This window comes from Sciurus vulgaris (genome assembly GCF_902686455.1).
Source record: "Sciurus vulgaris genome assembly, chromosome: 6".
In the NCBI taxonomy this organism is placed as follows: domain Eukaryota; kingdom Metazoa; phylum Chordata; class Mammalia; order Rodentia; family Sciuridae; genus Sciurus; species Sciurus vulgaris.
In genome coordinates this window covers 52,331,193-52,475,371 of record NC_136466.1, presented here as the reverse complement: position 1 = coordinate 52,475,371, position 144,179 = coordinate 52,331,193, and the positions used below count along the sequence as shown (strand labels likewise).

The 144,179-nt window shown below is 34.7% G+C and overlaps 2 protein-coding genes across 6 annotated transcripts; one reads left to right on the top strand and one right to left on the bottom strand.

Annotated features, from left to right (window-relative positions):
• Positions 1 to 8,019: 8,019 nt before the first annotated feature.
• LOX (lysyl oxidase) lies at positions 8,020 to 23,376 on the top strand (the record flags this gene model as incomplete). Of its 4 annotated transcripts, none has more annotated exons than XM_079144345.1 (8): positions 8,025 to 8,317; positions 8,416 to 9,078; positions 9,429 to 9,537; positions 10,876 to 11,007; positions 12,241 to 12,397; positions 15,786 to 15,881; positions 16,242 to 16,357; positions 19,837 to 23,376. In XM_079144345.1, exons 2-8 carry the CDS (start codon positions 8,448 to 8,450, stop codon positions 19,841 to 19,843), a joined length of 1,248 nt encoding a protein of 415 aa, XP_079000471.1. In that variant the 5' UTR covers positions 8,025 to 8,317; positions 8,416 to 8,447. The 4 variants fall into 4 exon arrangements, with proteins under 4 accessions (XP_079000473.1, XP_079000471.1, XP_079000472.1 ...); XM_079144346.1 differs by having other exon boundaries at positions 8,025 to 8,321; XM_079144344.1 differs by having other exon boundaries at positions 8,026 to 9,078.
• Positions 23,377 to 46,634: 23,258 nt separating this feature from the next.
• SRFBP1 (serum response factor binding protein 1) lies at positions 46,635 to 108,003 on the bottom strand. 2 transcript variants are annotated; one of them, XM_079145676.1, is made up of 8 exons: positions 107,841 to 108,002; positions 94,819 to 94,907; positions 93,988 to 94,060; positions 65,016 to 65,087; positions 57,452 to 57,533; positions 56,039 to 56,750; positions 48,063 to 48,100; positions 46,635 to 47,589 (listed from the first exon to the last, which is right to left on the bottom strand). In XM_079145676.1, exons 1-8 carry the CDS (start codon positions 107,874 to 107,876, stop codon positions 47,405 to 47,407), a joined length of 1,287 nt encoding a protein of 428 aa, XP_079001802.1. In that variant the 5' UTR covers positions 107,877 to 108,002; the 3' UTR covers positions 46,635 to 47,404. The 2 variants fall into 2 exon arrangements, with proteins under 2 accessions (XP_079001802.1, XP_079001803.1); XM_079145677.1 differs by lacking the exons at positions 46,635 to 47,589; positions 48,063 to 48,100 and adding an exon at positions 48,922 to 48,979 and having other exon boundaries at positions 107,841 to 108,003.
• Between the last annotated feature and the right edge of the window lie 36,176 nt (positions 108,004 to 144,179).

Genomic DNA, 144,179 nt, shown 5'->3' with positions numbered 1-144,179 from the left:
TCATAGCAGCTTTTTCCATAATAGTGCCAATCCAGGAAAAACAACAACAATAAAAATGACCAAATAAATTGTGTTATGTTCAAGAAAAACAAATGAACCACTGATTGAACAATATAGGGATGAGTCTGATAGGCATTGTCCTGAGCAAAAGAACAGACAAACAAGGGAATAAGCTGTATAATTTCCATGTATCTTAAGTTCAAGAATAGATAACAATGAATCAAGTAAAAACAGAACTGTGGTTACCTGGGGTAGGGATGGAATGAGTTCAAGGGACTTTGTGAAATTATGTAGACTAATTCCAATTAGTCTACATCTTGACTGTGGTGCTGGTTACAATGGAATATATTTGTTAGAATTCATTAAACTGTACACAGGAAAGTTGTGAATGTTATTTCATATAAATTACATCTCAATTATGTTGATTTGTTTATTTCTTATTTTTTTAGTTGTAGATGGACACAATATATTTATTTGTCTATTTATTTATTTATTTATTCATTTAATGTGGTGCTGAGGATCAAACGCAGTGCCTCCAAGAGGAAGCACTTTTCTCTATAATTGTCTATATACAAATAAATCTTGTCTACTTTTAAATTCTAATGTTTGAGTACCAAGCACCGAGCAGTAACAACATTTACCATCTATTCAGTGCTTAAGATAAGATAGATCTCTGCCATACACTTATAGACATTTCATCCTCATAACAACCCTGCAAGATAGGTCTTAATATCTTTTCTTTGAATGGAGAAAACCAATTCTCAAAATATTTATTTGTTCAAGAACTCACTGTTATAAATAGTAGAGAGGACAATAATAAAAGGACTGTCTCCATCATCCTGTTCTTCTGTTTATCACTGTCCCAGTTAACCTGTATGTCACATTTATCCCAAAACCATTGGCCCATAGGCACTAGGTTAATAGCCATTGTTACTCATTTAACTGGCCCAGCCGCTGTCTTACTGACGTGTAACTTTCAGTGAGTCACTCAGTTCATTTCTACCAACAATTTTAAAAAAGAAAGAAAATAAAAACAATTACCTATGTTCTTTCTACTTCAAATGGCAAGAGTTTAATCTGGCAGTTTGTAACAACACAGACCTTAGTTCAAGATCCAGCTCTGGCAATTTTTTTGTGGTGGGAGTACTAGGGATTAAACAGAAGACTTTGGGCATAATAGATAAGTGCTCTACTACTTAGGTACATACCAGTCCTTTTTATCTTATTTTGAGACAGGCTCTTCCTAGGTTACACAGCCTGCCCTTGAACTTCCGATTCTCCTGCCTCAACCTCTCAAGCAGCTGGGATTATAGAGAGGTATCGCCACACCCAGATTTCTGTCAACTTTTAGCTTAGTATTTTGCTTAACAATTCTAAGCTTCATAAAATGAAAGTATTAATAACCACTTCACAGAGTTGTCATGAGGATAAAATGAGGTAATGCATTCAAGTACTTTGCATAGTGCCAGGAGCACAGTAAATGACAAGAAATAAAAATGATTGCTATTAATGGAAGGACAGCTTTGTTCTACAAGTAAGCATGATTAAATTTCTTATTTTTCTTTTTATTGCTTATTTTCATATTATTTCCTTTCTCTACCAGAGATCCATCTAGCAAGTTTGAAAAAGCCCTGTGCATTCAACTCAATATTCAGGCATCAGCAATCCCTTAGTTACAGATCATTCTAAGGCTGCATGAAGTCATTTAAGTTTTAAATTAATATTCATTTAATATTTTCATTTAATCAATGTGTTTAATACTTTCCAATATGTCATGCTTTGCATTGACTATTTGCAAAACTGTATAGAAACCGTTGAGACTAAAGTATATATCCCTGACAGACGGGCCTTTCTTGTTACCACAAATAGCCTAGAATAGTGATCCAACTGTCCAGTGCCATTATGTGACTTACAGAAGACAGAGTTCACACAGATTTTAAGAAACAGTGCTTTAGTTCATCTGCTTCTCTGTACCTTCTGAAAGAGATGACTATGACCCATGAAATAATTGGAATGCAAGCAAATACATAGATGCCAGAGAAAGCCATGTTTACTACAGTCTAATTACAATACTAGTTATATCCAACAGGGCCTCCTTTAAAAGTCTATCATAGGGTTGGTGTGTGGCTCATCGGTAGAGCCCATGTTTAGCATGCACAAGATCCTGCTTCAATCCCCAGAATGAAAGGAAGAAGGAAAGTAGAAAGGCAGGCAGGCAGGCAGGCAGAGAAAGCAAGAAAAGAAAAAAGACTCATATCTTTAAGAGCCATTACATAAAAATCTTTTATTCTTTGCCTTAGGTGCTATGTAATCAAGAAGGAAGATGGCAAAATGAGTAGCATTGTAATCATAACAGATTACACACACAATTAAGCACCATTAGGAAACAGGTTCAGATGTTCTGAGAGTTATCATTTTACAGGAGAAAGTGAGAGAAATATTGAACTCCACTTAATTCCCCACTTAATTCCACTTAAGCTGTTAGTCTTTTGTCATCTTGTTCCTCCGGGGCCTGCAGAAAAGGTAATATACATCAGATGACATTCAAGAAGAGGGATGACTCTCTAGTGGTGAGACTGCAATCCCTGCATGTGACCAGCAGATGAAGAAGATGCCCAAGGTAAGCATACCTGCTCTCTTAACATATCTCCCACCAGCTCAGAGGATCATGCCTTGCTTATATTAAATTAAATAACTTTTATAGCACTGGGTCAGTGAAATTGAAGGCATGAAAAGCTGAAGAGCAGCAAATAAGCTAAGATGTGGACTTGGTATTTGTTTTAGTCAGCTTAGCATTGCAAAAGTCCTGATATGAAAAACTTAGAAAAGGAAAAATTTATTTTGGCTCATGTTTTCAAAGGTTCAATACTTGGTTGACAGATTCCATAGCTCTGGACCTGAGGTCAGGCAGAACATCATGATGGAAGGGAACAGAAGGAAGCACCTCAGGTCATGGCAACCAGGAAGCAGAGACAGAGCTCTGCTCACCACAGACAAAATATAAATCCCAAAGGTGTACTCCTAGAGATCTACTTCCTCTATCACACCCTACCTGCCTACAGTTACCACCTGATTAACTAATATCAGTGGATTTATCTACTAATTAGGTTATAGCTCTCATGATCTAATCATTTCACCTCTGAGCATTCTCACATTGTCTCACACATGAGTTTTTGGTGGACACCCCATATTTAAACCATAATAGCTGTACACATTCTCTTATTGATTAGTAACTGAAATGATTCTAGTATGCCACACAACATGAAGAAGAGCAGCCCTTTAATCACTGCACTTTCCATCAGGCCCAATCAAATGACTTGGGCTTCATGTATAGGCAGTTTTGCCAATAGGCTGGCTCCTTATTTTTATATTTTGGTTATATTTTTATATAACTAAATTACTCTGATATACTGCATTTTAAAGACCCATTCTCCTGTTTAGTATCATGTCTTCTCATTTTTCCATTTTGTTGAAGTGATTAACATTCTTTAATCACATATGAATATGCATTAAAGACATCAGAATGAAATACTTTTTCATTCTTCAGAGTCAAATTCCATTTTTCTATTCCTTGGGTGGCTCAGGAGAATTGGGTAATCCAAGCAGATATATTTAAAATTCATTATTTCTGAAATTCTTCTATCCACTTTGTTTACAGATATTCTTTTTTAGTTGACGCTTGACACACATAGACAAGTGTGTACCAACTGTCTACTTTTTATATTTGAGTGAATAACTGGAAGTGGTATGTGGCAGAAGGCAAGGATGAGAAGGAGGAAGGAATACAAACATGCCACTGACTTTGAATATAGCTTCTCTTTCATTCCACTCAAGTGAAAAACAATTGCTGGTTCTTTATTCCTGTTCCTCTCCTGAAGTATTTTAAGTGTGCACAATGTCCTTATAAATTCTCAACCAATTCCCATGTGTAAGATGCTTTACCTGCCTCTTTCTCAATTGTTTTCACCTTAAACATCTCTAACTTTCCACTTCCTTTATTTTATTCAGTGTGTGTTTTAAACTACATGGTGCCACCAAAGCACATACGATTTTTCTTCTTTACTGAGAAACCAGACTTGTGTGAGCTTTCTGGGCCCCAAACAAAAGGAGTTATGCTTGAACCCTAGTCTTTTGACTACGGCATTACTATTCTGGCTTTGAAAATTTAAAGGCCCTGCTTTAAGTTTGGGCTTTCTGCCTAATTCTATTTTTTATATATATATGAACTGTTCCACAAATTTAAATTCATGTTTCAAATTCTGGGAACACAACATTCTGATGACTTTTATTTCTTGGTTAGTAGGTCAGATGTTGCAGTTAAGCATTCATATTGATGAACTAGAACCTCAAAAAAGGGAATCAGAATCATTCCATCTGTCTTTTGTTGGTATACACTGCAAAATTGTCCACAAAATAAATATACTACAGTGAATATCTCCTTTATGTATATCTATACTGTACTAATTTAAAAAGCTATAAATAAAGAGAAGAAACACCCATAAAACAGAAAAAAAGTAACAGGGAAAGAGAGCAGGGAGAAGGAAAGAGAAAGCAATGGGGATTGAATTGGAGCAAATCGTACTTCATGTTTGTATAATTATGTCAAAATGAACTCCAATATTATGCATGACTATACTGTACCAATAAAAAATAATTTAAAAAAATTTATAATGTTGAAAAAGAACAAGTGTCATGACCAAAAGTAGAATCAACTGTTTGATTCTGCTAAAATGCTAAAGGTATCTTTTATATATCTACAAATTATCATCATCATCATTATTACTAGTATTATTATTTTTACTTATTTCAGTGTTGAGTGTAAAGGTTTCTCTAATTTTGTAAATAATAGTTTTGCCATTGAACAGAAAGCATGATGTGGCTAGATTGTTTCCCTCAGGGCTTGCAGACACTTTCTATTGTCCCCAATGTGGTGGCCACATGTTTGTTTTTCAGCTGGCTGAGTGGTAAGCCAGAGAGAGTTTAGAGGAAATGAAAGGGAAAGAAAATGAACTAAGCTTTTCATTAGAGTATGTGACAATGGGTTTTTGTGTCATCTCCCCTAAGATGTGTGGGTACGTGTGCATGTTTTTAAAAGAAAACGAGTAGTGTACACCACTACTGTTCTAATCAATTATTTATATTCTGATAAGAATCTTTTAAGTCTGTTGAAGCAAATTTGAAAAAAAAAATCAACCCCATTCAGTTATCAATTTTTAGTGCTCATGTATGAAAATCATCACTAAGGTATACCACACTTCTGCTGGGCATAAATGTGTCCAAATAAATGCTTGTTACTAAAATAAATGTATGTAGAATTTCACTGATGGGAAATGTGTAAAAGATGAAAATTGTAGCATGCAGGTCAAATCACACACACACACACACAAAATACACCTGACATTTTAAAGTCCAACTAAAGGAGTTGTTTGATTAAATATTAATAATCAAAATGAAACATTATAGTGACTGAGTTGAAAATAATGCCAATACCTGAGATATTCACAAAAATCAAGGATTTTTAAACTAGTAAAAATAACATTGGAAAAAATGTTAAGTTAATCTTTGAATTTTACAAAATAACTAAGAAACAGAGCTAGAAAATCAGCCATACAAAATAGAAAAAAAAATTTTTTTTAAATGAGAATACCAGGATTGGGAACAAAGTATTTTATCAGAGATCCAATGTAAGTTTTCTACCCTCCCAACAGGGATCGTATATATATTTTTTGTTGGTGATGATGGTGGTGGGTTTGTTTGTTTGTTTGTTTTCCATACCAGGGATTGAGCCCAGGGACACTTATCCACTGAGCCATATCCCCAGTTTTTTTTTTTTTTTTTGTTTGTTTTTTTTTTTTATTTTGAAACAGGTCTCACTAAGTTGTTTAGGGCCTCATTAAGTTACTAAGACTAGCTTTGAACTTGTGATCCTCCTGCCTCAGCCTCCCAAGCCACTGGGATTATAGGTGTATGCCAGTGCCTGGCCAGGAACTGCCTGTCTGCCACTCTAACGGTATGACTTAAATAGCAGAGGTCTTCCGCTAGGAGTCTGTGGTCAAGTAATACCAGCTTCAGGCTTTTCTTCTGGAGAATAAGTTGTTCATGGGCATATTCAGAGCCTTTTCAGCTGAGAGATAATTACATTCTATCCCTTCCTGCTTCTCCTATAATTTCATCTGTCTGTCTAAATTGTATACACCTGTTTCTTCTTCTTTTTTAGGCCATCTTCCTTAGTGGGTTTGGAGAAAGTGAGTAATTTTAAGCACTCTAGCAAGTCTCTAAAATGACAGCTAGGGACGTCACTTACTATTATTCAGAAAGAATTCACTGTTGACTTGACATCAGAGGATTTGCATTTGAATTTTTATCTTCATCATACAAGCAATAGATTTGCCAACCTATTGGCAAGCTTCCATCTAATATCCCCCTGTAACCAAAGATGATGTGTGGTCATGGGCAAAGCAAATATAATTTGACTCAAAAAGAGCCAAACCATCATCCCAGACTCAGAATTTTATGATTTGATTAGCTGAAAGCACCAACCACAACCCCCTCAGTGTCAGTCAGAGTTCTTAGGTGGCAAACAACAGAAATTGAGTCTGACTATGTTAAGCCACAAAGAAAAGCTGAAGAACTAGGTCTTGGAATGTACTGCCCAGATACAGTTCAGGGCGATTTGCATTCAAGCCCTAACTTATACTTTCTTTTGTAATGGTAAGAGCAATAATTTTGACCATGTGTCTTTCTACTTGAGATTTAAATTCTAGGTAGATGGTTTGATTAGCCAAACGGATCTCTGAACCACTGCTTGAAGTGGGGAAATAATCAGACAGTCCCACCATGCCATGGGGAAAGGGAAGATTCCCAAAGAATATACAGTTGTTCTTAACAGAAAGAAAAGGAAAATGGAGGTTAAGAGATCCAATCAGCAGATGTCCACCACACCATCAAAATATGGTGATTTATTATGGAAAGACAGAGACCAACAGAAGAGACAGGTGAATATCCAAATATATCTAGACAGCCCAACCATGAGATCAATAAAAAGGTCATTAAAATCTGGTTGTGAGTAGTAGCATTTTTTCTTTGAAACGATTCCAGCACTGCCCAGCTCTGGATGGTACATGAATAGCTGGTCTATGAAGCATCTCTTTCCAGTCAGCATAGTTTAATCTGCCCTCCAGTTCTCCTTATGGCCACTCCCCACTCCCTTTTTACCAAACTTTGAACTCCAGGGTTGTTTCTTTTACAACCTCTTTGTTTGGGTTGGAAAAGAAATCAAACACCATAGTATACATTATTGACTTTCAATATTTAACAGTGGTGATTTAAATTCCTTAAATCCAAAGTCTAATTAGATGTAGGAAAGAAAAAGAAAAAAATCAGATAAAATGCTTATTTGAGGATGCCTTCTGTGTGCTCTCCTAGGCAGATTTGCTCCCTGGTCTGTGGTGGAAATGAAAGATGATTCTTTATTTCACTCAGGGTACCAGGCCGGCATTTTCAAAAAGAGAGGTTTATTCAGCGTTTCAGCATTAGCAAGCTTTGTTCTCTGTAAAATTTCACTTTTTGTTATTAAAATATTCACTGTAGGAAACAGATTTGTAACCCATTTCTCATATTACCTACACTCAGAAAAACAAAATTTGATATCCTGGGGTTTATTTGCTGAGGGCGCTGCCCATAAATCGAGTGAGTGTGCATTGGGAAATTTGTCTGGTTAACTCCTTTATGGATGAGCATTAGTCACAACCCCCGCCCCCCAACGCACACTTTCGCCCCCAGCACCTCCCCACCTCCTGACTTCCCGCCTCTCCAGGGCTGGTGACCTAATAGCATTTTTCTTCATGCATATTTTGGCGTCGTCCCATGGCCTGGCTGCCTTCGTCTGTCTGAGTCTTTTGAAATTCCTGCATGTTCGCCCCAGATTAAGCCGAGTGTGTCTCAGGATGTGTGTTCCGTTTTGTTCTTTCCCCTTAACGCTCCCTGTGCAACGTGTCTGGGGGGAGGAGGACAGGACAGGGAAAGGAGGGAGGGGCAGAGACGAAGAGCTGTCCGCCTTGCACGTTTCCAATCGCATTACGTGAACAAATAGCGGAGGGGCAGCAGGGCCAGAACGGCTTGTGTAACTTTGCAAACGTGCCAGAAAGTTTAAAATCTCTCCTCCTTCCTTCACTCCAGACACTGCCCGCTCGCCGGGACCGCCGCGCCGCTCCCCGTCGCTTTCCAGAAGGACTGGGAAAGGGGAAAGCCTGGTGCCACGTCCGAGCAGCTGCCCTGCCTGGGAGAAGGGTCTGCAGCCCACCGTTGGCACTACTTTGTGGGTACTGAGATAACGGCGCTCTGCTTGCCTCCCTGTTTAAAGATTTCTGCCTCCTTTACGTGATTTGAGTCCCGTTTTAATTTTTTCCGAGCCAGGACCTTTCGTAAGGGGAGACAATCCGGTAAAGATGCGCTTCGCCTGGACCATGCTCCTACTGGGGCCGCTGCAGCTCTGCCCCCTCCTGCGCTGCGCCCCGCAGGCCCCCGGCCAGCAGCAGTCACCGCGCGAGCCACCGGCGGCTCCAGGAGCCTGGCGCCAAAGGATCCAATGGGAGAACAACGGGCAGGTGTTCAGCTTGCTGAGTCTGGGCTCACAGTACCAGCCCCAGCGCCGCCGGGGCCCCAGCGCCGCCGCCGCTGGAACAGACAGTGCCGGAGCACCGCAGCAGCGCACGCCGATCCTGCTGCTCCGCGACAATCGCACTGCCGCAGCACGGGCGCGGGTGGCCAGCCCGTCAGGGGTCGCCACGGGTCGCCCCAGGCCCGCCGCCCGCCACTGGTTTCAAGCAGGCTACTCGTCATCTGGGACCCGCGACGGTGGCGCCTCGCGCGCAGGTAACGAGACGGAGCCAGAACAGCTCCCGGAGCTCAGTAACCTGCGGCCGCCCAGCCACGTGGACCGCATGGTGGGCGACGACCCGTACAACCCCTACAAGTACTCTGATGACAACCCCTATTACAACTACTACGATACGTATGAGAGGCCCCGGCCTGGGAGCAGGTATCGACCTGGTTACGGCACCGGCTATTTCCAGTACGGTAAGCACTCCCAATCCCCAGGGCAGCAAGAATGCACCAGGTCCCCAACTATGTGGCTCCTCGACGTGGCTGCCTGGGCGCGGCGGGCCCTGGTCCCTGCTGATCCGACCCCTCCCCCCAAGCCTGCAGAGCCAGCTCTGGAATCTGGTGCAAACCGCACGCCTGGCTCCTTCAACTTCTTTTTCGCTTTGCTTCTCAGCCGGGGGAGGGGATGGGGGGGTGTCCCAAGTTCTCTGGCTTCCCCCAGCCCTGCCCCGCAGTCCTGATGAGTATGGATGACAAGAAAGGGATCTGAAGGGACCAGGCGCCGGTTGGTCTCACTGCTGCGCTTGTTGCCTGCTGCCATTTAGGTCTCCCGGACCTGGTGCCCGACCCTTACTACATCCAGGCTTCCACGTACGTGCAGAAGATGTCTATGTACAACCTGAGATGCGCTGCGGAAGAAAACTGTCTGGCCAGGTACCGGCTGGGACCTCGGTGGCCCAGCCCACCCCCCTCCTCCCTTAGTGGCTGGTTCTCATTACTTCTGTTCAGCGCAGACCAGAGCTAGGAAGTGGGACCAGGGCTGGGAAGAGATAAAGTGATACGTGACCTTCTGGGTATGTTGACCTGCATGGAGAGTTAAAATTTTTAAAGTTTCTATGGATTTACCTCAGATTGTGGTGGACCTAATCCTTATCCTGAAGACTGGTAGTCTTCTATTTTTTTTTTTTCCCCATGATTCTTAAACTTTGGAGCCAATAACATTTTATAAACCAACTGTACAGAAATGAAGAAAAAATACTGGAACAGGAGAGCTTGTTAGTATTCCCTTAAAAGATTGGAGGTGAAATTGTCATTGCGGCGCCCTCATTGGTAAACCCAAAGTTTTCCCTTTTTGTTTCAGGTCATGGTTAACTGAGTTGTTTTGATATTACTTCAGCCAGAATAAGACCGTGAGCAGCTTTGTTTTGCCTTTAGTCCTAAAATAAAATAGCTATTAAGACATAGGTTCTCAGTGTTTGCAGCTGGAAACCAGCAGAGGGCGCAAAAGATGTTTTGTTGGGTCCATAAATATGTAAACATGTAAAATAAGGTCAGGACTAGTATTGGAACACACACTCACATGAAATATGTCAGTCAGAGCACAGTGCTGATGACGTGTGCATTTATTCCACCTTGTACCTTTGCAGTTGTCCGGCTAAGGGAATAGAAGATATTCAACCTCATTTTCATTCCTAAATCTTATGTCACTTACACCATTATGTTCCTCATGATATTGCAGTAGTTCCCGTGGTTTGAAGATGTGAAGTTGCAAAATTATTTAACTAAATTGTGTGTGTTCTTTAGAGTCATTTTTCACTTTATATCTTAGCTATCTTTTTAAAAGGAAATATTTTGTTAAATTCAAAGTTCTTAATAAGCAGCTGTTGATCACTTTTTATTTGGGATAATTTCCACTTCAGTTTTTCCCATTCATATGTTCAAACTTGAATTCATTTAAGATACAAAGTTGCACATAGATTTTTAGTGCAAATTTTATTATGTTTTTACTTTCAAATTCTGAATTTTCACTGTTGTCATTCATTCACTCAGTCATGAAATTTTCATTGAGTTCTGAGTACTCCAGAACTGTTCTAGGAGCTTGGAATTCAGGAATAAACAAAATTAACTGAACCCCCTAACCTCTTGGAACTGATAGGGTCCTTGAGGAAGGGAGGGTGTCACTCACAGAGGATGGAGAGTTTCTATTTGTAGTTTTGTTTTTAGTTAAAAGTCTGTGAATATAATAATGTGTCTTTTTTCTCAAAATCACAGTTCAGCCTACAGAGCAAGAGATTATGATCACAGAGTGCTGCTAAGATTTCCCCAAAGAGTAAAAAACCAAGGAACATCCGATTTCTTACCAAGTCGTCCAAGATATTCCTGGGAATGGCACAGCTGTCACCAGTAAGTGAATAGGCTTCCTGACTTCTGATTTGCTTTTTCATTTCTCAGGTGTTTATTGATGTGAAAATACAAGTCTTATGTCCTATCCAAAGAGAGAAATTTGTTAAGATTTGCATTTAGATTTTCTTCTAATAATTTGACATATCAAATAAATCTTTTTTTATGATAATCCATCAGCCACTGCCATCATTATCTTTTGAACTGAAACTTCAATCACAGCTTTTCAAGGCTTGAGAAGGCATAGCAATTGACTTCAATAACATTTACTCCAGTACATGTGTGATTTCTAAAAATGTCGATTACAGTCCAAATCATCTACAGTTAGCATTAAATAAAATTTACTAAAGGCCACACATTGTTATTAAAATGATTCAGAGACCATCCTCAAAGAAAGATGTAGATGACGTACTAAAATAGTTGAAACTTCTTCCATCTTTCAAAATAACTGGATCAATCCCAGATTGAATGCCCCATCTATACTAAATTTAAGGATTTTCACATAAGGTAATGCAATCATTGGCTTTGGTGACTTACCAGGTGTTTTTAACTGCCAGGAAATCCTAATGTTTGGCTTTAAACTTTCTGAAATTCAATCCATTTCTCAGTGTCTTTTCCTCATTTGAGGATATGAATAGCTCAATGCCTTCTAGCTAATGAAATGAGAAAAGTAGATATGAGCCTTCTAATTTGCAGATAAAATAGAAATATTTCATTCCTAAGTAAAACCTTATGCAGTTTAAATAACAGTGGTAGATAAAATATGCCATTATTTCCCCCATTGCATTTTAATAATGATTTTAAATGTGTGAGAAATCTATTTTTAAAAATCTCACAAAACCTCTCCAGAGTCATGTGCTGCTTCTTTTTTGGAATGAAGTATAAACAGTGGCAGCCAAGAGAAATATATTAGAGAAAAAAATTGAAAAATGGTTATTTTTATTTAAGGGAAGATAATTGTCCCTTTATATTTAATACTCAAAGATAAAACAGGGTGTAAGGAAAAGCGAAATACTGAAACTAAGTCTGTTATCCTAGTAGCAAAGTTAAAAGCTAATAATTTTGATAGATTTCTGTCAGGGGCAAGTGGAGGAATCTAGCATGAATCTCTCTTTAAGAAGATAAACTTGACCCCATTTTTTATGTGAATCCAAATTTGTGAGACAACAAATTACTGTCCTCTTTGCTTTCTCTGTATGCAACTGACCACTGTCTCTTTGTTGTGTGGGACACTAGACATTACCACAGCATGGACGAATTCAGCCACTATGATCTGCTTGATGCCAACACACAGAGGAGAGTGGCTGAAGGTCACAAAGCAAGTTTCTGTCTTGAGGACACATCCTGTGACTATGGCTACCACAGACGCTTTGCATGTACTGCACACACACAGGTAAGCTGGCACCCTGAAATCAGAACCCATAGGTTTTAGAGGCAGAACAAAGTAGCATACCATTTTCTTTCCTCCCACCTTCTTTTATAAATGACTTCATTGTAAAGTCATTTTGTCAAGATAAAAAATAAGAGAAAAAGTAAGTGATGGCTTGATGCAAATTACTTTTAAAGTGTTTCCAGCTTGGCATATGGTCCCTACCCATTGTCACAGGAGGTCAATATGTATCCATGATAATATGTTCCACAATGAGAAGCAGTTTACTTTCTGCAAATGTCTGAATGGTTCATAGCATCTGCACCAATTCTGTGTCCTTTAATTGATTATAAACAACTCTACTCCCTGCAAAGTCATTCTTTTTTCTACCTATTATGCTTAAAATAGAATAGTGATTGAGGTTAACAAAAGGAAAGGAAATAAGTTTCTTAGAAAGTACTTTAAACACTCTCTTTTAATAATGCAAATAAGAACAGGAGGGCACATTTCTTTCTCCACACACATATATTTAAACCTACAGTATAATTGATGTCAGATGTCCTTTGGATGAATTTTTAAAAAAAGTGCTGAACTAAGCAGTTTGTATGTCTTATAATTGGAAAATATGTGTCAGTTAAAAGCCATGCCAGTATTTCCATATGAAACCCTAATTTGTAAAAGGACATTATAATTTTACTCTAGCCTAAGTCTTGGCAAGGAGCATTAAATGCACATAATCCAGGACACAAAGGGATCAGCAGCTGGCAACTTGGGAAGCAAATTTCAGGTCTGTGGCAGGAAACTTTCTGGTGACCTAAATGGTACCATTACTTCTTTCTTTGAATTTAGACCATCATAGCAATTGGAGGGGAAGAATGTTAAATTAGACATATGTGTATATATGGCAGGGGTGGGGTGGGTAGTACTTATTCTTTAAGTAAAAGGAGATGTAACCTACCCACATATTCTACATGTGTTTATATAGAGATTTCATTTTCATTCATTTATCAAGTTCCGTGGCACCTGGTGTGCAGGGGACCTGAAGTTTATTCTCCCTGTTTAGAAAAATAAGCAGTCTGGACAGCTCACTCTGAGCTGAAGTATTTGAATCTGGGATTGTAGGTATTTATAACATTTCTAGAGCTTCCATTCCTTGGAGTGACCCACTTCTTTTTATTTGGTGGCTTTCTTGTTAATCATCCTCTGTATATGTACTATTCAACCATTATGCACCAGCTCTGGCATTATGAGTGATTTAGGTATTTGTTTTTTTCATTACATCAGTGTCTCTTGCCCATGAACTTCATTTAAAGGAAAATATATTCTCATAAACCTCAAGCATTGGCTTAGATCAGTTTTATTGTAATCCTCCTTAAACGTATTCAAGAATAAAACTACGTATAGCTTCTATATATTTATACTCTTGCTAATTCCCGTGTTCTTAGACCACAAGTCTATATAGTAAATATTTACAAAACTAAAAATAGTCACACTAATCTCATTACCCTAATGTAGTAAACAGTTGTGTTTGGCTAAAACCAAATAACTAATTTAGATACCCTGGGCTAAGATTCCATATTAAATCTATTTTACTTATTTTGGCTGAGTACATGAAATGCCTATTTGCTTAATGGTCTTATCTCCAATTTTGTTTACCAATTCAAAAAACCAGAATTCATACTAAAATTCTGCTACCTAAGTAATCCTAGAGTGTCAATTTCAGCATTTGTATATGTTTGTCTATTTATTTATCATTTTTGAGATGTGGTCTCACTATGTTGCTCAGGCCAGTCTGGAACTCCTGGGCTCATGTGATCCTCCTACCTCAGCTTCTGAGTAGCTGGGATTATAGGTATACACAACCACACATGTGGCTAATTCCATTGTTTTCAAAGCAATTTTGTTCATTTAAAAGAGTATTGTTTAAATTTGTCTTCAATAGCTATCTAATCCAATGAATCCTTTAAAATGTCATGAATGTAGTAGCAACAGCAGCAGCAGCAGAATCGGGATTTTGTACTGAATCAGACCAAAAAAAAAAAAAAAGTTCTTCGTTATGCATTTATGCATTTACTACTCAACATACTTTTTAGGATTCCAGGCAATAACTGTGGAACGTGGTTTTCCCTGCTGCAGTTCAGGTACTTTTGTGTTTGACCTGTCTGTAGTATCACATGCTACACAACAGTACATTTCCTCATCACACTCTTCCCAAATCCAGCTACAGCCAAACCAGTTAGTGAAGCACCGTAAGGTGATTTTGCTATCTGTTTGTGGTTACCAAAGTGATTTTAAGCATCAAAGCAATTTTGGGTGCTGAAATTAAATAGCAGTATTGAGTTAATATGATTGTAGCATATATTTTTAATTTACTTTAGACTACTATAAAATAAAAATACAAGAATTAACATCTCTTGTAAAGACCTAATAGAGGGGCTGAGAATATAGCTCAGTTTGTAGAGTGCTTGCCTGTCAGGCACAAGGCCCTGGATTCAATCCCCAGCACCAAAAAAACAAAAGAAATAATAAAAATAATATATCCACGGATTCCAATTTTTGATATTTTTCTCCTCCTGGCCCATCCAATACACTTATTTATTTTTGACATGAATATCTTAGCAAGTGGAATGTGTGGCATTTGCCAATGTAGGTGTATATTCGTTCATTCAACAAATATTTCAGTGATTATGTGAAATACGGTATAGTGTGGTAGTTAAGAACAGGTACTCTGGATCCTGTTTACTTAAATGAGCTCAGTTATTTGCTACTTATAACATAGAGATAATAATAGCAGCTTCTTCATGTAGTTATCAGAATTGAATTTACATATGTACTGTGTTTAAAATAGTTTATGGCACATAATAATAATAAATGTTAGCTAATCAAAGGTGCAACATTGACTCTACCCTTAGGGGGCTTATAACCTCTAGTTAGATATATTCTTACATAGTATGATTGTAATCCAGAGAAGAAATGGATAACAATATAAAAACTACCCATAACAAAAATATGGGCACTCAAAATACAAGAAGGTAATTTCTAAAGAGGGGAGAATGGGAGAGGGTTTCGCTAGTAAGACATTTGAGTTAATTGCCAAGTGACATTTATTCCTGATCTGGTAATATTCCAGAATTTTGGTGGAGGTCTATTTTATCACCTAAGATTGTACTTATCACTAGTGAGTTGTGACAGTCTTAAGAAGCCAGGTATTCTTACTTATTTTAGTACTGTATCTTTTTTGGCCAGAAGTGGTGTAAAGCTGGGTAATATATACTTCTCAAGGAAGATGAAATATAAGCATAGTTTTGTATCACACACTTGTAAATACTAACTTAAAATTTAATTTGCAAATAATAGCATATTCTTTAGCACAATCTGACCATTTACCTCCATTTCGTTTTGTTTGTTTTAGGGGTTGAGTCCTGGCTGCTATGATACCTACGCTGCAGACATTGACTGCCAGTGGATTGACATTACAGATGTACAACCTGGAAACTACATTCTAAAGGTAGAGTCCTTGGCAAATATGTAATTTTTAATTGAAATTAATAGGCAACATTCTGTGGATTCAAACGATAAAAATCATGTTTTTGGAGGTAGTTATACATCCTTTAAGACAAATTTCTAAGTAATCTAGACATATGAAAAATATTCTTATTTGAAAGAATATCATGGGATATTATACCATTTCCTTCTATAATGTCTTCAGAGTTTAACCATTTGCTTATTTTAAACTCCCTTCCCAGCTTGCATTAGCTAAATCCTTTGCTAATGATTCCCTCATAGTAGCCCTACAGAAATAGAGGGGAAATAATGAGTACATAATGATGATGAAATCTGTAGCACAGAGGCTGTTTGTGTTTTCTAGGTCAGTGTCAACCCCAGCTACCTGGTGCCTGAATCTGACTATACCAACAACGTTGTGCGCTGTGACATTCGCTACACAGGACATCATGCTTATGCCTCAGGCTGTACAATTTCACCGTAAGTCCTATTTGTCTAGTTAAGTAATTTTCTTTACAAAAGTTTTAGTTTTTTTTGCCAGGCATTATACAACAACACGTGCCTTTTTCAACTACTGTAGCTTCCTTGTAAAGAAACCAAAGATCAAAATTGTTACATAGAGTCTGTGCTATCACATATATAGGATCAGTTCTACCTAGCATCATATATATCTAAAAAAGGGAGGAGATACTATGGTTTTAATCATCCTAAAGCTTAGTTTTAAAAATAAGACATACACACAGAACACAGTTTTTACTCAGAAAGTTTGTGTGGTCCAGTATGTTAAATTATTCAAAATGCAGTGCATGTGAGATTGAAGGAGCCCCAGCAATTGAGTTTTCTATCCCTTCTCTATACTCCGTGAAGGAGCTCTGAAGAAAGTCCCAGAGTTCTTCAAAGTGCATTTTGAAAATCACTGTCTTTAGGTGCACAAATGAAGAGATCAGATTCCTGGTCTGTAGAAATCTAGATTTCACTTATTTATTTCTAGAACTACAAGTACTAGGTATCCCCTTAGTACTTGCAAAAGGAGAGGGTGGTTAGTTTCCTTCACAGTTTTCCTGGTGCTGAAACACTTCTTTGAATGAAGTCTTAAAAGGAATCCCATCTATAAATGTTAACTAGAAGGTATTTTGATGAAAATAATGAAACAGCTGGACAGGATTGTCTGCTGGCCTGTCTGTCCTGTCCCACTGTATCATACTGCCCATTCCACTCAAGTGAGCCTATTCTACTGTTGCTGGGTAATAGATCACAACTGTATATGCCCCCTTACTAATACTTTCCAAGACCAGTAGGGTGGTACTGAACATGCATCTGCTTTTCTTTGATGTTGGAGTGGCACTGGTATTTTTGAGTCATGCAGAAACATATAGCACAGCCAGATTTCATATGGAAGTTGGGTTCATTGCCACACACGAACCTGTAATTTGGTGGCTTTCCCAGGCCTAACCCAAGTCTGCTTGTGCCAATTTTGCCCTACACCTGGGCTTCAGGCCAGGAAGAAAGTGGAACCTAAATCAGTCCATGCTCCATCCACAGAGCCATGTACTATGGTTTGGGGTTATATACACCCTGTAGGGGCTGCTTTTCTTTATTTACATAAAGGAGCAGAACCTGAACTTTACAAGTATCACCAACCACATCATTAGAGATAGATCAGGACCATGACAGCCAAAGGATGGTATTGAAAAATAATCAAATATATTCTTCTGAATACTCTGGTTCTATGGCCTATCATGTATAGAGTTTGTTATAGAATAATCCAAATCCTCACAGTATCAGTGTAATGTAATCTCAAATGATTTAAGGTGAAATTGGTAGATTAGTTAATTCCTCTTAATTTTTATCATTCTTTAATTTATTCACTCATTTTTCATTTACTTGTTCTTTCACTATTGCACTGTGTGTATTTGTTATACTCCTAAAAGCAGATATTAGAGAATAAAGCAAAGATAAATATAACTCCAAGCCCTGGTACTGGTTCCCTGTAGACATAGTACAGGAATTCCAATACATTGCTTATGAATCTCTTTGTTAATATTTGTCTTCTGCTCCATTCCATGAAGGCTGGGATCTAACTGCCTTTCCAGCACTATACCTGTTGCCTGGGACATGCCTGCCACCTTTTAGTCTTGCACTCAATACATGATGAACAGATGAAACCCTGTCTCTCAAGGACTTTATAATTAAATAGAGCAAGTGCGAGAAATGCACACCAAAATGTATTAGAGATGCAATACAAAAAAGTCCCATGAAGGTAAATTAACATGCATCAAGACAGGAAGGACTTCTGCCACAATAAGTTTGGTGCCTTATATGACTATTGACCTTCTAGTAGGCACAGGTCCCAAGAGGTGACTCTTAGTAAATAGGATATGTCTTTGCTTTAAATCAGTAGAATCCATCAAGTTTAGTATTTCCAGACATCTGAAACAAATGAAAACTGCTATATTGCTCTAGCGATATTATGATTCTCTGAGAGGGATTCCTCCTGTGGCCACCTGTGTAGTTATTTTTAATTCACCAAAGATCTCTGACTACAACTAAACTGCAAGAGAAAGTAGTTGAGGTGGAATTTTAATGAGTAATATTGATCAGAGGAAAATATGAAGAATTGAAATAACCTGTAGTTAGTGATTCATAGTAAAATATAAGCTCGTACTTGGAAGTCAGGAAAATGCAGCATTGACTTGAGAAAAATCCCTCCTCTTCAGAATAATATTGCCTCTTCTCTTTTGACTTTCATCTCAGGCCTTCTTTGCTAGAGATCAGAGTTCAAAGGAAGAAGGGATTTCTTTGGCCTGAGATTCGGTAGTGGCTTTAGGTCTGCATTTAAATTGGGCATTAAAGGCTGAAGACTGCACTCAGGGGAGATAAGGAAGAGCATTTTGGGAGGAGTCAGTGTTATAGGCAGCTACATGGCAGTAGGAAAATGAAGGGCTTATTTACAAAAGCAAGTCTTCCTGTTTGGCTAAGCATAAGTTCATGGAGTTAAGAGTTGGGTAAAAACGATAGAAACATCATTTGGAACCAGATCAAAGGGAACATTGAGAACAAGCTAAGAAGTTTGAACTTTATTCTGGGGAATTTTTGAACTTTTTGAGCAAAAGGTAGAATTTGCTGAAGCCATGCGGTTAAGTCTGGTGGCTATGTGTGTGTGATTCCCAGGCTGGCACTATTGTACTGTTTTTTAAAAATTTAATTACATGTCACCATCAGTTCACTGGTTGTTATTCACGCCAAGCACATACTTGAGGGCATTCTGTTTGATGTAAAAAATAGTCAATAAGTGAGTATGTGCCATTAAGGGAGCCAGCCCCACCTTGTTTTCTCATTAAAAACAAAACGTATGAACCAGGTGACTCTGAGACACCTTTTGGTTCTAAGATACTGTGATTAAATTAAGTTCTCTTCTCACGAGACTTACTGTTTGGAAAGCAATAGTTTATGACTTGGAGTTAAGTGCATTTTTACCTCTTTAAATGGTGATGTACGATAACCATTTCAATAAAAGAATAGTTGATCGACTGTCCTTGGCCAGTCTCTGCCTGTTAATGCATCATTCTGCATCCAAAGTCATGCTGGATAAGGACTAATGCAAAATGATGAGAGGCCATGACTACTTCTTGGTAGAGTGCCACTCTCGTTCCATGGAATGAACTTGCCTGGTCAGGTGTGGGTTTCATGAGTTCTGTTTCACTTTTGATTGTTTTAGGGGTTGTTTAGACATCTGACTGTAGGCATCAGTCATACGTTCTCTGCTCTTGACATAGATGCTTTCATCAAATAATTGTTAAAATAATGTATTAATGATAATTTCACAAAATAATTATTGCTTAGGTGGAGGGAAATTGCTACACAGATTTTTTTAAGGTTGACTTAACATTTATTTATTGTACTCATTCATAATATTATATCCAGTTAATAACTTCTCCTATTTTGTTTTCTTAATCTAGGTATTAGAAAGCAAACTCAACTCCCAATGGATAAATCAGTGCCTGGTGTTCTGAAGTGTGAAAAAATAGATTAGCTTCAGTAGGGTCTACATAGTTTGAAAAGGAGAACAGAAAACAAAAAAAGGAATTTTTGTTTGGACTATTTTACAACAAAGTAAATAACTGGATTTTGAACATTTAAGTCAGCATTATTTAGAAAGTTTTAAAATACTTCTTCACATTACTTCTGAATTAACACAATGTTTCAATTCCATAGTTGCACAATTGGCTTTCAAAGAAATCCACATTTCTTATGTTTCTTTTGAAATTCTGATACAAACGGGAAAGTAATATTTTAAAGAATGAGCCAAAATTGCTTTGAACTGATTATCTTCTAAAGTGCTGGAACTTGAGTGAAACATAATGGTTAATAGTCTTGTATGTGTCTTAGTATAGTTTTATTTAGAAATGATGATCCTACTGTTTAAACAGATATGGACACATTCGGTGCTGAGGAAGGAACAAACATTACCATTGGTGTCAAGAAATATTATTATATAGCAGAAGAATGGCAATATATGTATCCAGATAGTTACATCCCTATATAAAAATTATGTTTACATTTTTTAAATTAGTAGAAAACTTTCTTTCTGTCAAGTGCACAATTTCATTCTGACTTGAGTCGACTTTTGTTTTGGAATGAACTAGGTAAATGAGCTGCCCAATTCCTGTCTGTTATTTGTTGATGCTCCCCTCCACTCTTAGTTTTTCTATGGGCAGAGACAAGTTAAGTGGCATTCTTAAAATTACCATTCTGAGGACTGATCTATATAGGACACCTGCACAATAGGAAAGCCATTCTGATGATAGCTAGGATACACCCAGACATAATATACATTTAAGCATATTGAAGTGTAAGCCAAATTAAAATTTCCTTGCTGATACGAAAATCATACAGTCTCAAAAACCACACTGTCTCTCAAATATAAAAGAAGAATGATGAAAAACATGTTAGGAATTTCAACTTTTCTGCATGTCTTAAATGTTCAGCTATTAAAAAAAGCGATGCTAAATTTTTTAAAAATTATCCAGAACAGATGATACAGTATTGTGCAAGATGGGAAAATCATCCTGGGTTTTTCAGGAATTGGTCATACGTGTTTTTTGTGTGTCTTAAAGATAGTCCAGATCAACAAGGCACATAGCATTACATACTTGAGGTAAGGGAAAAGAAAGTGCTTTCTGTAAAACCAAGGAATGTTCCATAACGAGACAGCTGTGATTTTTATTTTAAACTGTGAAACTGTGTGCAACAACAAATTTTGGAAAATCTGTCTTTTTCTTAAATTCGAAAGGTGCAGGAAGAAATCAAATTAGACTTTTAAGTTAATGGTGCTTTAGCAGAAGTTTTCCTATATTAACCAGTATTAAAATCTCAAGTAAGGTTTTTCCAGTACCAGAACATGTTAGGTAGAATTTTAAAAGTGAGTTGGCATCCTGTCTTCTATGTCACAGAGTTGTAAAGTCAACACCAATTACTAATAATCATTCTGCACTCACTGGGTACACAGCATGGTAAAAGAGGCAAGAGGTGGACAGTCATCAAGGGACTGATATAACGGTATGCATGGTCCTTGTCTGTCAGAGCATACATTTACCAAAAAGCAAATACAGACAGAATTTTCATTCAGCTAGTATCTGAGCTATGAGATAGGTTCTTTGATGTACCTCTTTTCCTTAAATTGCTTTTTAGTCTTAAGATGGTAGAATGATCCTTTCCAATTGTAATCTTTTCCAATAGAGATATTTTAACATACTTGCTTTAAAAAAAAAAAAAAAAAAAAAAAAACTACTGTCAGTATTAATACTGAGCCAGACTGGCATCTATAGATTTAACATCTATTGTTTCATTAAGATTGTTACCCCTGTATTAAAAATTAAACACTATCATACTTTTGGATATATAAGAGAAATCACATTTACAATTATTTCAATGAGAACCTTTATCCGTTTCTCCATCCTTCACCATTTAAGGGCCTAATAAGCCAGACACTCATATGTACATAAAAAATACTGTCCCTAACCTCCGTAAATACCAAAAATGTCATTATCCATTAAGTTCACTTTATTCCATTTTTTTGACAACTTAAAGTGCATGTCTATAACATTTCAATTTTAGGCACTATTATTTTTCATGACCATATTTTTTAAAAAATAAGTTAACAGTTAATGAGTACATGCATTTATATATTTCTAATAATTAAAATGTATTTTGAATTCCTGAAATGGCTACCTTTTAAATGCAGCATGTACTCTTTGGTTGATTCTGAAAAAAAAAAAAAAATTTAATTAGGAAGCTAAAGATTCTTGCTTATTCCTTATGTGAACATTCCTCCCTTTCCATCACCCCTCAACACTTACATATAAATCATAAGTTTTGATTCAACACACAATTTTTTTGAACCTCAAGGGGTCTTTTCTCTGAAACACCAGCAATACTCACAGATAATAATTAACTGGTGAAGACTATCAATTAAAAAAATAAAGAACAATCTATTCTTACTATAAATTTTTTACAAAGAGGAAGTAGAAGTGATACAAAGAATGTTAAGTACTAAGAAGAGAATAGATTTTACACAAATAAAGCCTGAGAAAAATGAAAAGTAATTTAGTGAGTCTACTATCTGACATATATTATTAGTGTCCTCATAATTATTCAGACCACATCTGTCTTAAAGATGTCTTGGCCTTTGAGGCTAAGAGTCAGTCTCCCAACAGTGCCATAACATATGAATATTCAACTTGTCTATTTCTAGAAAATCTTTATATTTTTATATTATAATTTTATTTACATTTTCTATCTATTCACTAGGCATTATTTGCAATAACATTTACCTTGCTTTTTGAAATCTCATAGGACAATCACATTTATAAACATTCCCAATATTTAGATATTAGAGGAAATGCAGTTCACTAAAATTTTCCTGGGACTTGAGGGTTAATCTTTCAGAGACAACATGAAAATATTTATTTCCTGGTCAGGATATATTTCCTTCTAAAAATAACTTCTTTTGATACTAACAGAATATTGATAAAAGTACCCCTTTCCTATCTTTTTTATTTTTTGAATTCATATTCACAATCAATACATGCAACCAGCAACTTAGGTTTCATTCCCAGCCACCCAAAATACGGGGGCCATTTTTGAAAACAGCATTTCATTTATCCTTCAAGCTAAAATGGTGCTGACTTATTTCAACTTGAATGTAAAATGCTTTTAAGTCTTAGCTCACGGGTTATAAACAATTAATATAGAACTGCTTGCTGCAAACTAAGTGACATGTCATTTGGTATTATAATGTTTTTAATGAAATTTAGTTTCTCCAAAATTTTTCAGGAATTCTATCTGTAAAACTTTTGTACCTTTTTGAAGAGCTTTTATTTTAAATGCCCAGACACTGGCTTTATATTCTCCTTTGCATTCTCATATTCTTTTATTATATGCCTATACTATAATTGCAATATTCTATAAAATGCCTTGAATAAATGATTTCAAATGTCTGTGGTGTCATTTGTTGTTACATATAAATAAAAAAATCTGAATTTCATTTTTGGTTAAAAGGTTAAAGCCATGTATGTGGTTGGTGGTATGCTTAGCTGCTTCTTGAATTAATAAATTATCTAATAATGTTACATGCCTTGAAGCTAGTCTAGGATAAACAAAAATCTAGCTGATGTTTTAAAATAGATTCTATTGTACATGAATCATATATGAATAGGTCCTAATGTTTGTCACCATTACCAGCTACTTTTAAGGACACAGAGTGGGCATTGCAAAAACAATCATACTCTGCTTTGATAAGGAATGTATATAAATATGCAAATATTCACATAAGGGACTCACAACTCTAGCTACAAATAATTTATGTAAAGAGAAACATTGCTATCATAGTAATCTTTAAATCTGCACCAGAAGCTGGTAACCTGAGAGGGCATATATGTCCCAAGCTGTGAGAACAGTTTATAAAATGAATCCACAAAAACAATTCACCTTTACTCTTGCAAGTAAAACAGATGTAGACTTGTGGCTGGCAATTTGCAGATCTGACTTGTAGAACATTAGTGATGTTTGAAACCACTAAGTTCCTTTGTCCCTCTATGACCTCAAGGCAGAGCAGATTTTAGTTTTGTTACTAATGCATGATGGTTTCCTGGATCTCATCAGTATTCAGTGTTTTCAGCACTGTTCATTATTAGCTTATGAACCAAAGGAAGAGATGGGCAGATTTTTCCTTTTTAACAAAAAACTTGTCTGCCTTTGTGCTACTTATTTATCTATATTTCCAATCCCTACCACATATATTATTAGAGAGTTAACATATAAATTGAATAAATCACTTTCATTATAGTAATTTGAAGTTTAAATTTAAACAAAGCCCTTTAACATACTCTTTTTTCAATTTGCATAAGAAAAATCGTACTTAATAAGACTGGGAAAATATTGACTTCCTAAAGCACTTACAGTTGTCTCTCACTAACTGGGGCATTGGGTTCAGGAACCTCAATAATACCAAAATCCAAAGATGCCTGAATCCCTTATATAAAATGACAATGTATTTGCTTACAACTTATTCCCTTTATTTCATGTACTTTAAATCGTCTCCAAGTAACTTACATAGACATACCTTGTTTGTACCTCACTTTATTACACTTTTTAGATACTGCATTTTTTTCTACAAATTGAAAGTTTATGGCAACCCTGCATCAAGCAAATCTATCACTGCTATATTTTTCAATAGCCTGTGTTAATTTCATGTCTATGAGTCACATTCTTGTAAATTTCACTGCATTTTGAACTAGAATTTTAAAGTATTATATCTGTTTTGATGATCTGTAATTAGTGAACTTTGATATACCATTGCCTTGGGGTGCCATGAACCATACCCATGACAAAGTTAAGTACAGAAAGTGTTATCTCTATAGTGGGAATTTCCAATACATATTGGCATATTAAAGATTCTGCAAAGTATGGCTGTAAAGAAACCACTTTGTCTTTGTTACTCAGTGTTACTCAAAATTGTTTTAAGTCTTTGGTTTGATTTGATTTTAATAGTACTTATCCTGTTAAACTTTTTATTTTTTTTTCTGGTTTGGAAAACTCTGGGATATGCCATATTGAGTAATTTCTAATTCATAGAAATAACATCATTTGCAAACTACTTGAAACAAATATATGATAGTGGCAGCATTTGAGTTGTAGAACACAAAGTTACCTTAACTTTCCAATTTGATGACTGACTTGCTTCCTAAAAACTACATGGTCAAAAATAAGACGCATTTAACGGAAAGTCTTCCATCTTTAAGCCATTGTCTATCTTAGGAGATAGATCTTTCCTATTGGTCAAATGACTTGAATGCTTTTAAGTCTACCTTATTAAAATCTCTTCTTTTTCAAATCTTAGTTCTTTATAACTCTTGGGTTGAACCAATCATGTTCCTTGTAGCCCAATTTTTTTGTATATTCAAAAATTTTCATGTTATATATAAAAGCATAATTTAAGTTTCAGTAAAGTTTCAGTAAAGTTTGGTGCTACTTACAGGAGGCAGGGAGAAATAGTTTCAGAATGAGTAATTTAGAAGGGCATATGCATGTATATCCACAGTTTTACTTTCTGTGGTTTCAGTTCCCATAGTCCACCATGGTTGCAAAATATGGTTGAGAAAAACAGTTGTTTTAAATTGTGTACCATTCTAAGTAGCGAAATGGAATCTCATGTATTCCTGAGCCTTCCTGTCAGGATATGCGTCATTCATTTGTCCTGCATATCCATACTGTATGTGGTACCTGCTCATTAATCACTGAGAACCATCACAGTTATAAGTTCAACTGTCATGATATCACAGAGTGTTTGTTCAGGTAACCCTTATTTGAAAAACGTCCTTGAAATACAAGAGTAGTGATGTTGATAATTTGAATATGCCAAAGAATAGCCATAAAACGCCTCCTTTAAGTGAAAAGGTGTAACACTTCTATTACAACATATTGTTATAATTGTCCCATTTTATTATTAGTCATTGTGGCTAAATATTTTACTGTGCCTAACTTATTCATAGGTATGTATGTTCAGAAAAAAGACAACATACTATAGCATTTTGTATTATCCAAGATGTTAGGCAGCCACTGGGGTTCTTGGAATGTATCCCCTGCTGATAAGGAGGACTATTGTGTTTATAACTTATTGCCAATAATTCGTTTGCTGTTTAACTATGGAAAGTAGGCAGCAACTTTGGAGAGAGAAAAAAAATAGAGCCACAAACCAAAAAGATAACCATTACTACAATAACCAGGCATATACCTGTGTCTCTGTTAGAAATACAGTATTGCTGATTTTTATTTTTTTATATACAAACACCATGCCATAACTGTATATAATAGAGACCAAAGACAAGTTTTATGATAGAGCCTTAAAATATATAGTTCCTTTTTAAAAATGAAATAATGTCAGGTCTTTACCATGCACATTTTTTCCTGAGCTAATGCATAAATTTTGAGTGACATTGGTGATTCAGCTATGCTAGAGAAGTCATAAAGTGCTTCTTTCAAGTGAAAAAGTAAAAGCAACACTTCTACTACAGCATATTGTTATAATTGTCCTATTTTATCATTAGTTGCCATTGTTAGATCTTTTACTAATTATAAATTAAACTTTATCATAGGTATGTATCATGTAGAGAGAAAAAATAAGCTATGCATAGGATTTATTATTATCCAGGATTTCAGGCATCCACTGCAGGTTTTGGAATGTATCCCCTGCAGATAGAAGTCAATATTACCAGTAAGTCTTTACAAACTAGTGAGTTAAACCGTTGCCATTGTGTTTTTAGAGGGAGGACATTAGGAAAAAAAAAAAAAAAAAAAGTCTTTTAAAACAAATCTATAGTCAGGTTGCTCTTGGGACTGTGATTCATGAATGAAAACCAGTTGAGATTACTTGACTTTCACTTTAGGACTCTGGTTTCTGTTAACAGGGTTATATGTTAAACTTGTTTAGTCACAAGAGAAATTGTGGTGCTGGGCATTGAATTCAGGGGAACTCTACCACAGCCACACCCAGAGTCTTGCTAAGTTACCAAGGTTGACCTCTAACTTGCAATCCTCCTTCCTCAGACTCCTGGGTACCTAGAATTATAGGTGTGCACCACCAAACCCAGCACCAAAAGAGGAATTTGTAAACTCATGCAAGCAAGGGTGAAGGTGGAGTTTTTTGGAGGACCGATGGAATAAGCAAATGGAACATCAAGAGCATTTTCTGTCTTTTCTTTATGAATCCGTGCATCTACTCCATTTTCTTGGTTTCATTTCTCCACGAGGATTGAATCCTTATTGCCTAAACACCTAGGAAAACATCTACATAACTTGTTGAAGAAGGAAAATGGCCTTAGTACTTAGGTCATTTGAAAAGTCTGGGGGAAGGCATTTCCTAGGCTCAGTGTGTATCATGTGCAAATCTTTGACCCAGTCCTTGTGAATTCTATGATTGGTCTGAAGGAGTTAAGAGATTTTGTAGACTCTGAAGTGAAGTGAAGGAGGAAGGGGTCAAGTAAGAGAAGAGCTGCTGCCATCCAAATCACAAGAGGGTAAGGGAAGGGTGGGGAAAAGGGAAATGATTCCCCAGAAAGGGGGTTAGTTATTAGGGATACTGTCAATGAGAAGTTTACTGGGGGCCAGCAATTTACTTAATTTGTGTTCTGCAAAAAAGTTGAAAAAAAAACATCTACATAATCCAATTCTAAATGTTTACTTCCAAACTGCTCATCACCTAATTTCTATTGAAACCCCCCACTGTTCTCAGTATCTAAGTGCCGATTTTTCCTCCAGAAAGAAGTCATAACACCTTCCTCTCCTTTTCCACATTATTTTCTTCCCCTGTTGGCCGGTCTAACAGCCTGCTCCCTCCCACTCCATGTTGTTTCATAAAGTCTTGGTAGGGCATCTCAGGAAGGAAGCTCATCCTTACAAGGGAAAGATCCCAGTTCCTTCTTATCTGACCAGTCACAATGGATTGATCCTATAAAAGAGGATCAATCCAAAGAAAAAAGGAAAGGTCTTCTTTGACTTTCAGTGAGAAACTTCCTCTGAAAAAGGATCCATTAGGGTACATTGCTCTAATTCTATTAGTTATAATATGATCTCTTTTTTTTTTTTTTTTCTTCCTGAAGTACTGGAGATGGAACCCAGGACAGCCAAGCACTATACCACAGAGCTACATCCTGGAACTATATTTTATTTTGAGAGGGGGTCTTACTAAGTTGCCAAGGATCCAAACTTTGGATCCTCCTGCCTCAACCTCACAAGTATCTTGGACTACAGACATGCACCATTTCACCCAGTTAGTTACCGTATGGTCTTAACATATTCACAGATGCTGTAGAATGAATACAGTTATTAGGATAAGGGGAAAGGGAAAATTCCAGGGAAAAGCAAGCAAAATAACAATGGTCTGGAGGAACTGCAGGGGTTGTGGGACCTGCAGTTGAGTCGTCATCAGCTGTACCTATCCCTTTTCAATGTTTTCTTGCAGCCCTCTCACTACTCCTTTTAATTTGGGTGCAGGAAATTTTACATGTGGTGGTGCTAGGGTGAGTGGCACAAGGTGTGATAATGCATCCTGAATCCAGAATGCACCCAAAGATACCAGTATCTGGATTAAATTTGCCTTGCAGATCACAGACCTGAGGGGATGAGGGCAGAAGGATGGGAAGGAAAACACACACATGGTGTGGCCTCTTCCCTAAACTAGGCAAACTGCTCTCTGGAAAATGATCAACCTAGCCAAGATATTCTCCAAGGTCCAGACTGACCAGAGATGTCTTTTAGTCCACAGGGAGTTATTTTGCTCTTTGAGGCAACTTCTCAGGAGCTAGGACTCCATAGCCTTATTACTTCCTGTCCCTCACCATTTTCTCAGCGGAATAGTTTTAAGTAATAGAGACACAGAGGAAAACAAAACAAAACAAAATTCTCCTTTATTTCTCCTCAGGTAGAGTTTCACAATTTAGCTACAGGGAGTCCTCAGGGATCATTCTTTTTCAGTGCCCTGGTAACAAGTGGTCAGAGGGAATGTTTTAGCCTCAGGCACTCCTTCTATCTTAGTTTTCTAGAAAAACCAAAGAGTTGAATTTGCCCCACAAAAATATTTTGGATCTTCACTCAAAATCTATACTTACCGCCTGGCTTCACTGACATCTTTTCAGATGGTTGGCATCAATAATCCTTATTTCCCTGGGTAACCGGCTACCTAAGTGCTTCATGGTCAATTTACTGAATCACATACCACCACTTTGAGGCTAATCTAAAAATATTAAGTCAAATGCTCCTACAATATGAGAGGCCCAATTTCTGCAAATGCAGTCTTAAATAAGACAACAATGGCTGTTTCTGAGAGGAAGTATATTAGCTCTCATGAGAAAGAGTCCTTACTATATTCTAGGCAGGATTATGCATCATCTCATTGTTTTCTCACACTGCGAAAGAGCAGTTCTTTTTCTTCATTTTACAGATGAATGAGAGGCTTTGAGGACCTAAGCCACTGCCAGAGTTACAATGGTTCCAAATCAAAAACAAGAAAAATACCTTAGAATTGATATAAATTCATAAATTAATTGGGCAAAAGATACAAAAAAATTCCTATGCTAGTAATAATCAGGAGCTAAAATTTCCAAAAGTCTCTATTTATAATATACCTAGGAATAATCTTGACATAGGGATCATAGGAAGAAAATGTAAATATTTGTTGAATAAGTACAGAAACATGCTAATTATTCTATAGGAAGATTGAGTATTATATTTAAACACTTAATTAAGTAACATTGCCTTTTAATGCTATCAAGGATATCAGAGATTAGTATTTTAATAAAATATTTAAATATATAAGTTTATGCCTTTTTTCATGAAAGTAACTTGACCATAAATATATATAAGCTTAAGGTAGGTGTGGTGGTACATGCCTGTAATCCCAGGCTGAGGCAGGAGGATTACAAATTCCAGGTCTGTCTTAGTAATTTAGTGACGTCCTAAGTAAATTAGTGAGACCCTGTCTTAAAAGAGAATATAAAAAAAGGTCTGGATATGTAGTTCAGTTGTTAAGAATTTTTGGTTTAAATCCTGGTACCCCAAAACAATAACAACAACAGCAATTTTTTTTAAAAAGCTTAAATAATTCTATTTGGGCAATTATTAAATTTTGAGGAACCTATCTTGAAATTATCAAATGCACAGATAAAGCTTTATGAAGCATTATTAAAGCATTTTAAGCATCAGAAATATCCACATAAAGGTTAATTTTTGATACTACTATAAGAATTATGTGGCATCACTTAAGATTGTGTTTCAAATTTTGTGTTACAAAATGCTCTGTTCTAATATAGACAGTGATTAATTGTGTTTATGCATGTTTATGTTGGACGCATTTGCCGCAAAAAAGAGGCTGAGAGAGTGCAACAAAAGTTTAGTAGTGGTTTACTCTGAAGCCTTGAAAAATAAAAGATTCCATTTCTCCTTCCTATTCTTTTCTGCACATTCTGAATTTTCTCTAGTGATAGCCTACATTATTCTCTAACAGAAGCTTTCAAACATATAGAAAATCAGAACCATCTGATGACTCTCCATGTACACATCAACCAGCATGGGCATTCACCAGCACATAGTCAATATTGTTTCTTTTATTCCTTTATCTACTATTTCTCAAACCCCTTCCTCATTCTATCATTTCAAAGCACATTTAGGACAAGTATAATTTTATCTAAATTCATCAGTGGGTATCACTAAAAGGTTAGATTCATTCCAACAAACCACACCACCATATTATCTCACTTAAAACATTAGCATTTCCTTAATATTACCAAATGTCTAGGTTGTACTTCTTTATTATTTTATTTGTTCTTTTTAGTTATACATGACAGTAGAGTACATTTTCTAGCTTGTATTTAAATTTCACCCATTTTCTCAGTAACTTTTTTCAAGTTTTTTTTTTCTATGTGTGTGTGAATCAGGATTAAATGAGGTTCACACATTGAATTTGGCTATTATGTGCTTTAAGTCTCTAAAATACATACATTTAACTTTTACAAGTTTTTCTTGTTATTAATGTATGAGAAAAAATAGGTATTTTGTCCTGCATAATTCTCCACATTGTGGATTTTGCTGATGGTATACTGTGGAGTCATTTAAAATATTCCTCTGTTCTTGTATTTACTATTAAAAAACCCATCATATCTACAGGCTCAACCAGACGTAAGTTAGTTTGATTTGGGGGATCAAGAAGACTTGATTTGTGTCCTTCATAATTTATATTGTGTCCTTCATAACTGTATAATACATGGATGCCCATCATGTATCCAGCTGTCTATCTTTTTAGGGAAGGGAGGGGAGATGGGAAAAGGAAAGACAGTAGAAAGAATCAGACGTAACTTTCCTATGTTCATGTATGAGTACACCTCCAGTGAAACTCCACATCATGAACAAACACAAGAATGGGATCCTAATTAGAATAATCTATACTCCATGCATGCATAATATATCAAAAAAAACTCTACTGTCATGTATACCTAAAAAGAACAAATAAGAAAACGATGATCAATGGGACCATCGCTGTCTAATCCATCCACGACAAAATTCCAAATCAAATATTCTTCACCTACTCATTTTAAGTCATTAATGATCACTGCTACATTCATTACCAAAGTAAGTGATTTTTTTAAAGTACTGAGCGAATTACATAATAGTAATGTTTGTTATTTCATTTCGATGGAACTATTTCTTTCCTTCATTAATGCACTTCATTCATTAAACAAAATAATATTTAACCTGATAACAAACCTTTTTTTTTTTTTCTTTTAGAATTTGAAACAGTTTTGGAACCTCATCAAAGATATTTAAGGTGCTGTGCTCTTTCACAAGAAGAGCTGAAATGTTGTTTTTGGAGCTGTTTTTGTCATGTGCATGAGTCTTTCCCCCTATTACGGTCAAGTGTAATTTTAACCTTAAACAAATGATCTGTTGATTTGAAATATCATGGGAAAATTTTGACCTAGAACATTTTCAAAGAGTTTAGTTACTGGAAAGACAAGAAAGCTAAGGACACTTGGCAAGGTGGTTATAATACATGCTTTGCATAACTTTCTTCTTCAAATTTTTAAATTTTCAATTTGGTTTCTCAATTTCCTATAAACTATTGTCAATGACATTCAAGGTCTTCATTTATCTGGCCCTGATTGCTTGCTTCGCTTTCATATCCTGTCACTTACCTTGCATTCTTTACTCCAGTCAAACTAGACAGCCACTTTCTTTAGATCTATTGACTCCCTAGGAGAAAAGTAGTTGTCTCTCGTGCACAGAGAGACTTTACATCTCTATTTATAAAGGTGCTTGTTTCTTTTATAGATTCACTTATATACATTTTTTTAATTACATTTACAGTGGAAAGCTGCTATTATTTGGCTAATACCTTGCCTTCCTATTTTTTAAAAGACATTCATAACCCAATTTCCTTTAGGGAAAATATGTCCTCTCCCACAGAATTGTTAATCATAGTGTCCAGTGCTAACCATTAGGTAGCTCTAGGCCCAGGCTAGATAAACTGAATGAGAAGCCTCTAAAATTTTAATCATACCCAAAGTCATAAAAAATTGATAATGGTTAGAAATGATTAATTGGCAGCCAAATGAGTTTCTTAAGAATTAGTAACTAATATCTCCTGAGTGCTTGCCAAAGAACCCTTTGTACCCTATATAGGATCCTGGTTGCAAATGTGGCAGAGCTAGTTAGTAGTACTTATTTTGTTGTTTTCTGGGTATCTTCTGTCCTTTCTTCTTTCTCACTTACTCTTGGTTATTTTTCCACCCCAGGTCAGAGTCATTCAAGAATATAGATTGAAAAAACAAAAACCTTAGCCTTAAATTGCTGAACAAACTCTTGTAGAGATCTTATAGTGCTGTTTTTTTTTTTTTTTTTTTTTTTTTTTTTTTCCCTTCTTGCAAAAGGACAAATAAAACTAGACCTGTACAAAAGGGAGAGTCAGAGAATGAGAGAGAGAGAGAGAGGTATGAAAGGGAAGTTGAACTGACTGGGCAGAAAGAGGAAGGACGAAAACTTTCGGAGGTTCTGGAAGCAAGGTGAAAGTTTCTCTGGTTTTTCACTTGTAAGTAGCCTGTGGTTCAATAGTCCTGGTAAACTATGAGTCCACCTGAAGAAAGGGGCAAGGAGACTTGGGTACTCATATGAAGATGAGGCCATTAAACAGAACACAGCAAATCCTTCACCCTTGATTAATTGAGAACTAAATAAAATCAGTGGGAAATTTCCCTACAGTGAGGCAGTGGAACACTCAATGTTAATTTGATTTCTTCCTTTCCAGTGAGCTATACCTATCATATTTCTTTTGTTTCTAACTGCATGAATTTCAACTTTCAGAACAAATGAAATGGTAAGGGCCATCTTTGTTATAGTTTTAACTTCCAATATTTATTCATTGATTAGAATATTATTAGTCTAAGATAACCATTTTCATGTTGAGAAATCATCTTTCCTTTCCGAGATTTTTAAATGCTTTGCTTAGAAATGGATAGACTTTAATATTCATAAATCTCTCTTGATTTTTATATTAGAATAAAATGATTTTTATTGGTTTTACTGAAGTATGCATTTAATAAATTCACTTCCTAAAACTGGAAATCCATATGTAATAAAATGAAATTAGATGCCCGTCTCTCACCTTGCACAAAACTCAACTCAAAGTGGATCAAGGACTTAGACCAGAGACCTTGCACCTAACAGAAGAAAAAGTAGGCCCGAATCTCCATCATGTCAGCTTAGGAACCAAATTTCTCAATAAGATTCCTAAAGTGCAAGAATCAATAAATGGGACAGTATCAAACTAAATAGCTTCTTTACAGCAAATGAAACAATCAAGAACATGGAGAGCATACAGAATGGGAGAAAACCTTGGCCAGTTGCACCTCATATAGAGCATTAATCTCCAGGATATATAAAGAATTTAAAAATCTTGGGGTTGGAATTGTAGCTCAGTGATCACTTGCCTAGCATGTGTGAAGCACTGGGTTTGATCCTCAGCACCATATAAAAATAATAAATAAAACAGAGGATGGTGTCCATCTACAACTAAAAAAATTTTTTTAAAAAAATCTTAACACCAAAAAAAGTAACCCAATCCATAAATAGGCAAAAGAACTAAACAGACCTTCACAGAAGAAATACAAATGGTCAACTAATATATGAAAAAATGTTCAACATCACTAGCAATGAGAGAAATGCAAATTAAAATTACATCGCGAATTCATCTTGCTCCAGTCAGAACAGCAATTATCAAGAATACGAGTAACAATAAATGTTGGCAAGGACGCAGGGAAAAGGCACACTCATACAATGCTGGTGGGACTGCAAATTGGTGCAACCACTCTGGAAAGTAGTATGGAGATTCCTCAGAAAACTTGGAATGGAACAACCATTTAACCCAGTTATACCATTCCTCAGCATATACCCGAAGGAGTTAAAATCAGCATACTGTAGTGATGCAGCCATATCAATGTTTATAGCACCTTAATTCACAATAGCTAAGCAATGGAACCAATCTAGGTGCCCTTCAATAGATGACTAGATAAAGAAAATGTAGTACATATACATAATGGAATATTATTCAGCCATAAAGAAGAATGAAATTATGGCATTTACCGGTAAATGGATGGAACTGGAGACTATTACCCTAAATGAAATAAACCAATCCCCAGAAACCAAAAGCTGAATGTTCTCTCTGATATGCAGATGCTGACTCACAATGGTGGGGGTGAGGAGGAGTGGAGGTTCACCCATTTGGACAGGGGGGAATGGGAGGAAAAGAGTGGGGAATGGGAAAGACAATAGAATGAATTTGACATAACTTTCCTATGTTCATATATGAACACATGAGCAGTGAAATTCCACATCATATTCAACCACAAGAGTGGGAAGTTATACTCCAAGTATGTATAATATGTCAAAATACATCCTACTATCATATATAACTAAAAAGAACAAAGAAAAAAAAGAAAAAAATTCACTTCCTAAAATTTAACTATGGTAATGATGGTCAACTTTCAATAACATATAGAAACTGGTTTACTTCATTTTTTTTGCTATTTTCACATCAATATTCATAGATGATTTGGCTTCTCCCACTCCAACAATCTTTGTTAGGTGTAAGGATTAGGATTGTCCAAGTTCAGAAAAATATGGTCTGAATGTCTTCTCCAAAATTCATATGCTGAAATCCTAATCTCCTAACCCTAAAATTCATGTGTTGAAATGCTAACGTCTTAAAAGGTGGGGACTTCAGGAGGTGATGAGATCATGAGGGTGGAATCCCTATGAATACAATTAGTACCCTCATAAAAGAGGAACAAAGGAGTGTTTTTGTTCCTGCCATCATGTTAAGACTCCACAAGAAGGCATAATCTAAGAGGAAAAGGCCTCGTCAGACTTTGAACCTGTTGGTACCTTGATGTTGGGCTACCCAACCTGAGAAATAAATATTTGTTATTTAGAAGCCACCCAATCTATGGGATTTTGTTATAGCAGCCTGAAGAGGCTAAAACGATGGCAGTATGATATAATTTTTAACAACGGGCTAAGTTCACATCTGAACTTTACCACTTACCCTTTATGTGACCTTTAATAAGGCACTTAACCCACGAAGATTAGGGTGATAGAACAGAATACAAACGCTGTAAGTCCTCGGAAGATAAAGGAATAATTAACAAATGTTTAGAAGGAAGGAAAAAAAAAGTTAAGTTTACCATTTCTTCATATTTTTATAGCTGAGGTTAAAAGCACATAAATATACTCATTTGTCTATATTTAAATTAACAAAAATAAAGATAAAAATCTAAGAAAGATAATACTACCAACTAATATTCAGTCATGGAGGAATGGGGCTGCGAGGAAGAAAAAATGGTTAATTTATTTATTAATCAGAAAAGGCTGTAAGTAGATACTGTCTAAAGAAAAGGTTGATAAATATGGATCACAGGTTAAATCAGGTCTTCCATCTGTTTTTGTAGATAAAGTTTACTGAAACATGTCACACTAATTTGGTTACCTATTAATGTGTAAAAGCTTTTTTTGTAAAACCACAGTTGAGTAGTTGCCACACATAATTTCTGGTCTGAAAAACACAGAATATTGACTATTTCATTTGTTAGAGGAAAAGTTTTCTCACCTTTGTTAAAACAATGAGTACTATTAAGCATACTATAAAAACAAATATAAAGATAACCTCTTAAGAAATAAAAATATTTTATATTATAAAAGAATCACTCAAAAAGTGCTCAAAAAGAACAAAATGATAAGTAACAGCAGACTTCTCCATAGGAACAAAGGAAGTCAGAAAATAGATATCTTTTAGTATTGGAAGCAAATAATTATTAACCAAGACTATCATTTGAGAGTGAGACATTGTTCTGACAGATAAAGCCTGAAAGGGCTTACCATTAAAAATTACATACTTTAGAAAGTAGAAAAGCAACATTAGAAAGAAAGCAGAAGACAAAAATTGATGAAGAAATTGATAAACATGTGACTGGTGCTATATAAGCATTGACTGCTTAAAGCCACAATGACAATGTCTAGTTTGAAGATGAAATTAAAAGTCAAATTAAAATATTTGACACAAATGCAAGTGTAGGTAAGATAAAAAAAATGATGGAGTTCTGAGGTCAATGTATGTAGAGTTACTGAGATTAATTTAGATTCTAAAATAATATTATTTTAAAATTTAAAAGAAAATTAATTACAAAGGAGCAAAGAAGGAAAACTGGAAAAACATGTGAAGTGCTACTGGAAAAGAAAAGGTAAAAATAAATAAAAATAGTGGCCTAGAATTAACAATATATTGAAGTCTATGGGATACATATAAAAGAACACAAAGAAAAAATGTTTACCTCCCTTAAGCAAACTGTTAAATAATCTAGAAAAAAATACAAATTTGAAAAATAAGAAGAAAGTAAAATAAATTTACAGAAATAACTAAAACAGTTGAAATGAATTAGTTTTAAAGAAAAATATAAATTGAGTTCAGATGAAAATTTAACAGATAAGTTAATAAAGAAAAAATGGTGGATACATCAAAATAAACCAAGCACAATTTTTTGTTGTTGTTCCACGAAATCTTTAAAAACTGAAGAGGAAGAATATATGGTTATCTTCAGAGATGCTTATAAGGCATTTAATAAAACTTGACATTCATTTTTGAATTTAAAAAATATACCTCAGAAAGAGAAATAGAGCTTAACATCTTAAAATACACATATCTAAATCTAAAAGTCAATTTCTAGTTATGTGGAAGCACTTTGAAACATTCTCATTAAAGTTGGAAAAATACAAGGAGGTTCATTTTAATGCTATTGTTTTATTTACTGGAGTTACTAGTTATTCAGATCAGGCAAGAAAAAGTTATAAAATTAGAAAGGAACAGGTAAAACTATTACTATATTTAGACAGTATGATTTTAACTTGTAAATCAACAACCGAGTAAATATTAAAAACAGAGTTTGAAGTAAGGTCAGTACGAAAATCAGCATATAGACGTTTATAGCCTTCACATATACCAACAACAACCAGTTAGAAGAAAAAAAAGATCAGACCCATTTATAACATGAAAAAATTGTTTGGAAAAAAAAGACAAATAGCAAAATGGAATTTTTTGGGAAAATCATGGTAGGCAAAGGGCTACTTTCTTAATGCAAGAAAAACTACAAACCAGTAACAAATCAGATTAAGAGCCCAAAATAAATATAGTAAAAACAGTAGGTCATAGGAAAAATAAATAGCTATACTGATTATTTTCACTTCAAATTAATGATGATAAAACTTCAAATGGTACGTTAATGCTGTTCAGTAATCATGCTGCTTTCTTATTATTTCAATTACTCCATCATACTTTCTCTAGAGGACTAATTCATATCTTTTCCTCTATAATCACATCTATCACCTTCTTTCTTATTCTCATTCTGCACTCCTACTACCCCAGTCCAAGCCACTTCTCTCCTATGAATTATTCTAAAAGCCTCTTAAATGGTAGCTGAAGCTATTCAGCCATTTGGATTCACTGATAAACTGAAAACACTTGCATATAGCCGTGACTATTTATTCAAATATTTATAGGATTTTGTTGTTGTTGTTTTAGAAAACCTTTAACCTACTATGTACTAAGCACGGTTCCGATTTGGGACATGGTAGGGAAGAAAACAAATTCCTTCTACTCACAAAACCTACGTTCTAAATGAAGGAGACTGAAAACCCACATTAATCTATAGATGTTAGGTGAGTAGCAGAGAAGAAAAGTAAAGCAAGCAGGAAGGAATAATCAGTTGATATTTGGGCAGACACCTGCAAGATTGAGGGAGATAGCCTCGTAGTTATCCAAGTGAAGAACATAAATTCAAATGCTCAAGAAAGTAAATCTAAGTATATTAACAATGTAATTATAATGCTTACAAATCTAAATGTCTAATAGTGTCTGATGACCTTTCTTTTATCACAGGTGGTGCCTGTGATTAAAACATTTAAGAACAATTCACACCTATTTCAGACATGAGCTCAATTGGCTGTTGGTAGTGTATGTCAAGGCTGTGAACTCCTGTGTGTGATAGTTAGTCTAACTATTGAGTATTCATACCATGTTTAGTTTAAAAATAAACACAAATAACCCTCTTCCTTTCGCTGACCCTCCAAATTTTGGCCGTCTTTACTGAAAACATCCTTTTAATTTTATCCTGAAAACATCATGGAGAATGACTTTCTTTCAAAACAAGTTTCCCTTGAAGAGAAACACATGTTCAAAGTACAAACAACATTCCAGTATCTAACTTAAGGTTACTTAATTTCTGTAAGATGATATCATACTTAGACTACTGAACGTGTTTGTATGTATTATCTGTTCTACAATTCTATAATTTAGGCCCATTCATAGAAGCAGACCCCCCCCCCACTATTTTTTTTTTTTTTTAATGCAACTAATTAGAGAACAACAGAGTACTAGGCCCAACTTAGTAGGGTGAGATTTTTTAAGAAATGCCATCTAATAGAACATGGTGGACAGAAAAGGCTTGTGTCTGTAGTAGTTATGACATCAGTCTGGCAGGCAGTTTGACTGGAAATGAGAACATTTCTTTGATTTCAGTTTGCTATTAGAAAAGAGCTACTTGTTCATTGTTCTTCATAGTGCTGGATACATCCTCTTGGGGTTCTCCATTATCACCCTAAGTCACATCTGAAATAAATGATGTGGAGAGTAATGTCCTTTGGGAGCCTTTAATGACCCACTTCTTCCTTGAGCAAGTTTAGAAGCCCCCAAATATTTTTAATGATGGAAAATTCAAAGGCTTCTGAAGTTCAGTCTTACAATTTCTTTGGTGTTACAAATAAGCAGATTGTTTTTGAGAGGTATTCTGTCAATCACATACACGTGTAGCAGCTCCCAAGGTTCTTTCCTAAATATAATTCTCAAGCTTGTGTTCTTTCTTTCCTTTTTCCTCCACGCCTTAACGCTATCATGTTTATGAGGAAATTTATACCCTTACTCCTATCTATGCTGGCTCTGGAAGTCTTTTTGGAGAGTGGGGTGGGGGTGGGGAGTTATTTATTGAGGAGGAGGGAGAGGAAGAGCAGAGGAGGAAGAACTGAAGCTGGAAGTATTAATGAAACTTTGCACACAATTTCTTATCACTTGGGAATATAAGCAATAGAGTTTCCATCCCTTCGCTTTTTGTTTTACTTGCAAACAAGCAAATGATTGCCATAGTTCACCTCCAATTAAAAAAAAAATCTCTCTGATAAATGCAAATAATGACAACCAAAAACCCCATTTTTAATCTTGTCCCCTAGAGCTCCTGGGTTAGGAGGTAGGTGGTTCACTTTCCAAGTAATTACAAATGACCCCTTTGTTTTGTCCCTGTAGCACATGAATCTCCAGTTTCTAGCCCTGGATACTAACTTCCATTTGGACTCTAAATTACATATGAGGTTTCCCCCCAAGAAGCATCATTCTTCCAGTGACAATTTCTGCATCAGAATGATTCCACTTCTGCTGCTTTTTAAAATTTCAAAATCTCAGTGGCTTAACACAATAGATGTTCCTTCAGTGGTCACTTAAGTCCAAATTGCATAAGTGGAGGAAAGCATCTCACAGTTCTTCAGGCTGAGAGTTGTTATTCCTCCATTTTAAAGGTGGGGAGTGGCATCTACTGTCTTGCTTGGAGTTGGCACTCCGTTGAGGAATAGAAAAGATGTTATGGGCTAGACCCGGAAGTGGTTTATTTAAATTTCTCCCCACATTCTAGTTAACACCTATGCAATTCTTAAGTCACACGACCCAAACCTAACTTCAAGAGAAAATGGGAAATGTAGATTAGTTGAGTACTAATTATTCATTTGCTGATCTCTGCCAGAATGCACAGGGATAAATTCCACATGGATTAAAGACTTAAATGTAAACCTAGAGGAAAATATAGCACTGGAGGAAAATCTAGTAGGATTATTTGGGCATGACATGAATTTTATAGGGCATGAGAGTTTCCATGGATGCTGGCAGGAGACATGAGGTCCTGGATCAGAGACAAGAGATTTTATTACTTATGGCAAAGGCAATATCCAGAGCGTGATGCTTATGCCAGTTCCCTATTGGATAGGGTCCCTACTGGATGGGGTAGGTGGAGACCACTCTGTGGCTTACTGATTCACTAGAAACACTCGTAGGACTCAGAAAATGCTATTGTACTTACAGAATGGCTTCTATGCTAAAGGATATAGATTAAAATCATTATATGGAAAAGGTGCATGGAATGAATAGCAGGTACAAGTTTCCATGTGTCCTCTCCCAATGGAGTCATATACACACATTCTTAGCAATGATGTGACAACATGCATGAGATGTTGCTGATCTGGGAAGCTTAGCTGAACCTTGATGCCCAGGGGGGTCAATCACTTAGGTATGAATTGCCAACATGATGGACTTCAGTTACTCAGACTTCAGCCTCTCAGAACAATAGAAATCACATTATTAGCATTAACTATTTGATCAATTTGGCATCCTGTGGTCTATCGGCTTAGTGGTTGTCAACCAGGAGTGGGCCAGAAGTCAGTCCTTAAAACAGGCTTTGCTCAGGATGTGCTTAATTCTTTCCGCAATGATATGGCACAACCTATGAGAAGTGTTGCCAAGTAGGATGCTCACCTGGGTCTTGATGTCCATTTTTTTTTTTTTTAATTGGAGCTAATCATACAGGCATAAATCACTTGCATAACTGACCTCAGCTACTCAGTGTCCACTCTCCCACTGCACAGACAGGTACTTATCATAAATTGTCAGATAAACCATCTCATGAAATTAGTATCAGATGGCTCAAGGCCTTATACATACAAAAACATTCTTACCAGGCAGAACAAAAGCTAGTCTGAAAGGTAGGCAAATCTTGGGAATGTGAAGACTAAGTAAGCCTGCTGGGTTAACCCTTTCATATATGCCAGTATTCTCCGGTGTCCTACAGAGGAAACCACAAAGGACCACTGTTGGATACCTGCATCTGTTGTATTGCAGTGTAGAAGAGGAATACCAAGCTTGACTGATTTTTGTCCTAGGGAAGTGTTACTCATCCCTAAGATTGGTCAGTACAAATGCAACCCTGAAAAATAACCCAGAAGAAGAGCAAACGGCTTTGCATTCTTGGCATATTTAGGAAGGACACAGGGATGTTCAAGGCTATGGCAGATTGCCTTTTCCAATAAAGGTAGGCTCTCTTAAGAAGACACAAAGCCCAGATGGCAACACTGAAATGAATTAATTTGATTACATAAAACACTACTAGAACATAAAGGATAATATAAAGATGAACGTCAGACAAGGAATATAGGAAGCTGGAAAGGTCATTACTCTCTAAAAATTTTAACTGGATAAATTTCAAAATCATAACTTGTCTTGAACCCAGAGAAATGAGGTACTAAAAAACCAGTCAGAGATCTAATGAAGTACAGATACTTCCAATAAGTGACAAGGTAATAACTGGCTCACTTGTGAAAGAACACAGAAGGAAGATGAAATTGCCCTACAGTTATAAACTTTTTGATGAATTGCTACAGTTCAGTGTGAGTTAATTTGAGACTATGAAGTCCTGGTAGTTTAAGAATAAGGAAATTTCACATTCACTCCTAAAGTAATGGAGATAAACCTATAGCACTCAGGAGAAAGCATACAAAACAGAGATAAGGGAAAATGTACCCATTGGATAGTTTGCCTCTTAGATATGTTCCATTGAAGAATCTGTCCCTGGCTATTTCTACTAAAACATACTAAAACCAAAAATCAAACATCATGTTAATTAAGAGGAAATTGTTCTGTACATGCAGTAAAAGGGAATTGAAAGCATTAACTCCAAATTGATCATACCACATAAATTCAGCCAAATATGAGCCCAATGTATCACAATGAACTTCTCTCCTAGTCCTGCACTTTATCTGTTCAATATGACTTGATGTTTTGGGTATGTGTGTCAGTCAGCTTTTCATTTCTGTAATCAAAATACTTGAATAAGAACTACTTATGAAGAAAATGTTACTTTGGGCTCATGGTTTCAGAGATTCAGTGCATGGTTGGCTGCCTCCATTGCTATGAACCCAAGGTGAGGCAGAACATCATGGTGGAAGTGGGTGAAGAAGGAAAGCTGCTCAATTCAAGGCAGCTAGGAAGCAGAAGGAGCAAGGTGCTACTGACTAAACCCCATAGGCATACTTCCAATAATCTACTTGCTCCAGCTATACCCTACTTGCCCAGAATTATCACCCAGTACAGTTGTCCTTTCAAATTCTTAGTTCATCAAATAGATTAACCCACTGAATAGGTTACAGCTCTCATAATCTAATCATGATCTTTTTGGTGACACTGCATATCTCACCCATAACAGTATGCATGTCGAGTTGGAATAATTAGAATTAACCTGAACAAACTGAAAACCAAGGAGAGGCTGAATGTTATACAACAGTCCATGGATTGGAAGACACTATAAATCAGAATGAAACATGAATTGTAAAATAGCAAAAATTTGGGTAATGGTGCTAATAATGATTTCCAAATAACCAACAGCTTATTGATGGGTAGTGTGTAATACAAAAACCACTAGAATTTGACCTGCAGGGACAAATAAGTTTAACCAATAAAATAATAGTTTTATCCAAGAAAACTTCCCTTGACAGTGCAGGCCTGAAAGAGGAGCGGGATGCTGTAGGAAATGTACAAATTCCCCTGGGCATTCTACCCTTCTTACTCACTGAAGTTAACCTTATGTCACAGGAAGGAAATCAAACACTGTCACCCAGGAGACAGGTGAAGATGCATGGTGCCTTGAGGAAGGGTAAATGAAAAACTAACACAAACAAACCTGGTCTCCCAGGAAGAGGCAGAAACCAGCCTGTGCCCAGAGTATTAGGTAGGTCTCCTATATCTGGGAGAGGAGTAAAAAACTCCTGAGATTCATAGGAGGTTCAGCTGCCACAAGGAAAAGGGGCAGAATCACTGAGAAAGCTATGATCCCAAGATCTAGTCACAATTCTATATGTTTCAAAACCACTGAAAATGTTTTAAGCATCAAGAGCTCAAAAAATTCTTTCCATGAGTTCTTTTTTGAGAAATCTGCTAGAAAATGAACTTCATCCAAACAAAACACCAGGGAAACTTTTCAGAAATTTAGTATTCAACACTCTTAATGGCAAATCTAAGATTAAAACTAAGGTGGTGCCACAGTAGAAGAATAATACATGATGTTATGTCATGTTCAATAATTCTAATGAAGTAAAAATAATGCAACTAAAATTCGGAGAAGGAAAGGTGTTAAAAGGAAAGCAGAGTAAATACATTAACTAATATTTAGGCAACTGATAAAAAAAGAATGTCATTAAATGTGGATAATTCAGATTCTGAATTTAAAAAACAGGGGACTAAGGTCATTAAAAAAGGTATAAGTACAAAAATAACCAGGAGAACAGAAATAAGAACCTTCCAAATATCAAATTAAAGATGAATTTTCAAAAAGGGAGCACAACACTTAGCCAGGAAGGTGACAACTCCCCTTAGCCTTCACATGTTGCTTGTGAAGCATCTTCAAGTCAGTCAGCTGTGAATTCAGCATCTTCTCAGCTCTTTCCTGAGTCTGTGTACAGTCCTATGAATCTGCCATTATCACTGATTCCAAGGAATATGTCAGAAATTGTTAAAGTCCCAATGGGTATTAAGTTAATTTCCCCAGATATTCTTTTAAGCTTTTTGATTAACTTAGGTTTTAACTCAATTATCCACTGAGATGATGTTACACAATTGCCTCTAACTGTTTCTGAAAAGCTATCTTAAGGAGAAGAGTTATCACTCTGAGCAAGCTCTGACTACATCAAACAGACAGCCTTGTAAGAGATGGTCTTCCAGGACACAACTAAGCAGATCAAAATAAGGATAATTCTTAGAGAATGTCTTTGGAGAAACTCCAGCTCTGTTTCTTCCCCTCTGGTGTTTGCTAGTCTGCTGTTTTTTACTTATTTGGGGCTTTTGGTTCTCAAGGCCATAATGGAAGAAAGTAGGGAATAGGAATGTGACAAGGGAAGATAGCAGAACAATCATTGTTTTTATTGAGACTCAGACATTTTTCTTGAATAAATACTCCTTGGATTGATGTAAGTCTTGGATTAACTTCTGAATTCTGATCTAATAGTTTAGACAATTTTCTTATTGCTTTTAAGGAGAGAATTTTTAGATGGTCTTATTCTGCTATTCTGGATGGTAATACTCCAGGTAACTGTCAGAGTTTAAAGATCAAACTGGATGTGGCAGTACACACCTGTAATACCAGCTACTTGGGAGGTTGAAGGAGGAGGATTGCAAATTTGAAGCAAGTCTGGGTAATTTAGTGAGATCTTGTCTCGAAGTAAATAAAATGGCTGGGGATATAGCTCAGTGGTATAATGACTGCCTAGTATGTGCGATGCCCTGGGTTCAATTTCCCAAGACCACAAAACAAAACAAAATATAACATCAGTATGCCTTCAGATTAAAGAAAAAAAAAAAGAACTCTAAAAAAATACTGAACTTTGGCTAGTTGGCTTCTCTTTTATAGAGGAATCTGTTAGCGATTCTGAGATGGACTTTTGTGTATTCTAGGGTTGAACAAATACGTAAATATATTGTAGAAAATGAGAGCCAGCTTCCTCACTGTTAAGAGAAAGAACTTACATGTCAAAAGGACACAGGTGATAGTTGACAAAACTCCCATTAGCCAAATTAAGCAAAATTTGAGTATCAAAATAAATAAGGAAGGAATTCTATTTCTTATTAACTTTGGAATAAGAAATTGAATTTGCCCTTCTATGTTAAACTAGTAAACTACAAAACATATACAATAATGTTCTTTAGACAATGAACAATAAGCAGCACAAGATAGCAAGTTCTGAGAGAAGGAAAACAAATGAATCCAGTGCCACAGTATACCAGCTTACTGTGTGAAGAGTTTCCAACTACAGAGAAAAAGGAAAGAACCCCCAAAGAGCTTGATGGCCTCACTGAACTGAAAAGGAGAGTTCAGAGTTCAGGTAGTACAATGTAATTAAAATTTATGAAGGCAAAGTATATTGTAGAGGAAGAAGCTGTAAAGAGAGAATGTGCTCCTGATATATCCAGAAGGGTTCCCTCAAGTCTGTGGTAGAAAACTGATTTGTGCAATGTATGTGAAGAATCCACCAAAGTCAAAGGAAAACAAAAACAAACAAACAAAAACATTAGAAATGAGCAAGATCAATCTCAAGAGCTTACAAAAGGCTAGGAATAGTTTTGTGTGTACTAGCCACAACAGAAAGATTTCTTAATAGACAAATTACCAGGGAGAATTATTAGAAAGGTAATGTCCCAAAATAAGTGGGGCCAAATGTATCCCAGATCAGGGCTTCTCAACCTCAGCACTGCTAACATTTTGAGCTGGAAAATTCTATCTTTTATGTACTGTAGAAAGCGTAGCAGCATACCTGGCCTGTATCTATTAGATGTAGCCCCTTCCCTTGCATCCTCATTCCGTGACAACACAATTTCCAGATGTTGTCAAATGTCCCCTAATGGCTGTTCTAGACCTATTCTTAAAGGACAAATATGATTTGAAGTAACTTTACCACATTCCAGAAGAAAGTTCAATAGTATTTTCCACATAACAAAACCTAGCAGCCAACAAATGTAAAACTTTTCCCTCCAACTTTAGTTGGACCCTAATTCTTAGCTCCTGCCAGTGGGGTAAGAAGTTTTGGGCAGACCTGGCAGACCTGATAGTCTGGAGAATAAACTCTCAAACTCACAGTTTGGAAAAGATGAAGTAGGTAGTAGGCACAGAGACATTTTCTTTCACTTTTTTTTTTTGTCATTCTAAAATTAAAATAAAAATTTAAAAGAAGTGAAATAATTTTTGCACTCAATAAAGTAAAACAAATTTTTTCTTACGTGATGTCTTAAATTCCATTGTTCTAGTTACCTAAATTCTTAAGCTCTTAAAATTGGAAGAAATTACTCTTGAGACAACTAATTCCAGCTAACCAGATGACTTTTCCTGTCATTAACAGCATTAACATGCAGGAAACATGGAATTTAGTTAGCACTGTTTAGTCAACAAATAACCTTTCATTTCTTCCAAAATAGCAAAAAGTGAAGCAACTGAAGCAATTTTTAAAACGCTGTTTTCCTTTGAAAAGCCATTCCTTGGTGAGTCTCCTCTGCTCAGCCATAAGAAATGCTCTTCCTTCTAGAATTTGTTCTTATAAATTACAATCCATGGTTCTTCAAATAGTATACATTCTTGATTTAAGAAATATTTATACGAAGTAAAATATAAAAATGAGTTTTGATTTTGTTGCTACATTTAAACAATTTGCCTAAGTAACTAAAATATAACTTAAAAATCCCAAATCATTCTGAAAAACTACTTTAGAACAGTAAAGCAGTACATGACCACAATTAGAACTGTAATAAAAATTAATATTTATTTATATAATTTATCTTCTGTACACCCATAATAAAGTAACTACTTTTGTTTTGTTCCAAAGAATAACTTCTAACAAAGGTAATATATTTTAAATAACTAAGGAGTTCTTCAAATTTTTCTATTATTATTTTAAATATACCTTGGCATTTATTTTTATGACAAAAGTTAAACCAGTGAAATATACTTCACACTACAAGCAAATGAGAAATCCTAAGATTACTATGATTCCCAAATTCTTTTATGGAAGAAATAATCCAAGGAATACTATTCTAAATGAATTTGAGTATATACTTGATTTCTGAAAGACATATGTAAACATACCTTGAACTTTCACGTAGCATTCTATAAACCCTCCAATAAGACTGACTCAGATATAAGGTAAAATAAGTCTAATTAAAGAAAAAAAAATCTCCCCCACTAAGGGGGAGGGGGAGGAAAATAACTTTTAGATGAAAAATCCACAAATAGCAAAAAGAAGAAGTAATCAATCATCAAATGTAATTTTTTTCCCCTGAAACACAGCAATTTTAGATTGCTGTTCTTTACGCCTCCGGCTTGCTTCCCAAGAAGGATGAAGAGGCAGGTGTAACTGCTGCTTTGTATTTCCAGGTCCTTTTTGTACATTCTTTTTAAATTGATTCTCAATCTGAGGTTTATTTTCCAGAAAATCTGGGAAAAGAAAGCAAAAATAATAAAACCAAATTATATTTAAATAGCATACAGAAGAAACAGATTTTACCTTTGTCAAACCAATTATTAAAGGAGCAATTTTGTTCTTAAAGACAATATTTCAAAATTAAAAACTGCAGTCCAATTTGAATTGAAAATTTTCATATGAACAATTAATTTTAGAACATATGCTTTCTAACCCTTGTAGACTGATCTTTATTGAGTGCCTCCTCATATATGCTGTGCTGTCTTATTTAAGTAGAAACACAGTCTTGCTAACATGGAAGGCTAAAACAACAACAAAAACCCAATAAAATAACAAATTATATTGATAATTATAATACGTTCAGTTTCAATTTCTGTGGGTGCCATAAATTCACTGAAGCCAGTAAGCATTTATAATTTTTCATTCTTCAACTTTGGCAAAGCACTGCTCATTTGCATTTGGAGGTAAAGCAGACATTGATACATACCTGGGGTTTTGCTCTTTGGAGCTTGTTCTCTATAATCCCTAAAAAAAGAAATGAATCATCATGACTTTTTAAAAGATTTACTTAAAGGATTTATTTAAATCCTCTCATCTTAAGACAACATAATAACATGGATAATAAAACTCATGCATGGGACTATCATACTCCCTCATCCTACCAACAATCAAACCCAATAAAGCCCAGGTTTTAGCTACATCAAAGGTTTGTAAGAGTCCAAAATTAACACAGATACATAAGGGACTTTTCTGCTCCTTATCCTTATAGGTCCTTCAGTTCATAACTGAAAAATATTCTAGTCTGCTTATCTTGTCTCTGCTTTTGGGGCTATCTAAAGACTTTTGAAAGTCTTATTACAGGGAGAAATAAAACACATAAAATAAAAATTAAGATTTACATTTTGTGGGAAGAGATGGTGATATGTTAGTTTCAAACAAGAAAAAAATGTACATATTTGAGGCAGACTGAGGTGTAAGTAAATATTTTAATTATTTTCAAGGGTCCAAAGATGATAGTGTGTCTTTTCAATGTTCTTACTTCTTCATAAAATTTTTACATCACATTTTCCTAATCTATTGAAGAATAATCTCTAACCCACGAATATACAAAAATAGCTTACTGAAGATAATAGCTGTTACTGAAGCTAACCTATCTTTACTCTAAAATGTGAAGATATACTCTATTAGGTTATAAATGAACTTACTGATTTTTAACAGAAAGCTGTGAAAAGCGTGGAGTACAGCAGGGATGAAGATGACAACATCACCAAACAAAAAGCAGCCCGGAGCAACTGGTAGGGCAAGCAGCTTTATGTACCCCAAGAGCATTACATAGTACAAAGACTGATAAACCACCAAGATGGGTGAGGTGGAACATGCCTCTAATCCTGGTGACTGGGGAGGCTGAAATAGGAGAATTGTAAGTTTGAGTATAGCCTCAGCAACTTAATGAGGCCCTTAGCAACTGAGACCCTGCCTCTAAATAAAAAATAAAAGGGCTAGGGGATATGGCTCAGTGGCAAAGTTTCCAGGTTAAATCCCCAGTACCAAAAATGAAACAAAACAGCAAAAAACAATCCCCCCCTCAAAAAACCTCCCACCATATTCTTTTCAGAAAGTTCTGCTTAAATAGAGAGAAATGTACAACATTTTCAAATGTTTTTCATGAAAGACTAACTCCAAGTTTCAAAATTTTGATAAATGAAGGAAGTTAGGTAGGAATATTATTTGGCTATAACATCTCATTTAAGTTTAATGATGAAGCTGGACAAATGTGGCATTTCCATGAGTGTATCTGTCTGTTACCCCACTACAAAATTTGAGAGGATCAAGTCTAAAAATAGGATGGATTGAACAAACTAAAATTATGCATAGGAGATAGTCTCTTCCCTCATTGTTATTTCATATTAATATTACTTTTTAAAGTAAGAATTAAGAGTCCAGAAGATGGTGAAATAAAGGAAAGATATGTACCAAGCTGTGCTATGATAGCAGGTGTACAGCTTCTTAGAAGGTGGGTGGAAGTGGGATTTCACTAAAATTTAATATTGGACACCCAAAGCCACTTAGGGACTCAGAAATTTGGGTGCAATAAACAAAGAAAGATGACCCAACAGCCTCCAGGGCGATATCACAAGACAAGTGGGAGGCAGATCATTAGTCTTGGTACCGAGAAACTTGAGATAAAAAATGCCACCTAGTTTTAGCTGATCTAGAGGTAGCACTGCACACTGGTCCTTGAAAAAGGCACTCTGTATTTCAACTGGCCGCGGGGAGCTGAGGCAGAAGCCATCTTGGTTGAGAGTGTGGCTGCGGTGACTACTGGACCAGGGAGATCAGGGCAAAAACAAACAAACAAACAAACAAAACAAAGACCCACAATATCCTGGCAGGTGCCTAGGGAGGGGCCTAGACTGGGTCTAATGGAACACGAGAGAAACAGACTCAGCAGATGAAGCAGGCTGGTTGAGCAAGCAGCTCAAGGAATAAGTCCAGGAACACTAGGTTTCTGGGCAGCAGTGAGTGAAGCACTGGTCCCGTGCCCCATGAGTGGATTCTTGGGAGACTACTAAGAACCAGACCCACAGAAGAGATCAGCTACTCTTTAGCCCTAGGAGTGGGATGTGGGATGATCTAGTCTTTCTAAAGCAGGCACCACCCAACAGAAACCCTGAGGCCTGATGAGACCTCAGCGCCACCTGCTGGAACTCACTTCAGAAAATGCAGAAGCAGTACCCTGGGAGTGCACTGAACTAATCCAAATGGACAAAACTCCAAGTTTTAATACTTCCTAATCCATCCTACCTAAAACAGGTAAGAAGGGAAAATGAATCTTGTGTCAAACATCTTCAATCTTAGGCCACTCCAACTAGCAGCCCAGAGAGCAACACAAAAACAGGAAGGATTTAAAACCCCTACCCCTTGCTCTATCAATACGAAACTCAAGAAGAATTAAAGACTATTGGACGTAGGCTGTGACCACCCAAGTTCTGGTCTACTATTTTGACCATCTAGGTTAACAAAGTTCCTTCATTCTTTACTAAGATTTTATATTTAAAAAATAAATAAAAATTTTTAAAATTTATTTTATTATTTTAAAAATTCTTTCTGTGTGTAAGTATGTGTGTGTGGAATTCTGGCTGCATGGATCAGTTAAGGAACATATAAGCATACACTTACTTCTTTCTTTTTCTCTCAGTTTTTTGTTTCCTAGCATTATATTTTGAGGGTTTGGGTTTACTGGATTGTATATTTTGGTTTGATTTTGTATTATTTCTATTTGTTTATTTCTCTTGTTTCTCTTTCTTCTCCTGCTAACAGTCAAATTCTATTGCTCTCTCTCTCTCTTTCCCAATACCTTGCTGCTTCCGTTTTCCCCCTCCTTCAGTATAAACATTACTTCCCATATTTCTTCTAAATTCTGTTCACTTTTTGAAAATGTAGTCTTTTCTAACTTCCTGATGCATTTCCTTTTCCCCTCAATAAACATGATTTTACCATCTTTCAGAACTAATTGGTATATATAATTCCTGCCCCCACCATTAATGCTCATATAATCATTACTGCTGTGGATGATATAGTCTATACCCCTGCTATTTGCTGTAAAGTCAGTTTTAGTTCATGGTTGTTCTTACTGTTGACAAATGCTGAACCCACCATTACTCCTTATTGATGGCAAATTTAACATTGTATTGTTTGTTATTTGCAATGGTAGTTACTATTGTTTATTTTGCCCCACACTGAGGTGGTGGGAACCTATTGAAACATTTAAAGTTCACAAGTTTAGAGACTCTGCAGCTGAACTAAACACTCCCTCACAGTACTTCAACTCAAAGGAGAAAACAAAAAGCTCCAAACCAACAACAAAAACCCAAGGAGTTATGGCAGCTGCAATAAATTGTGGGTGTGTCTGCCCATAGAACAACTCTGGGTGTAATCTCCCCAATCTGAGACTGCTTTGTTGCCTTGGCAACATCCTCCTCAAAGAGAATTCTGTGATACTTTGGAACTTATTGGTTCAGACAGCCCTAGGTTCAAATGCCAAAGAGATACCAGTGCGCTCAACTAGTCTCAAGGCGCCAGATGCCAAGGAGGAAGAATTACTACAGAAGTTATAAGTTTTGAATCAGACCGACTTCCCCACAGCCTCTCACTTCTTTACCTTGAAGAACCCTTTCTTACAATAAATTCCTTTGACATGTTTTACTATAAATAAAGCATTTGCGGGCTTTCTCCCTTTGTTAGGATCAGACCCATCAAGTCTTTTCCAACAGTCAAGCCCTCACTTGAAAGATATTTCTTGTGTCTTTTGTTTTTATTTCTTGATACTACTTTTCAGCCTTTTATTTCCAGCCGGCCCACACCTCCTACAGTTACTTATTCCCTCCCCGCACAAGACAGGGTGAGAATGAAGGAACAACCAGAGAAGAATCTCAGGTCCCACCACTTGGCATCTATGCATACATCAAAAACACAGAGAAGTCCCAGAACAAATAAGATAATTACACAGAAGGACATGTGCAAAGGAAGAGGAAAGGAAGTCACCTCAAGCAATGCACCAGTTTAAGACCTCCCAAAACATGGGAAAACAGGGAAACAAATCTCCCCACAAAATCTATAATCCCCCAACAAAGGATCCCACTGATAGGTGGATAAAAGCCTAGAGGAAGATTATAAACAGCTGCTTATTAAAATGTTCAATGAATAAATGAAGATCTAAGAAAGGAATTAAGAGACAAGTTACAAGAGATGAAAGACTATTTTAATAAAGAAACAGAAATAGTGAAAAGAAACCAAGCAGAACTTCTAGAAATGAAAGACACGATCCATCGAATAAAGCACTCAATTGAAGGCATCACTAACAGATTAGAAAACTGAACCTCAGCCCTTGAAGACAAAACTTCAAGCATTGAAGACAGAGTGTGTGGTCTTGAGTACACAGGAGGCAATAAAAGGAGGAAAGTTAAAGAATGTGACCAGAAAACACAAGAACTTTGGGATAAAGATCAAACCTGAGAATCACTGGGATAGAAGAGAACACAAACCAAAGGCATAAAGAACATTTGCAATGAGATAGTTACAGAAACTTTTCCCATATCACAAATGAGATAAACATCCACATGTAGGAGAATTACAGTACCCTAAGTAGACCTAGTCAAATGAATCATGATCAAAATGCCTAATACAGAAAATAAGAATATTAGGAGCCACAGGGGAGAAACACCAGGCCACAGTTAAAGGCAAATCAATAAGGTTTACTTCCGATTTCATTGCTCAGATGTTAAAATCAAGGAGGGCCTGGAATGAGATATTCCAAACCTTAAAAAGAAACAATCACCAGCAAAGTTACTATACCAAACAAACATTAGTTTCAAAATAGAGGGGGAAATAAAAACTTTCCATGACAAGAATAAAAGACTTCATGAGCAACAATCCAGTACTACAAAGAATACTCAAAGACAAGCTGCGCAAAGAGGAATTAAAAAACAATTCCCAAAGCTTGCTCCCAAACAAAGGAAGTTCAATAAACAAATAATTCAGTAAGTGAGAATTGACAGGATAAAATATATCAAAAAACCAAAAAAGGGAGGAAACCACAAACACAAATCCATAACTAATGCTGAATGTTAATGATCTCAACTCCCCAAATAAAAGACATAGGTCAGCAAAATGGATCAAAAAACAAGGTCCAAAAATATGCTGCTTATAAGAGACTGATCTTATAGGCAAAGACATCCACAGACTGAAGGTAATAGGCTGGCAAAATATATTCAATGCATATGGACCAAGAAAACAAGCAGAAATAGCTAGTCTCAAAGGTGACAAAGCAGATTTCATGCAAATATTAATTAGAAGAGACAAAGAAGGCTACTATATCCTAGTAAAGGGAATAATCTAACAAGAAGATAGTAAACATTTATGTCCCATATATCAACATACCCAATTACATGACATTAAATCCACAAAGACCCCAATACAATAATACTAGGTGATTTCAACATACCCATCGCCAATAGATAGGTTATTAAAACATAAAACCAAGATATCTCCAACCTAAACAACACTATAAATCAAATGGACCTAATGGACACCTACAGAGTAAACAGCTGAATTCACCTTTTCAGCTGTATGTAAAACTTTTTCCAAAATAGGTCATATCCTAGACCACACAGCAAATCTTAGGAAAAACAAAAATAAAAACAAAAACATAATCCTATGTATCCTATCAGATCATAATGGAATGAAGCTACAGATTATCAGCAAGAAAAAATAATAGAAACTACATAGGCACAAGGTGATTGAACAATACTCATTTAAATGAACAGATCAAAGAAGAAACAAGACATCAAGAAATTCTTAGAAATGAATGAGAACACAGATACAACACACAAAAATCTCTGGGACAGAATAAAAGCAGTTCTAGGAGGAAAACTGGTAGCACTGAGTGCCTACATTAAAAAATTAGATACCAAATAAATAAGCTTATTTTCCATTTCAAAGCCTTAGAAAAGGAAGCAGAAAGTAATCCCCAAACCAGGAGACGACAAGAAATAATTAAAACCACAGCCAAAATCAATAAAATGAAGAATGCGTTGATTCTTTGAAAAGATAAATAAGATTGAGAAACTTTAGTCAAACTAACCAAAAGAAAAGAGTGAGAAGGTGAGAAGAAGCAAATCAACGAGATCAGAGATAAAAAAGGAGAGATCACCTCATGATCAAATAACTTTCATTCCAGGGATGCAAGGTTGGTTCAATATATGCAAATTAATAAACACAATTCATCACTTAAACAGATTTAAGGACAAAAATCACATGATCATTTCAAAGATGCAGAAAAAGGCCTTTGTATGGTCAAAAAGGCCATACTACCCAAAATAATATACAGATTCAATGTAATCCCCATCAAAACACCAATGACATCTTCATAGGATTAGAAGAAAAAATTTTTAATTTCATTTGGAAAAATAAGAGATCCAGAGTAGCCAAAGTAATAATAAGCAAGAAAAGCAAAGCAGGAAGTATCACCAGTACCTGAGGTGAAATTATGTAGTGTAGTAACAAAACGAGCACTGTATTGGCATTAAAATAGACATGAAGAGCAATGGAACAGAATAGAAGACAGAGAGACAAATCCATATATTTATATCTGCTGTCTTTTAAAGAATGGTGCTGGGAAAAGAGGTTAGCTGTATTAGAAAAATGAAATTAGACACCCCCCAAAAAACTTGAACAAAACTCAAATTGAAATGGATGAAAAACTTAGGAATTAGACCAGAAACTTCACAACTTCTAGTAGGGTCATCAACACTCCATCATATGGGTGCTGGCATTAACTTCCTTAAGATCCCCAAAATATAAGAAATAAAACCAAGAATTAATAAGTGGGATGCCAACAATCTAAAAAAATTCTGTACAGTAAAGGAAATGATTAAAATAGTGTGAAAAGAGAGCCTACGGAATGGGAGAAAATCCTGGCCAGCTACTCCTCCAATAGGGGATTAATTACCAGACTATAAAGAACTCAAAAACCAAATAACTCGACCAATAAATGGGCAAAAGAACGAAACAGAAACTTCTGAAAGGAAGAAAAACAAATGGCAAACAAATGTGAAAAAAATGTTCAACATCTACAGCAATGAGGGAAATACAAACCAAAACTAATAAAATTTCAAGTTATTCTAGTCAGAATGGCAATGATCTTAATAATAAGTGCTGGTAAAATTGCAGGTAAAAAGGTACGCTTATACACTGTTGATGCAGATTAGTACAACCACTCTGGAAAGCAGTTGGAGATTCCTCAAAAAACTAGGACTAGAACCACCATAAGATCCAACTATCCCATTTCTTGGTATTTTCCTGAAAGATCTAAAGTCAGCATACTACAGCAATATAGTCACCTCAATGTTTATAGATGCACAATTCACAATAGCTAAATTATGGAATCAAACCAAATGCCCATCAACAGATGAATGGATTAAGAAATTGGGATATATGTATACACACACACACACACACACACACACAATGGAGTTCTACTTAGCCTTCAAAAAGAATGAAATTATGGCATTTACTGATAAATGGATAGAAGGATAGAAATGGAGACTATCATGCCAAGCGAAATAAGCCAAACTCAGAAATTGAATATTGAATGTTTTTCTCAAATAAAAGCTAGAGTAAAACAAAGAAAAGGGGGAAGGAAGGATAGGCTAATATAAAGAACCAATAAAATACAAATTGATAGATGAGTGAAAGGAAGTCAAGTAGAGTAGAGGAAGGAGAATGGGAGAGGGGAGGAAGGAGAGGAGGGAAAAGTGGGGGATCACGAACTGATATCAATTTCCATGCGTGTATGAGTTTGTCAGGATGATGAACCCAACTACTAAGTATAACTATAAAGTTCTAATTTAAAAATAAAAACTAAGAACTAATAATTATTTCATAATAAAAATATAATCTTACCTTCTAGAGCTTTTAGATCCAGATAAAGAGTAGAAAAACACTGATTCTAACTTCCTGGCTTCTGTACTTTGCTTGTTTTTGTCATTTCTTACATTCAAATGGGTTTCATGTGTATCTTCCTTGGATAACACTTGGAGGGGTTTTTGTTCTTTAGCTGAAGAATGGAAACTACTTTCCTTCCTTCGAGTCCGCCTGGCTTTCCCAATGAAGAAGTCATCACCACTATCACTATCCTCAGACACAGAAGACTGTTTGTAGAACCTTTCTTCTGTGCTGTCATCAAAATACTCCTTTTCCTCTTCATATAATTCTTCTTCACTATCACTGTTACCACCAACTGAGCTATCAGACCCTTTCATTTTTTTGGTTTGACTTAATGTTTTCATTTTTGTTTCAGCAGGTGTCTGCTCAGGTTCACAAAGAACTACAGAATCCTTTCCCAAAGGCTTTGACAGAGATTCTGTCATGTTCACTGTTTTGGGTCCATGTTCCACCTTGGCTATTTTCTCCTTTGAATTATTCGTTGGTTTCTTTGCCAGTATTTTGGCTTCTTTCACTTTTTGCTCACTGGTGATAGTTTCTTCATGCTGTAATTTCCTTGCATCATCATTTGAACACAAAGTATCTTTATAATGATTTTCTTCTGAAGTATTCTTTGAGGAGTCAACTTTGGTAGCATTTTGTCTTGCATCTTTAAAGGCTTGGACCGCAGCTGCAAGAAAAATAGTGTATGACTTATTTCAGCATTGAAACATATAAAATATCACTGTTTCAGTACAAGATTTCTTAAATTATTCGGAAACATTTAAGAGGACAACTTGAATTTATAATGAAATATTTAAAATGGGTTTGAATTAACAAAGAAATCTTTTAATTTCTTAAAAATCTAACTCATATGACAGGCTCAGAGGCATCTATTCTAGTTGCCAAATAAAAGAAAATCACCCTTTATTCATGTCTTGGAGTTCTGAATAACACTAAAAATGTCACTGAATACAAATAACGGAAAATGGCAACTTTAATTTCTGTGGTCATAATGCATTAAATGTTATCAATTGTGCTTTCAAAAGTAAACATCATTTAACCTGTGACAAAAGCATTTAATTCTCTATTTTATAATGAATATAAATAAATAAGTGAAATGGCTAAACAAAAAGTAATACAAGCTTTATCAGTATTCAGAACAGCAAATATATTCAACTTGATCATGTATATGTTATATATACATGCATTTTATATAATATACATATACATATTATGTTATTATATTAAAATTTAAGAAAAAACAGATTCAGTTTTTCTTCAGAATCACTTTTTATATTTGTAAACACCTTCCCACATTTTTAAATATTTCAAAGACATTTATGCTTATGTTATAAAATATTCTCGGAAGTTAACTCATTTAATTCATACCTTTTAGCATGTCTATTTTTTTCTTCAGAAGAGGGTGTACTGCTAATCTGGCAACTGCTCTTTCAGTTGCAGTAGAATCTGGCTGCAAATTGAAAAAAAATACATATATGGGAATAGAATCACTGGCACCACTGAATGTGAATAAGATCAAATCTTTTGATATTAGAAAACAATTTACTAATGTTCTCAAAAGGTAAGTTATTTATGCTAAAGGTACACATTAACAAAATATTATTTCTTTGGAACAATTAAAATGATCATGTAATCAATTAATAAGTACTCTTTACTTATTATAATTAATATTTTTGAAACATCTGGATTACTTCAGATAAATATCTGAAAATTTAGATACTCCAGATAAATATATGACAATTGAGTGAATTTTGGAAACAATGTTTTCATGTGTGATATAAAAAAAAACCAAAAAGTTTCTGCTTTCACAAAGCTTAGACATATCTAATTAAGAACACCTAATTAAATGAAAGAAGCAAATAATATATTAGTGCTAACTCAGATGATATGGATGATTTAGAACTACTTTAATATTTGAAGTCTCATGGAATACAGACCCAGGAATAGAGATCTAGGAATTACCTAATATTATATATTCATATTTGAAAGTCATAATCACTGCTGTCTTCTTAGGATCTAACACAGTACCTACCTTAAAGTCAACCTTTATAAAAATCTGATGATGAGTGAATGGAAAAAGATCATATATACATTATTATTTTATAAATTTAGAAAATTTATACTGTTGATTAATTGCTTTAAATACCTTATGTGAACCAACAACTTCCAAATTTCTACCTCCGACTCTAACTTGAGCTCAAATTCATATATTTAACTACTTTAGTTGACATATCAAGATAAAACTCTTTGATTTTCTTCTCCAACTTTCTTCTCCTATAGTCTTTGTCATCTTATTTAACGTTCCATTTCTATAGTTTCTCAGCCTAAAACTAAGGATTCTTCCACCATATTTCCTTTTTCCTCGCATCTCACAACCCTCAGTAAATCCTGTGACTCTATCTGCAAAATATATCCAGAAGCAGTCACTTCCCAATATTTCTACTCTTACTGACAAAATCATCAATGTCTCTCATCTGAAACCAAGGCAAAAAGCCCATGGTGGGTTGGTCTCCTTTGGATTTTGCTCTCTCATAGACAATGCTTAAGTCATTTCATTGCAAACTCCTCTCCACCTGCAGTGTTTTACTCACAAATATATAAATGGCTGATCATTTCACTGTATTCAGGTTCATGTTCAAATACCATCTCAACTAGCAAAACACTTTCCATCATTACTTCATAGCACTTAACACTATATGCTGGTGTGAATATTCATACCTTATTTGGTGATTTAAACAGTGACTACAAGAGCAGGTACTCAATAAACACTTTAAAAAGCCAGTGATTAAATTTCATCATTGTATGAAAGTAGAGCTACTAGCTTCAAATGTCTTTGTTCTAAAGTCATCCTTCACTGTTTTAGCCAAATATATTGGCTTTTCTCTCCTAGTGATATAAATGTATGAATACCTAAATAAAAGCAGTATGATGGCAGTTTAAAGTTATGCTCTGTTTGGAGGATTTATCTGAATAATGTTAAATCAAAGAATAACTTATGTAAATCCTACACAAGGACAACTTGCTGTTTGTCTCCTTGAAGGAGGCTGAATAGTCCCTTCAAACTTCATGTCCACCTGAAAACGCAATGGAAAAAATATTTGCAAAGAAAATTAAAATAAGATTATAGTATAAGAAAAATGATAGCTGCTCTAAATCTATGCAAGTAGAATCTTGGGTTGAAGAAAAAAGAAAAACCACTTTAATAGACCCATTATACTTCAAAATTAAAAATAAAAGCTTTGCCATGATAGATCTTTGTTGCCAAACTCAATCAACAGGTTAGAGAAGTAAATGTGGATCCAGAATGGTAGCACTATTTGAGATTTTTACATAATACAAATAAGTTGGTAATCAAAGCAGAAGCAGCAAATTTAATCTCAGGATTAATCCCATAAGATTTAAATGTAAAAACAAGGACAACAAAAACAATGAGTGTTGATAAATGTTATACATTTCCCAGGAAATTACCCTTCAGATTGCAAGGGAAAAGATGACAGTCCAGGAGAAGCTGTTTATCCTTAACTGATTATTTCAGTGTATTTCCCCCTTGTAGCTACTGAAAATTCACTTCAAAGGTAATCTGTAATATTTGAATATCAGTATTCAAAAAACAAGTTAGAAAGTAACTGTTCTCACTATATAAATTAATCTCATATGTTTTAGATAAGAGATTCCAAGAATCCTAAAGAAATCTTAATTATTGTTCAGAAACTATTGCTACTCTCAAATTTCTGCTTTGACAAAGTGTTAATATCTTTGCTGAACTGGATATTCTTCTTTCCAGAGCTAACCATATCTTTTCATTGTGGTTATAAAAGCTTTAGAACTGAATGTCCAGAGTTAGCTCAGGGCATTATTTTATTAATCACATTATCATTAAATTTATTCAGCAAATGTATTTCTCTGCCCTAGAAGATGTCCCAGATGGTAACTGTGATTTAGTAATATGATTTCAGAAAATTCTATTTTTAAAAGTCTTCATAGTAATATTTGCAATTATACAATTATGTAAATGAATGAAGATTTTCTTCTAATTTGTTATAAATGTTTCCCTCTAAAACTGTGTTTTCAGGCTGTAATCTTTGTGGAGAAACTTATTTGGGGAAAGGTATCAAAATTAATATGAAGGAAGAATGATTTGAAAAGGGATACTGTGCTGTATAGTTCCAACACTGCTACTCATGTTGGAGTTGTCAAAGTGGAACTGCAGAGTCAAATGCAGCAGTGGTGACTTTGGATAACAAAAACTTTGGGTCTACAACATATGTATGTATAAGAAACTGAGCAATTATGTGGAAGTCTGTATACCACAACCTTATGTTGTATAGTTACATGCAATTTTTGTTGTCAAAGAAAAAGAAGAGTTAATATCTGCAAAGCACTTATTATTCTATTAATTAATAGCATACTAATTAATAGAATACTTAATAGAATAATAAGTACTTTGTTGATAGACTACTTTTAAGGAGGATATGAAACATTCTGATGGTGTATGTATCTTAGCTTATGAGGTAATAATTGAGGAAAATGTGGCTTATTCAGGAAAAGGAAAAGGTGTTAGCATATGACTTCTTGTAATAATTCTATATTTGAGAAGACACAAAATGTATCTGGTCTATAAATGCATAAGCCACTTTACACTATGAGGTAGTACCCATTCCTCAATAATAGCTAAAATTTCACTGTTGATTAATGTTGCTAAATAACAATGGGTTGAAAGTAAATGGCTTCTAAAGTTCTTTTAAGTTGTCAATCTAGAAGGAAAAGGCCAAATTATTTTCAAGTATTAATTGTAATACTATTATAATGCTATAATAAATTAAAATAATAATAATTGAAGTTTTCATTGAATTGAAAATTATTTAGTCAAGGTATTCATAAACATCAGAATTCATTTTAGAGGATCTATCTCCTCTGTATATATATGGTCCTTCAAAATTCTGTATATTTAACTGCTTTATTTGTATTTTTTTTTATGGCCTGTTATTGATTTACAAATCTGAGTTACTTACAATTTGGGGAGTAGGAAAATATTCTAGTGGGAAAAACAGTCAAGTGGAAAAAGTTCTTTACTTAAACATTAGTTATGTTTCATAAATACTAATGATTAAATTTTCCATTCTTGAAAAAGAAAATATTGCATATATACTTCTTAAAATGTTTGTTTTATGTCTTAGAAATGTCAATATCATAAATTATATCAATTATTTATATAAGAATTATTCTAAGTAAAAAAGGTAAAATTTAAATTTGGGGGGCACTGGGGATTGAACTTGTTTCTTTAATTTTATTCTTAAGAATTTATTTTTGGGGTTGGGGATATAGCTCAGTTGGTAGAATGCTTGCCTCACAAACACAAGGCCCTGGGTTCAAATTCCCAGCACCGTCAAAAAAAAAAAAAAAAAAAAAAAAAAGAATCTATTTTTAGAAAATCTTTCATTTAACTTTTTAAGCTCGATTTTTAACATGAGCTAAAGGGGATATAGGTCAAACATTTTATCTATCAATAGCCTAACAATCCAGAACTCAAAATCTCAGATTCTGAATTCAGTCTAATATTCCTAACATTTTGTTTTCTAAAACATTTATGATAACTTTCATTTGTGACTCAACTCTAAATGCTTTTTAACACTATAGCTTGTGTGTCAAGCATACTTCAATCTTTTGGGGAAGAAATGAAATATAAATATATAAAAAATGCTAGTGAAGTGAGTGGATAAAAGTTCCTTCTTTTGGCAGTTTTGTGTCTGCTGCATTGAGATAACGTGTGTATCTTGCTTGCCACCAAGAACTCACAAGAATGAGGAGGGCAACCCATGTTCTTTCCTCACTCAGTCCCTCCCTCTTTAAATTTTACTGAGCTCTTATTATGTGAAGGCATCATGTTATACATGAAGGCATAAAATCCATCTTTTGAGGCCCATAATGTTGCTCTAATTTAAAAAGCTAAGAAAAATACTCAAATGACTTACCAAAGGCAGAATATGATAAATTTTATTTGAGAGAGAGAAAATGTTACGAATGTACATGAAAGGAACACAAATAACAGTGCTACATGTTAAATTTAAATTAAAAAAGTTTTGAAGCTTAACAGGCTACTAAGCAGCCTCTAAGAACAGTTTTTACACCTGCAAGAAAAAGTCTCCATAATATTGGGAGGATGAAAGAAACCACTGCTTTCCTTATTTAAAATGGGCACAATGTTTGCTATGAAAAATTCTCAGGAAACTGTGGTTTTTACACACCTCCACTGTTTCTTCCATTTCAAATAAATTAAATTAAAAAGTGGAAAACACCTCATTTTTTTAATGGAAAAATTTTATTTTGGCAGATGAGTGTTTATTGTGAACACAAAAAGTATTTGGTGTTCAATTTTGAAAATACACCTCTGAATGTGAATAATAGTCTAAAAAAATCTCCTATGTGTAAAATTAATCCTTGGGAATACTGCATACAACAAAGTGCAGATAAACTGGCAGAGGTAGAATGCTAGTGAGAGTACTTTTAATAATAAGGCTGTATTTAAATTCTTAAGTTTTATAAAGATTTGTAAAGATACAAATCAACAAATTAAGGGTGAAAAGAGATAAATTAAGTATTTTCCATTGGAGAACAAAGAACTATATTTTTCCGGTATTATATCTATTAAATGTTCTTATGATAGTTGAAATTTAAAAAATACTGAAAACTGGGCATATATGAATACACTTTTGTACAGAAATTTTAAAAGATATGGCAAATTTAGTTTGATATACACCTGTAAAATGTTATATGTGAACATTACTATGCATGGCAAGGTAAAAAAGCATAATGGTAAAACTAATGATTTAAATGTTAACAGAAATTTTAATCATTCAAACTATGTCTCAACTGGAGAAAGTAACAGCTTTGGGGTATTGGTATTTTTAGCAATTGTTATTTCTTTTCTGCTTTTCAGAGGGAGCACCCTGTTAATGTCCTACTTTCCCCTAAGTCATCAGGTCTGCTTTTAGGGGATGGTGTTGTTTACCTTTAATTAAAGCTTGTTCTAAATCCTAATTACACCTTCCTTGGGTCCTATTTCCTGGAATGGACTGATTTCTAAATTTAAAGATTTCATGTCAGAGAATGTGTATGTCCCATAGTCAACTAGAAAGGAACAATCACCTAAAAGCGAGAACAACTATAAAAAAAAACTTGAAAATGATGTTGAACTCCATATACCTGTAAAGAATGCTAGATAAGCAGAGGTCAAGATGAGCCTTCCCCTAATAAGAAAAGAGTTAGACAACAACAAAAAAAAGAGACCATTTTAATAACCATAGGGAGACAATAATATGATAGAAAAAAAGAATGCTAGAGAAAATTAAGGGTAGAAAGCATTTAAAATTTATTTCAGATGTGACATAATTTAACTCAACAGCTTTTATAATATGTATCACTATTTTATGAGTATTTTAATATTATAATTTGGTACTGGTAGTGGTGGCAGTGTGAAGAGGAGCTAGAAGAGAGCAACAAGTTGAATTCCAGGAGATTACAGATCAGCAGAAGAGGGCAGGATGAGGTATCACACATCAAAACAGAAAAGGTGAAGAACAAGAAAACAAAAGTTCCAAAGACAAATTTGGCTAAATATATCCATCCTTGGGAAGTTATGAAAATTATCATTTCCATTATTGCAGACAAATTAGACTTTTCTGAAAGAACAGAAAATTAACAAGGAAGGAGTAAGGCAATCCCAAAGGAACCATGGTCATCCATATCCAACAAAGGGAGGCACTTACATGAGCATGGTCATTTTAACCACTTGTGGTCACCAACACAAAAACATTCCCATGAACTAAGCATGTATCTATCCATCCATCTATCCATTCACTTGAAGAGAGAATGGAATACTTCCTGTGAGTCTTAAAATACCACATTTCTATTGGTTTATTTTATACCTTCCAGTCTCAAAAACAACTTGAGATCATAAATATAAAATAGAGTAAAAATATCAAATAAAAGTGGGTAAAGAGAAAGAATATACAAATTATGGAAAAGACTAATAATATGGATCATGTCTTAGGAGATAGTGTTCCCTTTTAATAAAACATATGGTTGTATTTAAAACTAAGGCAATAAATGAATTGGCCTAAAATACTGATGAATGAGTGGAATTATAAGGAAAGTTTAAACTATTCAAATGCATCTAGATTTTACTTAGTTTTAAGTTAAACATTTAAATCTTGGAATTATTTATTGTATATGGTGTCTATCCAAATAATATACTATAATTAATTTATAGAGTAAAATTGATAGGAGAATAGAAAGAATGTAGGTTAGAGCAAAAATCAGAGTAAAAAGAGAAGCATAGAGAAAAAAAAAAAATACAAAATCTGTTCTCAAGGTGAACTGTCTATTGCAGGCATTAGCAAAGTGTGTAGAAATAAAAGGGGGGAAACAGTAAGGAAGAAGCAAGAGTGACAAAGCCAAACACCAGAAGAAATGGATAAAAGCAGTGACTGTGCCACGTAACAGAGGTATAGCCTAATCAGCTCATTTAATTCATTTTTGAGTTCCACTTTCCTCATTTGTAAAAAGAGGGTAAGAATAAACCTTTCACAAGGTGGATGCAGAAATTACATGAGATATTCATTAAAATTATGTAGAAATAAAAAAGCAGATTCTTATTTCTAATTAATAAGGTTAATAGACTAATTCTAAAAACCATGGAATGTTGTATTAAGTTCAACATATCCTTAAGGACAATGAAAGTGTGATAGCACGGCAAAGTAAAACCAATTAAATTCCTTAAAAATCCTTTTCAGTGGTGATACTGAAACTCAGTGAGGAAAAGTCATCATACACTAATAGATAGGTCTTCTATTTAATGAAAATGTGACATGAAAAAAAGTAAGCATAAAATAAGGAGTTTTTCATAAACAAATGCCATCCACTACAGATATACCTTTTTGCAGATTTTTTCAAAGTCAATATCATCACCAAGAGCAGATTTAGTTACTGTATCAGGTTTTAATTCCTGTAGAATAAAAAAAACAAAAATTTCAGTTAGGAGCTTAACTTTAAACTATCATTATTATGATTTAAATTCCTTCCCACATCTTGATTTAATAAAGCTGACACTAATTAAAATCTCAAGTTTTAGAAAAGAATGACTCCTACCACAATAAGAAATTATCATGCTACTAAGTAAATCACAAGAAAAGAATTTTAAGAGTTAAATTTTCTAAGAATATGCAACGCAAATAGAGTAGAATTTTCAAGGAACTCAGTACAATCAACTATAACCCAAAATTTTATACCTAGTCAAGCAGCTCTTCACCAAGATTATAGAAAGAGTTTTAAACCTGCAAGAATCCAGGGAACATTATACATATGTACCTATCCAGAGGAATTTTCAAAAAAAGGAGCTTCAGTCAACAAGAGAACTTTAATAAAAGGAGTAATGGTATGTATTTGTAGAGCTAGGACTAAAATAAATTTAGGAGTATGAAAAAAAAGAATAGTAGATAAATTCTACATGTTTTAAGTGAAAAAAACTGCATCTGAAAAGAAGTACAGGAGTCAAAAGAAATTAGAATAAGATCACTGACTAGTGTCTATGAAAAATAAATAGATGAGTGTTAAAGGATAGCATCCAAAATGGACAGACAAGAAGAAGATGGAAAAGTAAGGGTACTATAAGTGCTAAAAATACAACAGTAACATGGAATAAAAATACATATCTTTCTAACTGTCAGAAAAAGAATTTCGAGAAATTGCAACAAAGACATATTGTGGAGAAATAAACAGTAAATATAGCATAGAATACTCAGTAGTAAGAATATAAAATACGAAAGAGTTGAGAGCAAACATCAGGAATATAACTGAACGTGAATTAGTTTAATGTACCTATTACAAAAAAAAAAAGATGTTTAACTTGAATCACAAAGCAAAACCTAACTAACTATTGGATAGGGTATAACAGAGACACACGAGGAACACAGTTATCAAAACAGTTATCAAATTTTTAGAGGAGGAAAAGTTTATTTGGTGCTTACAGTTTCAGAGGTCTCAGTTCATACATGGTTTATTTCATTGCTCTGCACTCAAGATTAAGCAGAACATCATGGCAGAGGGTGTGGGGAGAGGAAGGCAGCTGAAGGCAGAAAGAGTTATTTTGCTTACCACGGACAAAGTATATATCTAAAGGTATTCCCTCAGTGACCTACTTCTTCCAGCTATACCCTGCTTACCAAGAGTTACTATCCATTTAAACCATTCAAACGAATTAATGAGCTGACTAGGTTAAGGCTTTTATTAACCCAGTCATTTTACCTCTAAAGTTTCTTACTTTGTCTCACACATGAGCTTTTGAGGGACACCTCATATTTAAATCATAAATATATCATGCAATTAGGAACAATTAGGAAACATAAATATATCATGCAATTAGGAACAATTGAGAAGTTACATCAGACAAAGAATTTAGACAAAGAAAACAAGACAAAGAATACATGGTTTATGACTATATTATCTAGCATCAGAAAAACACAGTAACTACTTATATAAAGGAGAAACAAGGCAATGGAGAAATAGAAACACTACTAAAAGGAGACTTTGATACATCACTTGCAGTTTAAGAAAGATCAAAATATAAAAAAATTATCAAGAATTTGAGTTGTGTTACATAATGATGTTTCCATCAACGAACAACTGCACACATAATAGCTATCCCAAAAGATTTTATTACTTAGCAGTGTCATAATTGTCTTTGTGTGTTTGTGTACGTTACACTCTAAGATGCTCTCATGATGACAAAATTTCCTAATGACACACTTCTTGAAACATATCCTCATAGATAAGTGACACATGACTGTAATTAATAAGGCAGATCTGCATTATAAAGTAGATCTGACTTATGAATTTATTTAGGATATATTTTAATAACACAAATTAAATCTTCTCAAGTACACATGGAATATTCACAAAACTTTCAGTTAAAAAAAAAACCTGGTTAAAAATGGACAAATAATCTGAATAGACATTTTTAAAAAGAGATGATAAATGGCCAAAAAGTTTAAGAAAAATGTTAGTAATCATCAGGGATTTGCAAATGAAAACTACAATGAGATATCATAGTCTCCCCAGTTAGGTCTGTTATGACTTAGATATAAAGTGTCCCCCAAAAGTTCATGTGTGAGACAATCCAAGAAAGTTTAAAGGTGAAATGACTGGGTTACGAAAGCCTCAACATAAACAGTACATTAATCCACTGATAGGGATTAACTGGGCAGTAACTGTGGGCAATTAGCAAGTGGCTGGAAGAAGTGGGTCACCGGGAGAATGGCGTTGGGATTTATATTTTATTCCTCATGAGCAAAACTCTTGCTCTTCCTCATTGTTATGTTCTGAGCTACTTTCCTCTCCACATAGTTCACCATGATGTTCTACTTCACCTAAAGCACACAGCAATGAATTGGCCATCTATGGACTGAGACCTCTGAAAATAAGCATCAAATAACTTTTTTTCCTCTATAATTGTTCTGGTCAGGTATTTTGGTCATAGTAATGAAAAAGTTGACTTATAGAATAAGGTCTCATTACGAAGGAAAAACAAAATAAATGGTGGTGAAGATGTGGAGAAAGGGAAACTTATACAACCTTGGTGGGGATGTAAATTAGTACAGCTAATATGTAAAATGGTTTGGAGATTCCTCAAAAAACTACAAACAGAACTAACTATGATCCAGTAATCCAGTAATCGCACTACTTGTGTATAACCACGGGAAATGCAATCAATACACTGAAGAGATGCCTGTACACCCATGTTTATTTCAACACTATGCACAATGGTCAAGACATGGAATCAACTAAGGTGTTCATCTATATTAGAACAAATAGAAAATATGGCATTTTCTTTATGGGCTAATATGTGGCAATCAAAATGAAATCTTATCATTTGTAGCAACAGAGATTTTTGGGAACAGTACAAAAAATCAAATGCTGCATATACTCACTCACTCCTGTAAGTCAAAATAGTTGAACTCATAGAGGTAGACAGTAGAACAGTGGTTACTAGAGACTGAGAAGGTTAGTAGTGGAAGGGAGAATACAGTGAGGTTGGATAACAGGTACCAAAATACATTTAGAGACAGGAGAAATTAGTTCTAGTGTTTTATGGCACACCAGGCAGACTAAGCTCTGTAACAATTTATTCTATATTTCGAAATAATGAGAATAGCTCAAAGGGGCCCAACACAAAGAAATGATAAAACTTTAAGAAGGAAATGCTAACTGTCCTCATTTTATCATTAACGTTATATGCATGTATCACATTCATAATGTAATCCACAAATGTCTAATAAAACAAAATAATTATAAATTTGTTGGACTAATTATTAGTAATACACAATGTCACCAGACGTGTGAAGGGTCTGAGACTATGCCATATCTGCAATCTAATATGTTATCCTGGTACTATCATGGATGGTGGTAAAAGACACGGATTCCTGGGTTAGAAATGAAAAGGCAGTTTAGTATTCATAGCAACAGTAGGACCCAGAGTATCAGTGTATTTTAAAATCTCATTCTTTTTCCTTTTCACAAAAACCTAAGCCCGCAGACATATGGTAGACTTTAAATGCAACAAATTAAATTCATGCAATCAAAACTAAAGCAGCAATTTAGGAATATATAATTATTAGGAAGAGATCAGAGACTGCCTTTCAGAAAGAGGTTCCTTTTGGTGTATTATCACAAAAGGATATATAGCACCTTATATGTTCATATTCTCTTCAAAACATCAGAAAAAACTTCACCCAGTCTTTCTGAATCAACCCAAGTCTGCTGTGGAGTCTACTTGGGAAGTTCGTGCTAAATTGCCTGGACTTATAAATTGTATTTTTTACCAAAATCAGATATATGTAGGTTTTGAAAATACCTAATATATTTATTAATGTTGTTATTAGTGCATTAGAGTTATACATAATAGTGGGATTGATGTTGACATACTCATAAATGGTTTGCTCTATTTCACTCCCCAATACCACCTGTCTTCCTCCCCTCCCCCATTCCTTTCCTTTTCTATATTCGTCTTCCTTCTATTAATTATTAAACATTGGTGTGTACAATTATATAACGTGGAATTTATTGCAATATATTTAAATATGCACATAGCACAACTTGGTCTATTTCATTCCTCAGTTCCTCCCTTTCCAAACCCTTCTCCCCTCCTTCCATGCCCTGCTCTATTCCACTATTCTCCCTTTTATTTTCATGAGATATCTTTTTTAAATTCTTTCTCTCTAGCTTCCACATCTCAGAAAACATTTGACCTTTGACTCTTTGAGTCTTTCTCATTTCATTTAGCAAGATGTATTACAATTCTATACATTAACCAGAAAATGATATAATTTCATTCCTCAGTATGACTAAAACTCCATATTTTCTTTAACAGTCTGATGTTGGGCACCTTGACTGGTTCTACATCTTGACTATTGTGAATTGTGCTGCTACACTGATGTGCCTATCACTACTGTATGCTGATTTTAGTTCTTTTGGATAAATACCAAGGAGTGGGATAGCTGAGTCATATGCTGACTCCATTCCTAGTCTTTTTTTTTTTTTTTTTTTTTTTTTCCGGTACCAGGGATTGATTGAACCTAGGGTTGCCTAACCATAGAGTCACAGACATTTTTAATTTTTTACTTTGAGACAGGGTCTTTCTAAGTTGCTTAGGGCCTCACTAAATTGCTGAAGCTGGCCTTGAACTTGTGATCATCCTGCCTCAGCCTCCTGAGCTGCTGGGATTAAAAATATGCACCACAGGGCCAGGCTTCATTCCTAGTCTTCTGAGGAATTCCCACAAAGCTTTACAAAGTGGCTGTACTAATTGACAGTCCCATAAACAATGCAAAGGAATAACCTTTCCCCACCTCCTCACCAGTACTTATTAAAATATTTGTATTGTTCATGACTATCATTCTAACTGGAGTGAGATAAAATTTCAGTGTAGTTTTTTTAAAAATATTTTTTGGTGTTAAGTTTTTTGAGTTCTGGATATTAATATGTCAGAAGAGTAGCTCATAAGAATTTCCTCCCATTTTGTAGGTTCTCCCTTCACAGTCTTATTTCCTTCGCTCTGAAGAAACTTGCTAATTTAAGGTCCTTCCACATATTGATACTTCGATTTCTTGAGTGTTAGGGGTCTTATTAAGAAGGATACTGCCTGAGCTAATATGTTGGTGTGTTGACCCTATTTCAGTTAAGGTGTGTCTGGTCTAAATCCTAAATCTCTGTTCCACTCTGAGTTGACTTTAGGGCAGGGTGAGGCAGGAATCTAGTTTCATTATTCTACATATGGATATCCACTTTTCCCAGCACCATTTGTTAGAAAGACTATTTTTTCATGAATGTAAGCCTTTGGCACCTTTGTAGAGTATCAGATGACTGTATATATGTGGTTTCGTCTGTTTCTTTTATTCCATTGGTCTTCATGTCTGTTTTGGTGCCAATACCATGCTGTTTTTGTTACCATAGCTCTGTAGTATAATTGGAGACCAGGTATTTGTTATGCCACCAGAATCACTATTTTTCTGCTCAATATTGCTTAGGCTATCCTGGGTCTTTTATTCTTCTGTATGAAGTTTAGAACTGCTTCTTCTAGTTTCATGAAGAATGCCTTTGGTATTTTGATGGGGATTACACTGAATATGTGGACTGCTTTTGATAATATGGCCACTTTGACAATATTAATTCTGCCTATTCAAGAACATGGTAGGTCTTCCCATCTTCTAAGGTCTTCTTCAATTTCTTTCTTCAGTGTTCTATAATTTTTATTGTAGTTATTTTGCCTCCTTGGCTAGATTTATTCCTAAGCATTTTGTTTTTTTATGAAATTAATGGAGATTAACATGAATGGAATAGTTTTTTCTGATTTCCTTCTCAACAGATTCATTATTGGAGCATCGGAAAGCTATTTATTGTTGTATGTAAACCTTGTGGCTTGCTACTTGGCTAAATTTATGAACTCAAGAAGTTTGCTGATGAAGTATGTGTGTGTGTATATTGTAAGATCATGTCATAATCAAAGAGAAATAGTTTGAGTGCTTCTCTTCCTATTTGCATCCCTTTCTTTTTTTTTTTTTTTCACCTGTCTAGAGTTTCATCACCTGTCTAGAGTTTCAAGAGTTACACTGAATATGAGTGGTCTTCCTTGTATCATTTCTAATTTTAGAGGAAATGCTTTCAGTTTTTCTTCATTCAGTATGCTGCTGGCTTTGCAGGATTGCTGTGTGTTGCCTTTTGATATTGAGGGAAGTTCCTTCTATCGCTACTTTCTTCAGTGTTTTTTACATTAATGGGCATAGGATTTTGTACAAGACTTCTGTGTGTCTATTGAGATGACTTTTGTCCTTAAATCTACTGATGCAGTGAAACATATTTATTGATGAACCATCCTGGCATCCCTGGGATAAAATCAATTTGATCATGGCGTGCAACCTTGATGTGTTTTTAATGTAGGTTGCTAACATTTTGTTAAGGAAGCTTTGTGTCTATGTTTGTTGGGTATCTTGGTCTGCAGCTATCTTTCTTTGGTGTATCTTTATCTGGTTTTGGTATCAGGGTGATAATGGCTTCACGGAATAAATTCAGGAATGTTCCCTCTTATTTCATGGAATAATTACAGGGGGATTGACATTAGTTCTTTATAAAGGTCTGGTAGTACTCAGATGAGATCCCATCTAGTTTTGGGCTTTTCTCTATTGGAAGGCTTTTTACCACTGCGTCAATAAAACTGCTTGATATTGGTCTGTTCAGGTTTTCCATATCCTTTAGGTTCAATCTGGGTAAGTCATCTGTCTACAAATTTGTCAGTATCTTCTAGATTTTTCAATTTGCAGAATGTAAGTTTTCAAGAGTCCCTAGTGATCATCTGGATTTCATAAATATCTGTGGTGATTATCTCCCTCTAATTTTATTGATTTGAGTCTTCTTTCTTTTGATTAATTTGGCTAAAGATTTATCATTCTTTTCAAAGAATCAATGATCATTTGTATTGTTTTTAATTCTCTAGTTTATTAATTTTAGTTCTGATCTTAATTATTATATCCTGTTTTCCACTGTTTTGAAGTTAGTTTGTTCTTATTTCTCTAGGGCTTTGAGATGTAACATTAGATTAGTTATTTAGGATCTTTTATTTATTTTTGTTAAGCATTCAATGCTATGAACTTTCCTCTCAGAACTGTATTCATAGTGTCTTGTAGATTTCGATATTGTATCTATGTTACCATTTGTTTCTAGTAATTTTTAAAATTTCTCTTCTGATTCCTTCTATGAACAATTCCTCATTTGAAAGTATATTATTCAATCTCTGTTTTCTATCTTCTTGATTTCTAATTTTATTCCATTATGATCTGAGAAAAAGCAAGGAATTTTAATGTTTCTATGTATTTGCTAAGATTTGCTTTTGTTCTAAGTAATGGCCTGTTTTGGAGAAGGTTTCATATGCAGCTCAAATATGAATTTGATGACTGATGGATAAAACAGTTTATAGATTTCTATAAGGTCCATAGTACTTTTTTTTAGGTCTGGAAAGTCTTTACTAGGTTTATGTCTGAATGACCCATCTGTTGGTGAGACAGGTGTGCTGAAATCACCTGGTATTATTGTGTTGGGGTCTAACTCTTTACACTGAGCAGGGTTTGTTTTCTATAAGTAGGTATACTTAAAATTCCTGTTTCTTTTTGTTGGGTAGCTCCCTTCACCAGTATTAAATGACCTTGTGTCTTCTAATTCATTTTGGCTTGAAGTCCACCTTGTCAGATATGAGAGTACCTACTCCTTATTTTTGTTCTCCATGTGTATGGTAATATTTTTCCATCCTTTTACCTTCAGTCTGTGAACATCTTTGCTTGTAAATTAAGTATCTTATGAACAACATATGGCTGGATGTTGTTTTTCAATCCACTTTGTGAATCTATGTCTTTTAATTGAATAGTTGAGACCATTTACATACAGTGTTATTGTAGAGATGATTTTTATCTCCAGCCATTTTGATTTATTTCTAATGTTTAATTCTGACTTGATTCTCCTTTGTTTGCCACACTTTTAGTGAGATTCATGCATTCACTGGTTCTAATGTTTGTTTTTCATGACTTGTACATGTAATATTAAGTATTTTCTGTAGTGCTGGATTAGTAGTCATGAATTCTGTATTTAGATTTTCATTTGATTTCCAAGGTTTGGAAAATTTTCTGGTATTTTACTGAAAAGACTATGCATTTCTTTTATTTGTACCTTCCTAACTTCCTCTAAGTCAATGATTCATAGATCTGTTCTCTTCATGTTATACCATATTTCTTGAATATTTTGGGTATTTTGGTTAAGGTCTCTTATCCTTTTTTAAAAATTGTTGACTTTGTTTACAAGATTATATATCTTGTCTACAAGCATGAAATTCTGTCTTTTATGTCTAATATATTGGTGATGCTTTCAATTGAGTTGGATTTTAGTTTGTTTTTTTGTTGTTGTTTTCAATTCATTGAGTCTTTCATTTCCTGTATTTCTCTTTGGTTCTTTTTCAGAATCTCTATCACTTTCTCATTCTTTCACTTCCTGTGCTTTTCTCTGGTTCATTCCTAAGATGATCTTTTAGTTCACTGATCATTTCAAATCTCAACTTTATAAAGTCTTCATCCAGAATTTCCTCCACTGAGGTGTCAACAGGGTCAGTTGTTGAAGTGGTCTGAGCTATCTGGGGTGGTTTGTTCTCTTATTTTCCGTAGTGTTTGTGTTTATATCCATCTTCTGGGATGATCATCTCTCCTTTTGTTCAAGGGACTTTTTAGTGAGCTTCTTTCTCTTTAAGTACCCCAGGCTGGGCAAATAGCTAAGTGTCAAAATCCCACTCAACATGTACCTGCTGCTATGCACAGCATCTAGCACCCACTTTGAGAGATGATATTAATTCCTATGAACTATATTTACATTACAACAAGGTCTAATATTAATAAACCTTTAAAAAGCTTAGAGATAATGTTCTCCACAATTTCTTTAATCCAAGTATAAAATGGAAGTAACTCTGTTATATACTTGTATTGAAGTTAATAAAATTACTACTTCACTATATATAGGTTGAGGAAAAGAGAAGGAAAAGACCAAAAAGGGGTGGGGGGAGGCAGGGGACAGAGGGAGAAGAAAAAAAAAAAAAAAAAAAGAACAATGCAAACTGAAATAATAAAAATAAGACAAAATGGGGCCTTTAGTTGAGACAGGAGTAAGGAATGCGAATGGAAAAGAGAAACAAAAGGAGCAAGTATAAGCCTAGACTAGGAAAAGAAAGAATGATTTCAATAAATGTTTTAAAACATTAGAATATTCAGTCAGGTTGAGGATCACAATATCAAATAAGGAAATACACTGGTTCCATATGAAAGATAATATCTGTTAAGATCAAAACTGACATTAAGGTTATTTATGATATTCCATGATGACCTATCTGAAGTGGGGAAATTTACTGGGTCTTCCTGGTCTGGATTTCATCAGAATTTGGAATCTTTAGAAGATGCTGACTGCTCCTCAGCTTTACACCAGCATTCCTCTGATACATTTTAAGGCACCCTATTCATTCTTTGGTATGTCCAGGCCCCTACCAGATTTCTGGTGGTTCAGAGAAGACCATGCCTACTTGCCTATAAATTAGGAGTCAGGTTTCACCTTGTTAGGGTTGCAGTCCTGTGTGCCTTTCTGAAGAAAAGCTCCATGAACCCAGAGTTGTCAAATTCAGTGTGAGCTCCCTATGTATATTTCATAGTGTGAGGGGTGTGGTAGTCAAAGGCAGAAATGTGTGGCCAAAGTGACACTGGATGGTCAGTGGAAGGTGAAGAGCTCCTTGCACCAATTTGGAGTGCACAGGTTGGTGGGTTTGTATCTGGGCACCTGGACTGGTGGCTGGTGTCTGTCATGGTCACTAAGGTTCCTGAGCAAGTCACTGAAGTGGTTAGCCAGCCCAAATGACCAAGCCTGCATGCTCAGTGGCCACAGTATCTGCTGATCATTTTCTGTTGGATGTAGGGGCACAGAGTTTATGTCTGTTGCTGGCTGCTGTGAAATACAGATTACCAGGTTCCTTCTTCTGGGTCTAGTTGGCAGCAGCCCATGCCTAAATGGTTGGCAGCTATCTGCAACTGTGAAGACTATTTGTGCAGGCCCTCTGTGGGTGGTCTGGTCACTACTGCGGCACCGAAGCCTCATACTGGCTATTTCAGATACTGGCATGTAAAACTGCAGGTTGTCAGTTGGCCTATTTTCCTCTCCTCAGGCAGCCAGCAGCTCTCCCTGGAAGTGACCTGCTCTCATATCAGCTCTATCCCACTCCTGTTGTCCATGGTATGGCAAGGGGGTTTCTTGAACTTCAGCTAGCAGATCCCTCTATAAAGACTACTGGGACAGCCCATTTCACAGGCATTCCATATGGCTTTGTTGCTAATCTATAGATGGGGAGAAGCTGTACAGATTTAACTTCTTATAGGAAGGGTAGCAAAATGTGATCTCAAGTGGCTTCCCTGCCTGGCACAATTTCCTGCCAATAATTTGGGCTACACTGTGCGATCATCTTCACTGTCTTTGCTGCTGCTGTCCTGTTCTTACTGGGTTTGCTTTTCTTTCTAGCTGTTAAGGAAGTAAGCTTGTGCTCTCTACCTCTCCCTCTTCTCCCTTTGTTACCCCTCAACCCACCCTAACTCCAGACTGATCAGGGTTTTGGGGTCAAGAAATTCTTTTCCTTATTTTCTGTTCCAATAACCAAATCCCCAGTTCCTCAAAGTCTCAAGCTGTCCAATATAGAGTTTTAGGACATTCACTCTGTAACCCTCCTCTCTAGTGAGCTGTTCTTTCACTGCATTGACTTCAGGCTGTGGAAGAGTCAAGAGTTGCTGCTGAGATCACTCTGCCATCTTCCTAAAATAGTTTTAAAGTGAGAAGTTTTAAACAACTATCTTCATTATTCTAGGATTGAAGATATGCTTTAAATAGGTTATAATTTGGATGGAAAGTTTAATTAATTCACATTAGAAGAATATAAATTGTTCTGCAAATTATTAATGAAGGTCAGTCATTATAGGAAAATTTACCAGGATCTACTACAAGATTAGTAATATAAACTCTAGGTGATAAAATGGGAATTGATTTTCCAAGATATGAAATAATTTTCAATTTTAAAAGAATGCCTGGGATGATGGACAATTTCCTCTGAATTAAGGCTGTAGCACTTTACCTGACAATTTATCAACTTTTTTCATTATAAATGAAGAGTTTCCTACAAAAGTATTGGGAAGCAGGTAAGATCTCAAGTTTTGTGGATAAAACTTAAAAAGTCCTAATTATTAAAGAAAAAAAAAAAAGATTCTGAAAGACATGGTAGTTAGAGGCTTCTAGTATCAGTCTAATTTATTTCTATTAGTTAGTTTTTAAATGATTACCTAAAAGTTAAACAATTATATTCTTTGAAGTTAATATGCTTAGAGTTACTATTCCTCTCACAAAACTATAACAGGCTTTAGCTATCACATAATTCCACACACTGTGTGGAAGACTTTACTCAGCAGTCCTGGGTTGCTCAAACTTTGCACATACCTAAGAAAGGACTAGCCTTTGGCTAGCTTGTGGAACTCTGAGTCAATGGGCCACAGGAGGCCTATCCGATTGGTGTTTAATTAGCGATGCATTTTAGGGTGAATGTTTCTGTTTGGGGAGGCTGCAGTCTGATTAGCTGAGATCAGTGTATGGGCAATTAATTCATGCTTATGGGATTGGCTCCCCCTAAAAATCCTGGGCATGATGGCAACATATTACACATGTGACATTATCGCTGGGAGTATGTTCACAGAGTCCACTGGGAGAAACCTCTGGTTTTTCATGGACTTTGCTCATGTGCTTTCCCCTTTTGTTGATTTAAATTTGTATCCTTTGCAAAGTAATAAAACTGTACAAGAGTCTTAAGAGTCCTCTGAATACTACTACAGAATTACTGAACCTCAGAGTCATCTTGTGAACTCTCAAACCACACATTTTATAGAAAAGAATGACCCCAAAAAGTTGAAAAGACTCATTCAAGGTATCACAGCAAGAACAGGACAAGAATTCTGTTTCTGCCATATCCTGTTGTCAGTGATCATCAGAAATTGCTTTAACTTCTTCCTAATGAATCTAATGTTATTCAAGTTTCTAACACTAAAGATTGTCATCCACTAATATAATGATCCATCAGAAGAATTTCAGTTCCCTATTCTATGTGCTAAAAAGATGCCATGGTTTTGCTAATGTACAAAACAATCAATTTAATTAAAATTAGGTAGTCCAAATTTTGGTTATTTGGTTATAACCATGTCTTTCTTCTGTCCACAGACATTTGTTTGAACAATCTAAAATACTGACTCATAAATATATAACCAGTGTAGTGCTTTTTTTGGTTCAGTGGGAAGTATATGTTTCCAATTAAAACTATTTTATTTTATTTTTTTTAGGCTGTGGGGGATATTGGACATTACAAAAAGTAATGAGGAGATAGTAATCATGTTGACATTTTTAATTTCAAGAGATCTTCAGGGTCTGGCTTTTAACTTAAAACACAAAAGATTTTTGTGTTTAACAGCTGAATGGGATGTTTAGATTATGAGAGGTTAATTTCCAACACACACAAAAATGCTACGAAAAGTATATGTTGTACGATATTGGTATATTTGGAAACAAGTTAAATAATGTATTTTTCTGAAATAAAGAACCTGAAATAACTTTTGAGATAGATATTGACATCCCAATCTTTATGCTTTTCAAAAGACAGGCATCTCATTAAGGTTACTCTTCACTGACAACAAAAACCTTATTTACTTAATACTGTTCTCCTCTTTGTTAAATATAGCTCTAGTAGATGAAACTTAAAATTTATACTGTACTATCATACTGCCAAGGGATTTTTCCATATAAGTATCTGTTTTCTTCTTACCCCTATTTCTATATGATTTCATGTAGCAAATGGCATCTCCACCTGTAATGGTTTGGATATAAGGTGTCCCCTTATATCCAAAGAGAAAGTAGGTCAATGGGATCATGTCCAGGAAGGGTTCATCGTTCCTGTGGCCCCTTCCCCTGGCCTTCTTTGCTTCCTGGCAGCCTTGAGTAGAATAGTGCTCCTCCTCCACATACTCTTGTTCTGAAGTTCTACCTCACCTTGGGCCCAGTGCAATGGAGTTGACTGACCATAGAACGAACCCCAGAAACTGTAAGCTAAAATAAATTTTTCCTTCTCAAAGCTGTTTTTATTAGGTGTTTTGGTCAATGATGAAAAGAAGAGTAACACACCACCCTCTGCAGCTCAGGTTAGACAACTCAATAATCTGATACTATAAGCCTCTTTGTTATGATTCTGTAATACTCCCATCTTCTTTTCTGTTTTCTGTTTTGCTGAATTTGTTTCTTCCTTCAAATTAAATTTATTCTACTTCTACATTCAGGACTTCATTATGAATTGCATGGATTATAATAGTTTAACTGGGTTTTCTGTCTCCAGAACCAGTAACTTAAAATAAGTCCAAGATCTTCAGACTGACATTCAAAATATTTCATTACTGGCCTAATGTATCTTTCTTTTTAAAATGTTATATTTCTTCTAGGAGACTTGTACTCCATCCATTCAGTTTTACAAAGAATCACCTGAATACCTTTTCTATTCTCATATCTCAACATCTTGAGAAACTCTCCTTTATAATTGTCTTCAGAATGACTTCCATTAACTGACCTTTCCACAGTCCCTCCCTTTCTCTTCAATCTTGATGTCCAGTCTTGGTTTTTATGTACCACTAAAATGAAGCAGGGCTTCTAAGAAAAATGGCTTTTTACAGATTTGAAGCAGGAAAAGCATAAGCCCTGCACAATTAATTTCTTACACCAGAAAAGGAGAGTCCAATAGGGTCCAAAATGAGGTTGCAAAAAAGTTATATAAGTTGGTTTAATGGTATCAAAAGCAATAACAACAAGGAGTCATAACCCTGTTGACCACATACATGGCTATTAAACAGGATTCATCAAAGAATGAAATGAGACATTAATAATAAATATGCTGAGACAAGTCATGAATACCCTGCCAGTCCCAGGGAATTTGGTTACTACACCTGTCAATACCTGCTATCTCCAAATGCTCTTTATTTGCTCTTAAACCCACCCTACTGGCTTTAGCCTCAATTACCCCTCTAGTCTCATTCTCTTAATTGACCAATGACCCCCACATTACTAAATCTAAGGAACAGGTCTCAATATACCTCTTACTTGACACAATAGTAGCATGTGAATCTTTGCCTTCCTAGTCAGACTGTCAACTTCTCAAAGCGATTTTCTACTTTTTCCTTGATATTCCTTCTTTATTTGACTTTCAGGACCCATATACTCTGGCATACAAAACCTAACACTTTTTTCTTGAGCCAAAACAAAGTGTTCTAGTTATGAGTTTGGCTCTGAGATGACTAAACGTGTATGAACATTTCTGGCAAAGTACAAGATTAAAAAAAAATCAGGTAAAATTTGTGTTTTTTTTAAGACTATAACACTAAAATATAATTTCAGCTTCTGGTCTAAAGTCACCATGCAATCTGGACAATATGATATAGTGGATCTCCAAAATATCTCTGTTCTGGATCTATGTCATTGAATAGTTTTGGCATAACTTTTCATAATCGCATTAAGGACAATGGCCATCTTAATATTTTACTATGCCATTTAAATTTAAATGTAGTAAAAGACTATGGAAATTCAAATTCTGAAAAAATGTATTCAGAGTGCTAATGCTAGGAATACTGACATTCCATATTTTGTTTAATTACCACAGCAAAGAAATCAAATAAGAGTTGGCACACACCTGTAATCCTGGTGGCTCAGGAGGCTGAGGCAAGAGGATCACAAGTTCAAAGCCAGCCTCAGCAACTTAGGGCGGCCCTAAACAACTTAGCAAGACACTGTCTCAAAATAAAAAATAAAAAAGGGCAGTGGTTAAGCACCACTGGGTTCAATTCTTAGTCTCTAAAACAAAACAAAACAAAACACACACACACACACTTGCGTGCACAAGTTAATAATAAACTTTAATTCTATGTACAATGTAATTAGGGTAATTTCTGTTTAGCATGCTAGTTTCTGTTTAGTTCTCAATGGTGAGAACAATTAAAAGAAGTCCAATTTATTACATGAGTTTTCTTAAATTGCATGAACTTCCCATTATGATTATATACCCTTAAGCATGAATTTTATGCCTACATCCCCCATATTCCTCAACCAGAACTACTGTTTAGAGATTGGTGAAAACTATGACAATGATTCATCCTAGTTTTGCAAGAATATGTGTGAGGGGGTGCTAAATGTTGCCTTTTTATCAGATAAAACTAAAGAAATTTAAAAACAAGAAGGTACAAAGTATGTTGACTGTCATAGGTGGACAGAAATGAGGATGAGACAAAAAGACAGAATGAAAGAAGTCAACTGATGAAAGAACTATTAGCATTCATGAGGAACTAGACCGATGATGGCAAACAAAAGGAAGTTAATTTAGGTTCTTGAACAGGAGAGTGATATAATGAAACAAAGTAAGTTTACTACTAGGAAATTTTACTAATGTTAGGTTTTTGCTGGCAGCCAGTTAAAGAATTACTAAATGTCTACAAACAGTACTGTCTCACTTTACTTCCAAGTTGAATCTCATGTCAGAAGTTGAATCTTTATACTCTAAAATCTTTATACTTTAACATACATGGAATATTTTAAGTGTAATTTATTTTCATTAATTTATGAAAATTACTATTTTGGTGAGCAAACCTAAAGGACTACTGGCATAATTCAACAGTACAAAGATTTGCATGCCATTTAAAAATGTCTATTAATCAAGTATACACATAGCAAATAATTCTGTCAAATCAAGCTCCAAAACCTTTTTGCTACATAGTTCTATCTCTTAACAGCAGAAGTAGATTTTAGAAAACATGGGAAAATAACTTGATTAATCCAAATGTTTAAACACATTCGCATTTTCTTATGTCAAATAAAAAAAATCTAAACCATTCTTGGCACGAAAAATGCTCATTTCTATGGTCATTTTCAAAGAGAGAGAGAGAGAGAATGAGATCCAGGCCACTACATTAGTCTGAAGACTCTACAAAGAACACCTGTGTATTCTAAAGACTAAGTCATGACATACAGAGTCCCTCCAACCCCTGACTTTTGTTCTGGAAATACCATTCTAACAAAATGGCTGGTACTGGGGAGAATACATCATTATTTTTGAAGTGGAATCTAAACATTGGTTTTAAAGGGGTATAATTCTGTGGCAAACTTATAAAGAGTAAATTAAAATACCTAAAACCCCTTTATTTTCATGTGTCTTCTCAGGATAACATGTTAAGAATAAAAATAATAGGGATCAAAAGAAAATAAGTATTATTTAGTATCATGTATTATATCAACTACAGAGGGTAAAATCATAGCTTGATATACTCTTATTATAGCAGACATATTTCTCCTAAAAGTTTTTAACTACATATTTGCAAGTTTAGTTTTCCTTGTCCAACCCCAAAGAGTTAAATAAAAAAGAGAAAACAATCCAATACCTCAAATTTAATAAATAATTACATAAGCTTATAGCACACTTCCCCTTCCTTACTGAATCATCTAGAAAACTCATCAAAGGGCTAAAGGGAAATTACTTTAGGTTACTGAGGTAGTATTTCTTTATAATTTTGAATTCAAGGCTAAGATGCAGAAGTATACTAAAAGGGACATAAAAAGGTGTTAAAAGGAAGTGGTCTTTAAGTGAAAGAACAAGAGACAATCTTACAAAATCCACAGGAACTTAGTCTACTTGTTATTAATATTTCTAATGCCTTCAAAGTAGTTTTTTTAGAATCTTTAAGCTTCTTTTTCTTTTTTCTTTTTTTTAAGAGACACTGATAGATTTATTTTGAAAAGCAGATACACGTTTGAGAGAAAATGTGGACTATCTCAAGGGAGACAGAGATGTCTTGGGGAGTAAGGTAAGAAGTACACATTCAAGGGAGGAGCCTAAGTTTCTAGAAACCCTTTCAAGAGCAAGAATAATTAATAAGATATATGATACTTTCTTAATTATATGACCTTAGGTTAACAGTTCAAGAAATCTATATTAATTAATACAGCATACAACACCATGTTACATTCAAGATTTTTAAAATGAAATGTCAATTTTGGAAATCTAATTTGTGCTATTAATTCTCCACACCAACAGGAACTGATTATTTTGATATTTAACTTTCAGATATTATTTCTAAATGTTAAATGCACACATAAGACCCTTTGTTAACCAGGTACTTTAGGAAGGTGTACCCTTATTATGTTATTTATGTGTGGTACTCTATCATAATTTTATCAAATTATAAATAATTTTATCAAGAGGCAATGATGATACATTATTATTTCATTACTACTTTCTCTTTTGAAATAAGTGATCCTTAAAAATACAATGTAAAAGCACATTAATATTTCTATAATAGCTAATTGTTACTGATAATGTTGTGTATTTAAGGGCTTAAAGTAAGAGAAGTTCATTAGTAGAAATATTGAGAACAGGGATTTTTGGAACTACATATATTAGGATTGAATCCTGGTTTTGCCATGCTTTAGTAGTGTACTTCACACAAAGCAATTAACACTTCAATACCCAGTTTCCAAATCATGAACATGAAGAGAGTGCCTACAGAATGGGAGAAAATCTTTGTCACCTGTACCTCAGATAGAGTATTAATCTCTAGGACATACAAAGAACTCAGAAATCTTAACACCAGGAAAAAAAAAAAAAAAAAAAGCAATAAAACAAATAACCCAATCAATGGGCAAAGGAATTGAATAGGCACTTCACAAAAGAAATAAAATTGGTCAACAAATATATAAAAAAATATTCAACACTTCTAGGAATTACAGAAATTCAAATTAAAACTACATTGAGATTTCGTCTCACTTTAGTCAGAATGGCAATTATCAAGAATACAAGCAACAATAAATGCTGGCCACAATGTGGGGAAAAAGGTACACTCATCCATTGCTGGTAGGACTGCAAATTGGTGCAACCAACCTGGAAAGCAGTATGTATACTCTTCAGAAAACATGGAATGGAACCACCATTTGACCCAAATATCTTACTCCTCAGTATATACCCAAAGGACTTAAAATCAGCATACTATAGTGATACAACCGCATCAATGTTCATAGCAGCTCAATTCACAATGGCTAAGCTATGGAACCAACCTAGTGCCCTTCACCAAATGAATGGATAAAGAAAATGTGGTACATATACACAATGGTGTATTACCCAGCCATAAAGAAGAATGAAATTATGGCATTTGCTTGTAAATGGATGGAACTGGAGACTATCATGCTATGTGAAGGTGAGCCAATCCCCCAAAATGAAAGGTTGAATGTTCTCTCTGATTTGTGGATGCTGATTCACAATAGGTGGTGGGGGCAAGGGAATAGTAGAGGTCCACCAATTTGGACAGTGGGGAGTGGGGGGAAGAGAGGGATTATGGGAATGGCAAAAACAGTAGAATGAATCAGATATAACTTTCCTATGTTCACATATGAATACATGACCACTGTAGCTCCACATCATGTACAACCACAGGAATGGAAAATTATACTCCATGTATGTATAATATGTCAGAATACACTCCATTGTCATATATATCTTAAAAAAAAAAATCCCCAGTTTCCATCTCAATACAATAGGGCTAATAAGAACCTTGAAAACCTACCATGAAAATTAATAGATAACAGGTGTGGGGTATACCAAACAGCTGGCATAGAGAAGAGGTTCAATCATTAAAAATTAGAGCTCTAATTATGTCATTTATGGGTGGTGCTCTATATAAGACTGAGTTTCCTAGTACAATAAATAATAGCAAAGCCTGAGATGTAAAGTCTATTGCATAGAACAGTATCCTATCCTTGCTATCAAACTGGAATTCAATCAAAGATGAAGGAAGTTCTCCTGACTAGGTCAATCAGAAACATTAATATCTGTGGTTAAACTGTCAACTTTTCCATAAAAGTTTCCTTGATTACTATTAGAAACAATCTCTTGGTCTTTTAAAAATTTCGAAGCGCTTATTACAACTTACGCTAGTCTAAAATTATGCAAACCAGTTCCCTTCTGTTACACTGTGAGCTTCTGCACAGTAGGTGTAATGAATCACAGTATACACAGTTATACAAAAAGGTTTAAAAAATGTCTGCTCAACATATGAAAAACATTTAAGTCAGTAAGGTGGCTCTACAGGCTATGGCTTCTTCTACTTTTCTCACCTCCAATCTCTTTTCCATCACAATAAAAATTAACCAGTCCTTCCACTCTGTTTTCAGCTTTGTCTTTCGAGGTAACACTAAATGATTACTTAAAATTCTTTCATGTGTCCACATTCTCTAAAGGCTTTTAAAAATGTAACTCCATCTAGTATTTTGGTTACTACTTCAGCCTTTTATTTCTTTCATTCCATATTCCAGCTGTGCCATTAACTTACTTAAGAAATACATGCTCAGCACTTGCTGCAGGCTACAATTTGTACAATAAGCATTGACATAAAAGACAACATACTATCCTGAAAGAAAGGGAGATATGTTTTAAAAACTTACAGTTAAGTGTGCTATATACTGTAACAGAAATATAGGGTACCAAATGATTCTTCCACATCAGGCCATGTACTTACAGATCTGTATGCTTTGTTTATGGAGTGTTTTATTTAATCAGAAAGCACATTCCTAAGAACTGCATGTTTATTCAAGTTCTGACTTGGTGCCCTCCAACTCTGTGAAGTCTTCCCAAACATGTGTAAGAAATCAAATTAAATCAACTGATCCCTTCTCTAGATTCCAACACAATATACATCACAGAAAGACTTGTATGCTCGTTTCTAATACACCAGTATATTCTTTGAAAGAAGAAACAGAAATCTGTTCATCAATACAGTAGGTTTTAAATTAAAATGTACTGAACTTGAGTATGTAATATGAAATTTATAATAAGTGCTCTGCAAATTCCTAATCTCTTTCATTTGTACTTTTCTATTTGTAAATTCTATTACTAAAAAGAAGATACATGATCATTAATAAACTGTGACACTATCTTAGATTGTGATGAGCAGAACAACTATTATTAAATACAACCCACACTTCCAAGTTCTATTTTAATATACTGAGTATCAACAGAAATCAGGAATTTAAAAAGTGAGGATTTCACTCCCTACTCCACCCATATATAAAATGGATACAATATGCAAAGAGTTTTAGAGGAAAAGGGAAGAATAAGAGATATATACAATTTTATTGGAAATTGCTATGAAGCATTAATCATGGAAGCAATCGTCTTCGTTCTAGTTATTTTTATTTTATAATTAGTGCCAAACAGAGAAATAGAAAAAAATTCTTCATATTCAAGAAAAAGTGGAACATTGAGTTTCTCTTAACACAAATGTTAATTTTTTTTGAGAAGGTAAAATGCTGACGTTATTTCTCACATACAGAAGAAACAAAAATACATGGTTTCCATTACAATAAAAATGTAATAACGTAAGATGTGTTCAAGTTAATGAGTGTAAATGTTTGAAAATAATCTGTCTACAATTAACCCAGAGTTGAGGTGATAACCAGCTGGCAAACAACAACAAAACCCAGAACATTTTGTAAGACTTGATCTTATTCCTGCTTTTCTTTTCTCTAGAGTCCTGTCTCCCATTGTTTCCAACAAAATATGTTGTAATATTTACCTCTTTTTTCAAGCACCACATTATTTCATACTGGAATTATGATAGTACTATTGGTTGTCCAAAATTTTTGAATTAATAGTTGAGAACTGACTTGGATACTTTCACAGTTATTAGGAAATATCCTGCCAAGGTTGAAAGTTCAAATTTCCAGAATTACAAAATTTAGAAAATCAAATCAAAACAACAGAAAAATTTAAAACATTAAAAAATAAAACTTATGTGACACTCATTTCTTATTTCCTACACTTAAACCACGCTTACATATTCAGAAGTTTTTGAACTAGGCTTATATAGATGAAGCAATTCAAGATTCAGTTCTTTATTCAAAAATTAGGTGTGTTATGACTCAGTAAATGGTAACAGCATTCTCATCAGTTCTGCCAACAAATGCCTACAACTTGTCCTTTGTTTTCAAATATGAGTACGGAGGCTCCAAAACAGGATGGATAGGATTTATCACTGCCATATCTGCTTTTATTAACAGACAAGTATTTTAAGGCTGTCACAGATTTATCTTTACATAAACTTGACCTACAATGAAAATCCTGACTCTTACATACTAAAAATGCAACACAAGGGTTTAAGGAATATGACCTAATCAAAACACTGACTTAAAGCTGTAGAAAACACATGCTAGACAGAAAACCGGAATTTCAATGTGATGATCTGTTTTTGAATGTTGTTGCATAAGTGTGAGAACAGTATATACTGATCTTTTAAAATACCACTAAGATTTCCTGTTTATCCTTTCAAAGGTCACAAGTGGAGTACAGAGGGCTATTAAACCCGGGCATCTTGCTCTATGAGGGCTATTAAACCAGGGCATCCTGCTCTACTTTAAGAAGCAAGGAAAGGTCTGTCTTGTAAAAAATCAAATTAGAAATTACATGGCCTTTGGGCACTGGCTTAGGTGACTGTATAATGAAGAGACCTTTTAGTCTTCTGTTTCTGACGCTTAACATTGAAAATATAAAAACAAAACCTTTTTTATATATCATTAGTTACAGTTCAATAGTATTCTACTTAAGTTGAGATGCAAAATAACATCTCCATTATAAACATACCAACACAGGTAAAAAACTTTGCATTAAAAGTACCCAGCCAGCTAGACATGTAGCATCCACCAAGTATCAGACATATTACCACGTACTGGGACAATGAACTGAATAAAATAATCTGTTATCTTAGTAGGTTTTAAATTGTGGGAATGGCATGAAAGCAGACTGCATACCAGAAATAAAATGAGCTATGTAGAGTAAGGTGGTGAATAGATCTTCTGGGAAAAGAGTGGTAGTGCTGGGGAAAGTTTTCTAGAGCTAAATATGTGAAGAACTAGGTATTGAAGAAAGTAAGTCTTATTTCGGGTGAGAAAGATTGTATTATGTTAATAAAATGTGATAACAGACAAGGAGGCATGAAATAGATTGCTATGTTTGAGATTGTATATAGCTGGTACAAAAAGTACAGGGTAGGCAGAAGGCAGAGAAGCAGTAGAGAGGTAGCCTAAGCAGAGATCACAAAGGGTCTTGTATGCAAGGTGGGGGAGAACCCCAATTAGATCTGCGTTTTAAGTAGGATCACAGGGTTTAGTACAGAACATGATTTGAAGGGGTGAGATCAGGGGCGGAAGTTCTAGTAAGAACATGAATTAAGAAGTATTTTGTAGAATATATTTGTAAAAGTGGACAAAATAGACAGGTAGATCAATGGTACAGAACAGAGGACATGGACACAAACCAAATAAATACAATTTTCTCATACTAGACAAAGGTGCCAAAAATATGCAATGGAGAAAAGATAGCCTCTTCAACAAATGGTGCTGGGAAAACTGGAAATCCACATGCAACAAAATGAAACCCCTATCTCTCACCCTGCACAAAAATCAACTTAAAATGGATGAAGGACCTTGAAATCAGACCAGAGACTGCATCTTATAGAAGAAAAAGTAGGTCCAAATCTTCCACTTGTTGGCTTAGGATCAGACTTAACATGATTCCCACAGCACAAGAAATAAAAGCAAGAATCAACAACTGAGATAGATTCAAACTAAACAGCTTTCTCTCAGCAAAGGAAACTATCAGCAATGCGAAGAGAGAGCCTACAGAGTGGGAGAATATCTTTGCCACTCATACTTCAGATAGAGCACTAATTTCCAGAATATATAAAGAATTCAAAAAACTCTACACCAAGAATACAAATAACCCAATCAACAAATGGGCTAAGGATATGAACGGACGCTTCACAGAAGAAGATCTACAAGCAATCAACAAACATGAAAAAATGTTCACCATCTTTAGTAAGAAGAGAAATGCAAATCAAAACTATACTAAAATTCCATCTCACCCCAATTAGAATGGCAATTATCAAGAATACAAGCAACAAAAGGTGTTGGCGAGGATGTGGGGAAAAAGGTAAACTCATACATTGCTGGTGGGGCTGCAAATTAGTGGAAAGCAGTGTGGAGATTCCTTCGAAAACTTGGAATGGAACCACCATTTGACCCAGCTATCCCACTCCTTGGCCTATACCCAAAGGACTTAAAATCAGCATACTACAGAGATACAGCCACATCAATGTTCATAGCTGCTCAATTCACAATAGCCAGACTGTGGAACCAACCTAGATGTCCATCAATTGATGAATGGATAAAGAAACTGTGGTGTGTATATATATATATATATATATATACAATGGAATATTACTCAGCTATAAAGAATAATAAAATTATGGCATTTGCAGGCAAATGGATGAAATTGGAGAATATCATGCTAAGTGAGATAAGTCAATCTCAAAAATCCAAAAGGCGAATGATCTCACTGATAAGCGGATGATGACACGTGATGGGAGGTGGGAGGGGGCAAGAATGGAGGAAGGAGAGACTGTATAGAGGGAAGAGAGGGGTGGGAGGGGTGGGGGGAAGGAAAAAATAATGGAATGAATCAAACATCATTACCCTATGTAAATGTATGATTACACAAATGGTATGCTGTAACTCCATGTACAAACAGAAACAACATGTATCCCATTTGTTTACAATAAAAATAAATGTAAAAAGTGGAAATATTTAGTCAACAATTTTAACATATGTTGACAAATTTCTGTCTGAAAAAGGTGCATCACTTTTAAAGCCCAGCAACAGTGAATAAGACTGCCTGTCCATGCAACAATATTTGTTCCAATAATAGGCATTCTGATTCACGTGAACACAAAGTCATTAAATTTCATGGTATTCATTCTTATAAATTATCCATAATCTAAGTTATCTACTTGGCAAGTGTCCCTCAAAAAGATTACCAGTAACTGTATCAAGACAATAGCAAAGGAAGAAAAAGGAAGTTAGAGAAAATGTGATAAGGATAAATAAATAAAAAAAATTAAATAATCATGCAGACTGGAGACATTCTTACTGGAACTTGTACTGACTGACCTCATGGAGAAGTATGTTATTTGTCACCCTATCAGAGGAAACACTATCCTGAGTTGAAAGTATTTATTGGGATCTTTAAAGTGACCAACAGGTATCAAGAAATTATTATAATGAATTAGAGGAAAATGATCTAAGTAAAAAGGGCAGAATTATGAAAGAGACTTAAGGGTTATACTAGTAATTATTTCAGATCCTGTGGCCAGAAAAGGCCATGATGTGGGTATGCTTGAAGAGTATGGGAAGTAAATGAAAAGCAGAGAAACACTACATCGCTTCTATACTTGGACCACTGTGTGTAGTTTTCAGGTTGCAGACGTGAAGGAAGAAAATATGACTCAGGAAACAATTTCAGACTTTAAAGGTTTAGTTAAATTGTTTTACAGATAAGAAACAGGATTTAGGGGCTAAAGGAAGAAAAGCATGCCTGACCTACTTAGGACATATGAGCAAGAACAAAAGCACTTTGGTTATATAAGTACAGTTTTGTAAAACAACCAAGACCATTAGAGAAGCTTCAACTTAACAAAGTTACAATCACCACAATCTAATAAGAAGTTTATGCTTTGAATAAAATAATAGTGTTAATTTTGGAAAACACACCTAATCATCACTCCCTTCCTAAATGTTTCCTCACTGGTTTTCTAAATACCATACTCTTAGATTCTTTCTCCTTTGCTGGCTACACTTTCTCAGTTTCTTTTTACTTAAACAACTTCATTTCCCAAACTATAAAATTTTAAATTTATGTCAGACCAAGAGACCAACAGATAATATGGTTAACTCCCACCCTCATAATCCTGAAAACAACCATAAAACCTGGACTTACTAAAACAAAGCTCTGCGTGAAGGCACTAGAAAATAAATGAAAGTAGACAGACTGATGAGGAATCCAAACTTAGTATGAAGAAGGTACCAAGCTATATATAATCTCAATCACTCTTTGCTTCACTTGTACCTTTTAATTGTTTACATTTTTGAAACTCTTAGTAATGTTGAATTCCAAGTAAGATTTCTAACAAGTCTGATTTGATAACAGAATCCTTTATAATGGCTAATAAATAAAAGAAAACTGTCAAAATAATTATAGTTTAAGATTAATGATTCTGGGCTGGGGCTGTAGTTCAGTGGTAGAATGCTCACCTTGTATGTGTGAGGGACTGGGTTCAATCCTCAGCACATTAAAAAAAGAAGGAATAAATAAAGATATTGTATCTATCTACAACTAAATATTTTTAAAAGAGATTACTGATTCTTTTAATACGATCACTTCAGTAGCAAAAGTGAACTAACGGGTAATTTGATACATAAAATTAACAAAAAATTTATGGAAAGTAATAATGTGTCTTTTACCCCATGAAGAATTTCTTTTTAAGCACAGTGTAGGAAAAAACATCAAAAACAAGAGTATGTGAAATTATAGAAAGGGAAAAAAAAAAAAAAAGCTCACAAATTTTAGAAAATGCATAATTTGAAATAACAAAAAATTCTAAATAATATATGAATATATATGATAATAAACCCCTAATCCAACGAGTATATAGCCAGAAAACTTCTGGATATGTCCCTTGAAATAGGATTCTGTCTACTTCTAGTATTGTAGTTGGGTTCAAATAATATGAGACAGTTATATTATTTAATTATCATATTATTTTATTGATTTTACATAAAACTTTCTTATTTGTGATCCACTGATGGCAACCCCTCAAAAACAGGCTAAGAAGCATGAGGCAGGTTGATCTGAAAAGCTGATGGAAGCGTAAAGGGTGGTTTTAATAATCAAGTTGAGCACATAAAAAATAAGACAAGAATAAAACGAAAGGAAAAATAGTTTAAAAATAGAGAAGTTAGGTAGCAAGCAGAACAGTCTCATAGGAGAATAAACAAATTCTCAATGCAGGAGAATTCTCAACACAGGGAGAAGTAATAGATTCAGAGAGAGGTTAAAAAGAAAAGGAACATAGATAAAGGTAACTGTGTAATCTTAGTTGTTAGGAATTAAAGGATATGAAACATGATGCCTATCTTTGAATCTTTTTTAAAGAAGGTATCATGTCATTAAATTATCTCATCCAAACTTCAGGACAGTGGGTCCAGATATTTTTCAGGAAGTTCCCAACTTAGTTCTCCCATTTGACCTTGGGAGAGTTGCTTAATTTTTCTAAGCTTCAGATTCTTATTCTGTTCTGTAAGACTGGGATAATAATATCTACCTCATGAAACAGACCATGTAAAACACAGTGTAGTGTTAGATACATAGTAAAACCTCAGTGAATACTACTACTTATTACCCTTATTGTTAAGTGATTTCTTATACTGCTTGAAATACCACTTTATATTTTAATTTCATCATCTACTTTTTCAACTCAATAACTTAGGGATTTTTAAGTGTTGATAAGCTAACTTTAGCTCCCAAACAAAAGAAACTGTTTCAGATGTCAGTTTTTATGCTTGTAACAAAGTTAAAAGTATGCATACTTGGAATTCATACATGACAGTCTATAAAATTAGAACCTATGATTTTATAGCATCATAAAGATCAGGTCATTTTTTCTCAGCTAGAAAAAACAAACTCCCATTTCTAAAAATATCTTGGGTTTTCTTCATGAGGATGTCATCTTGTAACAAAATACCCTGTTATCATAGAAAGCAAGTATAGGACAGTATGTCATGAATAAGACTATAAAAATCTAGTGGTGTATGAGCCAAGGAAAAAATTTCTCTGGAAAAATGACTAAGTAGAGGTTTTCCTCCAAATTTAATTGAGACTGTGAATTTAATGTTTTGTGACTATTTCTCTGATACTCACATATGTATGAATAATTTTCCTTAGAAAATTAAGAAGTGACTTTCAATTAAGAAAAATGCCAAATGTATTTGTTTCTTTTAGAAAAGAACAGTTTTGTGAATGAACCATACAGAAGGAAATTCGACAAGAAAAGCAAACCTATAGTCTTTCTGGTGCTCTTTTTATTCTGCTTTTTATATTTAAATTTAATCCAATGTTTAAAGAGCATTACAAAATAAGCTGAAGTCAGATTAGCAAACTCAGACCACCCAAATCCCTGCCACAAACTCAAGAAGTATACATACTATACATTTTATGTCTTGAAGAAATATACTGGCTATGAATTTTAGCTTACTACAAGACCACCAAGTCCACAGTGGTCTTATACCCAGGGAAAAACAGAAAAACAACCTATGATAGTGACATCGCGATCTTCTAAATAAATGAACTTTTATCACTGGGTCTGACTTCCCTTTGCTGATGAGACAGAAAACAAGCTTTATATGAAGATCAAATAGGAAAACTTTCCGTTCTAATGAGCTAAATTAAATTACTGAGAGTTAAAAAAGGGAAGTATTCTAATGATTAATGAGAAATCTTTTGTTCTCAAACTCTTCACAACCTACATATAAACTTGTATTTATGGCTTTCTTTCCATCACAAAATAAAAACATCAATTATATAGTAGCTCAAAAACTGTAATTTAGGAGTACAAAAATGAAAGATATTACAGGGAAAAATTTAGGTAGTCAGTATAATTTAGTAGCACCTTGGTTAAAAGAAATGGAAGTGAGAACTAGTTCATCACGTCCTACCTTAGCACTATCCTCAAAGTAAAAATCTCTAGACTTTTTTGTTTTAAGAGAATTAAGAAAAAAAGTGCACAAAAAAAGAAAAATGATTTGCAAGGTCCCCCCTGCCCCGAATGACTACATAAAAGGGGATTATTACTTTGAGAGAGAAAATACATATCAAACGAATTACATGAATTTCCTATGGAGAGGAAGGAATAAATAATAGAAATAAATATATTCATATTGAAGAGTACTTTCCAAAACTTTTTATTCAGATTAACTGGATAACTTCATCCTATGCAACACTTCACCACCCTCTTAAAAGGAAGAAAGGGTAAGGAGCTTTGATAATCTACCTCAATTAAAATACTGTTAGAGAATGCTCTTGCTTTTATCTACCTCAAACTTGGAAGTTATACCAAATTATAACAGTCAAACATACATGCAAAATTACCCTGCAATTAAGATAATTGCTAGTACCAAATGTTGTTTTTAAGTTCTGCAATAAAACAGTCTCCCAGACATTTAATGGTATGTCATTTGGGAAATGAAAGTTTCTATAAAGTAAGAGCATAGAGAAGACCTAAAAATTATGCTAGTGAAGAGTCTGGTTGAAAAAAAAAATGAATCATGTTGAACTAACAGTAATTTTATTTTAAGTTACTACAGAACTGAATAAAATGCTGACAGTACCACATAAAAATTTATTGAGTTGGCAAAAGGCAAAGTATGATGTCAGCCACCAATATCACCATCCACATTCCCAAAGAGCATGAACATTTTAATTCTAGAACTTAATTTAGACTACATGCCTTAAGTGATAGTAAAAATAAAGCCCTCACTCATGAGGCATAATTCAGCATACATTAGTTTGATAGTTTTGACTTAAATTAGTCTAGCGTTTTAACAAATTCAGTAAAAAACCATGGAAAATACAAGATTAAAAATATGATAATTTTCTAAATGTGTTACATGCTTCACAAACAGACCCATACAAATAAGCCCTGAGGAATATTCAAATAAATTACTACTATACATATAGAAAGTGTGAGTTGATAGGAGACACAGAAACACACACCCACACTCACACCCACAGTCCTGACCTTCATGGCATGGATTTCTTCAAGTAATCGTTGTGCCCGTCTTTGGTTTTTTAATAGTGCATCTTCAGTACCCCTGCAAAAAATATAACACAAAACGAGGGAAAGCATTAATTTTTGAGATATATCATCATGAAAAGTATTTTCATTTCTTTAAGAAAAGTCTATTAAATCTCTAAATGACAAACACTCCACCTTCTATTCTACTACCTCTTCTTTCTCCCAACATACACCCCAATAGCATAAACAAATCCAAGTATCTGAAACTGGCAAAAGAAGCATTGTCCTGGTGTTATATTAATGATTCATAGTTTGCCAGTAAAATACTTTTTCAATAACACTAGTGATATTGAAAATACAAAATATTCTTTTTTCAAAAAATCACATGGTACACAGTAAGATAATAAACACTTCCACAAGGAACTGAAGATGTCAAATTACTTAACATTCAAGAAAAGTGATATAAAATCTTCATAACCACTTTAAGATATTTCTAGACTTTCAACTTTTTTCAACTTCTTAACATGACTTTTAATAACTTAAAACACATAAATAACCCTAAAAGAATTTTATTCTGAAAAGACTAAAAGAAGAATTTTTAACAAACATCAGAAGAATTCATTCTATGCCTTAAACAAACATGGTCCTAACCTCAGGACGGCATGCTGACACAGCACATTCTATCTAACTCATATCATCTCTACATATAAAACAGTAATAAATGAGTAAGATATTTAATTATTTCTCTAGGTTTCACCCTCAAATTTTATAAATACCAAATAAAACAAATTTTGACATTTATGAGGCACAGGATCATCACTTCAAATGACTAACTTTTTCGACTTCAGTCTGCCAACACTTCTGACAAGTTTTCGAATCACCAAAACTCGGATTCTCTTCACTTCTTTTCTCATCTTCACAACCTTTGAGAAAGAAAGTCAAAATTAAAAAGGCAGAGTATTCTCAGAAATTACTATTTTAATGTTATACTTATATCTTCTTGGACTTGGAACATAACAGACCATGAGTTCTCTGCGATCAGAGACCGTATTAATATTAATCCTCTTTGTATTCTTGTGGTTTAAAGTAAAACTAGAGAAAATCACTATGTGAAATAAGCCAGACTCAGAAAGGAAGGGTTGCATTTTTCTCTTATAAAGAAGAATAGAAATAAAAGGAGATCCCACAAAAAAGAGAAGATTAACAGAGGAAAGGTATCAAGAGGGAAAGAGGAGGGGTACATGAGGGAAATACTGGGGAATGAAATCAATTAAATTATGAAATGTCCATGTATGAAAATATCACAATGAATCCAGCTTATATACACATAATTTTAATACTTAAAAATTAAAATCATGATGATAAAAATAAGAAAAATAGAAGGGAAATTAGTAGACTAAGGAGATGAGGGGGAGAGAGTATGAGAAGGAAAGGGAAAGTACTGGGGAATAAGATTGATTAGATTATGTGCATGTACAAATATGGCATAATGAATCCTACTACTGTGTATAATTACAATGCACCAGTAAAAATAAATTTTAAATATGCAATACATAAAAAACATAATGGTAGGAAACTGATTTAATAATTTTGAATTAACAAAAGTAAATATGTAAAAGCAATTTTATTATTTAGAAGGTACCTCTTGTTCTTTTTCTTTAGTAATAAATTGTTTCATGCATAATTCTAAAAGAAACCCGTAAACACAAAGACACATTTTGTGTAGGCACATGCATACACACAAAGATACATACTTTAAGTCACCCCATTAGACAATGATAAGAGAATGATAGTTCAAGAACATGAAATATTCTAGTCATGAAGAACGTTTTATAATAGTACAGTGGCATGTTATTATGTTTAAGAGTCACATCTAGCTGGGGGTGGTGGCATACACCTATATCCCAGCAGCCTGGGAAGCTGAGGCAAGAGGACTGGGAGTTCAAAGGCAACTCAACATCTTAAGGAGGCCCTAGCAACTTAGCAAGACCCTGTCTAAAAATAAAAAAAACAAAAAGGGATGGGGATGTGGCTCAGAGGTTAAGTGCCCTTGGGTTCAATTCTTGATACCAAAAACAAAAAGAATCAATGTTGATAGCTGCTCAATTCACAATAGCCAGACTGTGGAACCAACCTAGATGCCCTTCAATTGATGAGTGGATAAAGAAACTGTGGTGTATATATATATACAATGGAATATTACTCAGCCATAAAGAATGATAAAATTATGGCATTTGCAGGCAAATGGATGAAATTGGAGAATATCATGCTAAGTGAGATAAGCCAATCTCAAAAAGCCAAAGGACGAATGATATCGCTAATAAGTGGATGATGACACATAATGGGGGGAGGGAAGGGTTAGTGTTAGGGTTAGAGTTAGGGTTAGGGAGGGGGGCAAGTATGGAGGAAGGAAGCACTGTATAGAGGGAAAAGAGGGGTGGGAGGGGTGGGGGGGAAGGGAAAAAATAACAGAATGAATCAAACAACATTACTCTATGTAAATTTATGAATACACAAATGGTATGCCTTTACGCCATGTACAAACAGAGAAACAACATGTATCCCATTTGTTTACAATAAAATAAAATAAATTAAAAAAAAAACAAAAAACAAAAAAACAAAAAGAGTCACACATTTTATAATTTCTCCTGGGATGTTCTCTTTTTTTAATTTTAGAACTACATAAAATTCAGTTCCAGTACAGTCTTTGCTGTGACACCTTCAATGACTTCTTCAGTTAAGAGATAACCTCTCTATCTCTGGGGTCCTTACTTACTTTGTAAATTGTTACTGAAACTACTGTCAATAACTGCTCAGACAGATGTCTTTTTTTCTATAGACTGTGAGCTCCCAGGTATCAGAAACCTTGCGATACAATATTTAAATAGTGTTTTCTACTCCTTGCAAGAGTGCCTAAGATATACAATTCCTCATATTCTTCTTACAAAAGTAACAATATCAACATCATCTTGTTTCCTCAATGCACTTGAATTTGGCTATGACACCTCTTACTTCCAATTAATAACATCCCCACTTTTGGCCCAACCCTTTTCTTTTATGATACTGGCAACCAACTTAGAACTTTTTTTCCATTCTGTTTTGCCATTATTCTGGTTGATATACCTTTCTTCTTGAATAATCTATCAGTACTATATCCTCATCTTTTGACTTTCTTTTTATAATGACCTAATCTATTCCATTTCATCCACCCACTTCCATGGCCACTTGTAAAATCACTAACTCAAATATTTCACAAAGTGATCACAACTTTTGCTATTACTTTGCTTGTTCAACTCCACCTACCACAACCATCTTTGAATTCATTAGGACCACTAGTCCTCAGATCCTTAAACTTTCTTTTCAATGACTAATCCTTTTTAGATTTTCCTCATTTTATCCAGTTTAGGTACATGATCTACATTTGACAATATTTCAAACTTCTGTTCCTCTTGCAAATAAAGCTTACTCTTGAATGAAAATAACATTCTGAGTTCTTCATGACCTCACCCTAATAGGAGATACTTGTAACATTCTGTCTACTATACATTTATCATAACTAACCTCAAATTGACCTTTACATTTCCTATCAATCTCATCACATTTTTCTTTCCTGGTCAGTTCACTCTACAACTATTTTAAACTTTTTTTTTCTTTTTCAACCCCTCTCCTAAAACATCTCATCACCAGTGACTTCCAAAAGTCCTAAAATCCAAGGGGGATTTTTTAGACTCTGTTTCACTTGAAATCTCAGAAGCATTTGATATTGTTGGCCACTTCCTCCTCCTCTGGAATATTCTCTTGGTTTCCATAACAGAAATCTCTTCTGGTTTTCCTCCTTCCTCTCTAGCCACACCATCTTGGTGTTCTTTGAAGACTCACCCAGTTCTACCCAGCTATGAAATGTTAATGACTTCAAGGGACAGTTCTAGGCCAATTCTTTTTTTCATGACATACCATTTAATTTTAATGTATTAATCTTATGTGTGAATACTGGTTTAATTTGCACCTAAACAAAGATGCTTCCAAAATTTTTACCTTCAGTTATAAACTCTTTTTAGCTCCAGACCTAAATGAGCAAGTGGCTTCCTTGACACTTCTTTTTGAATAGTCCCTAAATCACTTGAAATGCTCAATGAAACCCACGGTCTTTATCCCTAACTGGATCCTTTCACGGTGTTTCATATTTCAGAGAAATGACTTTTTAATGATTAACCTAGAGTTCATTACAGGTATCCTTCCCAAATTCCTCACAATGAATCTACAACTAAGTCCTATTTATTTTATCTCCTAATTATCTTCCAAATTGTATACCCCCTCCATATTTGGTCTCTTAGCAATCTTAGCTGAGTTACTGTTAATAGGATTATGTAAGCTGATTCTTGTCCATCTCCAATCATTATACACAATGTAGTCAGAATAAAATTTATAACATAGATATAATATCATACCTGAAACGCTCTTCAATGGTTTTCAATTGATTTTAGCATGGCCATAAGGGTATTCTTTTAGTTCCTTGTCCTCACCATGCTCACATTACTACAAAGCCTCTACATCTGCCCTTTCCTTTAGAGGAGGAAAGATCTCTTTCCAGATTGGATTAACATCTGTTTATCATGATCTGTCTTAACATGCCATTTTTGAGGACATTTTTCTGGCTTCCCTGAGAGTGTCAAAAACATCCCATTATAGAACTTAGGAGTATCCAGACCTCTAGAACTTATCATAACTTTTAATATTTTACTTTTAATCTTATTATGTGTAGTGTGTCTTCCCCACTATAGGTTTCACATTCCATGAAAGTCAAGTATCTGGTTTAGTTGAACAATGCATCTTAATACCTCAAACAGTGCATGACATGCAATGTATGTTCAATAAATATTTGTTAAATAAACAGTCAGAAATGTAGCAATACTCATTTGTCATTTATTGTTTCAAATACATAATAAAAGAACACAGCATTAATCAGGGTTGCTTTCCCACTAAACATATTAACATCTTTCATATTTCTTTCAAAGATAGATCTATTTAGGCAAAAAAAAAAAAAAAAAATCGCACTTTACATAAATGAAGAGTCTTTTAGACAAGGTTTAAGTGAATCAAGGAAATGCTCCATGCATAAGTAGAACTATAAGAGGTTTATGATATTCTTTTAAAAAATAAGTCATTTATAAAATAAATAAGTGACAATTATGTATTAAAACACTGTAGAAAATGTTTCTAACGGCTAAATTTTGGAGGAGGTTAAGATGATAATATGTCATTTACTAACTACTGTTTACCAAACTTAATAAACTGCAGTAGCAGAGTTGGTCCTTGGTTATATTTCAGCCATGGGAAACCTAGTCTCCAATTCTAAAATTCCAATTTAAGAAGTACTATGTTTGCTATTTCTAGATAAGGAAATTCTAAATGCAATGAGAATGCTTCATATACTTAGTTTCATGCCAATACCCCCAAAAAATGCTTTCCAAGCTTCACTTTCTCAGTATTTGTGTATAAGCAGTAACAAATTTGCAAAGTTTAATATATGAAAAGTATGTATATTTATTTTATGTGAAAAATGGAATAAAATTTTTATTTTTCCCAGAAGTGCCCACTCCAAATGCAGTTTTACTTTTGCAAAACTGATACTAGCAGTCTTTGAGTTAGGCTTTTAAAGCTTGCCAATTCATTTATCACCCAGGAACTACGAAGTTGGTTGACAGAACCCAGAAGTCAACAGGCCTAAAACACCCAACATTGCCGAAAGGCCAATACACTGCTTAAGGGAAGCACACTTGGCAAATTCTCTAACCAAAAGTAAGCAAACCCATCACTGTTGGAATTGTGAAAAAAATTATGATGTTGTTTGGAAGGGACAGAGGAATAAAATGAGCAAGAAAATAGAGGCATAGTGATGGAAATGAAATATGCTGCAAAGAAAAAACAAAATGAAAGAAAAGTGAAAAGGATGTGTTTAGAGACAATGAAGGAATTTATCAGCAAGAGTGATAAATTGCACTGAGGGATGTCAAACACCAAGAGCATGAGTTTTAGTTCATCTATAAGATAGGAAGAAAATGACTTAAAACTTACATCAAAGAATGTACATGTGCTGAAGGTGAGATATTACCTGGAACTTAGGCATACAGACGCCTTCAGAGCTAATATGGTAAAACCTAAAAATAGGGCAGCCTGGATAACTAAACAGTATAAAAATATGATCATAAATAAAGTGGAAACTTAATAAACCTGTTGGGAGATGACCACGTGGGCAGAATAAAAAGTCAATTCAAAGTCGAGCATGGTGGCACTTGCCTGTGATCCCAGTGATTTGGGAGGCTAAAGCAGGAGAATTAGAATTCTAAGTTTGAAGCCTACCTCAGCAATTTAGGGAGATTCTGTCTCATAAAAAAGTAATAAATAAATAAATAAATAAAAGGACTGGGGATGTAACTCAGAAGCCCTGCATTCAATCCCCAGTACTAAAAGTAAAACTAAAAATAAAAAGCCAACCGAAACACAAGAAACCAGGAAGAATCAAAAGATGGCAATGCCCAACTCAAGGAAATTCCAAAGAAAGAATTCTCTAACTCTGAGACTTAAAAAATTCAATCTGTCATGTAGTAACTCAATTAGAAGAACAGTTGTATCTTGGCTCAACACTGAATTATGCATCAAAACCCGCTTCTGTAGTTCTACACTTTAACCAGCTGATGATGTTCTGTAGACAGGAAAATCATGTTTTAAAATGTATAACTACCTGCATTAGATGTACTTTTTAAATAAACTACATTTCTCATTTATAGAGTTTCATAAGTTCATGTTCAATGTGAATTTGTTTTTGAGAGAATGAGCTATAATTTTGGGGTAACAATGATACTGAGTTTCTAATATACAAAGTTGACAGCAGATTGGTCCATAGGCAAAATTAAGTCTTTTGCACTGACTCTTGGCTTGTTATTTGCTAGCCAATCAACTAGTAAGCTTCTTTTGGTGATATACTGACTATATCATGTATTTGGTTAACCTGTAACAAAAACTCACGTTTAATCTAAGTATACCTATACATATTAAAATACGTTAAAACTTCTGGTTACCCATTACTCATGTATTAGACTGGCAAATTTTTTAAAAAATGACAAGGCATACTGTTTATGAGGCTGTGAGAAAACAGGCACTGTCATGTACTGCTGGTAGAAATGCAAACTGTTTTTCCTTCTAAAGGAAACTTTTGCAATATTTAGCAAAAATCCTACTTCTAGGAATCTATCTAGAAGACATACATCCAACAACAGAAAAAGGTTAGCACAATTTTTCATTGCAGCATTTAAAAAAATGTGGCCTAAAAGACAAAATATTATCTAAAAGCATCCAACAACATAGTATTTTAAATAAATGCTAGAAATCTGCATGTATTATAATGTATAAACTATAAAAATGTTTTCTTTGTGAAAAAAGTAATATATAATGATGTATATGATACATTTATGTAATACAATATCACATAAAGTTTAAAAGTATATCATACTGTACAGTAGTTACAGATAGTAGTACAGATACCTGTTACAAAATTATGAAATGTATAAATCAGAAAAACACATCAAGAGAGTAATATTATTTCTCAAGTAGAATAGAAAGTGAGTGGAATTAAACATTAAAATGGCTGAATACTGATAACTACTAAATATAGCAAATGGATTACCAGGGCGTTTGTTATAATATTTTTCACATTTAAAGTATTTCATGATTAGCACAATTTATTATAGTTTCATGAAGAGGAGTTTAATTTGGCCATTTGGATTTATAACTTATTGTTGAATTATAGTTTTTATTTCTGATGAGCAACAATATAAAAAATCTAGACTCCTTAGTAATTCTAACGACCATTATTGAGCATGTACTGCCACCTAGCCAAATTTACCAGAATCATTTAACCAAGCACAAACTGATTCTCTTCTTATGGACAGACCCTAATCTACTATTTCTGAATAAATTATTAAAAAGTACTATGCATCTGATTAGAACATATGAGTTTTGTAACTTTATAAAAACATACAAACAGGATTCTTGACATTCTTATCTTTCACAAAACATGAAGGAAAAAGAAAAATCATTTTGTTTTTTGGCATTTTAGTTCCTATCTTTATATGCCCCCACCCACATTAAAGGGATGTATGTTCCAAGACCTGCAGAGGATGTGTGGAACTGTGGACAGTATCAAGTTTTCTTCTATATGTAGCTACCTATGATAAATGTGTATTCATTTTGATTTATAAATCAGACCCAGAATAGATTAACAAAATAACTATAATAAAGTAGAACAATTATAACATTTAAAAATGCTGGACTTTATGGTTATTACTAAGTAAAATAAGGGTTATTTGAACATAAGTACTGTGATACTCTAAGTCAATATAATAACCAAGAGGGCCCCATGAGTTAGAAGCATGTATAATGTGGAAACACTCAACAAAGGGATAATTTAACTTTCTAGACAGTTCAGCACAAATTTTCATCACTCTACTCATAACAGTGTGCAACTTAATATTTAGGAATTGTTTATTTCAGGAACTTTACATTTAATATTTTCAGGCTTGCAGTTGTCTCAGGCAACTGAAATCACAGCAAATAAAACCATGGATAGAGGTGGAATTAATATACTATAAGAAATGGGTAGGAATTTTCTAATGAGTACATTGATAATTTTCTATCAAAGAATAAAATAATGACAATTTTCTATAAAGACTCATGGTCCTATGGAATTAAGTACTACACCAGATCATTTAATCTCCTAATTATGAGGTGGGCCAAAGAAACAGATGAATAGAAGTAATTCCATTCTAGCTTGTAATTCCTTCTCTAGTTCTTAAGTGAGAAAAAAAGTCAACATTTAGATTTTTCCCTCATTTGAACATTAGTTTATAAAATTTGTGCTAAGGCATATTTTAATTTTTCCAATATATATTACCTGTAGATTAGGCCTATATTAGATGTTTGGGAAGTTGCTATAACAAAACAGTTAAATATTCTCTCTTTGAAATCCACAAAAAGTACTGAGGACGACAAAACATGCAATAAATAAGCATATGATACAGTAAAAAGTAATGCTACTTTTTTAAAAAAGTACAGATAAATTTTTATCCTTGGAAAATTTTTGTAAGAATAGAATTATTAAGAATAGAAGACATTGGAAGTTAAAATATAATTAGTGCCTTTGCAAGGAGGCTTTACACAAAAGACACCTTGGGAAATTTAATGTATTATAAAATTAGTTTGCCAAATAACTTTTTAAAAGAAAAAATAAATTAAAAATATGAAACAAGGATTCCTAGAAAAAAATGACAACTATAATTACCAGTATCTCAAAGACAAGAGATTTATAAACCTTCCAACATATGAAGAAACCTATGGACTCTTTTTCCCATACAGACAACAAATTTGGACATATTTAAGGTAGTTATAGAACCTTGGAAATACAACATCAAATTTTCATGAGATATTAAGATATCAAGATACGAGATATTCAATGAAATAGGTACTAGGGATATGATGATGACTATGAATTTAAAATCAGGTAGAAGGGATATAAAATCTTACACACACACACACACATAGACACACACACACAAAGTATTTCAAACACTGAAAAGAAATGGTGCTACAAATTATAAAAGGGATAAATGAAAGCCAAGAACAATTTCCCTGTAAAAGTAATAAATGAAATAGAATTAATGAGAGGAAAAACAGTTTCAGATAAAAATAACAGCATTTGCAAAGAATCTGTAGAGAGCTATAATAGGTAGCACAGAAACGTCTGTGCAGGTGAAGTACAGATACTCAAAGGGAGAGGTATAGAAGAGAAAGTGAAGAGATTACCCTCCTTTGGATTGGTCTTTATCAAAAGCAACCCAGTGAGTTTTAAGCAAATGAGTGATGTGATGATGTAGTCTGAAGACAGCACTCAAGCTGTAGTACTGAGATCAGATGAAATTTGAGAAAAGTCAATTTAGCTGTGGGAATAGTACAGGAGTTCTGGTTGGAGACATAATCTGAATAAAGGACAATAGTAATGGAAAAAAATGAAAAGATTAGAATTAGTAAACTTGAGCTTTTTCAAATATAATTTTTTTTTGTTTGTTTGATGGGATACTGTTATAGAAGGAATTGCTTCACCCCAGTGATGGATATCTCCCAGCCAAATGGGGTAATCTGTTAGATCTTAAAAGGGAAGACTACTCCTGTCTCCAGGTCATAAACTAACAGTACTGGAACCTACTGTCACATCTTTTGCAGCCACCAGCCTCTATTCCCCATGGGCAAAAGGAGTTGGATAGCAGGGCAGAGGTCATTTTTTGCCCATTTTTCTACAGCCCTAACAGTTTTTCTGGGATATTTTCCCCCCATCTTTGGGCTAGTGTTCTTGATCAAACAATGAGATGATTTGCAGTCACAGATCTGCCTGGGGATGGGCTGAAAAACAGAACTGACAGTGTCAGCACTGGGTTTAAAAGAGTTATATCTTTTTTAACTCTTTCTTCTGGTGTCCTGCTATCCTGCACACCTTTTGTCATCATCAACTTAGTTTCTGATTGTTCAGACCCCCTTATCATGCAACTGCACAAAAGCTTGTACATACAAAATCTCTTCCATATACTTTACCCCTGACAGATCAGCTTCAGATCAGCAAGATTATATAATAATTCAGAAAAACCATTCAAAAGCCAGATTGTGTTACAGTAAAACTTCTTTCCCTTAGACAGGTTTATACCTGTAGGTGGTCCATTCAGCCAAGATCTCTCTTCTCATGAGTCTACTGTTAAGATCAAACCGGCATGTCCCTTGTCTTAAAGGGCCAGTAGCAGATACAAAAAAAGAAACAGGAGCTGAAGAAATAGCTCCTTTTGGAGAGTGCTCTCCTAGTATGCGCAAGGACCACGGTTCAAATCCCCGGCCGCTCAAATGAGAAAAAAAAATAAATAGCTACAAAAAAAGAAACAGACAGACAACCAGCAGGGATCCCTGAAATCATAGCTGACAGATAAAATTTCTTCCATTTATTTTACCTCTGATAGACCAACTTCAACTGCAAGATTGTACAATAATTAAGAAATTATTCGAAAGCTAGATCATTATAGTAAAACATTATCTTAGACAGTCTTATGCCTATAGGTGGCCTTTTCTTCAACTTACTTTACCTCTGAGACACCAACTCCAAATGCAAGATTGCACAAGAAAGAAACAGAGACATTCAACCAAAGAGGCTTCCCCAAACCATGGACAACAGACTGGAGCCTTTAAATTGACAGACCAAGATTTTTCCCAAGAGACAAAAAAAAAAAAAAAAAAGAGAGACAGTCAACCAGAAGAAATTCCCAAATCCAAGGCCAACAAACAGATGAGAATCTAGAAGAGACCAGAAAGGAATAAATATCCCTAGATTCTCAAGTCCCACTTAACCATGACTCCTACACAAGTAGTGCCACAGATGTCCCCACAAAGAGAAACCAGAGGTGTGGAATTAAGGGTCTCCCCATGCACACTGAGGGATTTACCAGATAGCCAAGGATGTCACGACTTTACTGAATTCAGTTTCCTTTTTCGCAAAATGAACCAGGATGGAGCAACCTGTACAATTCAGGGAGAGAAGGTGGGAGTTCCCTAAAGCTGCTTTTTGCTTCAAGAACTGCTGGGATGGTCCCTCAGTCCCTCCCTTTACTCACAAGAATAGCTCCTCTGGTTCAACCCAAGGCAAACTCACCTGTCTCCTAACTCTCCACAGTTGACTCTCAACAAGTCTGCCAGCCAACTTGGGTCCTTGGCATGGAAGTGGGTTCCTCGGGAAGCCAGGCCTGCCCAAGAAAGCTAGATGGGGACTGCTCTTGGGTCCCACCTGGAGTGCCAAATTTGTTACTGAAAGATCAGTCCTTGTCTCCCATGATAATCCAGTAATGAAGACACAGTTTTGAGAAAAGGAAAAAGAAAGTTTATTGCTTTGCTAGTGAAGGAGAATCACAGGGGACTCCTGTACTAGAGGCTGTGATTAAAATATAATTTCTTTTTGGAGAAGTTTGCCCATTTTTCTATGACAGTTACTCTTAATTTCCATGAGTTGTTTTAGAAAAATAGCATTAATCTTTAATCTGCCATATTTGCTTTTTTTTTTTTCCTAACTAGTTGACCTTGTTCTTTTCTTTGGTATGTTTTCCAATTTTTATGTAATAAATCTAGAGTCATGTGCTGCATAACTGAAATTTAATGGGCTATACACATGATGGTAGTGCCATAAAATTATATTACCTACTGATAATGACAGCATAGCTGTCTTAGTTTGTGACTCTACATTCACAAAAGGACAAAATCACCTAATGGCATTTTGTAGAACTGTTCCTATCATTAAGCAATGTTAATTTTAAATAACATTATCATCTCTACTTTTTTTCTGTCCTTATTAACCCCTTCATATTGGAACACATTAAAATGAGTGTGGGACATGTAAACTTCCTGATCTGATAAATTCATTCAATCATAAAACATACATGTTGTAGAGAATAGATAGATAAACAAAGACAGAAAGGGATGTTTCCAGAATAGAAAACAATGATTGCACAAGGATTACACAAATCAATCCAGACTAAGGTGAATTAGTGAAGGCTTCCTAATGATCAAATTTTAACTATTTTCAAGAGGCCTGGCAGTTAGCCAAATGGAAAAAGAAAGAGCTTCATAGGACTGATTTCCTATCATTACGACTGTCAGCTAAAACTGAACATGAAGGTAACTTCTATTTCCTGTGAATTCCCAAGGACATCTTAATGATTTAAGATCCTCATATCTCAGAGGTAACCAACAGAAAACAGCTCACCAACCTAATAAAAAATAACACAAATCACAAGTTTCAGTTTCCCTCTTCAATATATTCTGTACTCTGCCTACTGAAATCCAGATTCAATCTGGCAATAAAGCAAAAATATAGTTTAGTTTTATCTTATACTTTATCCCACAAGTTCCTCAGTGAAGCCTTCTCTATCCCAGTAGGGTTTTTTTAGTACCATCCCTTCCCAGCTTGTACTGGTCCCTCTGCCTGGAATTCTTTCCCCCTTCACTACCTGCAATTCCTGTATAAGATCCTCAAACACTAAATACAGACATCACTATATGACTTATTTGGAAACTTATCTACACTATTAGTTTTTTGGGGGGACACTAATTATAAACTGTATCATAGGTGAGTGTTTCTTAAGCATTTCTGCCTGGTATAGGTTAACAGAAAATATAAAGTACATTTACACAACTCTAATCTGAGCAATGAAGTGCTGGTAACAGACACATATCCGCAGAATAAGGGGATAAATACTACTTCTGCTGTATTTAGCTGTGAGGTCCTCATTTGATCCTTGCTTTTTGAGCTTGCTTTAAGCGGCAGACTTGGTAACCAGATTAAAGAACGAACAAGAGAAGGTTAATGGAGAATAGCCAAGTATAAATAACTCCTCCTTAAGGTTTGGCTGTAAATGGAATGGGACCGTAAAGTGAGGAAGAAATGAGGCACTAGGCGTACATGGTCTCATTAAATATCAGCGATATCTTACGAGAAGCTACAATTCTTAATCTTTCCCCTTCATTTTCGACCGTCAATAAAAAGCAGGCAATGGGTACTGAGCATTTATTACGGATCAGGCATTGTGCTGACACTTCTAGAAATCCCGAAGGGGAGTTACTGTTGGCCATTCTCCGAAACCCGCATGGGTCCATCAAAAGGCCGCATCCTTCACCTCCCACCAAGTCCCGACTACTCGCCCGCCGAACATTCGCAGAGTGGCTGGTTGTGAAAGCACCAGTACTGGCCCCACTGGTTCTCAGACCTCGGCGCTCACCTCGTTGTTGAGGTTCAGAGATCCCGGCTGCGCCATGGTAAGTCCCGGGGTAGAAATCCACGGCGATCTGCACGTGAACCCGGACGGCCACACCGCGGGACGTTGCCACGCCCTCAGCCTCAGCCTCTTCCGCCCTAAACCGTTCCACGTCTCGGCGAGCTGACGCCTGGAGAGAGCGACGCGACGCAGGGCGGGGGGGAGGAGCGGAACTGAGGGAGAGCAACTTCCGGCTGACGAGGCCGAATTGCGTGTTCCTACCGAAACGGAGCTGTCAGAGAATTCTGCTAGACCTTGTTCGCGAGGAGTGTTGATGTTTTCAGGACCTGGTTTGATTATGTCCCCTTGTGGACGGAGCCTGGCGTTGGAAGGGCCTTGGGTTTTGTTTCCTGACGTATGTGGTGTGTGTGTGTTTCTGTGTGTGAGTGTGTGTGTGTGTGTGTGAGTGTGTGTGTGTCTGAAAGCGTTAGTGAAAGGGTCAAGTACTTGTGTGACCAATGTTTTGCTTCGAAATTTTTATCCAGGGTATGTGAAGATTCCTGCGCGTTTAACAAACACGTATTATGAGAACTGAACAGCTTTTCTTTCCCTTAAATCTGTGGCATGGTATGTTATGAACAGCCCAGGAAGGTTTACATAAAAGCAAGTTGAAGTGAAGTGAACATTTGAAGCAAAATCAGAATGCCAATTTGCTACAGCCTGTGAGAATGTCCGTTTTGAAGTATTGGTCTTCAGGCAAAAGAGAAATAATTGAGATTTAAGTCTGAATCAGGTAATATATTAGTTATTGACAGTTAAAATGAATTAAGTCACTTTACTTATTGTAACAATGATCCACTTGCCCTTTTGAATATAGCTTTGAGGCTTATTTTTTAAAAAGGGACAAGTTTTCCTTTTTCTGTTCTCCCCCTCCCCCTCCCTAACCTGGGGCAGGGAACAAAATTACCCTGAGCTATCTGTGCTCTATAGGAAGGAGATGCCTACTGAGGTTCTGTAGATGACTATTTCCCAAATTAACAAGTGAATGTTAACACACTTTTAGGGCCTCCTGGGACCCACTTTCAGGGCTACCTGGAATGTAGCCTTTGAAGAGCTTCTTTAAAATCACCCTGTTCCTCCTGATGGGCAGAATCACGACCTTTGGGACAGGAGTCCCCTGTGTTTCTCCTTTGCTAGCAAAGCAATAAACCTTCTTTTTCCTTTTTCTAAAAAACCGTGTTCTCATTATTGAATTGGCATTGGGGGCAAAGACTGAACTTTCAGCAACATTAGCTTCAAAATCTTCACAGAAACCCAATGAAATAAGAACTGGTGTTCTTATTTTACAGAGAAGGAAACTGACTGTAGAGGAGCCAAGTGTGTTGCTCAGAATCCTCATTTGGAACTGTTTACTGCTACAAGACTTAAGTTACGACTACATAACTTAGTGTGTAGGGTCCTACACACTAGTGTGCCTAGTGTGTAGGGTCCAGTGCAAAATGAAAATACAGGACCCTAGTTCAGAAGCACAGTCATTCACAATAGCTAGACTTGTGATGCTGTTTATTATTTAATATGACTCTTGAGTGCAGGACTTGTGAGGTATCAGTGCAGCCCCTCAAAGATGCCTGGGATCCCTGCTCCAAGACCTGGACACTTGTGCTCAAGCAAGGTGGCAACTGTGGCTATGTGGGGACTTGGGAGCAGGAAGGTTGGGACAGGACGGCACATAACACAAGACTGAGAGTCCTTGGCACATGTTCCTTTTTTCCCACTGGATTTCACTTCCTACACTGAAATTCAAAGATGCAATAATTAATTTTGAAAGGATGACCAAAACACATTTAACCATGGCCTACTTACAATCATTGTCCATGTGACAGAGTGCTGTCCAGAGTTAATTCTCCTAATTCCTCTTGAATTAGGAGAACAGTAAGAGAGGAATCAAGTTTGGTTCCAACAAGTGGATTTTATTCATGCAATGCAATGGATTTTATTCAACATTTCTAATAATAGCAAGTCACAAATACATTGAAGATTCACTCCCTTGTTCACTTAGTCCAATCCCCATGGACTTACTCAATGCAACATCTCTTAGCCAAGAAGTCAGTCAGCAAGACAGGGAATTCTTCTCAGCCGTAGACTCTCTCAGTTCCTCGGATGTCTTTTGATGTCTTTGGGTGTTCGATAAGCTGGAGGCTGGTTGGCAGTCGACTGGCCTCAGTGACAACAGTCAATCAGCAATCAGTGATGTAGTGGACAGCAGCCGGGGCAGTCAAGAGACAGAGCGACGTGGAGTCCTCTGGTCACAGTGCTGCTGACAGTTTGCTCCAAAAGTCCAGGGGTTTAAGCAGTGATTTTCAACCCAGTCATGTTCTGGTCTTCATTGATAAAGACCAGAACACGACTATACTGGGAATGACCACTCAAATCATAGATAAAGGTTAATATTGACATTGTTCAGGAGTGTCATTCTGTCACACAGCAAGTTTGTCACCAGGCACCTTTATTTTAGTTTTACAAATCCAGGCAATTACCAAATACAACTTATTATTACTACATAATACACAGCTATATCAATTCCTATTATTTCTTTGTCTCGTTGCAATAGCTCAGACTTGTATTTGGACTTTTTATTCTTATTGTTTTATGTGGATTTGGGCACAAATGATTAACTGCTGAATTCCTGTTGCATGAAGGTAGTTTTACTTTATCATATTATGATATCATATATGATATCATATTTACTATATCATATTATGATTGTCTATTTTCTTCATTCAAGCTGAATTCCTGGTGTGTAGGAGCATGTTCAGCTTCATGTGGGTAGTAGAAACTCTGCTTTTAAATACATAGGAAAAATGTAAAGTAATGAAGAGAAATGTAGAGCTTTAAGAAAACTGTCTTTTATTTGGGGATGAAGATGTATTATGATCCTGTAATGCTTCAGAAGGTATATTTTAATATAAAATTCATCTGTAGATCTTAAAGTCTTTGCATCTGTTTCTATGACCATCTCAACACCTCACTTCTCTAGTCATCATAGCTTCCTGGAGCTTGGTACTTCTTTTTCGTCCACTGCTTAGCTCATGATCTCTCATTTGCCTATGATGCTCCCCACAACCTACTTTCTCAAACACCACTTTTGAGACCAGGCTAAATTCCTTCTGTCCCTTTAAGAATTCTTTCCATGGGCCCCAACAAAAGTTAATTTTTCTCAAAATCAGTTCTTATAATATTTATAATTATCTACTTTAATTTGAAATTCCTTGTGAACCATCATTTTTTTAATATTAGAAGTAAGTGCTCAGCAGACTTAGAGCCTCAGTTTTTACAGAGACTTTTCTTTTACCATTTTCATAATATCAATGTGAAATTATTTGTTCCATATATACCACCTCAAAATCAATACATCTTGCTTTGATGCAACCATATAAAAATTGATTTGTTTACAAAGGTGATTTTATTAACCTGCTCTCATAAAGCTATGCTATGCACATTTCCTGTAGTAATAATAATAATTACTTAATGAGACTACGAAGTTTTCTTGAAAGCAACACATCAAACCTCACCCTTTTATTCCTGAAAGGATGACCAGGGTCAATTAAATTATATCAGGCACATGAAATGACAAAATTCCTATCATTGAAAGAATCTAGTTTGAGACCTTTTATTATTTAGTACAAACACATTCACTAGAGACTTAAATTTTCCCATTTCAGGTTCATCAAGAGCTTCTCAACTTCCTCTGTATTAGTCTGTTTGGGCTAGTATAACAAAATACCACAAATTGGGTAATTTACACAAAAGAGATTTATTTTCTAAAAGTTCTGGAGTCTAGAAGTCAAGATTAAGTAGCCACTCTAATAGGTATATAATGGTATGATATTGTGGTTTTAATTTACATTTTCCTGATGATTAATGGTTAATTTCTGGCAAAGAATCTCTTTTTGACTTGCAGATGGCAGCACTCTTATGATGATTATATCCGCACATGATTCTTCCCTCTGTCCACATGTGGAGAGAGAAATCTCTCGTATGTCTTCCTCTTCTTATAAAGGCACCAATCCTGTTGGATTAGGCTCCCATAATTATCTGCTCATTTAAAATAATTACATCCTTAGAGACTATCTCCAAATCATATCACATTGGGAGATAGGACTTCAACATATGAATTTTAGTGGAGGCACAATTCAGTCCAGTATATTTACTTTTTCTGAGAATCCTTCCAGATTTCCTCAAAGAAAGCAATCTTTTTCTCATTTTAATGTTGTCTTGCTGACATTTCTATCATTTTTGCTTTCCATAAACAGTGGTCATTCATTTCTGGATCACAAGTAAACATGGATGTTTATAAATCAGAATAGAATTGAAAAATAGACTCATTTTTGGACAAGTGATTTTTGTCATAATTGTGAAGACAAATCAATGGGGAGACTATTGTTTTTTCAACAAATTGTTACTGAACAATTGAGTATCTGTGAAAAACAAACAAAAATCACTTTGACTCATATATCACACCACATATAAAAACAACACAAAATGAATCATACTCGTAGGTTTAAAACCTAAAGTTCTAGAAGATAATGTAGGACAAAACTTTTGGCTTTGGGGTTAGGCAAAGATTTCTTTAGTATCAAACCAAAAGCAGAATACATATAAAAATATATTGACAAACATCATTGAATCAGTAATAAAACTTCTACCTCTCAATCGACATTATTAGGAAAGGAAAAAGAGAAACCACACATGGAGAGAAAATTTTACAAATTGAATATTTTATAAAAGATTTTTATCTAGAATATATTAAGAAACTCCAAAGTCCATAAGTAAATAATCCAATAAAAAAATTAGCAAAAGATATGAGTATATACTACACTTAAAAAGATATTTGGAGAGCTGAGTGTGGTGGCACATGCCTGTATTCTTAGCAACTTGGAAGGCTGAGGCAGGAGGATCACAAGTTTGAGATCAGCCTCAACAACTTAGTGAAGCCCTAAACAACTCAGTGAATAAAAAGTAAATAAGAAAGGGCTGGAGATTTGGCTCAGGGGTTCAGAGCCCCTTGATTTAATCTCCAGTATAAATAAATAAATAAATAAATAAATGTATGTGGATAGCAAATAAGCACATGAAAATATGTTCAAAACCATTAGTCATCAGGGAAATGCAAATCAAAACCACAGTGTCTTACCATTATATATCTATTAGAGTGTAAAATTAAGTCAAGTGCTAGCTAGGATATGAAGTAACTGGAACCCTCTTCTGTCATTAGTGGTAATGTAAAATGGTACAACCATCTTAGAAGTAGCCTGGCAGTTTTTTAAAGAATGTATACATCCACCAGCCATACGATATAGCATTTCTTTTCTTCAATGGATAGAGAAATAGAATTAGATATCCTTTCAAAGAATTGTGTATTAATGCTCTGAGCAACTTTATTTGGAGTAATCAAAATATAAAAACAATCTAAAATTCCATTCAACAGGGGTATACTGTGGCACATATGCATGCGTACACACACAAAAAATATATAACGCCACTTGACAATAAAAAAGTTTCTCAGTCATGTCCCGCATGGATGAGAAAAGGGTTAACTGCTAGAGGATGATGTTGGCTATAAATCAATCAATTACTCATAAACTTATCTAAACACAAAAGAGCCAAAACTGTCTTTAAATGAGAGGAGGCTTGACGGTTTGGGCCATACCAGATCTGGCTTCTAACAACAGGGAGAAGCCCAACTCTCTTTTATTTATAGTCACACAGGTAAAGGAGCCCAGAATGGGAGGGGCTTCTTCTGTGATGAACAGGATGGGGTGGAGATAGGGGAGCTGTTTTCTCAGGGAAACTGTGATAGAACCAAACAGGGAATCACTCCCACAGTGCCACATGCTCCCCAGCAATCTGGGACAAACTGCTGTGTCTGCCAGTTCCAAGAAGTCAGGTCTCTGTGTCCTGTGGCTCAACCTTATCTGATTCTGCTAGATAAGGATGGCTTCCCCCAAAAAAGAATGATGCATACTACAATATGATTTAATTTTAAAATAGTTATGCTGAGTGAAAGAATCCAGACATTATTTATGTAAAACTCAATTAAAAAATTCTAGGAAATGCAAACTACTGTGTAGTGGGGAAAAAATCAATGATTGCTTGAGGAAGTATTAGAGAAGGGATGGACACGTGGAAGGGAGAAATGACAAAGAATCCTGAAGAAATGTTTGGAGTGGATTAATATGTCCATCATATCTTGGTTTTGCTAAAAAAATATATATGTGTGTGTGTGTGTGTGTGTGTGTGTGTGAAAACATTAGTTTTGTGCAGCAACCTCATTAAAACTTAAAATATTCTTACTATTAAATTAGCAACCTACTTTAAAAAAAGCTATATTTATACTGCTACAAATCAATGATGCATATATAAAACTGTTATCTAAATGTTTATAATAAAAAATTAGAGGAAACCTATCCATCTGTACAGAATGATCAGTTTAAGGACCTATTGAAAAGAATAATTGACTCTTTATTTACTAGAATGGAGGACTTAAGAGGGTATATTAGTTAATGAATAGGTCAAGTGGAACTATACTAGAGTATGCTGTTTTTGTTTGGAAGAAGGATATGTGTACACACAGCTACCACATTTACTTAGTTGTGTAGCATATTTGTTCTTTAGAGGGGAAATCAGTGGCTGTGCCATAGGTGTTAAGTGCTTCTACCATGTTTTATTGTCTACTTTTGAGTTTTGTGCCATGTAGTACTACTAATTTTTTCATCAAAATTTAAAACATATTATTGTGATTTTTGTTGCAACTGTGAATGAAACATGTTCTATTTTAGCTGATTATTACCTGGGCAAACAATGATTTTTTTGACATATTTGTTAATTTTTTCTAGTATTTTTTTTTGAGAGGAAGGGATTCTTTTTTAAATGTGCAGAAAGAAGTATTATCCAAAAGACAACCTCTCTTTTTTAGTATTTATGACATTTTATTCTTTTGTATTCTTATTTTTTCTAGAACTTCCAAAACAATGTTAATAACAGTGTTTGCATGTTTGTTGTTGATTTTGTTGTAAATGTATAATTCAAAATTATACCATTGGAAATGATATTTGGTATTTGTTATAAGGAAGAGTTTAGTCAAATTCAGGAAGTTTTATTTTCCTAGAAGTTTTCTTTGAGTAAAAATGATTACTAAATTTTCAAATTAAAAATATTTGAAATGGAGTAGCACCTGGGGGTAGGGAACTGTATGCCTGGGTAACAGTGATTTTATTTTATTATATATCCTTATTTATCTTTTGTAATTTGAATAATGAGACTGTCCTACTGACTCAACAAAAAAGTATATAACATCTCTGAAAAAATAAATACATAAATAAAATTCTCTCTCTGTGTTTTTCCATTTTTAATTGTTAATTATAGTTGCACATAGTGGTATGTTTCATTGATGCACATTATTTAAAATTTTTTATTCTTTTTAGTTATACATGACAGTAGAATGTATTTTGACATACTATGCATACATGAAGTATACTTCCCATTTTTGTACATTATATGGAGTTACTTTGGTCATGTATTCATATATGAACATAGGAATGTTATGTATGATTCATTCTACTGTCTTTCCCATTCTCTATTTCCCCAATCCCCTACTGTCCAATCCAGTGAACCTCCATTCCTCCCCCCACCACCTGTTGTGAGTCAGCATCCGCATATCCGAGAGAACATTTGGCCTTTGGTATTTTGAAATTGACTTATTTCACTTTGCATGATAGTCTTCAGTTCTACCCATTTACTGGCAAATGTCATAATTTCATTATTCTTTATTGCAGAGTAATATTCCTTTGTGTATATATACCACATTTTCTTTATCCATTTATCCATTGAGGGCATAAAGATTCCATAGCTTAGCTAATATGAATTGAGCTACTGTAAATATTGATGTGATCATGTTACTATACTATGCTGATTTTAAGTCCTTTGGGTATATGTGGAGGAGTTAAATAACTGGGTCAAATGGTGGATCAATTCTAAGTTTTCTGAAGAATCTCTATACTGCTTGCCAGAGTTGTTGCACCAATTTGAAGTACCACCAACTATGTATGAGTATACCTTTTTCCCTGCATCCTGGCCAACATTTATTATTATTATTTGTATTCTTGATAATTGCCATTCTGCCTGGAGTGAGATGAAATCTCAGTGAAGTTTGAATGTGCATTTCTTTATTTGCTACTAATATTGAACATTTTTTTCATATATTTGTTTATCAGTTGTATTTCTTCTTCTGTGAAATGTGTGTTCAGTTCCTTTGCCCATTCATTGATTGGGTTATTTGGTTTTTTGGTGTTAAGTTTTTTGAGTTATTTATATATCATGGAGATTAATGCTCTGAGGTGCAGGTGGCAAAGATTTTCTCCCATTCTGTATGCTATCCATGTTCTTGACTGTTTCCTTTGCTGTGAAGAAGCATTCTATTTGATACCATTCCATTTATTGATTCTTGATTTTACTTCTTGCACTTCAGGAGTCTTGTTGAGGAAATCGGTTCCTAAGCTGGCATAATGGGAGATTTGGGTCTGTTTTTTCTTCTGTGCAGAGTCTCTGGTCTAATGCCTAGGTCCTTAGTCCACTTTGAATTGAGTTTTGTGCAGGTGAGAAACAGGGGTCTAATTTCATTTTGCTACATGTGGATTTCCAGTTTTCCCAGCATCATTTGTTGAAGAGGCTATCTTCCCTCCAATACATGTTTACATTGTATATTCTTATATGCACACACGAAACAATATAATTTGGCCACTATAATTCCCCAGTATTTCCTCTTTCTTCCTTCTCCCTCCTCTTTGTCCCCTCTGTACTCTACTTATTTCCATTAGATTTCCATGCTATTCTTCCCCCACCTTTCTTTTCCTTTTTTCTCCCCATCTTCCAAATATGAGAGAAAACATAGAACCCTTGACTGTCTGAATTTGTTTTATTTCGCTGCTTAACATAATGTCCTTAAGTTCCATCCATATTCCTGCAGATGACATAATTTCATTCTTCTTTGGGACTGAAAAAATTCCATTGTGTATATGTACCACATTTCTTTATCCTTTCATCTAATGACACCTAAGGTGGTTCCATAGTTTGGCTATTGTGAATTGTGCTGTTATAACATGGGTATGCATGTATTGCTATAGTGTCCTGACTTTAATTCTTTAGGATAATTACCAAAGAATACTATAGCTGGGTCACATGCCTAGTCTTTTGAGGAGCCTCCATACTGATTTCCACAGTGGTTGTACTAATTTATAGTCCCACCAATGGTAAAAGTGTTTCTTTTTTTTTCACATTCTTTCTAGCAAAATGCTCTCTATATTCTTATCAGAATGGAAATCAGTTTTAAATGATGTTGATACAATATTTGCTATTTGGATGATACAAGAGACTTGATTTAATAGTGCATAATTTAAGCAATTATAATTTTCTTGTCAGAAATCCTCACTGGAAGGATAACATTTGCTTGATTACAGTATCCACTTCTCATGACACCAAGTTCCTTCTTTATCTCCAATATTATAATGTAGGAGCATTAGTACAGGGCGGCAAGTGAACAGTAAGTGAATGAAGCTGCTAGAATTCCATCTTAGAATTGCCTTGATTTTTAGTATCTTGTGTGTAGTTAGATATAATTATATGCATTTCAGCATATTCTGGCATTGCTATAAAAATACTAATGAATAAACTGAAACAAAAATATAATAAAAGCCCTGCAAATTCTTTATATGCCAAAGGAGCAAGTGAATGAATAAGCTTCATTTCAGTGAAAATAGCAGGGTTGAACAGGTGAAACAAAACTAAATAGAAGTCATGAAAAGTTTTATAAGACACTTTATGCTTTTAGTGTATTGCTTTTGAGAACTTAATGTAGAAATTCTTTCTTTAAGCCATTGTAAAAACTGATAAAAGGATAATGAAAATGTGTTTATACTTTTGCATTTAACTTACTGTCTTGTGGTGTATGTAAACAAAATATTAGAAATATATTGCCTTTTTGTAATAATACTTTTTTTTTTGCGGTGCTGGGGATTTGAACCCAAGGCCTTGTGCTTGTGAGGCAAGCACTTTACCAACTGAGCTACATCCCCAGCCCATAATAATACTTTTTGACCTTATTTAAATAATGTGATGGCCTGAAATGTCAATGGTGTCTTATTTCTAGTTAAGTTTGTTTATTCTAGTATGTTTTAGTCTATCACTGAAGGAATGTAGCCAACTTTTCTGTCATCAGATAATATTAGTCTGTATTACTGCCAGTTTTCAATATTTATGAGAATAATTGTATTAAATTCGCTACTGAGTCTAACAATAATCAGTAAAGACAAAAAAAGTGAATAATTTTTTTCTTTGAAGTGTTTTGATAGCCCATTCAAAATAGTGGTGGGGTGAAAAGTGAATCATCCTAACTTTTCTGCTAGAATGATTTCTACTTCTAAAAAGTTCAGGCATCTTCTTAAAGTAGTCCTGTTGTTTTGCATATTTGTCTTAAGTATTTAGTGGATGTGGGATCATAATTTGTTATTGTTTTAGAAATTGTGCCAGTCACTGGTCTGGCCTTTTTGAATTTGTCAGATGGGAGAATTGGGTTGCTGACAATGGAAAATGCCTCATTATCATCACGACCCTGAGAAGACAGTTACTTCCTTCGTGGCAGTATTGGGGATGGGGATAACTAAATATTTTCAAATATTTGGTATCATGTTTTAGAGTTAATTTTTAGTGCTTACATAATATTTTTGTAATTGCTACCTAAATTTTATTGGTATGTGTTAACAGGTAGTAGGTTTTGGATTCTCACCAAACCAGTGAAATGATATTCTCGTAATATGTAACTGCCTGTGGTAGCTTAGTAGATATACCTTAAAGTATATGAAGGGTATTATATTAAAGTATGTGTATACACCTTAATCTGCAAAGGCATTATAATTTATTATATGAAAAGAAAGACATACCATTAATATTCATAGGTGGGGGGTGTAGCCCCATGGTAGAGCACTTGCCTAGCACGTGAGACCCTGGGTTCATTTTCCGGTACCAAACTGTGGGGAGGCTTCTGTGCAGTTAAACTCAGATGTTAAAATATTAGGTATAATTGGGAATTGTCTTAATGAACATTTTGAGCTTTTTGTAGTTGTTGTTTGGTTGGTTTTGGTTTTCTTCAGTGGGAACAGATGTGAATGAACATGAACCCTTCTGGATTCATTACTTTTATCCAGCACAATTCACAGCAAAAATTATAAAACAGGTTTTGATTGCCTGTAATAAGGTTGAAATGGATTACAGTCTTATCTCTAGCAAATATATTGAAGACCTAAAATACTTTGTCCATAGAATTGTCTGAGAATGACCAGATAGACATGCACATGACATTCCTACTTTACTCTTTTAGAATTAAGGTGGTAGTGAGCTGATACTGGAGTTTCAGGTACTTCTGTTAGTTTTGAGTGATATGTTTGAGTAAAAATTGATTTTTTTCCCCATAAGAAAATCTAAAATATCTCGATTTACTTTCTAGCTCCTTTTGTAGTCAAAGTTTATTTTTCTTTAGATTTTGCTGCAACTGCCATTAATTTTAAAAGAAGTAATGAGGAATGTGTTTTTCAACAAAAGTTAAAAAGTAGAATTTTTTGAATTGCTTAAATATAGAAATAATCCAATTCTAGGATATTGCAGTAAAGTACAAGAAGTTCCAGTAGCTTTCAAAGGAAACATTTTATCTTTTACATGATTTGTAAAGTATATCCAAATAATGTAAAATAGTTTGAGATTATTTTGGCTTTACATCATGTTAGAATTTCATCTAGATAGCCTAGTAGCTCAGTAGTTACCACAGATAATAAGCCATTTTGAAGTTTGCTACTTTTTTCCTGAGTGGCCCCTTTTAGTTTACAACATTTAGAAGGAAAAGGTAACTTCATAGACCTAACACCAATATCCATGCTTTCTTGTCCCAAATACGGTTAATGGCATTAGGATATAAGTAATGTTAAGAGGGTTTTATCATTTTTATACATTGTGTGCATTTACTTTTGAACTACAGTGAATTTTGACATTTTTAACTGAAGCTGAATGAACGGCATTTGTCGATTCTGCCCAGTTAATTACCACATCGTATCTAGAGATTGTTTTGGGGACTGGGGATGTAGCTCAGTAGTAGAGCACTTGCCTAGCATGCACGAGGACCCAGATTCAATCCCTGGTACCAAAAAAATAAAATAGGGGATGCTTTTATACTCTAGTGTAGGAAACCTTTAATTTGGGGGTTAATTTTACTTACACATGCCATTTCAACTTCAGTTGCCTTATTCTGTCTCTTCCATTATTCTTGTCAGATCTAAGCTTTTTCATATCTAAATTTTTTTTCTAAATTCTTTTAACATTGAATCTGTGATGTAAAAAATGTATGATGTGCTACAAATTTTATGCATAATAAACTAAGCTATAACCTACTGTAACCTGTAAAACATTTGTTGTAAATTACGTAATTTATTTTTCCATTTATGTACAGTTTCTTATGTAAATTTAAAAAATAATTTGTTGTGGCTTGTTCTGTAAACATTCCCATATTCTTCATGCTTCTTCACATGAAATATTCAGTTTTGCTTATTTATATTAAACTAACTTAAGTGTATCTGCCCTCTTTTCTGTAGTTTCTTTCTAATTTTGTTAATATTCTAAGTAAATGTTAAAATTGTACCTTTTATGTCCTACTTCCAAATAAATTCTCTTCAGCTTTTACCATATGTATATCTTTTATTACTTATCTTACTGTACGTACTTCCACATTTTCTCTGTGATTAAATGTAAGGTTGTGATTTTCACTAAAATTAACCGTAGTAGAATGTAAACTGTGAGAGCAAGGACTTTGTAAAGACTTGTTCACCTCTGTATGTCCAATACCTGGTGCACAGAAGCATTCAATAAACACACACCTGTTGAACAAAAAAAAAAAAAAAAAAAAGAAAAAAAAAGTTTTATAAGAAATTGCATTGCTTGTGAAAATGCTATGTCTAGCAAAGATAGTCTGTCAAAACCACATACTGATAGAAGTAGTTAAAATATTTTTTGATTATAAGTTTCACAGTGTTCCACTAAACAATTTTTATGTCCACCCATTTTAGACTTCTGTATATAAATAGTAGTAGAAAAAATTGACTCATGAACTAGATAGAATAATGAATTAATATCCATAATAATTTTGTGTCAAACAAAAGGAACTCAAGGCTAGAGTTTTACATTTTAATTTTACTTCATTTATAATAGGTATTTGTACAAGATACCTCCCCTAATAATGTGAAAAAACCTGGTCTTTCCCTTTGAAATAAATGGAACATTATTTTTCAATTTTTAGAATATGAACTTCTAATTTCCTGATTATCATATTTAACATGGAGCAAACTCATTATTACTCTTTTCAAATGTAGGAGTTAATACAAATGTTTTGGTTAAATACACTTAGTGGAAAATGATCTCTTCATAGATCCACTAATCAGAGAAGTTCTATTACCTCAAGATATTAGAACATAATACCAAGTATAAAAATGTAATTATGAAATAATTCTTAATTTTAAAAAAGGAAAAAGTTTCCTATGATCATGTATATTTTCTGTATTTACTAGGGTTTTGGTCCATTTTTCTTTTGCTTTGTATCAATATTTTCTTAATGGTATAGTTAGTGCCAAAGAAACAATTTTACCTCTGCAAGTAGAATGAAGGAACTGTGTGAGTCACTAGGTTCATGCATGTAAAGGTATTGGAATCACCTCAAGCTTTGTTTGACTCAACTCTGTTATGCTAAAAGTTACATTTCCAGAATTTTGGATCCCATGAATTACTGGGCTGTGTACAATAGTAATCAGCTTCATAATTATAGTGTTATAGCTCTTAAAAATATTACTAAGTGAAAAATACTGAATAATCAAAACTACACTTTCCTAGCTACTTTTACATTTCAGCTGGAATTGAGTACTACTTTTTTTCAAGTGAAAAAGTAGTATATATATGATATTAATCTCTCTTGATTTCCATGCTTCTCTCCTGCTCTTTTTCGTTATTTTAATGTAATGTTTGGGCTAGCAGAAATGATCAGATTTTAGTTTAATATTTAAAACTGCTAAAATATATTTAATACTTCAATAATATAATCTAGAGTTTAACTAGACAAGTTACACTGATATTCCTTCTGATGTCATAAAGGCAATTTGCATTATCTCCCCTATTCTAAGTCTTCTCAATTCCTATTACTCCTGTAATGATTGACTTCAAGATTATCCACAAACCTGATAATACCATGAATTTTCTCTTTCATCTAAGCTTTCACATTAATTACTGAAGACTTAGTCATATTTCCTAAACATATCTCATATCTCTTCAGGCCACTCCATACCTCCTGCTGTGTTTCTGACTGAGCCATTCAACATCTTTTTCTTGCCATTGGGATGATCTTGTTGGCTGGCCTTTCTGCTTATAAAATGATACCAGCAAATCCAAGACAAATGCTGTTTCAAGAGTAATCTTTGTATCAAGAGCATGTGATCATATTACATTCCTTAAAGAATTCTTCAATGGGCTGGGGATATATAGCTCAGTTGCTAGAGTGCTTGCCTAGCTGCCCAAGGCCCTGGATTCAATCCCTGGCACCACCAAAAAAAATTTTTTTTCACTGGTTTCCCACTGCTTACAAGACAAATTTTAAACCTCTTCATTGTAACACCTTGCCTCTCTATGTAGCATCATCTATTCCCACCCTTGTGTTTTGTATTATTTGATTTTTTTTAACTGATACACATAAACATAAAAGTTATACTTATTAATGTGGTACCATGTAAGGTGACATACATGTATGCATTGAATAATGTTTAAATAAGTTTAAACATATTTATCTCCTTAAGCACTGATCATTTATGATTCATGAGAACCTTCAAAATCCTTGCTTCTAGCTTTCTGAAATGTACAGTACATTATTATTATCTACAGTTGCCTTAATGTGGAAGAGTACACCAGAGCTTCTTGTTCCTGTTACTTAATATCCATCAATCATCCCTTCCTCATCCTTCCTCCATCCTTGCATTTTCTTTACTAGAAATGCTCAACTGCTTATAATCCTTAGAATTCCTTAATGTCCAAAACCTACTACTTGGAAAGCTCTTTCCCTGTCTGACAAATATTTACTCTTTGACTTGCTTCTGTCAAGTTACAACTCCTCTTTCATCATTCAGACCTTCATCACCCCATATGGTCTATGAGACCCTTGGGACTGTTTCCATCATAAATTTTATTTCTCTTTATTTTATTTCTCACAGGAATTCCAGAACTCTTACACACATAAAGTGTGTATATAACCTTATCTAACTCCATTTTTCACCTTTATGCCCAGTTTAATTCACTAAACTCTTCAAGTACACTCTCTGGAATTTGTGATTTGTACTTGATCTATACCTTCAAATTTTTTAATAAAAACATTCCCATTATCTTTGTGCTCTAACCAAATGTGAATGTACCCTTATGCACCATTTTTCATGTTGCTTTCTCAGAAAGTTATTATTTTTTCTCCCATAGCCCTTGTGTCCCTGAGACTGAAATTGAAATAAACCCCATTTTGTTTCTCTGTTCTGTCAACAATCTTCCTCTCTACTTCCAAAAGTCTCCAACATTGAAGAGTCTGACACCAGATTATGTCACATCTTATTCTTGATTCTTTTAATTGCACCATGGTCAGACTCTCAACCTGGAATATAAACGCCACTTATTGTTACTATTTCTATGCAATAAGTATAACATTTGATGATTTTAATATTCATGTGGATTTAAGTAAAGGAACCTTACAGTTCCCTGGCTTGTTTTCTCAAATCCTTAACTTTCCTCCATATACTTGATTTTTCACTCTCCATCAGCTAACTAATCTTCATATTTTTTCTTGTCCATCATTTTGTTTTACACTGTTTTCCAACATACAGAAAATTTGTAAAATATTAGAGTTAAGCATATGTATACCTACCCTATGGATTCTAACATTTTGTTATATCTGCTTTACTACATTATCTATCTGCTCACAAACCACCTATATTTCTATCCACTGTCTATTTGTCTCTTTCTATTATCAATCCATTTTATATTGGGTACATTTCAAAGTAGATTCAAGCATCAATAAGCTTTTCCCTTTATATCTCTGAATGAATATAATGAAGTACATGTTAATACTTGTTTATCATATAGTAATTTTCTCTGATATATAAAACATTTGTATGTGTACTTCATATTATAGCTTAATAAGATTTTATTTATATGCATAATGTTTATATAATTATATGAATAGCATAGATGCATTCTCTCTGAGGTATAAATACACACACATATATATATATACATATATATGTATATAACTATTTGCACGCCTACTTTACTACTGGAGTATGATCCCTATGAAGATGTGTACAATGCTCCATTTGTATTTGTATACCCAGTAGCTAGCCCAGGAGCTAGTAAGGGGTAAATAAATACTAATTGAATGAACGGGGGAATCTTTTCATAGTAGCACTAATCTAATTAATTCAGATTATAGAATTGTTCCCACTGGATCACTCAAATCCAAAATTAAGTTACTTCCACAAATCAGGCAGGGAATAGGGCCAGGATATCAACATACTTAGATTGAATTTATAGACAAAGCAGTCTTTTCCTGAGCTCTTTTCTTATATTTCACTATTTTCTAAAGAAGTAAAAAAAAATTGAAATTTCCTACATCAGCAAAAGACATAATGCCTAATTGATTCTTTGAAAAGCTAAGCCTATTTTGGTAGTCATATTTATTTCTATTATGGAAAATATATAATACTGTTATAATGTTGTATATTGTTATTATTACTTTTGCATGCTGAGAATAATCTTGGTTATACTCTTTTAATACAAAATTACTTTCAGATGATGTTTTACCTTTGCGCTTAGATAAACAACTATATTGTATATTGTAAAAATATACCAACAAGGAATAAAATGTACATATTGAATCCTATTAGGTTACATGGATCAGATATTTAATAAACTGTTGTGACCCAACATAGGTTTTAGACATCTATGTTCATTTTCCCATGGCTGCCTACAGTATAAGTGGTACTTGGGTGGCTAACATGGGTGTCATCATGTTAACAAGAAAATGAGAACTGTGTAATATACCATTCTTCCAATGATGTAATTGAATGTCTTATGCCTTCTGCTGAGATAATCAGTGTACTTTCTGAACAGATGCAAAATAGAAAAATGTGTGAGATGTTTTAATGGAATGACACCATTCTACAGAAGAAGTATGTGTCACAAATAGGAAACATAATAGAATAACATCTTTTAAACAGAAATGTGATCATTAAGCCATCTGTTTCATAATTAGCTTGTGAAGTACATCTGGTATTGCTATATTGCCTCTCCAAATTGTTTATACATGCATTTTAGAAACATAAAATGAATATAATTAGTCTGTGGATTGAGAGACTAAATGTCCAGATGGTTTCCTTCAATACTTTTACTTTCCTTTAATACATTTTCATCATTATATTTCTTAAACTTTCTCAGTAAGCATAAAACTGTTATCATTATAAAGCATGTTAATCAAATGAGGGTTTGAAGGACCCAGGTAAATGGTGGTCTTCAATTTGGTTTTGTAAGTTTACTATAATTGCATTGCTACTGAATCACTCCTTTCTGTTAAAGTGAAAGAAAATGGAACATCGTTAGAATGCTTACTTCAGTCTTGAAGGATACAGTGTGACTGTTCTTTGAGGGAAAAGGGCAAAACTTAAACTGGTGAATTGATGTATAGCAGTCACTGGTTTCAGGTAGATAAAAATTTAGTCTGTCTTTAGAAGACGTTCTTAATTTTTATTGTCATGGACATCTGTCAGCATTTTACTTCTTTTACAGTCATACTGTTTTTTGCTGTTTTAAGGAGAGACAGTGTTTCCATTGGACTCTTCTAACAATACTTAACACCAATATTTATATAGTATTTATTGTTTATTGGTTGTTGTTGACAATATGGGCAGATGTTCCAGGACTCTTGGTAAAGGTATAATACTCTAGTATTCTAATTTTTCTAGAGAAATTTAGTGATAGATACATATTAAATATGCAATGTTATACCTTTTATTTCAGCACTTTTTTTTATCATTCTTTTTTTTTATTTACTTTTTTTATTGTAAACAAGTGGGATACATGTTTGTTTCTCTGTTTGTACATGGCGTAAAGGCATACCATTTGCGTAATCATAAATTTACATAGAACAATGTTATTTGATTCATTCTGTTACTTTTTCCCTTACCCCCACCCCTCCCACCCTTCTTTTCCCTCTGTACAGTGCTTCCTTCCTCCATACTTGCCCCCCTCCCTAACCCTAACTCTAACCCTAACACTAACCCTTCCCTCCCCCCCATTATGTGTCATCATCCACTTATTAGCGATATCATTCGTCCTTTGGCTTTTTGAGATTGGCTTATCTCACTTAGCATAATATTCTCCAATTTCATCCATTTGCCTGTAAATGCCATAATTTTATCATTCTTTATGGCTGAGTAATATTCCATTGTGTTTCAGCACTTTTATTTCAAGAACAACTTTGTTTCTAGGTACACATTTTAAGTGTACATACACATATATATTCACATATGTTGAGATAATCTCTTATACCTGATTTGTTTACAAATTGTGAAAAACTGTAAATAATTTTTGCCTAATAAAGGACATGCTAAAAAATTGTTTCTCTTTTGATCATTTCTTTTGTTAAAAGGGTCCCAAACTACAAAATGCTTATAATTGCCTAAATAAAAAATTTTCATTCATAGCAGGGAATTTTAATAGTCATCCCTCAGACAGGATGGATTAGATTACTATTATAGTCTCAAATACTAGATTTTAATAGAATTGTATGAATTTTCTATTCCTCAAATATAGAATACATAAAAGAACACAAAAGTATTTCTCAAAATTGTTTAGACCTTTGAGTAAATCTTAACAAATATCAAAAGTTATTTACCTGGAGGAAAACACATTTCCTGATCACAATATGATTATATGTCAATAGTCAAAAAAGTTTTACAACTAGAAAAATGTCTTTTGTGTTCAAAAGAAAATAAAACTGGTAAATATAAAGTGTTCATAATTTGAATAATTGTGCTTTTCAATCATTTATCAAAAACTTCTAGTTGTGACTAAAGCAGAATGCTCACAATGTTTATGACAAATACATTATAAAACAAGAAGTATTGAAAACAAATGAAATAAACTTTGGACTCAGTAGACCAAAATGACAGCAAGCAAAATACACTTCTACCCAAATTAGGAGAAATATATAACTGAAATTTATTTTAAAATAGCAGAAATTTAAAAATGCAAATAAAGAGCAGAGATGAGTTCATCAGAAATTCTAATATTATTTCCCTGAAAATAATTAAAAGAGTCTTTGATAATTATTGAGAAGAAAGCAGAAAACACAATTTCTTCAGGTAGTATCTGTATGTACATTAAAGATTATTATATAAATTTAGCCAATATAGATACAAAAATGATTCAAATTTATCAAAATATATTATTACATGTAGAGGAAATGGCAAATTTCTATGATCATAGAAGTGTCCAGAATTATGAAAGAAGTAAAATGTATAGATTAATGACTGTTAATATATATTGGAGGCTGTGCAGAGATGCCTGTCTACCAACACAGCTGCCCATTATCACTGAGCCATGTGCTGCTGTTGCCTTATCTCACAATGGGGGCCACCTCCATCTTGGGACACTGCAGCCACCACCATAGCCCCTTGACATGGTATACTCCACCTTGGGACACGAGACAGGGCCTGGAGGCAGCTGCCACTGCAGCCCTGGCCAGCATTACCACCCACCCTTGCTGCCCCTTTTCTGAAAGTGGTTGCCTCCATCTTGGGACACCTCCACCACTGTCTTGGGGTACCTCCACTACTGCCATTGCTATCTAGTGTTGTGGCAGCCTATATCTTGGAACACCAACCAGGGCCTGGAAGCCCAACATAAAGGAACCTACAGGTTTGCCACCACAAACTGCCACCATCTAGGGGACAAAGCCACTTCCATCAAGGGACACTAGCCAGGGCCTGGAATACCATCATCAAGATTGCCTTGGGATGGGTTACACCTGATGGTCTCCTGCTAGGTGTGCTAAGAGTCACCATCTACCTCAGAGGCAGGAGAGAGCATTGCCCAGGGGTAGTAGATTGAAAGAGGTGTGTGAGGGCATCTTGCTCTTGGCTGGTCAGTCAATCAGTCTGGGCTTCCAGGGCCCAACTCTGGCCAATGCTTGCTAGGACCCAACAGCAGCCCAGTCTCTGATCCCTCCCCAACCAGTATCCATTGATCACCCTGATCCCACCAGATTGGCAATCAACAGGGCTTTCCAGCTCCCCAATCCTTTCTCCCAACCCCTCCCTAGCTACCAACTTGACCCAGCGCTTGTAGCACATGAGTGACCCAGCAGCTTTCAACACCTGACCCCTAATCCACTGAATACAGAACAGGTTCTCATGACAAGTGCACAGGTCCTAGCACTCAGTCCTCAGGACCGCTGGAGAGAAAGGTGCCTGACTGGGAAGTCGAAAGGGGTGGGCAGGAGAGAGACAGTTTAGATACTAAATTAGAGACCAGGAATTATTGGATCTGCAAATGACATAAGGGGCTAAGAGCAGGCTCCTACATCACACAAGTGGACCTCAAGGGGAATCCTGGGTGCAGGTCTTCCAACAGGGACTGGCAATTTCTATGCCCTACCTCCAGGAGTTCCACCTACAGACCAATGTCCCACCCTAGTAACCCCTAGGGTTTGAGGTTTGGGAAATTTTCTTATATTATTTCATTGTAAAGATTGTGTGTTTTCCTTTAATTTGTATCTCCATGCCTTCCTCTATTCTGATAAATCTTAAATTTGGTCCAATGTTTCTGATTTAACCTAATTTTCCTTCTATTTATATATAGGTATAGATGTGATATTCCCTTGGAATGACATCTGACTGATATTGAGAATGGTTACATTTAAGTAGTAGTAAACTATGCAGTAATTTTTTAAATTTATAATTTTTAGTAACATTTGAGTTTCTATTTTTAAAATGTATCAGTCATACAAAACAATAGGTCATGCTAAGATCCAAAAGAAAATACTATAAATCAGGGGAATATATTTTCCAACTTTTGTATGGTTTAGCATTTCTTTTGTTAAGTACCTCCTTTGAAAGTAACTTTAAAAATAGGTGCCCCAAGGTTCCAATTTTCTCAGGAATTAGCATTGTCCCAATGAACACATTTATCTTGCTTTTATAATGGTCTAGGTTATAATTTATATAAATATCAGCAAGAAATGATCAATAGAAGTATAGAAACATTGAATAATTTTGGTGATCTTATGGCTTAGACATCTAAAAATGTCTCCCCAAATCCTTGTATGTAAGATAATGTAGCAGTGTTCAGTGGTAAAAACACTAGGTTAAAAGAGCTATAACCTCATCAGTGGATGAATCCATTTGAAGTATAATAATTTCAATGGATTATTGGGTGGCCCTTTAGGCAAGTCTTCATAACTGGAGAAAGTAGGTCACTGGAGGCATAGCCCTGGAGTATAATTCGTCCCTGGCTCCTCTTTCTCTGGTTTCTTGGCTGCCAAAAGATAGCAGCTCTCCACCCATGTCATTCTCAGATGATGTTCTGGCTGATATCAGCCCAGAAACACTTTTATCAGCTGACCATAAACTAAGACTCTAAAATCGTGACCTAAAGTAAACTTTTCCTTCTATAAGTTGTTCTTCTCAGGCATTTTATTTTATTTAGTTATTTATTTATGCTGAAGATTAATCCAATGGTGCTTTACCACTGCGATTTATATCTTGAGAAGATTTTACTAAATTGCTGAGGACCACCTAAGTTGCTGAGGATGACCTCAAGCTTGTGATTCTCTCCTGCCTCTCCTTCCTGAGTCACTGGGATTATAGGCCTGCATAACCATTCCTGTCAATCAGGATTATATATAAAATATTTGGGGAAGATAGATCATGGACACAGGGAACATCTCTGGATTGTTTTTGTGCAGCTTTTTAAAGTCTATTGTTTCTACAAAAATAACATTGTTTTGAAAGCTGAACAAATCTCAAACAAGATTAACTAAAATTATAAAAGTTATATAGTCATATCATTGTCAACCTGCTGAAATCAAAGGAAAAGTCTTAAAAATCTGTGAAAGAATACATTGGGAAATCATTTATGTCCATATATTGTATGAGTGCTTTATTACCCTCACAAATGCTATCATTTACAGCATTATAGTCTCCTTTTTCAAAACAAGGGAGCTGACTCAGGACAGAAAAGTGCTAAATGGCTATAAGGGAATTTAAACCCACAGTTGGGGGTACTGAAATCCAATAGTTTTTGTTTTTAACTCCAAACATTCTTAATGCACTTCCCTAATCAATTCAGGACACGTTGTATCCACTGAACTTAGGTATATCTTCTACTGTTTCACTATAAAGTCTGATGATTATAATGTGTTAGGACTTTCTGGGATTTCAGTCTATTTATATGGAATAAATTTACTTTGTTAAAGCTAATTTAAATCAATTAAGGTATATTAGGTGACAACAGTAAATTGACTCAGGCTAATTGAAACAAAAGAAAATTTTATTAAATTTTTAGTGGAGGACGTTTAGGTGACTTAACAGTTATAGCATCAGGTATTTCAAAAGGGGAATTGAAGGCAAGACCAGCTTCAGAGGCTCATGGATTATATTTGAAATTACAGACAAAGATAACTTATTAACAACCACTATCAGTTCCATCTCTTTCATTTTAATTTTCTAAGCTATCAATATAGATTGTCCAACATGCTTGTATGCTTACCATTAGGTCAATCCTAAAAGCCAGATAGTGAAGTATGGATCTCATTTGTCTGATCTAGTTACCCACAGATATGGTGGTGTGGAGGCAGGTCCAAATGTCAGTATTGAGCTCTCTTGCTAAGGTTTCTTGCAGGCTGTTTTTAGCGTGTAGTGGAAGGTCATAAACATTCTGATCCAGTGTTCGTATTGAAGGTCATAAACGTTTGCTTGTGAGCATGTACCCACTGATGTAACCTGTTGGCAATGGCCTTCTTTGACTGGTCTGCATAAAAAAGTTCTATGGAAAAGACTCAGGGTGCTAAATGGAACTGGTTGGGGGCTGAAGATGTAGCTAGGGGGCTGGATAAGGCTGCTGTCACCTCTGTCCCAACTGTACCTTGCATCTTCTTCCAACTGCTGGAATCCTGAAAATGTTTTCCTGGGTGTGAGCTTCAATCCAACAGGTGGGAAGGCAGAAATTCCCATCTGAAAAAGTACTAGACCGATGAAAATAAAAGTAACTATTCCTCACTCTTGGATCCTTATAAGAGGTTCATTCTTTCCTCATTCTTGGTGTTACTTAAGTATTTCTTGTTTAAATTTCATTGTTATTGTTATTTTTCTGCATCAAAATTCTTGACTCTTATGGACTTACTTTTCTTTTTTTTTTTTCTTTTGAAGTCTAAGATAGTTTGCTGTAAGAAGTCTTTCTCCAAATGGGTCCCTAGGGCACTATTAAAAGCTTCAAGCAGCAGTCTCCTCTCCTATTTATTCATTCCATGAGTCACTCACTTATCTGCATTATGAGCCTGAACCTGTGAAGGTAATTCATTTTGACAAAACTTGTCCAAGAACTATCTGAGACAAAGGCAGAGCTACAATCTGAAACTAAGAAGGGATTGGCCTTAAGGTAGTTTGTAATCTCACAGAGTGTGGTAAACTGGGCAAGTATATAAGCAACTGTATTACTAAAGGCATAACCAAGGAAAAGGATAAATATCATAGGAAGATGGAGAGGAAAAATCCATTCTCCATTAGTACCTGGGTCAGCAGAATGATACGGCCTATAAAAGCTTATACTCAAAGTTTCGGAAAGAACTTAGATAAGAGAAGTTAAGATGTGACAGGGTAACCTTCAAATAATCAAGTAAGAAAAAGAGGGATTTTGTCTGATAATTATTAAAGAGACTAATTTTGTCAGAATATATAGTGTCAGTAGAATAGTAGGAGGGGACACAGGAAAGTAGCCTAAGATGGTCCCTTGTGGAAAATCCTTTAGGAACTATAGATGATGCTAAAATATAGATCAAGATCCTAGTATTTTTGGGGTGTGGCTTATTTCCTAGCATGATATTCTCTAACTTTCCTTTTACCAGCAAATGCCATAATTTTGCAACTAACTAGAATAAAAAATTTTTTTGAAAAGATCCTCGTTGAGTTTTAAGCTGTCTCTTCTCATATTGAGCAAAGTGCCAACTCTTTGGTCATCCATAGGCATTTTAACTTATTACCTATTAAAGAGAAGTTTTTTCTTTTACTATTAAAAATCAAATTCTCCTCAGACCCAATTTCACATTCAGAGATAAAAGGTTAATATGTACCAAATGTTGAATAGATTTTATTGTACTGAACTGAGAAACTATCTTTATTCTCCTGTTTAACATGTTTCTGAATATCTCAGTTTTATAGCAACAAGTATGTTGGAGATAATAAGCTAGATAAGATACTGTAAAAAAGGCACAAACAAACAAAGCTTCCAGAGTGTCTCTTTCCCTCTCACTTTTGATTTCTGCCAGAACTCATTGGTCAAAATAATCCTATTATACCAGTTTCCAGTGAGGATGACAAACTGTTCTAATAATGCCATTTAAAACAACAATTTCATTCCTGACATATGTGAGGCTAAATGTGTTTTCCTTTTAAAGACTTTCCATGTCTTGTTTTTTTTTTCCATTTGCTGTTTTAGAATTTTTTTGTTCTAATTAGTTATACATGACAGTAGAATGCACTTTGATACATTATATACAATGGAGCATAATTTCTCATTTTTCTGGCTATAGATGATGTAGAACCCACTGGTCATATAGTTATATATGTACATGGGGTAACAATGTCTGATTCATTCTACTATCCTTCCCACCCCCATACCTACTCCGCTCCCTTCACTCACCTCTACCTAATCTAAAGTAACTCTATTCTTTCCTACCCACCCCATTGTGAATTAGCACCTGCATATCCGAGGAAATTTTCAGTTTTTGTTGCTTTTATTTTTTTTGGATTGGTTTATTTCACTTGGAATTGCTATTTTCCAGCTCCATCCATTTAACAGCAAATGCCATCATCTCATTCTTCTTCAAGGCTGAGTAATATTCCATCAAATATATAAATTATACACACACACACACCACACACACACAACCTTTTTTTAGTCCATTCATCTGTTTAAGGGTTATCTAGGTTGGTTCCATAGTGTTACTATATGAATTGAACTGCTATAAAAATTGATGTGGTTGTATCACTGTAATATGCTGATTTTAAGTCCCTTGGCTACAAACCAAGAAGTGAGATAGCTGGGTCAAATAGTAGCTCTATTTCCAAGTTTTCTGAGGAATCTGCATAATGATTTCCATAGTGTTAGCACCAATTTGCAATCCCACCAGCAATGTATAAGTGTATCTTTCCCCCCACATCCTCACCAACATCTATTGTTTGTATTCTTGATAATTGCCTTTCTGACTGGGGTGAAATGTGATAATTTGTGTGTGAGTATTTGAATATAATACATCTCCCTAACCAAACTATGTGCTCATGAAAGAAATGTTATGCATGATTTTGAGCCCAATTTTATGTCTAGAATCTAGCAGATATTTGTCATTCCTTACTAGGTTGGATGAATGACCAAAAAAACATAGCAAATGGAATCAAGTAGTGTTTAAAAAGGATTCTAAAACAAATAGGATTCCTTGCAGAAATGCAATTGAATATCTTGGTTTATCATCTAATAATCAAACAAGATACCATATTAAAAGTATTAAATACAAAATAGATAGATCATCTCAAATGATTAGGAGAAACATTTGACAAAACCCAACAGCCTTTCATAATAAAAGCACGCAACAAAGTAGGAATAGAAGAACACCTAGAGAAATCCTATAGCTACATAATGCTAAAAGACAGAATGATTTTCATGGAAAATCAGGACAAGTCAAGAATATCCACTCTTACCCCTTATATTTGAAATGTTTTTTAGAAGTTCTACCTAGACCAATTAGATAAGTAAAAGAAATAAAAACACAGATTATAAAACAAGAAGTGAAGTCATTCTATTGGTATATGACAAGACCTTATATATAGAATCCTAACAGATTCATTGAAACTTTTGCAAGTAATAAATGAATTCGGCAGGATTTCAGGATAAAAAATTACTATATACATAAAGGTATTCCTATGCACCATCAATGAATATTCTAAAATTAAGGCAATATTTCCACTTGTAATAGCATCAAGAAGAACAAAAGACATTAATGTTAACCATAGAAGAATAGCACTTGTACATTGAAAACTATAAACATTGTTCAAGAAATATCACTGCCAATAAACTACCAATATTCTAAAGAATAGAGTTAAAACCCTGCCTCATCTCATACACCAAACATAACTGAAATTTAGCCTTAAATAAGAGTTAAAATTTATAAACTTCTTAGATAAAAATATGAAGGTTAACTTTCTTAACCATGTGTTAGCATGTAGTTTCTTAGATAAGACACCAAAAAATGTAAGCAAAAAGAAATAAATTGAATATCAATTTTTAAATTAAAATTTAAAATATTATTAATATTATTTATTTTTAGTTTGTAATGATACACTTAGAATGAAAATATAACTCACAGAATGGGAAAATATTTTAAAATCATGTATCTGATGAAAGACCAGAATTTAGAATATACCAAAGGTCTCTTACAACTTGCTATTAAAAATACAAATAAACCAAATGAAATTGGCAAAATAGTTAAACGAATATTTTCCTGAAAAGGTACTCATATGGTCAATAAGCATATGAAAAAATGCCTCACATCATTAGCCACTAGTGAAATGAAATCAAAACCATGATGAAGTATCATTGTATTTACACAATCTTGGCTATATTAAAAAAGATGGCAACATGTCTTGGCAAGAATATGGAGATCTTGGAATCTTCATTTGTAACTTCAATGAAGCTACTTTGGAAACAATGAGCAGTTTCTAAAATTCATATATAGAGAAATCACATGAATCAATAATTCCCTGCAAGGGAGGGTGTAGAACATATTCATCCATACAAACTTCCATATAGGACCTATTCAAACTAGCACAAAGTGAAGTCAATGCAAACGTTTATCAGCTGAAAAAAGGTACATGATGTGTAGCATATCCTCAAAATGGAATGTTAATGGTCAATAAAAAATGAAGCATTGATACAACTGGATGATTCTTGAAAACATTAAAGTGATGACATTTATATGAAATCTCCAGAAGAGAAATCTATAGAGACAGATATTAGATTAGAGGTTTATGGTGGAGAGATTTCAGGGAAGGCAATGAATATAGAGTTTCATTTAGAGGAGGTGGAAAATGTTATAAACTTAGATTGTGGTGATGGTTGCACAATCCTGTGATTGTACTACAAAATTTGAATTATATACTTTAGGTTAATTGTCTAATAAATATTCAAATTTGAATGAGCACATTAGTACTTAAGTAATGATAACTATTGAAATTATTTTAAAATACACATTTTAATTACACTGAAACTTTTTTGTATACTCAATGAATATAAAACATAAACTCTTTCAATTTCTATATTAATTAGATATGCACATCCCTTTCTAAATCATGTTTTAACAGTCTGTAAAACTGCATGCATCGTTTCTTAAACTGTTTTTTCCCAAACTTAACAGCAGGATTGAGCTTTCCATCATAGATGTCTGAATTTAAGTCCAAAATGAAATCATTAGGGGATTGTACAGATTTTAGTAAAGAAAGAAAGAATCAGATTCAGAAAAGAGAGAAAAGGTTATAACAAATTCCAGGTGAAAAATACTCTAATAAATATCTCATGTGACATTCCGGTCATCCCATAAATTCCTTCCTCACTTGTCACTTGTGTGTTTCCACCTTACAACTTTTCTTCTCCAGTCAGAGCTTGCCTCTACCTGCCCCCTTATTGGGCTGAATTTCTTGGTGTTGCACCAAGAAAGAGCTTTACTCCTCTCAAGTGCCAGCTGGCCCACAGCGAGGGATGTGCAGCTTCCTAGAAATTTCACTAGAGCTCTACCTTAAGAAAACTATTGGCTGCACATGAGAAATTTTTAGTCTTGTATATTTTTACAAATACATAAATGAATATTATTAAGGTGTTTTGAAGCATTGAGCTTATTAATATGAAAAATTAACATGCATATAGTACAGAAACTTGTTTGATTTTTCAAGCATTTATTGATACAATGTCAGTTATCATCTTAGATGCTGAGTGTATCTACACATGGAAGCCATGATCTTTACATCTACAAAATGCAGCTCTTTTACAAACATAGTCTAAACTGACATTTTTCCCAACTATTTAAGGAAACTGAAGCAAAATGAAGAAATTAAGGTTCAAGAAGATCATGACAAGTCATACACTTACATACCCAGATTTGCACTCACAGTGTCTAATAATAAAACTTCCTTCTTAATTGACAGTTAACTACCCTGACTGTAGAACTCCTTGCATTATTTTATTTAGTTTTCATAGATTCCATTCACAATTCCAAATCATTTAATCAGTACACTTCTGATAGGTATCACTAACTCTACTCTCAGGGTTCTTGCGTAGAACAGAACCTGCTAGAACTAATTCCAGAAAGGAATTACAGGGCACTCCACATGTGAATGGGTTTTTGGTGTCATAGTGAGAATGGTCACACTCATTTTGATGCTTTAAAGAACTTTCTTCATTCATACATTGTGGCTTGGGAAAGAAGAAAACAGCAATATTTATATATATATATATATTATATATATATATATATATATATATATATATATTATTAGCTGGTTCAGAATATACATTACTCCCTGAAGGACAGTTCTAAAACTTCTCAAAGTGTGTCACCCCACAGGTACTGTAACTGTCTTTGATATTTCTTTCCACTGGTTTATAATTCAGGGAGTTTCTAAGTGATGAAGTAGTTGATAAAGACTGAATGTTGGAGACACAAACCCCATGACTTCATTTCTGTAGCAAGAATATGAATTTATTGATCAGGAGAACTATTAGGCTGGCATGGTGTTAAATAAAATATTTCATCAGATATGAATACAGTTACTACTGCTCTTTGAAGTGTGATGGGAAAGAAAATCAAAATTATATGCAGAATAGGTGTTTATTTCAGTAGGAACAAATTCCCCTCTATTAAAAAGTATTCCAGCTGTCATGAGGATGATTTTTGGTCAATTATGTAGCCATATGGAAGGCTAGATATTGCTGCCAGTGAGTCAGGCAAAAATAGGTGGAGAAAAGTCAGCTTCAACGATGGCCAACTTGTATCTATGTATTTTCTCCATTCCTTCTACCACAGTCACTCTGTTAATGAAATCATTAAGCGAATTCTGGGGTGATTGAGGGGAAAATACAGATTGATATCCTTATACTAATTTATTCTGTCACCTTAATTATTGAGTACATAGTCAGAGCTGGATGAGCACTCACATAAGAAAATGTTATTCCTAGACTCTGGATTCAATCCAAGGAGAAATTTTTCCAAACTTTTACCAATTCTCTATTCTTATGTCTTCCAAGCTTCTGACCATCTTGTCAAAACATTATTTGGTTGATTCTATTATATTTACTTAAGAATTATACTTTAGAGTATATTTATTTCCAAAAAGATATATGTTCTGTTCACAGAAGGTTTTCTCTACTCTGTAGACCTACAAGGTCAAGTCCAGGTGGAGTTATAAGATACCAGTTGTCCATTCAGAACAAGTACAGCCATATTGTGTAAAGCCATTTGCAGCCTAGGCTGGTGGGACTTGGGTACCATCATTATCATACAGAGACACTTCAAACATTGTTCAATATAGTTGCCCAAATGGTCAGATGGCAAGGCTGTCTACAATGGAAAGTAAAGGCGCCTTGTTCCCTACAGAGAAATACTGCAACTTTGAAGTTTCAGAGAGATAGAAACTCAGCTTACTAACAAAAGATCTTATAATGGAAAACAATTGTTGGGGGCTGTGCCATGTTGGCGGTGCCGGGATGGCGCCTGATCACAGTGAGGAGGTTAATTGACATAAGCAGACTCAGGTGATTTTCTCGTCCATGCACACAATGTATGTGCATGTGTTCTCGAGCATTAATTGCCTGCTTGGAGCGTCTCACCTAATCTTTGCGTAAGAGGCGTGGCCCTGCTCTCTGCCTCCTGGAGGTGATATAAGCGTAGGCGGAGTGAGACAGAGACACAGCAGCCATTAGCAGAAAAGCAGTAGAGGAAGACACACGCGGGGAAAAGCAGCTAGGAAACGGCGACGGCAGCTAGTAGGGAAAAGTGGTGGAAGGCAGATCGCGGAACGGAGAACTGAGACGCATCAATAGGGCACCTTAGGTGGACGTACCCTTAGTTCACAGGATGCAGGACTTTAAGGTGTAGCAAGTCTCTTCCTCTAAGCTCTAAGCAAAGCCTGTCTTCTCTCAAAGTTCTCTCTTAAGCAAAGTCTCTTTCTCTCTGATAAGCGGGGTCTCTCTCTCCTCTCAAAGCAAGTAAACCTCATTTCCTCTATCCTCTATAAACAAACAAGCAAGAAAGCAGTGCACTAAAGAGAAAGATAGAAGTGCCTCAGTTTCCACTCCACCACCCATAAGACCCGTGCAAGTTGTTGCTGCAGGCGGTGACAAATATCCACAGATTTTGGAACCACAAAGAGCCAGTGACAAACAATGAAGGATGTACATCACAAGTAAGAAAAAAATATTCATTAAGGAAGGTCTGAGATGCAAGAAACAAGAATGAACAAGAAGTAAACACCTGGGAAAATATGGAAGAGTAATATCATTATTTACTTTAAGAAATTAAAAATAATAGTGATAGTCAGGAGCAGTGGCACATGCCTGTGATCCCAGTGACTAGGGAGGTTGAGACAGGAGGATTACAAGTTTGAGATCAGCCTTAGCAATGTAGTGAGGCCCTGAGCAACTTAGACCCTGTCTCAAAAAAAAAATAAAAAGGGCTGTGAATTGGCTCAGTGGTAAAGCACCTGTAGGTTCAATCCCTAGAGAAGGAAGGAAGGAAGGGAGGGAGAGAAGAAAAAGAAATGTGTATGTGTGTTGTGTGTGGGTGTGTGTGTGTGTGTGTGTGTGTGTGATATATATGATATATATATCTCTCTCTCTCATGTGGTAGTAGAAACTCTGCTTTTAAATACATAGGAAAATGTAAAGTAATGAAGAGAAATGTAGAGCTTTAAGAAAACTGTCTTTTATTTGGGGATGAAGATGTATTATGATCCTGTAATGCTTCAGAAGGTATATTTTAATAAAATTCATCTGTAGATCTTAAAGTCTTTGCATCTGTTTCTATGACCATCTCAACACCTCACTTCTCTAGTCATCATAGCTTCCTGGAGCTTGGTACTTCTTTTTCGTCCACTGCTTAGCTCATGATCTCTCATTTGCCTATGATGCTCCCCACAACCTACTTTCTCAAACACCACTTTTGAGACCAGGCTAAATTCCTTCTGTCCCTTTAAGAATTCTTTCCATGGGCCCCAACAAAAGTTAATTTTTCTCAAAATCAGTTCTTATAATATTTATAATTATCTACTTTAATTTGAAATTCCTTGTGAACCATCATTTTTTTAATATTAGAAGTAAGTGCTCAGCAGACTTAGAGCCTCAGTTTTTACAGAGACTTTTCTTTTACCATTTTCATAATATCAATGTGAAATTATTTGTTCCATATATACCACCTCAAAATCAATACATCTTGCTTTGATGCAACCATATAAAAATTGATTTGTTTACAAAGGTGATTTTATTAACCTGCTCTCATAAAGCTATGCTATGCACATTTCCTGTAGTAGTAATAATAATTACTTAATGAGACTACGAAGTTTTCTTGAAAGCAACACATCAAACCTCACCCTTTTATTCCTGAAAGGATGACCAGGGTCAATTAAATTATATCAGGCACATGAAATGACAAAATTCCTATCATTGAAAGAATCTAGTTTGAGACCTTTTATTATTTAGTACAAACACATTCACTAGAGACTTAAATTTTCCCATTTCAGGTTCATCAAGAGCTTCTCAACTTCCTCTGTATTAGTCTGTTTGGGTTAGTATAACAAAATACCACAAATTGGGTAATTTACACAAAAGAGATTTATTTTCTAAAAGTTCTGGAGTCTAGAAGTCAAGATTAAGTAGCCACTCTAATAGGTATATAATGGTATGATATTGTGGTTTTAATTTACATTTTCCTGATGATTAATGGTTAATTTCTGGCAAAGAATCTCTTTTTGACTTGCAGATGGCAGCACTCTTATGATGATTATATCCGCACATGATTCTTCCCTCTGTCCACATGTGGAGAGAGAAATCTCTCGTATGTCTTCCTCTTCTTATAAAGGCACCAATCCTGTTGGATTAGGCTCCCATAATTATCTGCTCATTTAAAATAATTACATCCTTAGAGACTATCTCCAAATCATATCACATTGGGAGATAGGACTTCAACATATGAATTTTAGGGAGGCACAATTCAGTCCAGTATATTACTTTTTCTGAGAATCCTTCCAGATTTCCTCAAAGAAAGCAATCTTTTCTCATTTTAATGTTGTCTTGCTGACATTTCTATCATTTTTGCTTTCCATAAACAGTGGTCATTCATTTCTGGATCACAAGTAAACATGGATGTTTATAAATCAGAATAGAATTGAAAAATAGACTCATTTTTGGACAAGTGATTTTTGTCATAATTGTGAAGACAAATCAATGGGGAGACTATTGTTTTTTCAACAAATTGTTACTGAACAATTGAGTATCTATGTGAAAAACAAACAAAAATCACTTTGACTCATATATCACACCACATATAAAAACAACACAAAATGAATCATACTCGTAGGTTTAAAACCTAAAGTTCTAGAAGATAATGTAGGACAAAACTTTGGCTTTGGGGTTAGGCAAAGATTTCTTTAGTATCAAACCAAAAGCAGAATACATATAAAAATATATTGACAAACATCATTGAATCAGTAATAAAACTTCTACCTCTCAATCGACATTATTAGGAAAGGAAAAAGAGAAACCACACATGGAGAGAAAATTTTACAAATTGAATATTTTATAAAAGATTTTTATCTAGAATATATTAAGAAACTCCAAAGTCCATAAGTAAATAATCCAATAAAAAAATTAGCAAAAGATATGAGTATATACTACACTTAAAAAGATATTTGGAGAGCTGAGTGTGGTGGCACATGCCTGTATTCTTAGCAACTTGGAAGGCTGAGGCAGGAGGATCACAAGTTTGAGATCAGCCTCAACAACTTAGTGAAGCCCTAAACAACTCAGTGAATAAAAAGTAAATAAGAAAGGGCTGGAGATTTGGCTCAGGGGTTCAGAGCCCCTTGATTTAATCTCCAGTATAAAAATAAATAAATAAATAAATGTATGTGGATAGCAAATAAGCACATGAAAATATGTTCAAAACCATTAGTCATCAGGGAAATGCAAATCAAAACCACAGTGTCTTACCATTATATATCTATTAGAGTGTAAAATTAAGTCAAGTGCTAGCTAGGATATGAAGTAACTGGAACCCTCTTCTGTCATTAGTGGTAATGTAAAATGGTACAACCATCTTAGAAGTAGCCTGGCAGTTTTTTAAAGAATGTATACATCCACCAGCCATACGATATAGCATTTCTTTTCTTCAATGGATAGAGAAATAGAATTAGATATCCTTTCAAAGAATTGTGTATTAATGCTCTGAGCAACTTTATTTGGAGTAATCAAAATATAAAAACAATCTAAAATTCCATTCAACAGGGGTATACTGTGGCACATATGCATGCGTACACACACAAAAAATATATAACGCCACTTGACAATAAAAAAGTTTCTCAGTCATGTCCCGCATGGATGAGAAAAGGGTTAACTGCTAGAGGATGATGTTGGCTATAAATCAATCAATTACTCATAAACTTATCTAAACACAAAAGAGCCAAAACTGTCTTTAAATGAGAGGAGGCTTGACGGTTTGGGCCATACCAGATCTGGCTTCTAACAACAGGGAGAAGCCCAACTCTCTTTTATTTATAGTCACACAGGTAAAGGAGCCCAGAATGGGAGGGGCTTCTTCTGTGATGAACAGGATGGGGTGGAGATAGGGGAGCGTTTTCTCAGGGAAACTGTGATAGAACCAAACAGGGAATCACTCCCACAGTGCCACATGCTCCCCAGCAATCTGGGACAAACTGCTGTGTCTGCCAGTTCCAAGAAGTCAGGTCTCTGTGTCCTGTGGCTCAACCTTATCTGATTCTGCTAGATAAGGATGGCTTCCCCCAAAAAGAATGCATACTACAATATGATTTAATTTTAAAATAGTTATGCTGAGTGAAAGAATCCAGACATTATTTATGTAAAACTCAATTAAAAAATTCTAGGAAATGCAAACTACTGTGTAGTGGGGAAAAAATCAATGATTGCTTGAGGAAGTATTAGAGAAGGGATGGACACGTGGAAGGGAGAAATGACAAAGAATCCTGAAGAAATGTTTGGAGTGGATTAATATGTCCATCATATCTTGGTTTTGCTAAAAAAATATATATGTGTGTGTGTGTGTGTGTGGTGTGTGTGTGTGAAAACATTAGTTTTGTGCAGCAACCTCATTAAAACTTAAATATTCTTACTATTAAATAGCAACCTACTTTAAAAAAAGCTATATTTATACTGCTACAATCAATGATGCATATATAAAACTGTTATCTAATGTTTATAATAAAAAATTAGAGGAAACCTATCCATCTGTACAGAATGATCAGTTTAAGGACCTATTGAAAAGAATAATTGACTCTTTATTTACTAGAATGGAGGACTTAAGAGGGTATATTAGTTAATGAATAGGTCAAGTGGAACTATACTAGAGTATTGCTGTTTTTGTTTGGAAGAAGGATATGTGTACACACAGCTACCACATTTACTTAGTTGTGTAGCATATTTGTTCTTTAGAGGGGAAATCAGTGGCTGTGCCATAGGTGTTAAGTGCTTCTACCATGTTTTATTGTCTACTTTTGAGTTTTGTGCCATGTAGTACTACTAATTTTTTTCATCAAAATTTAAAACATATTATTGTGATTTTTGTTGCAACTGTGAATGAAACATGTTCTATTTTAGCTGATTATTACCTGGGCAAACAATGATTTTTTTGACATATTTGTTAATTTTTTCTAGTATTTTTTTTGAGAGGGAAGGGATTCTTTTTTAAATGTGCAAGAAAGAAGTATTATCCAAAGACAACCTCTCTTTTTTAGTATTTATGACATTTTATTCTTTTGTATTCTTATTTTTTCTAGAACTTCCAAACAATGTTAATAACAGTGTTTGCATGTTTGTTGTTGATTTTGTTGTAAATGGTATAATTCAAAATTATACCATTGGAATGATATTTGGTATTTGTTATAAGGAAGAGTTTAGTCAAATTCAGGAAGTTTATTTTCCTAGAAGTTTTCTTTGAGTAAAAATGATTACTAAATTTCAAATTAAAAATATTTGAAATGGAAGTAGCACCTGGGGGTAGGGAACTGTATGCCTGGGGTAACAGTGATTTTATTTATTATATATCCTTATTTATCTTTTGTAATTTTGAATAATGAGACTGTCCTACTGACTCAACAAAAAAGTATATAACATCTCTGAAAAAATAAATACATAAATAAAATTCTCTCTCTGTGTTTTTCCATTTTTAATTGTTAATTATAGTTGCACATAGTGGTATGTTTCATTGATGCACATTATTTAAAATTTTTTATTCTTTTTAGTTATACATGACAGTAGAATGTATTTTGACATACTATGCATACATGAAGTATACTTCCCATTTTTGTACATTATATGGAGTTACTTTGGTCATGTATTCATATATGAACATAGGAATGTTATGTATGATTCATTCTACTGTCTTTCCCATTCTCTATTTCCCCAATCCCCCTACTGTCCAATCCAGTGAACCTCCATTCCTCCCCCCACCACTGTGTGAGTCAGCATCCGCATATCCGAGAGAACATTGGCCTTTGGTATTTTGAAATTGACTTATTTCACTTTGCATGATAGTCTTCAGTTCTACCCATTTACTGGCAAATGTCATAATTTCATTATTCTTATTGCAGAGTAATATTCCTTTGTGTATATATACCACATTTTCTT

Excerpts from the sequence above, each read along its gene's own strand:
- SRFBP1 (XM_079145676.1), bottom strand. The coding sequence starts at position 107,876 with ATGGCGCAGCCGGGATCTCTGAACCTCAACAACGAG. Across the intron at positions 65,088-93,987 it reads AAGAAATCCATGCCATGAAG|GAATTAAAACCTGATACAGT; the intron begins GTCAGGACTGTG and ends TTTATTCTACAG. Across the intron at positions 56,751-57,451 it reads AAAAATAGACATGCTAAAAG|CTGCGGTCCAAGCCTTTAAA; the intron begins GTATGAATTAAA and ends TTTTTCTTGCAG.